We start from the raw sequence: 123,461 nt of genomic DNA on the forward strand, positions 1-123,461 counted from the left end.
TTGAAGGAAAAGAAAACAAGTCATTGAGTTCAGATGAAAAGCTGTTATAACAGATTAAGTTAGGCTAGGAAGAGAAAGGAATATATGAACCAAAGACACAATTTGAAGAAATAATTATTAAAGAATGAAATTGAGGACTGAGCAAGGATTCCTTTCAAATTTTGAGTGTAGGTGTTTGGGACATTGGGTGGTGCCACTGATAAAGGCAGAGAAGGTGGAGGCACAGAGTTGTTGGTTTTGAGATACCTAACTAGTCTGTAAAATTCTTTGAGAGCAGGTTAGTGTCATATTTACCATTTTAGACGTAGCGATGTGATAGGCATAGTGCCTGGCAAATAGGTGGTCAATAAGACATTTTAAAAAATATGTGATTGCATATGCTTATGAAACAAAAAGTTAGTAGGCATCTATAGGACTACAACTTCAGTGAGGAGTAAAGTGATGATACAGATTGAGGAGTTGTCTGAATAGAAGAGAGTTCTATAAAGTCATGAGAATAGATTAATTCATGAAAGAAAAAATTGTTTTGGAAAAAACCCCAGAGAACCTAGGATAGGAACCATTTACTTGAGGTCTTAAAGGACTTCCTTCAATTTAAAAATTATGAAAAAAGAAATAAATGATTATTTAGTGTTTGTGTCACAAATAGTCTTTTTGGATTAAATCCTGCCTGAGGAGCTTGTGGTGTGTTTGTGTTGATCAGTTTTGGCACTTTTTTTTTCTTTCAGTCAAAGCCAATGAGATATAGCTATTATACAATTATGTTAAGTAGATTAGTCTGTGTTACTCAGATACAATATCATTTGATAAAGACTAGAGTATCTTAGTCCACTTGATTCTAAATGAGAATAACCTAATGATTTTTTGAAAGTGAACACTGAAAAATGTTAGTAGATCATATTCATAGTGCATGCTTTCTCATTTAGGAATGGTGTACACAAAAATGGTGGCAGTGATTAATTCTGAGTGATATGGGGAGATAGAAGAGACCAGAAGAGTGGGCTAATCCAAGTAGTAATTAAAATTTAATTATATTTTAAAAGGAGGCTGAATGTATTATAATATTTAAAGGTAGAGAAAGAAAAGTTTATACTTTTTCCCATGTTCCTCTGAAAGAGGTAATACTTCCCAATAGGTCAAACTTCTGTTTATTTATTACTTATACTCAATCCTTTCTCTTTTGTGAAAAGAGTATAACTAAAAACATATAATTTTATTCATAAATAATGCACCAAAACAAGTAAACGTAAATTGCAATGCAACTAGATAGGATGAAAGCAAACCAACAAATATCAGTGTCATTGTCTATTGAACTCCTAGTCTTTCCTTAGGGTACCTGGGATGCCATATGTAACATACAACCTGAGATCCAAGGCTGAATGAAGATTCCAATGTTAATTAAAGTATTAAACAGTAATGATTTGATTTTTTATTAATATTGTTTAGATTAAAAAAATACATGTACAGTAAGTTCTAGTAGTTTTCTCCCATACCTCTGCTGATGACCTTGTGCCTCACTCCCTCATGGAGTGTAAGCCCTTCTCTTTGAAGACTATATCAAACTAGTCTAGATTCACTCTAAAGGTTAATAATATAAGCTAAATTGGCAAAAATCAAAGTTTGCTCTTGGGAGTGGTTCTTTAAAATTCTGGCAGCAGAAAATACCCTGGCTGGTATGGCTTAGTTGGTTGGTTGTTGTTGATTCCTGGTCAGGCACACACCCAGGTTGCTGGCTCCATCCCTGGTAAGGGGCATGCAGGAGGAGCCAAACAATGTTATATTCTTACATCGATGTGTCTCTCTTCTTCCTTCCTCTCTCTCTCTCTAAAAATCAATAAACTATTCTTTGAAAACAATCCTTAAAAAACAACAACAATTTCTGGCAGCAGGAAATATTTCCTAGATGTTATCTTAACATCTAAACTCAGTAAACAGGGTTATGTGAAGAAGCACTATCAGAACCAGTCACATCACCTCTGGGATCTATGCAACTCAGGGCAACCAATCTTGGTTTATCAAACTGAGAAAACGGAGCTCTCTAAATATTATCATGATATTAATAAAGTAATTCAAAAATTGAGAGTAGAGGTAAATATTTTTCACTTTCCTCATTCCCAGACTGAATGTCTCAGACCACATTCTTCCACAGAAAGTTTAAAAAAAAATAATAAAGAAACTAAGAATAAAATTCAACTTTGAAAATATACCCAATCATTCCTCCAAGTTTTACTTCCAACATTACCTTAATAGCCCAAATAGACTAAACTTAGCCTCAAAAATTTGTTTATCCATAAAGTTCAAAACTGCACTTTCCTTGAAAATTACAACATTTCACTGAAATCTACTAGTTTATGAGTAGGTGGCATAAGGTCATTTAATCACTTAATCTAAATTGTTAGTCAAAGGTCACACAGTAAACTTGTAGTGAAGTTATCCAGGAAACAAACCACATGAAAATGTGTTTAGTCCTTATATAGATATCATTTGGAAAATATTGGAACGCATTCAATTCACATTAGAAAAACTAACAATTCTGGCACCAAATAACAGTTTTATATCTATCTTATAAAATTCAACTACAAATGTTTTAGGAGAAATTCCTTAGTTCTATATTATTTATTAAAGAGAAAAAGGATCAAAGTGTTTCTTAACCTGATTGCCATATCTTTCTAAATTTCTTCTCTGTATGGACTGAAAATTGCTAACAAAACCACGAAATTCCATAGTGACACCTCCCTTTCTCCCCAACATAAAATTTGGGGGAAAAGTAAAATCAAACCTGTTTTGTCTTAGAAGTTAAAATCTGAATTAAAATAATACATTTTCTTCATAATTATTAATAGTTATCAAAACTTTTGGGTCTAAGGTACTATAATGCCTAAGAGAGAGTTAAGTAATCATGAGTTAAAAGAATGTTGGGGAACAATGTATAATTTAAAGCTATAAATACAGTTTAACCCTAGAAAACTAGATTTCTTTTTTCTAGAACCTGCTATGAATCCCTCATCTTTTTTGTACCTAATATATAAAACAAAACATTGGGTAAAAATTCCTTTCCACTTCTCTCCCATTCCTTATTACTAATAATTAATTTGGGGCAAGGAAGGAGTTGGTATATTATGAAAATGAATAAACTAGATATGTCTTTAAAATATTGCATGGAGTCCTATTCATACATCTCACAAAACGTTTCCAGAGATTAAAGACTGTTTTACTTGGCAAAATATGAAATGCAAGGTGAGTAACAAACTAACTCAAAGGTAGAATGAAATAAAACTGTGTGAATATTTGCTGACAGTAAATGTTGCTTGTTTGGCTTCTCTGAATCCTGCAATCCTCACTGTAGTCAAGTATGCTCCTGTAGCAAATTGTGCCTGCTATCATAATATACCTTTGCTATGATTATTTGATGTTTGTCTTCTTTGATCAGTTGCAAGGTATGTGTAGACAGAAATTAGTCTTGTTTGCTATAGTGTGCTTAGCAATATTGTGACTGTGAAAGATTGCTTTAGCCTGGCCAGCACGGCTCAGTGCTTGAGCATGGGACCTATCAACCAGGAGGTTGGGTTTCCATTCCAGGTCAGGGCACATGCCTGGGTTGTAGGCTCGATCCACAGTAGGGGGTGTGCAGGAAACAGCTGATCAATGATTCTCATCATTGATGTTTCTATCTCTTTCTCCCTCTCCCTTCCTCTCTGAAATAAATAAAAATATATTAAAAATAAATAAATAAAAATCAATGGAAAAAATATCCTTGGGTAAGAATTAACCAAAAAAAAAATTAAATTAAAATAAAAGAATTTCTGGTTTACATCTGCCCTCTGGCCTCACCCTCTCCCAATGATTCCATTAAACTGATTTTGTGGTTTTGAAAATTTCTAGAACATGAACAATTGACATATTTTTCACCTTTGATGTTTACTTGATTCTACTATTATACAACTGAAAATAGAAACTTCCAAAACCATGAGAAGACCATACAAAGAATGCTATGTTAGTTCCTAAAGTCTCACTCTACTGATTAAAACAGAAAAATTGTTTCAACTACCATTATAGATATTTATCAGCAAGGACATCATTTTAGTATTTTATATTTGAATGATAGTAGAATATGTCTACAACTTTGAAGGTAGTTACAATGAAGTAATTAAGCTATTCACATTGAAATAAAATAATTTCTTTTGTATGTGAAACATATATTTCGCTTAAAAATAAAAGGTTTCCAAAAGAAACAATTAGGATCTGAAAAAAAGGTTGTCTTGAAAACTGGTTCAAACAACTCTAGGATCTATGAATTGAAATTTTTAAAAAATGCATGTATATTATTGATTGCTTCCATTCCATAATTTAATGAGCACATGGAAATGATTCATGGAAATGAGTTAATTTTACAGTGAATGTCTCAGTTTTTGTTACTTTCATTTTCTGAACAAATAATTTCTGTTAATTCTTATAATATACTCGAAGCCCATCACTCGAAATCACATGGCCCTGTCCACCCACATGCGCCTTGCCGTCATGCAACCTCCTGGTGACCGGTCTTTGGCCTTATGGTGTTACGACCACTGGGTTTTTATTATATAGATTAGGGAAAGACCACCTAATTTGGTCTCCTTTTCTTTAGTCCAATGATACATCCATTTTAATTCACAGGATTCATTTCCTCCCTCAAGAGTTGCCGCTCTTCTGTGTTATCACTCTTTTAGCAGCGCTCATATGAGTGAAGATGTGATCCTTCATTAAATCCTCTTACGCTCTTTCTTCAATGGAAAAAATAGTACACTAATTGCCTAGGTGCAAAGCAAAACGTAAGGTCAACCCTCAAAACTTAGGCTATTAGTAAGTATGAGATTAAATTACTTTTTTGCTGATGACTATTTAATTAAGTTCATAAATTTATGTAAGTATTATCAAGTCTGCAATTACAGAGAAATGCACACAATCCCTTTATAAACTCTGGTTATCTTTTTCTATTCCTTTCTTTTATTTATTTATTTTTTTAATTTGTTAAACTAATTTATTTATTTATTATTATTAGTATTATTATTATTATTTTTTATTGTTTGAAGTATTACAAATAGTAGTACATATGTCTCTTTTTTTTCCCCCATTGACCTCCCCCCAGCCTCCCCTTCCCCCCAGTACATGCCTTTACCTGCCCCCCAGTGTCTTTTATCCATTGGTTATGCTTATATGCATGCGTACAAGTCCTTCAGTTGATCTCTTACAGCCCGCCCCCCCAAACCTCCTCTGCCTTCCCGCTGCAGCCTGACAGTCTGTTCAATGTTTCTTTGCTTCTGTATCTATTTTTTCCCCTTTTCTTTCCTTTAAAAAATCTTGCCTCTGCAGACTAGAAATAAACATATAATAACAAAAAATGTTTGAGTCCCAATTTCAATGTCCAACAGTTCTGAGTCCCCGTTTCAATGTCAAACAGTTCCTTATGTGTACATGTCAGCAGTGGTATCTGGATGGTGGGCACATGGTGGCAATGCAGGTCCGACCCTCTCTGGTTTGGTCCTAGGCAAGCTGCTGCGTGGCACAGCTTCTGACTGCTAGCGTGACAAGGCGTCGTCAGCGTCTTCCATCTCTGGACTGTTTCTCCTCTTGTCTTCGTGGTTGGAGCAGACCTGTCAATTCCTCTCTGTTGCAGGAATCCACATGGTCTTGGAGTTGTTTTCTGAAAATATACAAACATATTCTCGACCAAAAGTTAATAAAGGAATCTTTTCTATATAATTGATTTGGGATCCTTTTTATTTTTGCCCAAACGATTTTCCTTTGTCTTATTTAGACACCATGTGTGTTTTTCATGGGTGTCTTCCTGTTAGAATTACAAATAAAAATTAATTTTGTAAAGTAAAAATTTTCTAGATGTAATTTACTTATAGGATATTTTTCCTTACATGATATTACCCTACTATCCCCCCTTTTTTGATTAATGGAGGCTTTTGTAGATTTTATAATGCAGTCTTGATAACTTTAAATTTTAATTTTTTTGTACAAAAATATGGCTGCTTTAATTTCATTGCATGTTCAGGAATTTTACCATGAGATGAACTACCAATAGAAATTTTAGTTAACACTTTAGGAACAGCTTTTTGTCCAGTACAATTAAATTTTCTTGAATATTCACTTATTTGAATTAGCCTATTTAAATTAACCTGAAAACTTGATTATTATTTTACTGTCAAATTTAATACTCTACCATCAATCTTAGTTTACCCTGTAAATAATAGTGGGAAGGATTTTTTGCATTCTTGAGTAGGCCCTAAGCATTCCTGGTGCTAGGCTGGACTTAGATATAGGGCAGCTGCTGTCAGCCAAGTCTCTGTCTGTTACCTGGGTCCCAATCTGAGCTGGGCCAAGTCACTGTCTGTCACCTGTGTCTCGATCTGAGCTGGGCGTGGGAAGCAAAGCAGCCATGGGAGCAGGAGACCTCCCTCAGACGGGGTGAGGGTTCAGGTCCCTGCAAGGTTGGGGGGGTGGGCGTCTGTGCCCCACCTCTGATGATCCCCAAGTTCTCTCCTGATGGCCCCTCTGCGACTGCCTTTCTTTTATTTTGGATGGTGAAGAAATGCAATCTATTTGGGAGCATCTTAACTTTCCCCTTAATGTCCTGGTATAATGTCATCTTATTGCTGACTTTTCCTCATTGATGTTTTGCATCATCCACTCATTTTCTTTGACTGATAATCAATCATTCAACAATGCAGCAGTAGAAACCAGTATGGTGCCTGCCCACATGTAACTGAGGATGCTGAGAACCAATGAAATAAAATTCACATGTAGTAATTTCATTACTATAGTACAAATTACTAATGCCTGCTAACCCTCAGAATTAGCTGATCATTTTTCAGCCTTATAAAGAAAATTAATTTAAAAATCTTCATGTTACATTAATTAGAACATAATACAACAATGTCTTTATTTATCACAAGTAAAGCAAAGGACTAGAGACAATGTGTTGTTGAAAAGAGAACCATACAGAGAGAAGAGTTAGAAAAATTTCACTTTTGAAGTCTACTGAAAGCAATTAGCAATACAGTGAATCCTGGAAGGAGGGAGGGGATGAGAGTAGAGAGAGAATAAAATCCCTAATTTTTTGAGGGCTTTATTATGGACCAGGAACTATTTTAAGTCTTATTTAAACTACATATAAGTATTATCCTCATTTTACAGTGGGAGAAACTGAAATGTAAACAGTTAAGAACATTCTCAAGTTCACAGTTAATGATAACACCAGGAACTGAACCCAGGAGCAGGTGTATTCCACCATCCGACTCCACCACAGAGAATAAAAATAAGTTATTCCACATATTCACTGAAAGTAAAAGTAGGGGAGAAAGCTAAAAACAAACATAGAAATAGAACCTTTAAAACCAAATTGAAGATAATTTGAAAGAATGCATAGCAGGAAAGGTTCCTATGGGAGGCAGTTGAACCTCTATTTTGAGGTTTTAAAATATAAAATAGTTTCTACTGTGATCGTTCACTAGTTAAATGTTACTGTACCTCTGGATGCCCCCACTTCAGTCTTCTGATGTAATATGAAAATGCTAACTTTCTTAACTAGGAGAAGAAATTGTACATACGACATCTCATTCCAGAAGCCTCAAAACTGGTTCTTGTTCTTACTTTGGACATGCTTAGCATAATTTTCTTCACTTAAGCCCCAGAGTATATTTTCTACTGCATTATTATTTACTAATATAAAGAACTGAGAGTATTTTTTGTAAGTTTTAACAAATAAAATGAGAATATTTGTTTATGAATGAGAAACATTGTAATGTAACTACTAAAATCATTTTAAAAGCATATTTGCACAATGCTAATTTAAAGTTAGCACAAGTACTACTATATAAAAAATCAAAATAATAATGGGTCATAAACATAAACTAATAACTTTTTCATACCTTTTGTTAGATTTTTATAAGCTTTTATTCTTGAGAAAAATCAAACACCCAAAGAACAAAGTTACTTTTGCTAAAGTAAGTTATAATTTTCAATTTAATTAAGTGATCTGTTTTGTGAAATATTTATTCAGAAATTTATTTTTCATCTCAAAATATATTTTCACATCTTTTGTTATATTGTTGATGATTATACATACTGTCAGTCTGCTTCAGTTTTCCATTTGCAAATGTTTTAGGACATATATTTCATATAATGCTTAGCAGACTGTTATAATGAAGTTTTAATATTAGATTAATATTGTATTTGCAGTATTTTAAATAAAGATATTCTGTATGAACAACACAATGTGTGTTTATAGCTTTTTTTCTCTGGCTCAGAAACTTTAAAAGTAGCTCTTACAATTACCTATCCTGCCTGGCTGGCTTGGCTCAGTGGTTGAGCATCAACCTATGAACTAGAAGGTCACAGTTTGATTCCCGGTCAGGGCATATACCCAGGTTGGGGCTCCATTCCCAGGGCAGGCCATGCAGAAGGCAGCCAATAAATAATTCTCTCTCATCATTGATGTTTCTATCTCTCTCTCCCTCTCCCTTCCTCTCTGAAATAAATAAAAACATATTTTAAAAAAATTATCTATCCTACAACTTTACTGATCTTCATTGGACGTTCATGTATTGAGACTTAAAGTCTGTGGATGAATATAATTATCTAAAGTGAATATGTATAAATAATGGGGAGTTCACATACACTAAGACTATGATATTTATCATTGTTGTGAAAAAACTTTTTTTTGCCTTTTTTGGGGTACATTCTTGCAGTAAAATCGGTTCTATTTAGAGCTAAAATGGACAGTGAGAAAAAGCTTATACGGCCCTGCCATTCTACTTTATGAGGAAAATAAGTTCCAAGGAGCTAAGCCGCTCTCCCCTGGTCACACCAGCAAGGTGGCAGAAACAAGCATCCTGGCCTGTAGCCCAGGTCTTCCTGCACCACCGTCACTCATGGTCCCCTCAAAGGGAAGAGATATACAATTCTAATGAAGTACCACCAATGTACTCTAATATTTTGTTGTTGTTTTTTTTCAAAATAAATTGGGGCCACACCTCAGTGCCGATCATACCTCCCCAACTGGAAAAGTGTGGCCTTCATGAATCACCTGCAGTTGCACCTTGTGGCCTTCACTGCTTGGAGCTTCTCTGTGGAACCGGCTGTCACAACATTGATCATGTTCTTATCAGACTATGTCTTGGTTGCAGACCTCAGTCGCTGAACCTGTCAGACTTGTTTCTTTTCTTGTTACCAATGACTGTCATTATTTTCCAGCCTCCTAGCCCTGACCTGGCTGATATAGATCAGATGGTGTCTGGATAGAAGCTGCCCCAGTTCTGGGTCCATGATGTATGCGTAAGTACTCATGAAGCTTGCTTTTCTCAGTCAGGTTATCAACAGGGAGAGAGGTTTACACCTCCTGGGTCAGAAAGGACAGGTGGTAGCTGGTGGAGAGTGCTTTAAAACTAAGAGTTTTTCATGTGTTATTGTTTTTTGTTAAACATTTTATTTTGTTGTTTTTAAGTGTAAGTGTTTTTTTAAAAAAACCAAAGGGACCAATGTAGTCTTTTCTAAATAATAGAAATAGAAATTATATGCAGTAATAAATTAATTATGTTATATTTAAACATTTAGAAGAACCTAAGCTTCAAGGAGTAAAGTTTTTAATATAGTTCATGTAACTTAGTGTGATCAAATAGCTTTGTATAAATTTTTGTCTTATGTTGCCTATAGAAGTATACTCTGGAAAAACTAAAATGTAAGAGGGAAGTCTATTAGAATTTTTATTTCTCTAACTAAACAATAGGAAGTATGGTAGCATCATATGAATGAAATGATGAAAATTAAAATATTGGTATCTAAAAATTATTGAGTTAACAAAATCTAGACTCTATGTGACATTTGTCATAATTCAACTCCAAAATAATTGATTAATTAATGAATTTAAGGCAAAGAATTTGTATATATTTATATTTAGGCAATTTCAGGCTATTGCTTTACAGATTTGGTAATGAATAACTGATATTTGATCAGAGTGATTTCATTTGAACTCCTGCTTATTCTAACTTGACTTCTCACAGAGCTTCTTGATTTCTCTACTGACACCAGTTTCCCACATATTCTGCACTGACTAATGTGTCAAGTGTATTCATGATTTTGTGATAATTTTAAGTGTTCAGTTATTTGATTTTGTCTTTAATGAAATATAATACTTTAGGCTTGGAGGCTCTGACATTATCTGATAAGTGTTCTTGCTCTCTCAAATAACAGCATGAGTCATGTACATGGGTCCCCCCATGGACCCTCTCATGTTAGCATGATGTAGCATATTATTCGAAGTTCTTATTAAAGACAAGGAAGTGTATTTCTTATTTACCAAGATAAGAACAAAGAAAAAATGTGCAGTGGAAAAAGCTTATAATTATATTTAACAAATATTCATATACATATGAAAAGCTAATGATTTTAGTTTTAAAAAATTAATGGGCAGAGAACTTGAAGTTCTGTTCTCATTTTTTTCAGAATTGTGTGTATGGCTTTTCTATTAACCTGGTTTTCCTCTTCCCAATTTATGACGTCATCTCCACGCACTCATTTTTCCACTCTGAAAAATGACATGAAATTTCATTGCAGACATGAAATTTCTATATTGAGCCTCATCAGCTTTAATTCAGAGTTTATAGTTCTGAGGATTTTAAGTATTCTTTCTAATTGCATTCCAGGATGATATTGTCAAAAACTATGGATTGTGCCAGTGAGATAAGATGATTACTAATGGAATTCATTTTGCCCAAGATATAGAGTGTCAAGGAACAGATGAGCTAGATGTGCAAAGCTTCTTAGCAGAAGTTACCTCTTTTTCATTGTGGCGTAGTGGAAGGAGTAGTAGCATGAGATTTAGATGTGTCTAGATTCAGCTTTGCACTTATTTGTCTGGACAAGTCACCTCTCAAGACCACTTTTTTAGTTATAAACTGTGGGGAGAGTTTACCATAAAATAAATAGGGAAGAGGTTGTCACCATTAATGGAACTTGAAATCATTGTTGTGAATAATAACAAAGCTATTTTTGTTTTATTTGTTTATTACTTGTTTTATTTTGGTACTATTTAATTTGTGTGTTTTTTGTATTAAATAATGATGAGCTACTATCCAATATTAATTTTATTATATTTTAATATATCCCAAGTAGTAAATTAGTAAGTGTAAGTATTATATTATGAAACTGTTGTTTATGCGTGTGCCCCATACTGTGATGTAGAACATTTTTTTATTGTGGATCATGGTAAAAAATATGTTTAAAAACATTGCATTAGATAGCATTAAAGTTTTTTGGAATACTTAAGTTTTATGATTTCTAAAGAGTTAATAGCTAGTTAATGTGGAGATCATTAACTTTCTTAAGGTACTAGAGAATCATTTAAATTACCCCAGGGTTTATCTTTCTTCTTCTTCTTCTTCTTCTTTTTTTTTTTTTTTTTTTTTTTTTACTAGTCCCTATATCTGGTACTCTCCAACACAATGAGGTAAAGATTAGAGATATGGTTACCAGCAGTAGAGACCTCAGAGGCAAGAAGCAAATCAATAAGCCACATGATGGCACACTCTGATAAGTGTAAAAATAAAGTAGTATAAACAAGGTGCTAGAAGAGTAACCACTCAATCTTATAAAAGCTTCTCTGAATATACAATGATTGAGTTTAGTCCTATAAAGCAAGTAGGATTATTAGAAGGAGAAAGAAGGAGATATTCTGGGGTTTGAGAACATAGCCCTTGCAATGGTCAAGAGACTTGAGATATACTTACAAATAGCTATTGGGCATTATCAGATAAAAATGAAGTGAACAGTCAGACTACAAAAGGACTTTTGTACCAGATTAAAATCTCTGAACTTCATTAGGAGAGTTGAGTGAAAATTAAACAAGAGGAAGAAATGATGAAATTTGCAATTTAGAACTGTTAGGGTGGAGCAAAGCAGTTTGATGGTTCATTTGTCTTCTGGGTACAGTTGCAGAGCTAAAGAAAGGGAGTGGCAGGGAGACCACCTATGTACATGTTTTTTCTGCCTTCAAGAGTTGTCATACTCTTGAATTATACAATCACTATATGCCTCCAATTAATGTTCCTTCCCACCTTTGGTGAGACACTATAGTCTTCCTTCAAGATTCTAATCAAAGTTACTGTGAAATTTTTCTCCTACCCCCACATCCTGCATCTTAATTATTCCTGAAGCACAGCCTTCCTATCAAACTTGCATAAGACATTGTTTACATTTCTGTTGGCACTTCTCTGTATGGTTATTTGTTTGCAATTATATCTCTTCAGGTAAGCAGAGAGCTTTCTGCATTCCCAGTGCCAAACACATTGCCTGGTCCATCATAGACTGTCAACATTCATGGGTTGACGAACATAAAATATACCTAGAGCCAAAGAACAGATGCTGAGAAAGAGGAAAGGTTAATTAGGAATAAATGAAAATTTCAAACTTACCTTTTTTTTACATACCTATTCAAAAGGGTGTATGAGATATTTGAGTTACAGTAATTCAGAAGGTAAATAAAAAGCTGAGCAGTGGAGAGAATTCATTCCAAGACCACCTATGTACATATGTTGTGGTGCTGATGGGAATTTATTACAGAAGAGATAAAAGCATCAGATAAGTGTTTATAGACTAGATTTTAAAGTTTCATTAATTCAACAAATGCTTATTACCAGTAGCGCACTATACACACATAATATATGTATATACCTACATACATACATTATACATACACAGGATGTGTTATGTGTATATAGTACATGTGTAGACATACACATATCACATAAACAAATACACATACAGATACACATAAATAAAAGATATTCTCTACTTTTATGGTTGACAATGTAGAGGAGGAGACATAATAAACAACTAAACAAACAAATGGATGTGAATTATAAATAAGTATGATGTAAGGATTTGTACTTTTCCCAAAAGCATTTTTCTAATTCACTTTGTTTATTTTATAATTCCTGGATTTGATGATAATGCTGGTAGTGATAACTGATGTCTTTTATTTACAAGAAATTTTTAGTTTACATGATAACATGCTCCAGTCTACTTTTGTTTATCTACATGATAAATTTGTGAAATGTATTTTAAAAACATTAAGTACTGAAAAAGTTTTCTACTGTGCTTAATGAAGCTTTGTGAAGATCTAAATAGGACCTCTTAACACTATTCAACAAATGTAGGAAGACTGTATGGAAACCAGTATTTAACTAAGAAGCTAAGTCTGTGTTGCTTTAAGCAAGTATTTGTAGTAGTCTTTTTAAAAAGGATATTGTGTATTGGAGTACTGTGTACTGGTGAATGGATATGTAGGGACAAATAGCAAGGAAGTTTTCATACTCTTGAATCATATAATCACTATATGGCTTCCTTATTTATTATGAAGCATTTGAACCCTTAGCATTTCAGGAACATATATATTCAAACTACAGAAATTTATTACAGAAGAGATAAAAGCATCAGATAAGTGCTTATAGACTAGACAAATTCAAAGACAAATCAGAAATGTTTGCATTGGGTTCTGTACATTATATTTTCTTTCAATAATGTATATGAGTAAACTTTAACTCTTACTTGATTCTTTTTAGTTGTTGCCAGTATTTAAAATATATTGACTTGTTTTTAAATAATTTTGCAAAGTTGTTAAGGTTTTTATAATTGCTTGCTTATTTCTGCTCAAAATTTGAAAGCAGGCTGCTTTGAGGCATGGGCCAATTTATATAACATTATCATTGGGGGAAGAGAGCAACCCACATTTTAGATATTTTATATAAAATAAAAATGAATTAATTTAAAATATAACTATAGAAAATATACAGTAGCATAATATACTAGTGGAGACCATATGAAATTGACCCTTATTAGGTTAAAAATAACTGAATATTAGAAATTTCATATGCTTCAAACTTACCAAGTCTCCTTCAGATCTTGTTTTATTTATTTTAGAATATAATATATGGAATGACTAATGCAACTTTAAAATTACATAATTTAAAAAGCTATCAAGGTAACATTTGAAAAATTTTTTGTACTATCTAAAATATACTGGCTTAAATACTAGAATCTCAACTAATCTTCAACACACATCCCAACAGGTAAAATATAACAGCAAGTTGGCAAGAATTAACTCCTAAAAATAGAAGAAAAAAATCCAGTGCAAAACAGAGTATAGGGTGTGTCTACTGAAAGAAAAAATGGGGAAAAAAATCCAGTTAATTGATCTACAAGGTGTCAAACAACTGCCTTAAGTGTTTTATCTGCTCCCTTTGGCCCATTGAGAGATTCTTGTATAATCAAACAAGTAAACTTGAACAGGCACAAGACCTAAAATGAATGAGGCCTTTGGTGTGATATTGTAGTGTCAAATTTTAAGAGAAGTGATACAAAGTAAGAATCTACAGTTTCATCTTGATAAAGTTTTATAAAAATAGATTAAAAATCAGGTCAGTAATGTTACTCCCATCGTTCACACTGAAATCATGATTTTGGTCATGCGTGTAGACCTGAACAAGTTGTGGAGACCTGTTAAAGACTGGATTTGACAATTAGCATGAACATTGCCTCGAAACTACATCAATGGTATCATCTCAGCTCTCTGCTCTACTAAGTCTGTGAGGCATTTCCTGTCCCATTAATTCCCTACTACTTACCCTCCCCTCCCACTTACCATTCATCCTTTCATAATCATCTTTCTCCTTGATGGTTACTAGTATCTGATTATGGCTTCATTTCTAATCTCAAACTTTGGTTGCTTTAGGTGGTACTGGCCACTGATTTGCTATTGATAAGGTAGAGGAAAGATCGTTTCATTTTTTTCATTGCTTATACTAGTATATCATGTCACTTTTAAGAATATATTAACTCATAGATATTATGATTGGGTACTTCGGATATTGTCAGATAAAATGGTTGAGACAAGTACCTTCACCTTTTTACATTTTTTAAAAAATATGTTTTTATTTATTTCAGAGAGGAATGGAGAGGGAGAGAGAGATAGAAACATCAATGAGAGAGAATCATTGATCAGCTACCTCCTGGGGATTGAGTCCGCATGTGCCCTTAATAGAACCTGGGACCCTTCAGTCCACAGGTGGATGCTCTATCCACTGAGCCAAACCACCTAGGGCTACCTTTTCACATTTTTAGCAAAGCTTACTCAATTAATATGTCTTCCTTAGAAGTAAACACAGACTTAGATCCTTGCCTTTCATGAGTCATCTTTTTTGGGGGCAATTATATTTTGCTTAGGATTGCTTCTGTTTTCTTTACCCCTTGGCTCAACAAAAGCAGCAATAATTTAGTCAATATTTACTATGTTAAAATTGGGAAAACCATTCATTTCCCCTTCTTTCAATTCATTTAGCTGGTCAGCTGCCATCATTCTCTTGCTGACAACAGCTGTTAAAGAACATTAAACACTTCTTATAACAAAATTGTGACAATTTGAAGATATGGCTTGTTAACCAAGAACTTCTTCATTCACAAATTTATGAACTTTGAATCAATTTGTTAGTACTGTTGTGCATATCTGTTTGTATTGTAGGGATCTATTTGTCCTGATTCTCTCAGGACCCTGCATTACTTGAAAATTTGGATGGCTTAGGTAGAGTTGCAATTTATCATTAAGGAACCTAGTTAAAGCTGAGTTCATATTTAAGCATAAAAAATCCTTATGATTTTCTTTCTGGGAATGATTGAATAAATTTTAAATAAGATGCACTTTCATTCAACAGGTTATGTATTAGTTGTTCTAGGTGCCTGGGATTGGATTATCTGCTTCAATTATGTTATCTGTACATTAGAATAAATAAAATAAACATTATTTATAATGTAAGCTACCTATTAGAATTGTATTTTCTTTTATTCATATGCTAATGTTGCATTTATAACACTTAACTGCTTAACTACAAAGGAGAAATACATAAAACTGGATTCCAAATCCTACAATATACTTAATAAAATATGGCTATTATTATGTATATAGCTTTAAGCTTTATTTCTGTAATTCCTCTTTAGAGTTTTATCTGTAGCCAGATATAATACTATAAGTTGATGAATAGATTTTCATGGAAATATAGAAGTGAATTTCTGTTAATCTATTTGTGGAAATAAAAGGAGGATCTAAAAGAGTATGAAATTCAATAATAAAACCCTACGTAATTTTACAAATACAAAACTTAATACTTATATTGCTTAAACTATACACACAATTTGTAAGTTTTCTTTAAAATGCTCAGAAGTTAAAGTTCAATTATTCTATGTGATTCCATAGCTATATGATATGTCTTTTTAAACTTCTGGGAATTAGATGAATTTATTTTATGGCAGTCAGGAAACCACATACTGTATACTCAGACCTTCAAAAAAATTAAAAAATGGCAATTTAAAAAATTATAAATCTAATGAAATAGTCTTTGGCTTGTATAATATTTTTATTTACTAGTCAATGATAAGGCAACTCAGCCTTTGAGGGGAAAATTCCAAGAATGAGGAACTCTTAAACTTTGTATGCAGTACTCTAACCTACTCATTACTTCTTTCACACAGGGCCTGTCAGAAATGTGACAAAGATTCTGGGACATGTTAATTTTGCTTATTTAGTATGCAGATTATATCAGTTGTAAATGAGAATATTGTTGACCTCTTTCATCTAGGACATTTAATCTTAATCATAGCTCCTCCCTTTTAACTGGATTGCAAAATACCACTGAAATATAAAACTTTAATACCAATCAATCATACAGGAAGCTAAGAGCAAAATATTGGCTGCTTATTGAAAGCAACATTGTTTTAAAATACATATTTATGCATTTCATTATTTAGTTTGCCAGAAATTGCATAGTAATAGCACATTCCTTTTGGCATCTGTCATACACAGAGTGGGGCAAAAGTAGGTTTACAATTATTTGTATGGAAAATGATACAAATAAATAAATAATAATACAAGAATAAACTGTTTCGCATACTCACAACTGTAAACCTACCTTTGCCCCACCTTGTATATATATAATAGAGCTGTTATTTATGGCAAATTCAAATTTATTGTAATTAATAGCACTTTGTATCACTATTTGGTCTCTAAATCGCAAAGTATTAAAGATTTTTTTGTGGATGTCATACCACAAATGATCAACGAAAATACAAAATATTTGTCAGGAGAATATGTGCTTAACAGTTTATGAATTCTTTTTTTCAGGAACTAAGACTATTTCAAATCTGCTTTTGCCCCCTAAGATACTCTCTCAAACTCAGTCTAGAGTAGTAAAATGGGTTTCTCAAGAAACATTTATGCTGTGCTGGATGAAGATGGTTAAAATTATTTTAGTTGTCAGAAATGGACTTGAGTTAAAAAGGGAATTTAGTCAGAAGCCATTGGGCTATCTCATAACACTAAAAACAAAAACAAAAAATAACAGAAAGAAAGAATTGACATAGGAGGCATGGATCCAGTCTGCATTCAGTCAGGTAGGTGTGTTAAACAAAAAAAGGAATAATTTAGCATTTTTCTTTTTAATTTACCTTATGTCAATATTTGAAAAGAGAATTCCTGGCTCATTTTTTTGAGGAAAAAAGTAAATGTTCTGCCTGTTACTTAGTCTGAAGTCCTAATATCTAGTGGAAAAATCTCATTTTTTCCTTTACTGTTAGATGGCATATGCTACTATTTGTCTACAAAATAATAACCTCAGATCAGAGATTATTGATTTGATTCTGGGAATTTATGTTTTTTTCTTATTATTATTTTGTGAACATTGGTTTATGTCCTCCTTGTCTTGGGAAGTGCTGGCAAGTTGTGAATCTGGGGTAAATTGTGATTCACTTTTATAGTTGAAATTTTCCATGTCAATAAGATATTCTAACTGCTATGAAAGAACACTTTGGAAATATAAAAATAAGCAAAAGACAAACCTCTGCTCTTTGGGAGCTTACAATCTTGGAGAAGTAAACTTTATACATGTAAGTAAAAATTAAATTAGCATGCAATCAAGGGCTGAACAGGGTAATCCTATATAATAAAAGCCTACTATGCAAACTGCCCCCCCTCGGGCGGTCCTTCGACTGGGAGTTTAACCAAGAGACTGGGAGTTTGACCATTTGCTATGATGTGCACTGACCACCAGGGGGCGGTACAAAACATGGTGGATGTTGGTGACACGGTGCTGGCAGTGGGCAGCAGTGGAGGTGCTGCCAGCCCCAATGGGCCCCGACAAGAGTGGGATCATGGTGGGATGGTGGAGCAGGTGAGGGGGCGGTGCCAGGCCAACGTGGGGTGTCAGGCAGGGCTATGGGGCTGTGAGGCTGGGGGTGCGAGCTGGGGCCACCCTGAGGGACCGCACCCTCTGCAGGCCACCCTGAGGGACCGCACCCGTGCACAAATTCACGCACCAGGCCTCTAATAGACTATAAAGCACAGGTGGAAAGGACAGAGGAATGTTAATAATAGGACAGGTTGTTTATATAATCATCACAGGGAGTATTTGTATAATTTGTATCTCTTTTGTCTATATGATATCCCTGCTAATACTGAGCTTTTCTAAGTTTCACAATTACTAAATTTTAAAAATAGTCAGAGTAATGTGATGCAACTCTGTATATTTACATTCTTGTTTTTAAATGAACTTTATTTGCTATAATATTGGCCAGATTTATAAAGCTAATTTTGTATATTCATACAAAAAATGTTGTGGAATTATTTTGCATATGTCTTTGCAGTGACTTAGGCTGTTCCCTTTCACACTCACTATGTTTCATCCACTCTAGTATTTTTTCAGTATGTGAACTTGACAAGCTTCTACTCACCTTATACACAGACAGCATATTTGCCTTCTCTGCCTAGGCTGCTTGCTCCCTCTGAGCTTTGCCTAATTAGATAATCCTTCAGATTTTGGTTTAAATGTCCCCAGGGAAACTTTCCCTGATCCCTTACTCTTGGTAAGTTTTCCCTGTTATATGCACCTTGCATTCCTTTTAGCATTTCATGGTAATTATATATGTACTAGAGGCCCGGTGCACGAAATTTGTGCATGGGGGGGTGTGTCCCTCAGCCCAGCCTGCACCTTCTCTAATCTGGGACCCCTCGAGGGATGTCTGACTGCCCGTTTAGGCCAGACATCCCTCTCACAATACAGGGCTCCCAACTGCCTGCCTGCCTGCCTTCCTGATTGCCCCTAACCGCTTCTGCCTGCCAGCCTGATCACCCCCTAACCACTCTTCTGCCAGCCTGATTGATGCCTAACCACTCCCCTGCCAGCCTGATTGATGCCTAACTGCTCCCCTGCCAGCCTGATTGCCCCTAACTGCCCTCCCCTGCAGGCCTGGTCCCCCCCTAACTGCCCTCCCCTGCAGGCTTGATTGCCCCCAACTGCCCTCCCTTGTAGGCCTGGTCTCTCCCAACTGCCCTCCCCTGTTGGCCTGATCGCTCACAACTGCCTCCCTTGCAGACCTGGTCCCTCCCAACTGCCCTCCCCTGTTGGCCTGATTGCTCACAACTGCCCTCCCTTGCAGACCTGGTCCCTCCCAACTGCCCTCCCCTGCTGGCCATCTTGTGGTGACCATCTTGTGTCCACATGGGGGCAATCATCTTTGACCACATGGGGGCAGCCATCTTGTGTGTTGGAATGATGGTCAATTTGCATATTATTCTTTTATTGGATAGGATTAGATAGGATAGAGGCTTGGTACACTGGTGGGGGCCAGCTGGTTTGCCCTGAAGGGTGTCCCGGATCAGGGTGGGGGTTCCCTTGGGGCATGGGGTGGCCTGGGTGAGGGGCCTGTGGTGGTTTGCAGGCTGGCCATGCCCCCCAGCAACCCAAGTGGAGGCCCTGGTAGCTGGGATTTATTTATCTTCTATAATTGAAACTTTGTAGCCTTGAGCAGAGCCAAGGCAGGCCAGGGCAGATGGAAAGCTTGGCTTCCTCCATTGCCAGGGAAACCCAAGCCTCCTGTCTCTCTCTCTGGCCACAGCCGTCTTGATTGGGTTAATTTGCATACTTGCTCCTGATTGACTGGTGGGCGTGGCTTGTGGGTGTAGTGGAGGTATGGTCAATTTGCATATTACTCTTTTATTAGATAGGATACCTATAATATTGTTTAATGTCTGCATCTCTTCCTAGGCTGTATATTCTCTGAGCAGTTTGGTTAAACATTATACTCCCAAAGTCAACTTTTTCAATAACTATTTTTTGAATGACTATATGTGTCAGATTTTTTTAACCAAGCATAAAACTTGATTTCAAAAAAATTGTTAGAAATCTTTTGTAATTACTAATTATCATGCATATGTAATATATGCTACCAAATTGCATCAATTATATACAATAGTTTCTTTCTTCAGAGGGTTATGGTATTTTCTTTTTAAATGTTTTTGTATGCACATCCTACAAAAGCCATAGTCTGAACTACCAAAAATTGAATTATAATAGTTTGAATTAAATCTTCCTTGAAGTTTCAAAAGAAACTCATATTCTTACAAGGTTCTTGAGGCTGTGCAATTAACATTTACATATGTGTATTATTTTGATGTTTTTAATTGCAGTGAATTAAAACCTCAGCCTCCAACTTGCTTAAAGAAGAAACAAATATTCTTTAATATCACAGTAAACCCAAAGACAGGGCTTAATAGTGCTATTTGATATAGCAGCTCATATGTATTCTATGAGACCCAGGTTCTGTCTCTCTACTTTGCGGTTGTTAGTAAGTCAGCTTTTTTCTCAGTTGGCTCCTGTCAGAGTTGCAAGGTGGCTGCAACAGTCCCAGGAGTCACATTTACACACAATGTCCAGAGGGAAAGTAAAGGAGTCCTCTCTTAGTCCGACTTATTTTAGAAGAAAGGAAGTCTTTCCTAGCAGTCCCCTCAAATAACTTCCCCTCACATATCATCAGTGGCCAGAATTGAATGCATGTCCATTTTTGAACAACCATTGGCTAGAGAGATGGAACTGTCAGGGTTACCTGGGGAAGGGGGGGGGAGGGGTAATAGGGATGTGAGTTAGTGAATTTTTTGTCCACATAACAATGATAATAGTTCTTTTTATAATTCAGTGAATTGATGATTGAGAACTCTTAAGAGCCAAAACTAGCCAGAAATGTTTTCCCATTAAGGTGTCCAACTTCCTATTCAAGATAATATTTAAATATTAATCAGTTATTACTTTATTAGCTGCTATTGGGGGAAAGCACCAAAAGTCTAAATTTAAGATCAATTCCGAAGAACTGACATGTAACCATATTCAAATTCATAAGAGCTTTAACAGGAGAAACACGGGAAAAGCAGCTACATGCTCCCAGTGGTGAACTGCTTGGGGGAAATCCATATCCCTCCCAGGACAGGGTCTCTTTTTTATATGAGGTTAATAGTAAAAGCATATGGTAGGTAGTCACGGAGACCACCAGAAAGAACAATGCATTTCTGAGTTAACAGATAACACCCGGGCAGTTATCCACACTCTATACATTCATTAACTTCCTTCCTGAGGCCTGACTTTTATCTTTAGGGGCATTCTGGCTTTCTGGGTAGTCAGTTAAACTTGAGGCTACAGTCACAGAGAATTAAACAGAGAGCCCAACTTTCCCCAGATGCCTTTACTGCTGGAGCCATATTAAATTTCTAATGTGAGTTCACCTACAGGTGCACATATTTCTTTTTGGTGATATCTTTCTCTTTTTTATTATTGCAAAACCTGTGCAAAATTTCAAGTTTCCTTGATTCACTGCGATGTTAGTGATGAATATGAAAAGACATTTTACTGTTCAGTCTGTGAACATGACCTGAATACTATGTACAGTAATTCTTTTCCCTTGAGAGAGTAACTTCTTCCTGTTTGATACTCAAGGAAAATAAAGATTCCTAATTACAAACTTGTATTCTTCATTTGGGAAAGTGATAGGTTTCTACTCTCTAAAAGAGACATTTCAAAGTAAGGGGCATAGTACAAGATTTAAGTCAAATATATTTTCCTGATTTTTCTCTCTCTTTGTCATAATTGAGTCTGCGGAAATGGAGTGGTCTAAGCCTTGGTGAACTGTTCAGCTAGTGACAGTCTTACTATTGCTGAGGTTCAAAGGTTCCTCTGGCCTTCAAAATCACATTTAAAATGAATGTTGTATTTGTTTTCTGTTGCTACTTGTCTTCCTTGGCATGTGTACGTCTCTACGTGTGTGTTTGTTTTAAGGAACGTTGTTAACCTCAGTTAACCCATGTAATTAAGAAGGTATTACTAATCACCAGCATTCCCAGAAATGAAGGCTTTTTGGCAGGAAGTAGAGAGAACTATGCCCAAACTGAATATCTAATGTGTACCTGTCCTTCAAGTTGAATACAAATATGTTAAGACATGTGTAAGACATGAAAAGAATCCCCTTCAGGGCTACTTCTTGGAGAACACCTGATTAGCACATAAATATTTATGCTATACAGAGAGCTCATTTACCTTAAGCTTGGTTATTTACTTTTCTTTAGTACCAAGGATAGTCATGTATTTAAATTCTCATCTTGATGGCATCTTGATGGGTTCACTTCACCCATTTCAAATGAATTGTACAGGGTTTCCTTGTAACATTTTAATGACAATGAGAACAAGCACAGAAATATCCCCCATGAGGAAGTCATGTGAGAGTAAACAAAAAGATTTGAATAATGTTGGTCACAATTATTAGAAGATGTTTAAAGAGTCCTCACAAAATAACTTTCCTTTTTTACTTTAAACCCTTGGCCAACTCATCCTCCTTTTCTTTGTGTTGCTGAGTCAAAATAATGAATAACTTTATTAAACATAAATTCTTGACTTTCTGCTTCTAATTTTGAGAGGCATCACTGGTGACTGATTTTAAAACAAAGCCATAGCCTTACATCCTGAGTGAAAAAAGCAGACTTAAACCCATAGCTTTATATTCTGAGTGAAAAAAAGTATTTCTTAGAGAGATGGGTTGTCATCATTTCTATTCACCTGCTATGTAATTCCTATTAATATTATTCAATTCTTGGAAGATGTATAAGAAATGCTTTCTTAATATGTCCCTGACTGTATGGGGATTTTGCTAACTGGTGGAAGGATCTGGAAATGTTCACCTGATTCTAATTTATATGACAACAGGTATGTAGGTTTGTTCATCAGCGAATATACAGTGCCTATAATGGTGCTGGGCACAGAGTAGATGCTCAATAAAACTTGGTGAATGAATTAAATGTGACAGAAGGGTTAGATTCATTTTGTATGATCCTAAAGAAATGTAAGTAGTGTAATGGATATAAACTTTAGGAATGCATTCTTAAAAACTATCGACAGGTTATTCCAAGATGAGAGAAATTTCCTCAGGAATTTAGAAAGGGAAGGTTTTAAGAATAGGATGGCCAACATTACGGTAGTGACATAATAAATACAATTTTACCATTGGTGATTGAAGGGCATTAATTATGTTATGTTTAACTAGGGATTCTGAGATTCTGCATGGGTTTCTGGGAAAAATCAAGAAAGGAGTCTTCAAATTTCTATCTTCATGCTTACAAATACATTTGTATCTGCAACCAATTTCAAAGGAAAAAGTTTCCTTTGTCAAAGTCTATCTTCTCTAGATTTCAGTCTTTCTTACCCATCTGAGGATCTGGGAGAGAGAGGGAATAAATAGCTCATGCCTATATCCACCATCTGCCTGCTGGTTCCTTATGTACAGGTTGAAGTCTGCCAGGAGTTTCCTATGTAGATAAGACTTTATGGAGGTGATAGCTGAAAGATCAAAAAGTGCTATTTGGGGACATGGCAGGTAAAGGCTGGAGGATGGAATGTGAGGGAGAGCAGAGGAGGCTGTATGGCAGATCAGGCTGTTGAGGGCCACACCTAGAATGATCTTGGGGGCAAAAGAGAAGTATCTCAGGATTATGCTAAAATTCAGCGTTAATTCTTGCAAATGTGTCTCAGAGGAGTGATGATTACACACTGGCAGATTTCCACACACCCTCTCATCCCAGATCAGCTGGGCTTTAAATTGGTGCCATACATTAAAGTTCCATATAAGCACTAATTTGAGAAAAGGGTCTCACCCCCTCAAAATGTTTCTTTCCTTTGATATGACTAAACACCTTAGAATCCTCCTTACTTCTCTTTCTCACATTCTGCAACCAATTAATCAGCAAAGTCTGTTAGTTCTGCCTTTGAAATATATTCTGAATTCAATTATATATTCTAATGAGAACTGTTACCTCCTAGTCCAAGCTACTATCTTATTTCACCTGTACTATTATCGTAATGGTCCCCTAATCAGTTTCCCTGCCTCTACTACCCTTCATGTTACCCTCACCCCTCACCACAGTGTATTCTCCACAGAGTGAGCTTTTTAATAGGGCCATACCATTCCACTGATCAGAACTCTATAATGGTTTCCCTTTTCACAGAGAATAACATAAAAGCCCTGACCAGTGTGACTCAGTAGTTTGAGTGTCGGCCCATGCACCAAAGGGCAACAGGTTTGATTCCTTGTCAAAGGCATGTACCTGGGTTGCAGGTTTGATTCTCTCCATGGTTGGGACACATTTGGGAGTCAACCAATCGATGTGTCTCTCTCACATCGATGTTTCTCTCTCTCTCTCTCCCCTCCCCTCTATGCATTCCTCCCACTCACTAATAATCAATGGAAAAAATATGTTCCAGTGAGGATTAACAAAACAAACAAACAAACAATAACATAAAAAGGTTCTTGTTGTGACGTGTTAGGTTATGATCTGGTTCATGACTGTGACCTCATCTTCTTCCCATTTTTGCTTGCTCACTGCACACTGGCCACACTGCCCTTTTCACTCTTTTTGCAAGCACCAAATCTGCTCCCACTTCAGGACACTATATCTACTGTTCCCTTTGCTTATAAAACTTTGCCCTCAAATATTTGCATGACTTCAGTCTTCACAGTGTTCATTTCCCTGCTTAGATGTCACCTTTGCAGAGAGGCTTCCCCTGATTATCTTAACCTGACTACACCCCCACTCATTCTCTACCCCCTTACTCGATACTTTACATTTATGTATAGATTTATTGCTCAGTGTTTTCCCAATCAGAAGATGTAATGTCAGAAAATATATAATCAGTCCTGCTATATTTCTACCACCTAAAATAGTGCTTGAAACTAGTAGATGTTCAATGAACATATATTAAATGAATAAAAATAAAGGTGTCATGCTTGGCAGTTATGGTAACCACATGACTCGAGGCAGATGATTTTGAAGAGCCTGGTACATTGTGTGTGTGTGTGTGTGTGTGTGTGTGTGTTTTACTATTTTACATTTTATAATTTATTTATTAAAATTTTTCAAATATAGTTTATACTCAATATTATTTTGTATTAGTTTCAGGTGTACAGCATAGTGGTTAGAAAATACAAAGTGCTCCCCCTGATATTTCCAGTACCCAACTGGCACCACACATAGTTACAATATTATTGACCATATTCCCTTTGCTGTACTTTACAACCACATAGCTATTTTGTAACTATGAATCTGTGCTTTTGAATCCCTTCACCTTTTTCACCTAGTCCCCCAACCGCCTTCCCTCTGGCAACCATCAGTGTGTTCTTTGTATCTATGAATCTGTTTCTATTTTGTCCTTCAGATTCCACATATAAGTAAAATCATATGGTATTTGTCTTTCTCTGACTGACTTACTTTACTTAGCATAATACCCACTAGGTCCATCCATGCTGTTGCAAATGGTAAGATTTCGTTCTTTCTTATGACTCAATGATATTCTATTGTTTATATGTACCACTGCTCTTCTATCTACTCATCTATTGATGGGCACTTGGGTTGCTCCCATAACTTGTCTATTATAAATGACTAGAGGCCCGGTGCACGAAATTAGTGCATGGGGGTGGGGGGCTGTCCCTCAGCCTGGCCTACACCCTGTCACAATCCTGGACCGCTGGCTCCTAACCATTTGTCTGCCTGCCTCATCACCCCTAACTGCTCACCTGCCTGCCTGATTGCCCCTAACCACTCTGCCTGCCTGCCTGATCACCCCTAACCTCTCTGCCTGCCTTCCTGATTGCCCCTAACCACTCACCTGTCTGCCTGATTGCCCCTAACTGCTTGACTGCCTGCCTGATCACCTCTAACTGCTTGCCTGCCTGCCTGATCGCCCCTAACCATCTCTGCCTTGGCCCCCGCCACTGTGGCTTCATCCAGAAGGACGTCTGGAAAGATGCCCGGAAGGTAATCTGGCTGCCTGGTCTAATTAGCATATTTTGCTTTTATTATTATAGATTAGAGGCCCGTTGCATGAAAATTTGTGCAAGAGTAGGCCTTCCTTCCCTGGGCTGCTGGCACTGGCTTCCCTCCGGCACCCAGGACCTGGGCTGCTGGCACCAGCTTTCCTCTGGCACCTGGGACCAGGGCTTCCCTCCCTCCAGCCAGTCGCAGGCACCCGGGACCCAGAGTAGCTTTCCCCAGGCCAGCTGCAGACACCCCAGACCCCGGCGGCTTCCCTCAGGCCGGGCCCCGGCTTTGTCAGGAAGAACGTCAGAAATGACATCCAGAAGACTTCTGGTCTATCCAGTCTAATTAGCATATTACCCTTTTATTAGTATAGATGCTACAATGAACATAGGGGTATATATATTCTTTTGAATCAGTATTTTCAGCTTCTTTGGGTATCCACCCAGAAGTGGAATTGCTGAGTAGTAATGAAGTTCCATTTTTAATTTTGGAGGGGAACTCCATACTGTTTTCCCTAGTAGTTGTACCAATCTGAGGGCATAATACCCTCTAGGTCCATCTATTCCCACCAATAGTGCATGAGAGTTACCTTTTCTCCACATCCTGGATAACACTTGATCTTTGTTGATTTATTGAGGATAGCCATTCTGACAGATGTGAGGTGATATCTCATTGTGGTTTTAATTTACATTTCTCTAGTGATTAGTGATGTTGAGCATCTTATCATAATCATATGTATATTGGCCATCTGTATGTCCTCTTTGGAGAAGTGTCTATTCAAGTCTTTTGCCATTTTTAATTGGATTGTGTTTTTGTTGTTTTGGTGTTGAGTGGTATGAGTTCTTTATAAATTTTGGATATTAACTCTCTATCAGATGTGGCATTGGTAAATATGTTCACCCTTTCAGTGGGCTGTCTTTTCATTTTGTTGATGGTTTCCTTAGCTGTGCAAAAAAACCCTTTTAGTTTGAGGTAGTCCCGTTTGTTTCTTGTTGTTGTTTCCCTTGACCTAGGAGCTATATCAGAAAAAATATTGCTAAGAGAAATGTCTGAGATCTTACTATGTTTTCTTCTAGGATTTTTATGGTTTCAAATTTTACATTAAAGTCTTTAATTTATTTTTGAGTTTATTCTTGTGTATGGTGTGAGAAAGTGGTTGAATTTTATTTTATTTTGCATGTATCTGTCCAATTTTTCTAGCACACTTATTGAATAGACTGTCTTTACCCTATGTTCTTGACTCTTTTGTAAAATATCAATTGACCTTATAGGTGTACATTTATTTCTAGACTCTCTTTTCTGTTCCATTGATCTATATGCCTGTTCTTATGTCAGTAACATGCTGTTTTGATTACTATGGCCTTGTAGTATAGTTTGATGTCAGGTAGCATGATTCCTCCAACTTTGTTCTTCTTTCTCAAGATTGCTGTGACTACTTGGGGTCTTTTGTGGTTCCATATAAATTTCTGGATTATTTATTCAAGTTCTGTGAAATACATCATTGGCATTTTAATAGCAATTGCATTGAATCTAGATTGCTTTGGGCAGTATGGATATTTTAATGATGCCAATTCTTCCTATTCATGAACATGATATATGCTGCCACTTATTGTATCTTCTTCAATTTCTTTTTTTCAGTCTAATTTTCCAAGAATAGGTCTTTTACAACCTTGGTTAAATTTATTCCTAGTTTTGTTTATTTGTTTTTGATACAATTGTAAGAGTCTGGTGCATTTTTAAGAACATGGGGAAACTGTAAAAATATTACTCCTATTTGTAAGAATTAAATTAAATTACTAATTATTGTTGGTTGTGTAGCTGTTTTCAGAGGTGGAGCTTACCTTGCTGATATTACAGCGTGGGAGAAGGTTGCTTCTGGATGCTTACAAGATGGCAATCATGATTTTAAAGGTTAGCTATGAAGACAGATAGAACTTGTGCTGGATATAGAACTCATAGGTCTAAAAATATTTTTTAAAGGAATTTTTGGAAAACATGAAAATTTTATCACCTATATCTGAAATCTCCTATATGCCTTTTACTATTATATTGCACTATTTAAATAATATTAAATAGTAATAATACCTCTCCATTATATAAAGAGCTATTACACATTCCATTAAAGGAGCAGGATGTTTTGCAATTTCTGCCCACTCTCTACAACTTTGCTATTCTCCCTTGCCTGCCAAACCAGTCATGTCTAGCTGATAGGGAAGCTAATTTTGGTGACTAACTCATATTTTAAATTCCCCCAGTTTCTCACCACTTTGAAAGTTCTTTATTCTTTTGTGGTCACATATGGTCATTTTTAGACTATGCCCTGATATATATTTTGGACAAAAACAAGGATATTTCTTGCTAGAGTCCTTTGATTTGTGTTCCTAGTATTTGAAATTCTTATCAAGTCCTAAGCAAAATTCACCCTATCATGAAAATACCAGTGTCATTACTACTTAGATAGCTGTATCATTTTAAATGTTGCAACAACACACTCACTTCCTATTATTACCTATCATTTGCCAATGTTTCTGATTAAAGTGTTCAAGAATTGCCAAAGTCTTCCCACAGAAACAGATCTCTTCAAAAGAATTGCATTGCTATCAGCTGAACTAAATTAGACTATGTAAACTACTAACATGGTTTCCAAATTTTCTTAAACTCTTATTCTCATTTTCATCTAAAATATGTGAATTATTTTTTTTGTAAATTTTATAAATTTTTCTATTGAGTGATACTGAAAAATGCTATTAACCAATAAGTTTTATTTGACCTCCAAATAAACTCATGATTATATTCCTGTTATGATAATGAGAAATTGTTGTGCTTGTGAGCAACGAGTCATAGGTACAGGATGTACTTAGTATCACATGCTCGGGAACTCCCTTTATCCTTTGGGGGCTTGCTCAGCCGTCACATTGTCTGAAGTCTTTCCTGTAACCATTTCTGTCCCTTTTGCAAACAACTTTATTCCTCAGTCCTCCATGTTTTCTTTTATGACAGTACTTGGTAAATCTATTATTTTCCCTATGACAGTATATTGATTTTATTATTTTATGCCTTTTTATTCTACCATAAGCCCCTTGAATATAAGGTCTATGTCATTTTCTATTTGTTTGTTTTTTGTTTCTTTTTTAATTTTTATAACCCTAGTGTTTAGAATGTATTTGGCACATAATAAAAGGTCCTTAAATAGAATTGGACATGTAATAACCCTGCTGATTAGATCACACATCATGTGGCTCTGGGTATATTCCAAGTTCAGTGCTAGCTGAGCTTTGTCTAGAAGTGACACATTTACATGAATAACCAATTGTCATATTGTTAATATGTAATTTTGGAACCTTTTACTATGAACTCAGTAGTCATGTAGTAAGATTGTGACAGAGAAAAATTACTGGAAAAACTTCTAATCTTTTGGAGTTTAGAGAAAGTAGACGATACCCAAATTTACAGGGCTTAGATCAAGCTTTGCCTCTGCAACTGCAAATAAAATACTATAGTTTTAATAATATTTATTATTATATTGTTCTATTATATATACACTAGAGGCCTGGTGCATGAAATTCATGCATGGGGGGCATCCCCTCAGCCCAGCCTCCACCCTCTCCAATCCGGGATCCCTTCGGGGATGTCTGACTGCCGGTTTAGGCCCAATCCCAGGGATCGCGCCTAAACCGGCAGTCGGACATCCCTCTTACAATTCTGAACCACTGGCTCCTAATCGCTCACCTGCCTGCCTGCCTGGTCGCCCCTAACTGCCATCCCCTGCTGGCCTGATCACCCCTCACTGCCTCTGTGTGCCAGGCTGATCGCCCCTAACTACCCCCCACTGCACACCTGGTCACCCCCAACTGTCCCCCCTACCCCTGCTGGCTTAGTCGCCTCTCACTGCCTCCCCGCCAGACTAACTACCCCCTGCTGGCCTGGTCACCCCTTCCTGCCCCCTGCCAACCTGGTCACCACCAACTGCCCCCCCTGCTGGCCTGGTTGCCCCTCACACCCCCCACCCCTGCTGGCCTGGTCGCCCCACGCAGCCTGCTTGTTCAGTCATTTGGTTGTCCCTCACTAACCCCCCTGCTGGCCTGGTCATAGGCAGCCATCTTGTGAGGACGTAAAGGCCAATTTGCATATTATCTCTTTATTATATAGGATATACATATATATGCATATATAATACATGTCTGAACAGCTTTTTTATATGGATTCTCACATGAAGATTAACAACATAAAAGATATATCTAAATTGAGGCCTGAGGGACTGGGACATGTTTAAATGATATAATGTTTTACATATGCTTATGTACTATATAAATATATTTTAATTTTACTTGTTAAAAGAGTATGAATAGATTAACTTTGAAAATTCTGGAATAAGACTCATTTACACATGAAAAAGCTATTTTCATTATCATGACTTATTTGTAATTTATTATTCTTTAATCTGGTCAAAAATACTATGATTTTTTCCATGTATTTTTATATTTTATTGGATTCTTGAATAGGTTTGTCCCATGGTTCTTATATTAAGATTAATAATCTAAAACATATATATAGGTTGAGGTTTGAGGGACTGGGGAATGTCTTAATCATATAACAATCTCTCCATTGTGCCTAAGATAAAAGACACCCCTACCATTTAATGCACAAATATATGATGAAGGTAGCCTACTTCTGCACACTTCTACTTAAACTACACTAGTTAGAACCCCAATTAATTTGTAAGAAAAACCTCCATTCTAAGAAACAGTTTATAAAACAAAGTAGAAAAACAACTCTATTCCAATTGGCAATTGCTTAAATAAACTTAAAAGTTCAAGACTGAACTAGCTGTAGCTTCTCTCTAATAATAAGCAACTGTCATGTGTTCAATGATTAGCCATCTCTGATATATTAATATATTAATATACTAATCATAGCTCATTATAACTGGTGATATAGTTATTGGGAGGGGCCAGGCTTTCTCTCCTGTTTATTTAGGTATCATTACAGTGCTTATCATCAAAGATGCCGCCTCTAAAAGATTAAATAATTCTCAGGCTTAATTGATAATCTACATAAGTGGCACTTTGAAGGGGCAATATTACAGATTATGTTTGCTCTATTGAGCAGAATATTGGAGGCTGTGTAGAGAGAAAGTGAGATTTATTTTTATATAGTATATCTTTTTGGTCTTTGATAATGTAGTTAGTCTGCTATATTGAGCTGAGTTAAGTTGTAAGAATGAAATAGCAGCTTAGACCCAAGAAGAATGCAAGCAGGGGATACCTCTGTGGGAATATAGAAAGGATTTTTTTTTTCTGCTAAAGAAACTGAAATGCTTCCCCTATTAAGTCATAAAATATTCACTGGTTTACAGCTGTTTCTCCATACTTTTTTTAATGGCCAGTTCATCCAACAGGTCAAGTTATTTTTCAATGCAAATATTTCACACATTTTCCTGACCTGCCATCATTCTATGCATGGCAGATTTCTTCTTATCTTTCATGTCTCAGCAAAAATGTTACCTTCAGAGAGAGGACTTTCTCACTCACTCTTTCTAAGTAGTCTCCTCTCCCAACCCAATCCATACCTTCTTATTTTTTTTAAAATATATTTTTTACTGATTTTTTTTACAGAGAGGAAGGGAAAGGGATAGAGAGTTAGAAAATCGATGAGAGAGAAACATCGATCAGCTGCCTCTTGCACACCCCTGACTGGGGATGTGCCTGCAACCAAGGTACATGCCCTTGACCAGAATCGAATCTGGTACCCCTCAGTCTGCAGGCCGATGCTCTATCCACTGAGCCAAACCAGTTAGAGCTTACCTTCTTATTTTTTATCATGGACATCTTATTTATCTTCCTTCTAGCTCTTATCACCACTTGTAAGAGTCTCTAGGTTTACTGGTTTTATCTGTCTCCCCTTATATACTGTAAGCACTATGATAACAAAGACCATGTATTTGTGTTTTATTCACTATGTACTCAGTAACTACTAGTACCTAAAAGATGGTAGGTGTTTATGAAATAAATGTTTGTTGAGTATTTAATATAATACTATGTTTTAGAATTCTTCAGCTTTCGTATGCAAATTACTTTTCTAGATCAAGGGTCTAGAATGTATTTCTTTCATTTATCATTCATTCATTTATTCAAAGAACAGCAAAATTCATGTAAGGAATTAGCCTAGATACTAGAGGCCTGGTGCATGAAAATTCATGCACTTGGGGGGGAGTCCCTCAGCCCAGCCTGCCCCCTCTCACAGTCCGGGAGCCCTCAGGGGATGTCCTACTGACTGCTTAGGCCCGTTCTCCATGGGGAGTGGGCCTAAGCCACAGTCTGGCCTCCCTCTGTGGGAGGCAACTGGCTGATCAGGGGAAGGCACCGCCCCCATAACCCTCTCACTGCTGCTGCCTCTGGCCTCCCTCTGTGGGAGGCGACCAGGCCGATCAGGGAAAGGTGATGCCCCCATCACACCGCTGCTAATGCCACTGCCACTGTCACTGCTGGCCGCTGCGGCTTCCTGAGCCTTGGCCCTCGCGGCAGCAGCAGCTGCTATCCGCAGCTGCGAGGGCCAAGGCTCAGGCAGCCACTGCGGCTTTGTCCGGAAGGATGTCCAGAAGATGTCCGGTCTAATTAGCATATTACCCTTTTATTAGTATAGATTAGGATTATATAAAAAGTAGTATAATAATCTGCTATTTTCCTCAATGGTATATTTTATGAAAATTCCTATTCCTATAGTTTTTCATAAAATTTGAATTATCTCTACATGATTTAAAAAATCCTCACAACAACCTTCAGAAGTAAGGGATATTATCTCCTTAATTTAACACACAAGGGATTCTTAGAATCAGAGACATCAAAATAACAGGGTCAATATGTGACTAAACGAGGTTTGAACCCTTGGATTTATGATGCTGAATTTCATGCTTTTTCTAATACTCTTTTCATGTGTACTTCATTATTGTAACCGTTGTTTTATTTATATTCAAAATACCAAAAGGTTTTAGTTCCTGTATTTTAATGAGTTTTTTAGAATGACATGAACTTCTAACATTGACAGTTATTTTTTAGAATGACATGAACTTCTAACATTGACAGTGATCTCCTAGAAATGCCATTTTTATTTGATGTCCACATTGAAACATTAAAAGACTAGAGGCCCAATGCATGGATTCGTGCACGGGGGTGTGTGTGGGGGGGTGTCCCTCAGCCTGGCCTGTGCCCTCTCACAATCTGGGACCCCTCGGGGTATGTCTGAGGCCTGGTGCACTGATTCAGCCTGATCTCTGCAGGCCAGGCCGAGGGACCCCACCAGTACATGAATCTATGCACCAAGCCTCTAGTATGCATATAAAATCTTTGGTTAATCTCTCCCCACCTTCTCCCCTTTCCCCTTCCCTCTGAGATTCATCAGTCTGTTCCATGTTTCCATGCCTGTGTGTTGAGTGTCTGCCCCCTGGTGGTCAATGTACATCATAGCTACCAGTCAAACAGTCGCTTAGGCATGCATATATATATATATATATATATATATATATATATATATATATATGGCATTATCCAAGAGGTTGTTAAAAAAAAGGTGTGGATTTTATTTGAAATATTCTGCGTTTGTTGCCTTCAGACTAAGGATTGTGTTTACATGCAATATTATTGACTATATTCCCTATGTTGTACTTTACCTCCCTGTGACTATTTTGTAACTACCAATTTGTTGTGAAGAGTTCTATTTAAAGGCAAGACCCAAAACCAAACAGAATAGAGCAAAACAAAGCCATAGCTTCAGTGAAGGAAATAAACAGACTATTTTCTTATTATTTACTTGTATTATTTATTTGTACTATTTGGATCCTAACAAAGCTGTAAAAGGTTTCTATTCCTCATTTTACAGAAGAGAGGAATTTTCAGAATTTGAACCAGTTGCACATTTAAAAAATATATATTATTATAGTTAAGTTATGAAAGTTTATTGCACACTTAGGACTGCCTTGAATTTTTATTTATTTAGGGTAAACTACACTTCCTTTGCAGTTGGCTGGTATCTTCATACTCCTTCCAACTCTACTTTAAAACACTGAAATGAATACTTGGTAAAACTTATTTCAACTTCTACATGAAACAAAAGTCAACATTTCAGTATATCAAACTGAGGATAGCTGATCAGCAGATAAAACTCATTTTAAAATCAAATATGACCATGATAAAATCTCTTTAACTCTGATTCAGAGTTATCATGAGGTAATATATGATTATCACCCATATATTTGACAGAATTTTATTTTTGTCATTTTTTTGCTTCTTGAAGGCTCATAGTAAAGCAATCATATTAATAAAACTTAGGAAAAAAAAGAAATGATAATTTAAAATATTGCAGCAATCAAAATGTTTACATACTAAACATATTTTGGAAATGGTAGCATACACCACTTAGGTGAGAAGGAAGACATTGTACATGGGGACATAAGAAACTTTTTTATTTTTTCTGGGTGTGTGGTAGTAGCCTGAACAGTTACTTTTATTAGAGTCATGCAAACTGGTGTCAGAGACACAACTAGAGTAGAGTCAAGGACAAAGGACATAAAATGGATACTTTGCAATTGGCTCAGACTCAAGGGTAAGGACACTACATTGCTCATTATTAACAACATTGGTGCCACATTGGGAACTGTTTGTTCATTGAATCTTCCTCATCTTGCTTAGAGACACAATCATTCACCTGGACACTGAAACACAGGAGCCTTTAATCCTTTTCTTGTTACATAGCTAGTCAATCAGTCAACAAATCTCAAGAACTGGAACTAAATCTATCTCTTCACCACCCTACTGTCTCAGCCTAGTTCAGGCCCTCACCACCTCTCTCCTGGACTTTCTAAATGACCTCTAAACCTGTCTTCCTATCTGCCCTTTGGCTCTAATTCTCATCCTCATTCATATCTCTGTGATTATTCTAAATTCTCAGTCTGATTAAAACCTTTATTGACTCCCATCTCCTGCCGAATCAATTTCAAGCTCTTCACTCTGGGTTATGAGATTGCCCAGGATCTGGTCCAGCTCACCTCTTTACCAGATCCTCCTTCAAGTACAGCAGTGCTGGGAAAGACTTGCAATTGTGGACATACTTTAGGAGACCATAAATTATTTGAGGGCAAAAGACATATTTTATGTATTTTTGTTTCCAATGATAATTATTAGTTTTGAGTTTTTTTGTTTTATTTTGTATTTTCACATGCTACTTTTTCCTCTTCTTTTTCCTTTTTTATACCTAGAGAACTTTTATCACTTAAAGTTTCAATCATGTTGCCTTCTTGATAAAAATCTCCCAACACTTGCAGCCCTCCAAAAGGTTAATTGTTTTTCTTGTACAGAGTTTTTATTTTGGCACAGTTCACACTATACATTAAATACTTGTTTTCTCATTTATATCTTCTTCATTTATTTATTTTTAAATTTTTTATTACTTACTGATTTTGAGAGAGAGAGAGAGAGAGAGAGAGAGAGAGAGAGAGAGAGAGAGAGTTCAATTTGCTGTTCCACTTATTTATGTTTTCATTGGTTGCCTTGGCATATCGGGATGACACTATAACTAACTGAGCTACCTGACCAGAGCAGTATCTCTTTTTAAAGTGTGGGTGTCCTATGAACAAAGAATATATCTTAAATTTTTTTTATAGCTCTAGGGCTTTAGAACAGTTTCTGAAACATTATTATAATGATGTAGGTACTACTCTAAGGATTTTCTATTACCTACTTTAATGAATAGGGTTTAAATAAATATGTTAGATGAAATTAAAAATTATTGCTTTAAAAAATCTCACTGGGGGAGTTAGAAAATAAAGTAAATAATGCCAACTTTCAAGTTGGCTTAAAATATTTTGCGGTGGGCTGGTAATGCATGAGTTGGAACAGATAAAAGTCAAGTGGAAATAAAAAGTCTTCATGGGGACTGGAATCTTATCAAGGACAATTCCCAATTTGTGATTTCACAGGGAAGTACTAATAAAATGTGAAGAACCATGATCAGATCTTCAAAAATCATGTTGCTATTTTTAAAACAAGCCATTAAGAGATTTTAAAATGTATTAAATTAAAAAATGCATATTAAGATCTTTTATCTTTAATTAAACACAACTGATGAGCTTATTACATAACTTTGTTGCCAAAAACCCAAATTTCAAATTGCCAACACATCAGACAGAATGCAGTGGAAATACTGTATATTCCCAGGTGAGCTTTAAGTAAAACTTACATTGTGAATGGGATGTTGGGGGAGGGTATACAAATTAAAACCTTGTGTTCTTTTCAATATCTAAGTATCCTATTGTTATTTAGCAGTATAAACTATTTCTGTAGAGTAATAAAGTAAGTGAACATAGAGTAAAGCCATAATGATTATTTTTTGTCTTACTGTTTATTTCTTTCCATTGTCACAGACCAGCTCAATTTTCAAAAGCTGATGATTACCCTCCAGTTGAATTTCAAAGAAGACAGCAATTTTGGGACCCTATTCGGCTAGCTCTTTTCACATTGGTAATTGTAGCAATCATAGGAATTACAATTGGTATTGTTAGTCATTACGTTGTTGAGGGTAAGTATCCAGGTCACATTTCTATTGCCTAAGTGCTCCATGACTGAATATCTTAAAATTCTCTGTTGTATAAAAAAATGTAATTTGCATGATATTAACATTTTAATTACTAATGTTTTACTGATGTTAAATTATAGTTTGCTCCAGTATTGAGCTCTGTCTTACATATTTCCAACCAGTGAAGCTTGCAATATGGATAGACACATGTCAAAACAATACATTTTTAAAAAGAGAAAGAATGAAAGATTATCTTCAGAATAAAGACAAATTACATCATGAACTGAGTTTAATATACTTTTCTCAAAACCAATACATTGAGTTGCCCCAAGAAAAGCTGATGATATGAGGAAAGTTACCTAAAAAATATTTGTAAAGGGTTAAAGATCAAACATTATTTTTGAAGGAAAAGGAGATTGTTTCATGATTGGGGGAAGAAGAGAAAATTTAGGAATAATTTCACATTATGTACAAAAATGGATAGTTAATACCACAGGTAAGCCAAATGACAATCGACTAAGATTGATTTGATATGTATATTTATAATCATGTGACTGATACTTTGTCTAAAATTTTACAGAAGTATATGACTTAAAACAATAAAACCATACTTAAAAAACCTCCTAGGAAGAGATGAATATTATTCAACATGCCCAGCTTAATTTCCTACCCACTTTATTGGGAGATTGATAATATCCATTTCTTAGACTCTCATAAAATAAAAGGAGAAACCAAGTTACCCCATCAATTGTATCTTTGTTGTTAATATCTTCTTTGAGTTAAAATGTAGTGAATTAGTTTTTTTTTTAAATGCCCTCCATCCCTAATATGAAGGTCTTCAAAAAAGAAAAATTGAGGAGATAATAAAAATAATAGCACAAAAGCATTTTACAAAATATCATAGAGGTTGTGGGAGGCTGAACAATGCCCCTCTTGTAAGGCATCCATGTCTTAATCCTTACAACATGTGGATGTTACCTTATATAGCAAAAGGGACTTTGCTGATGTGATTAAACTGAGGATTCTGAGAGAGAGTGGTTATTCTGGATTTTCCGGATGAGCCATAAATGTAACCAAAATGTTTTATAAGAAAAAGTCAAGAAGGTCAAAGAAGGAAAAAGGCCATGTGGCAAAAAAAGCTGGGGGAGGAGACAATATGATGTGTGATCACAAGCCAAGGAATGAGGATAACCTCTAAAAGTGGACAAAAGGAAAAAAAAAAAGACTCTCCTCTCCTTAGAAGGTTCAGAAGGAACCAGCTCTGCCAGCATGTAGCCCTGTAAAACTCATTGTAGACTTTTGACTTCCAAAACTGTAAGAGAATAAATTTGTGTTCTTTTTAAGCCACTGAATTTGTACAAACTTGTTATAGCAGCAATAGGAAACCAATACAGAGGTTAATACTTAAGAATTTAAGAAATCCATGACATGGACCTTCCATGAAGTTCATTGTGAGTTGCCTGATTGTAGATAGAAATTTAGTAAAACAAGGAGAAGAAAGTCTATGACAAAGGAAAAGCAAGTGGAAGGGGATAAAATAGAAGTATCTAAAATGACACACACATTCAAAAAGTAATTTACATATTTTTGTAGCATAAGGAAATCAACACCAAGTCAGTGAAGAAAACCATATTGCAGTAACCAAGATAACACCAAGAAGAAGAAAAAAATAATTTTAAAATAGTAATTTTAAAGAGTGGAAATAAGAAAGAAGAGTAAAAATAATAAAATATGTGAAACAATTGAAACAGAAGTAAGGATTTTGTCAGACTTAATGATAAAATTAACATCACCAGGACTGAAGTGTATTTGATGGAGTTATTTTTATCCTAAGGATCTCAGCTTTTACTGTATATAATTCCAAACAATTATTTACTCTCTGATATATAATAATTTTAAAAATAAAGATTATAAAATATTACAGTGATTTTTAGAATGTGAATGGTCTGTCAATGTCCTCCAACCAGGGACCACCAGGGACCACCAGGAACACATCTGTAGTGGGTTTATGGCATGCTCAGGGAAGGAAAGCACATGCCAAGGAAACTATGGGATTGGTCAGTCAGACACTGTTAGAGATTATAAGATTTTAATTTGTAACTGATTGGGGGGGATTTCTCTAGATTGGATGCTGTCAGGATGCTAGACTAATGATGTGATTTCATAACTTAGTGCATCTTATCTAGAAGGCAAAAGCAATGAAGGCTTAAAGTTATAATTGTCAGTCACTCATAATAGCCAGGATGGAGAGATGTTCTGTCTTGTTTGTTTGTTTAGAGAGTGTCTTTGTTTGACCTCAAAGTATTTGTGGAACAGTCTTGTTTTTGTCATTGCCTATATGGCCAAGAGTGGCCTTGTGGAATGCTGATGTTCTAGGAAATTGTTTATGTTCAAGAGGATGATACCAAGGCTTAGGTGGTAGTGGGCCAGCACCTGAAGGTCAGGGGCCACGTTTTCTCTCTCGGGTTTTATACTTACAAGTCCATAAATTCTTGGGTCTTACTTTACAATATAGTTTCTGTATTACTAATTAAATACTAAGTGCCAGACAATTAATATCTCTAACTTTTTTGTTGCTCATCATAATGGCTGGGGACTGGAGACAAGAAACTGATGATACTTAAGCAGTGATTTTTTGTTGTTGTTCATTTTTACCTTTCAGATGACAAGTCATTTTATTACCTTGTCTCTTTTCAAGTCACAAACATAAAATACAGAGAAAATTATGGAATAAAAACCTCAAAAGAGTTTACACAAAGGAGTCATCAGATTGAGAGAGTGGTAAGCCAAATAGAAAACTTTAAAGTTTATAAATATGTTTTTCTGTCTCACTTTGAATGTGGTTATTGTAGTTACTTTGCCTCTCCATGCTTCAATATCTTTTTCTGTGAAATGAGAATAATATAGTATCTAGGTTATATGACTAAGAAGATTAAATAACTTAATGTATATAAAATTCTATCTAATAAAAGAGTAATATACAAATTGACCATCACTCCAACACACAAGATGGCTGCCCCCATGTGGTCAAAGATGGCTGCCCCCATGTGGACACAAGATGGCCGCCACAAGAGGGCCAGCAGGGGAAGGCAGTTGGGATGGACCAGGTCTGCAAGGGAGGGCAGTTGTGGGCAATCAGGCCAGCAGGGGAGGGCAGTTAGGGGTGACTAGGCTGGCAGAGGAAGGAAGTTGGTGGCGACCAGGCCTGCAGGGAAGGGCAGTTGGGGGGGGGACCCAGGCCTGCAGGAGAGGGAAGTTGGGGGCAACTGGGCCTGCAGGGGAGGGCAGTTAGGGGTGACCAGGCTGGCAGAGGAGGGAAGTTGGGGGCGACCAGGCCTGCAAGGAAGGGCAGTTGTGGGGGGACCCAGGCCTGGAGGGAAGAGCAGTTGGGGGGGACCAGACCAGCAGGGGAGAGCAGTTAGGGGCGATAAGGCTGGCAGGGGAGGGCAGTTAGGGTTGACTGGGTCAGAAGGGGAGGGCAGTTGGGGGGGACCCAGGCCTGGAGGGAAGAGCAGTTGGGGGGGACCAGACCTGCAGGGGAGGGCAGTTAGGGGTGATCAGGCCTGCAGGGGAGGGCAGTTGGGGGGGACCAGACCAGCAGGGGAGAGCAGTTAGGGGCGATAAGGCTGGCAGAGGAGGGCAGTTAGGGTTGACTGGGTCAGAAGGGGAGGGCAGTTGGGGGGGACCCGGCCTGCAGGGGAGGGCAGTTGGGGGTGACCAGGCCAGCAGGGGAGGGCAATTAGGGGCAATCAAGCTGGCAGGGAGCAGTTAGGCATCAATCAGGCTGGCAGGGGAGTGGTTAGGGGGTGATCAGGCTGGCAGGCAGAAGTGGTTAGGGGCAATCAGGAAGGCAGGCAGGCGAGCAGTTGGGAGCCAGCAGTCCTGGATTGTGAGAGGGATGTCCGACTGCCCATTTAAACGGGCAGTCAGGCATCCCTCGAGGGGTCCCAGATTGGAGAGGGTACAGGCTGGGCTGAGGGGCACGCCCCACCCCTTGCACAAATTTTGTGCACCTGGCCTCTAGTATTTAAAATAATATTCCATATTATTACAAGTATATAGTTAGAGTAGGCAACAAATTAAGACCTGAGGAGATTGTTGGTTGAGACAGATGTTTTGCCTATTTTTAACTTGATTTTATTTCTTGATTCATTTTCCTTTATCATTTTTTAACATGAGTTATTAGGATGTTTATATTGGCCTTATCATTTTGTTTATTTTGCTTTTAAATGTATCATATACAAGGATGTGTGTCTTTAATTTTTGATCTCAAAATTAATGTCCCTCAAATATTTTGCTTGCTTTTGAAAACATGCATTTATCAAGGCATTTATATTTTTAAAAAATATATAAGATAAGCTAAATTTTTACCTATCATAGTAGGAAGTCAAATAGAATAGTGTTCCACTTTTGTTCTCATGAAAATCATGTCTGTGGAGACCACAGATTTGTTAGAAAATCAGTATTTTAGCCCTTTTAGCTTATGAGACCTATTAGAGAAAAAGTAATATGTCTATAGAAAAGCAATCTGTCTATGATTGGCTATAGATACTATCTCTTTAAAAATATATATTTTTATTGATTTTAGAGAGGAAAGGAGAGGGAGAGAGAGATAGAAATATCAATGATGAGAGAGAATCATCGATTGGCTGGGAATGGAACCATGACCTCCTGGTTCATAGGTGGTCCTTCAACCATGGAGCCATGCCAGACAGGTGACACTATCTATTTTTAAATATATTTTAAATATATATATATATATATATATATATATATATATATATATATATATTGATTTCAGAGAGGAAGGGAGAGGGAGAGAGATTGAAACATCAATGATGACAGAGAATCATTGATTCGCTGCCTTCTGCACACTCCGCACTGGGGATTGAGCCCACAACCCAGGCATGTGCCCTGACCCCTGGAATGGTCCCATTCCAATGAACCATGACCTCCAGGTTCATAGGTCGATGCTCAACCACTGAGCCAAGTCAGCTGGGCTAGACACTATCTCTTAATTAAAAGATGAGTATTTAGCCCTCTAACACTTCCACTGCTCTCATGTTTTTCTGAATTATTAGCAATGGTGGAAAGTGTTAGCATTTTATTCAGTTATCTTTAGATAGTTTGATTTTAAATGTTAAAAATCAATAAGTAGTATTTTCCTTTCCATAGCTATTTACTGTTTGTCATGTAACATAATAGTATTTTTTACAATTGTGTCGCCACAATTCTCACTTTATTGGTCAGTGGGTTTATTCAGAATTATGTTTATACTATGTTAAACACAAATATAAAATCATTACAACATAATGATTTGACACTTGTGTTTACTGTGAAATGATTACCACCATAAGCCTGCTTAGCATCACGCATAGTTATAATTTTTTTCTTTTAAATCATGATGAGAACTTTTAAGATCTAATCTCCTGGCAACTTTCATATTATAGAGAAGGTCCTTCAATAATGTTGGTTTATTATAAGGTTGATGAGATGCCACAGGAACTTAACTCTTATTTATATCAATTAGCCTATGGTAAAATTGGTTTCCCTTAAAATCACAAAACCTATCCAAAATGTTAAGTATAAACTTACTATACAATGTAGTATTATTACCTATAGTCCCCATGCTATAAATTACATCCCCATAACTTATTTATTTTATAAATGGAAGTTTGTACCATTTGACTACTTTCACCCATTTTGCACCTCCTTTCCACCCCCGACCCCTTCCACTCCAGCCCCCAAAGTGATTTCTACATTCTCCTTGAGAACGTCAGGTAGTTAGTGCATTCCTGGTATTATTAAGGTCAGTTCTCTAAAAACTTGTTTGTTTACATAAAGTAAAATAAAAATAGAAGTTCTGATATTTTCCATACCCTCTATGAAACGTTGGCTTCATTTTGGAAATTAATGCTCAGAATAATCAAAAAAGCTAATCTGTAAATAATATGACAATTATTATTGTTGGATAGAAGGATGACTTCCATTTACTGTGCAGAATTTTCAATATGGAAAGACTACTGATGTTGGCTCTATACCTTTCTAACCTTCTGTCTTAAAAATAGCTTCCCATGAGGTTTACCTAGGTTTAGGGTTCAATCCCATGTCAGGGCACATATGGGAGGCAATAGATCAATGTTTTGCTCTCATGTTGATGTTTCTCTCTCTCTCTCTCTCTCTCTCTCTCTCTCTTTCTCTTTCTCTTTTTAAACATATCCTCAGGTGGGGATTTAAAAAAATAGCTTCCCATTAGAACCCTCTTTTTTGTGCTCTGTATGTTCTAAAACTGCAACAACTAAGCTTGACTCTTTAAAAAGTTTTTTTCTCTTTCTATCTCCCCCCCCTCTTTTTAAAGAAGGAATAAAATATAGAAATATCTCTGGAGATACATAATATTATATCTAAAGACAGTTTTCCATTTAAGTTCATTACATTTTTTCCTGGTTACAAGCTAAAACTCTCATCTGAAAATTGAAGATGTGTGGTTGCTGACCTTCTAAACAGTGGGTGCATTGAAACAGATGTATAGCAGAGCATTCCCTAGCGCCAACTGATTTATCCCTGTATAGGTGGGATCCCAAAAGCACAGTCTGTGATGAAGATTCTTGGTTATATGATTTATTAACCAAAAGCTTTCAGAAAAATCTTGTAAGAATGTGAGGGGAACAGAAAAGGACAAAGTCAGAAGCCAGACAAAGAAGCAGTTTCAGAAGTGCAGCCTCAGCCTGATTTCTGAGGAGATCTTGAGCCTAAATTACAGCACAGTGTGGTTCTGCCCAGAGATAAGAGGGCTGGGCTGTTTGTGTTATGACAACAAGGGCTGCCCAGGGAAGGGAAGCATAAGCTACCAGCCATCACTGAGAAATGTGCTCAGGTCAGATAAGGGTAGGCTTCAGGAAAAATACAGGTGTGAGCTGTTATCAGTCAAGACTTAGAGAAGCTGGGGCACGTCTGTCCAAAAGTTTGGGTAGGAGACAAATATCTGCTACAGTTCCTCTTTTGTAACAATTCATCATCATTTAAATAAACTTATTCTTAAGGAATGTATTAAGAGGAAAACATTTTTGTTTATACTTGATCATAGACAGTAAAGGTTCCATTGATGTACTAGTATGCCTCCACATCATCTGAGGCATGATTCTTCCTTTGCTTCTCTTTCTTCTGCTGCTCCATAAATGACCTCATTGTTTCCCCTGATAGATGGAACACTTTTGGTAGAAAATAACAGAAACCCAATTACGGAGTCTAAGAAAAAAAGAATAAAAGAGAGAAGTAGGCAGGGAAGGAGGGAAGAGAGTGAAGGAGAGAGGAAAGGAAAAAGGGAGGGTGGGAGGAAGGGAAGAAAGGAAGGAAGGAAGGAAGGAAGGAAGGAAGGAAGGAAGGAAGGAAGGAAGGAAGGAAGGAAAGGTCAATTGGGAAAATCTAGAGATTCATTCGGCTTTGGACATGGCTGGATTCAGAGGCTCAAACAATGTCCTCAGGTTTTTAAATTTTTTTAAAACAAAGTATTGTGCATCATAGCAGCATTATTTAAAATAGCTAAGATTTGGAAACAGCCCATGTACCCATCAGTAGATGAATAGATAAAAACACTGTGAGACATTTACACTATGTAATACTATGCAGCTGTAAAAAAAAGAGGGATCTCTTACCCTTTGGGACAGCATGGATGGACCTGGAAAATATTATGCTAAGTGAAATAAGCCAAACTGAGAAAGACAAATCACATGATATCACTTATTTGTGGAATCTAATGAAAAAAAAATGAATTGACCAACAAAATAAGACCCAAAGCAGGGAGGCATGAAACAGACTGACATACCTCAATGTGGGAATGAATGATATAGAATGAGTTCTCTATAGGAAAGAGAGGTCCTCTTAGCAGGAAAAAAGGGGGAAGTATGATAGATATACAATAGCTCTAATTCCAAAATTTTAAAGACTGATCCAGATTTCTTTGAATCCCAGATTTGTAAGGTCCATTGTCTACGTGACATTTCTGCTTGGATCTCTCACAGGCACCTCAGAGTTATCATATCTAAATCCAATTCTTAAAAGTTGCTTCTCCATCCCATCCTCTTATTCCTATTTTTCCCACTAAACAAATGACACCACTGTTTGTTTAGTTACTAGAACACCTACATTTTTCTTATCCTCGTGTCTAATCCATTCACAAGTCATGTTTCTACTATTAATTCACAATCTCCATCCTAGATCTAACTAATATGTTTCTTCATATAGCTGGATCACAGTTATCACTGCTTCCTCTTTAGGCTCCCTGTGATATCTGGTCTACATAGTAACAAGAATAATCTTTTAAAAACATATTATGTTATTATTTTGTTTAAGAATCCCACATCGTAAGTAGCTTCTGACTGTGCTTAGTGTATAATTCAAGATCCTCTGTTCCTATGAAGCTGTTTCCGTTTTGTTTGTTCATCTATTTTCTTCTTTAGATTCCACATATAAGTAAAATCATATAGTATTTGTCATTCTCTCTCTGACTTATTTCACTTAGCATAATACCCTCTAGGTCCATCCATATTGTCACAGATGGTACGATTTCATTCTTTTGTATGGCCAGGTGGATATTAGACTTATGGGGGAAGAAGTTACTTCATAAATTATATAAATGTCTAGCCACTATCCTGTGCATCTGAAACTAATATGCAATAATATTGAACGTCAACTATAATTAATAAAAATTTTTTAAAAGGTTCCCTGAAAAAAAAAAAAAGAAAGAATCCAAGCTCCTCAGGAAAGCCTCCAAGGACCTGAATGTTTTGGCTCTAACTTCTATACTCTCCTCCTGCTCAATCATCTCTATCCATATTGACCTTCATTGAGATTCTCTGCAAATTCTGTTTCTTCTAACTGGAAGGTTGTCCCATAGCACTGCTCTTTTTGTAACTTACTCCTTTTGATTCTTCAGATGTCACCTAAATATTACCTCCATGGCCCTATCTGGTTTGGCTCAGTGGATAGAGCATCGGCCTGCAGAGTGAAGGGTCCCAGGTTCGATTCAGGTCAAGGGCACATGCCGGGTTGTGGGCTTTATCCCTAGTGGGGGGCATGTGAGAGGCACCCAATTAGTGATTCTTTCTCATTATTGATCTTTTGACCTCTCTCTCTCCCTCTCCCTTCCTCTCTGAAATCAATAAAAATATATTAAAAAATATTACCTCCATGGAGAAATCTGCCCTATTATACACCCCCCAGCCATTATTCTGTATGACTTTACTATACTAGTTGCCTTTTTATTTATTACTTTTAACTGTGTAGTCTGAGTCTAGGGACCACAAATCTTTGCTCACTACTCTTTATCTATTGTTGTCATAGTGCTTTAAATATAGGAGACTCCTAATCAATTGTGTTGAATAACAAATAAATAAATGAGAAAAAGGGAAGGAGCTCTAGTATAGTGAAAGAGTCATGAAATCGGGATGCAAAGCCAGGATTTTTTTCTTCACACTGTTGTTTAAGATTAACCATCGTTGGAGAATTCATCAATTAATGAAAATGTTATTATTCACTTACTTTGTGCAAAGCTATGAAGAATACCAAGGTCTGTATATTACAGTTCCTTCCTAATTGGAGTTTATAATACGGTTTATGTATGGAAGTTTGTGTATGGAAATAATACAAACTAAAAATTTAGATAATATGAGAGTTAAAAAGATGATATGATGGTGTGGGAGCTGCCACAGTGCAGAGTATAATTGTCAGATATTTGACCCAAATGATCGGTATTTTAGGCGTTCAGAGGAAGGAAAAATCCCTTTGAGCTAGCAGGAAGCTTTCATGAAGAAAGGGAAACAGAATGAATGTCCTTGGTGTATTCGCCCTCTGGTGGTACATGTTTCCATGACAGTAATAGGAAATATTCAAAATCTGCCTTACTTATTTTCATAGGTGGATCTGGAAAGGGATTCCCTAGTTGGCATCCAGTAACTAGTGATCTTCCATGAGGACTTAATCTGCATGCAGTTCCCAGCCAGAGGGGAAGCTGCAAGCTCATTCTTGCCAGAGACAGTAACTGGGTGCACTATTAGTCAGAGTCACACTATTGTTTCAAACATGTTATACTGCTTTTTAATGCTAGAGTTCAAACCAAGGACTACAATTAGTATCTGATTTTAAGGAGAACTTTTCTATTCTACCATGAGCTCACACACTCTTGTTTTAAATAGAATGATTTCAAATAAAATCATTTGTTCTTTATGATTTGGACCATAAAAAGGGAAGGATACAATTAATTTTTGTAATTTGGACTAAATGTAATATTAGTGAGTTCTTATAAGAAAAATGTAAACACGAATTAAACATCTCCAGAAATTGCTTTCAATAATAGGTATCTGGAGAGGAGCAGTTCCCTCTTGTTAATCTCAGAAGCAGAAAGGAGAAACCTCCCAAGAGGTTATCTTTTATGAGATTTAGAGTCAGGAAATCAAAGATCTATTGAGGCCTCCTTTAAGGGTTTCCTGCCTGGGCCCTCTCTAACCCCAGCTACCTGAGCACCTGTTGTCAAGTATGTAAGTAACACAGGGTTGTGTATGTCCCATAACGGATTTGAGAATACAAAAGCTAGAGCCAGATTCCCTGGGTTCATGTGCCAGAAGCACTACTTTTTGTTGTTGCTGTTCCTCATGCTTTATAAGTTGACAACAACTTTAGGAGGTAACTGCTATATATATAATCCCCTTCTTACAAGTGAGGAGACCTAGCACAGAGACACTAAACGATGTTTCTAAAATTACCTTCTAGTAGAGACAGCTTCAGAAATGGGTACTGTGCTTCACTACTATGCTGTCACAACCTCAGACGTACTTGTTTTCTATTACTCCACATACATGTGCCTTTTTGTTTGTATGTTTTTTCATTATTTTTTTAATTTTTCAATTACAGTTGACATTTAATATTATATTAGTTTAAAGTGTACAGCATAATGCAGAATCACTGCTTTCTATGCTATCTTGAACAAGTAATCTTAAGTGTTCTGAGCCTCCATTTCTTCATCTATAAAATGGGACTGTTGATAAATAAAATACTTTACTCATAAGGTGGTGTGAGGTTTGAACAAAGGAAGCAGTCCCATGCCTAGTATGTAGTATGAAGGTTAATACATGTAAGCTGTTCTTAATGGTCATACCAATATTGAAATGTATCAGAATCTATACATTTTTAAAATAGAGGTTGACACTTTAAGGGACTATGATATTGATAATATCACATTTTAGTTTGAAGAGATTCTTTTTTTAAAAAAAAAAAATTCTCACCTGAGGATACTTTTTTCATGAATTTTTAGAGAGAGTGGAAGGCAGGGGGAGAGACAGGGAGAGAGAAACATCAATATGAGAGAGGCACATTGATTAGTTCCCTCCCACACACACTCCGACCAGGACCACCCAGGGATTGAGCCTGCAACTGAGGTATATGCCCTTGACTGGAATCGAAACTGCTACCCTTCAGTCTATGGGCTGATGCTCTAACCACTGAGAGAACTGGCTGGGGTAGTTTGAAGAGATTCTTTGTAAATTTTTATACTCTGATATGACAGAATCTTGATCATTTCCCAAAGTGCCATTACGTACACAGTTCAAAATTTCAGAGGAACTTTATATAAAATGCTAGAGATGTTAAAATCAGATTTTCTCCCTGTTCCTTGAGAAGTGGAAATAAAATGAGCTGAGAGCAGCTTAGTGAAATCATAAGTGATATAATTCAGAACTGATTCAAAATCCTGAAATGACCACCCATGTGAAGGTCACCACTGGGGTTTCTTGGTTCCCACCTTACTTTAGATTCCCATAGATTTCTACTTACACTTGGTACCATGATTTGCTGATGAAAAAAAAAAAAAAAAACATGTGTTATTATCTTCTTCCCTTTAGTGTTGATTCTCCATTCATTTACTCATGTGCTCACTCATGGATTTATTCATCAAACATGCATTGAGTGTTTATTTTGTGCTAAGTGATGTGCCAAAGCTAGAGATACAAAAATGAATCAGACACACTCCCAGTTGTCACACAGCTCACAGTCTCAAGTAGGAAAGACACACCTGCAAACCGGCATGATAATTGCTATAATAGAATCAAGATGCTGAGGTGGCCCAAGCAAAGGAATGTTCACTTTGGTTCAGGAGGGCAAGTCAAAGAAAACTTAGTTGTCACTGGAGTTTCTAAAGAATTACAGAATTGTCATTGAAGACTTTTTCCTGAGGAAAAAATGTATATTGTAGGAAGACAGAAATTAATGTGTGGAGTCATAGAGGTATGAACCCATTTAGTGGGTTTAGGAAAGAATAGGCCATTCAGTAGATAAGAGAACAGGTTTCGGAGGTAGGGACGGGGCAGGGGCCAACGAAAGGACAGTATCACGGAGCTCACACTAAGGGAGACATTGGGCTTGAAGCAGGAGTGTAACAGACTCAGATATGCACTTTACAGATATCCCGTTTGCTTGCACTGTAGGCGAGAGAGGATAGAGTAGAACCACATAAATGTGCCAGAGAGGGAACTGCTGCAAAGGCCCAAGTTTCAAGGGGCCTGATTTTAGACCATAGCAGTAGGATTGAAGGAAAGGATGTAGAATCAATATTTAGGAGGTAAAATCTACTGAGCATTGTTACTCGTTTAGAGGATTCAGTGAGAGGGGAAAACCTTATGGGGAAGAAGGTAATATTCCCTCTTCCCAGAGCATATAGTAATTAAGGGACAAGATTTACCATGGATGTGGGCCTATGTAAACATATGTGGACCTGTAATTTCTGACCCTCAGTTCAGTGTTGTTGTTTTGTCTCAGGCATTGCCTTAATAGTCTTTGGGGAATCAGAACCCTTTAGGAAATCAGTTCACTGAACATCCCAAAAATTTCAATGGTTCGGACCAGAAAAGCTGAGTAATAAAATGCTGACAGTGTGGAGTGTGGTGAAACTTACTTCTAAACCTAGTACCAGTTGTGTAAGCCTCCCTGCCACAGAGAGATGACTAACAAGTGCGGGTGTCAGAGTCACACAGTAGGTGTTATTGCATATTACATCAAATGCTGTAGCAATGAGATAATCATTTAAGAAATCAACCAAATAATATCAATAATGAACTAGATGCCATATTTGAGAATAACTTATGGTAGGTTTTCTTAGAAGTGAAGATGCTGCCTTAAAGAATAGCACAGATTTTAATTTATCTGACAATAATTAAAATGAACATTATCAATGGTTTACAATATGCCAGGTAAGGTATAAAATGTGTGATATACCTTACTTCACTTAATCCTCAAAACAACTCTTTGAGGTAGATAGTGTTATTATCCCATTCTACAGATGCTTAGCAAAATTGAACAGTTTTGTTGAGGTTATTTAATTCTATAAGGATTTGAAACTGGTTTAGTCTTATCACTGTGAATAGCCTGTTCACATATCTGAGAATAAACTGAAATCACTGTCATTGTCTCCAGTCTCTAGATAAGAAAAGGAATAACAGTTTTCTTAAGACTAATACATTATAATTTTTTTCTACTCAGATGTCTAGGATATTTCGACGTTCTTCTGGAGCAGGTCGGTTTATCAAATCTCATGTTATCAAAATAAGGTAGGTAAACTTGGTTTACAACTTCAACCCAGTAATTAAGAAGCATTGAACAAACACGATTGCTCGACTCCCCTGAGCAATTCTGTGCAGGGATACAAAGATGTCATAAATCCTGAGCAGCCCAGCTTATACTGCCCAGCCACTTCCCAGTCACAGTAGAAAGATGTAGAGTGCCTTATGACAAGAGACAATGTCACTTATTGGATTAAAAATAAAGACACTCTCCAAGAGAAAAAAATACAGGAAGAGGAGGGATGGTGTTGCCAACATACCCTGCTCCTTAAGTGAGGGCTCAGTGGAACTTAGTCCAGTTCCTTTTGACTATCCTCATTTTAAGCCTACCCAACAATCAGCCTATGGCTTTCTCTGCAATAAGGTTTTTCTTTAATGTCACTGCATTTTCATTATTATTTTTTTAAAATTTTAATGCTTTCATTTCTATACTCTGATGAAAGGTAATATCCAGTAATTGAACATACACTTGTTGTCAGAGACTAAAATAAATGACTAGAATGCATCCTGCATGTACTTCTTACATTATGTCTGAAGGCTTGGCATTTATTAGAATAATATAGCTTTTCTATACATTCTGATTAAAATTATTATTTTTTCTATGGATATCAATTGATATATAAATATATGTATTTGTAATACTTATGTGTCTGTTTTACTTCTGGATGGTAAAGTAACCACATATGGTTAAAGAGCTCATGCCTTTTCTTTCCTTCTCCCCCTCTGTATATTTGTTCCTTCCTTCCTTTCCTTTCTCCTCTCTCTTCTTTCCTTTATTCTTTATATATTTCCAATTAAATTCATTCTCAAAGGCAACAGAGGATTTCTATACCTAACAAGTTAATATATTTGAAAATTCTATGAAAAGATTTCCTTTTATAACTGCTTCCTCTAATCATCTACTTATCAAACTTGTTATTAACTGACCAACAACCGCCCCCCACCCCCTACCAATGGTTTAACACAATAAAGGTTTATTTCATTTCGGTGGTTCAGTTCAAAGAGTCAGAAGCAGCAGCAGGGGATGTGGGTGTTGGAGGGCATGGTGGAATTGCACCCTGAATCTTCTGGTTGGCAAATAAAGGAAGAGTGAAGGCATGGAAGAGTCTATGAGAGGTTTTCAGGGGCTGGGCCGGGAAGTGGGGCACATCATTTCTGCCCACATTTCATTGTCTAGAATTTACTAGAGAGTTCCAATAAACTGGAAGGGAGGCTAGGAAATGAAATCTAGATCTCTGTTCAAGAGACAAAGCAGCTGGGTTTGGTGAGCACAGAGCATTCTCTGCTACACCACTACTGAAAAATAACGATGGTTACAATTTTGGCTCAAAACACCATAAAAAGCAAATTCTTTAAGTATATTTTAAGCATGATTTCATAAACATCTCCTTCTTCCACAACCCCTCCAGACTATGAGTTAAGTACGGGGAGAGAACAATTTTTTTCCAGCTATGTATCTTACCCAGTATTTCTAGAAATAATGTAAAAATCTGATATACACATATCCATTGTGTTCTTTAAATTTATCGTGAATCTTAATACCTAAAAGTTATTAATGACTAGAGAGCTTGCTTTATGATTATCTCTATTTATATGCTTTTCTGTTCTTTAGTCCAGATGAAAATGGTGTGAACATTCTTATGGTGCTCATGTTTCGATACCCAGCTACTAGTAGTACTGAGCAAATCAGGAAAAGAATTGAGAAGATTTTATATCAAAGTCTGAAGACAAAAGAGATGCCTTTGACTATAAACAAACCATCACTTATACTCACATGTAAGTCATTTTACCATCTTTATGATTCCCTTCCCTTGCAATCCTCTCATAAGAATTTAGGTTAATGTATTCTCTCATTTAAAGAATTCACCACTGATATATATATATCAGTGTGGAATAAAACAAAATAAAAATTTACTATGAAGTGAAATTTAGGTTTTTTTAAAAATATATTTTATTGATTTTTTACAGAGAGGAAGGGAGAAGAAGGGGGATAGAGAGCTAGAAACATTGATGAGAGAGAAACATCGATCAGCTGCCTCCTGTACACCCCCTACTGGGGATGTGCCCGCAACCAAGGTACATGCCCTTGACTGGAATCAAACCTGGGACCTTTCAGTCCACAGGCCAACGCTTTATCCACTGAGCCAAACCGGTTAGGGCGAAATTTAGTATTATAAATACTTGTTTTACACTTTATTTTGGCCTCTGCTATAGTTTCTAATTTTTCCCCATGTATTATCATGTTAGATCTTTTCAAAAGCATAAAAGAGTGGGTATTATTTTTATCATTTTAAGGCAACTGAGACTCAAAGAAGATGTAAGACATGGGACTAACTCCCAGAGGTCTTCACAGGTCAGTTCTGGGGGTTAGCTTCTGTAGTATCAAAGGACATCTTTATGAAGGTTAAGCCCTATAGGAAGAGTCTTTGACATGCTGTGAAGAGGTTCTTTTTAACGTTTTTATTGATTTTTAGAGAGAAAGGAAAGGAAAAGTATAGAGAGATAGAAGCATCCACGAGAGAGAAACAACATCCATCTGCTGCCACCCACATGCCCCCTACTGGGGATCAAGCCGGCATGTGTCCTAATGAGAAACGAACCATTGCGGCTCGACACTCAACCACTGAGCAACATTGGCTGGGCTGAAGAGGTCCTTTACCTTAGTTACAATTTCAAACAACGTTTAAAATTTATATCTTCATTAATGCCTTACAGAACAAAATTAGGAAAGTTGTCGTTTTTGTTTTCCCCCAAAAGTAGATGAAAATTAAGTTAAATAAGGTTATGAAACTTAAATTAAAACTATCTCAAAGTTAGTTGGAATCCTAGTTGAGAGGCATTTCTATTTTTTATGCCAATACATCCTATATAATAAAAACCTAATATGCAAATCTACTGAATGGCGGAACGACCAGTTGCTATGACGTCCACTGACCACCAGGGGGGCAGATTCTCAACTCAGGAGCTGTCCCCTGGTGGTCAGTGAGCTCCCACAGAGGGAGCGCCACTCAGCCGGAAGCCAGGCTCATGGCTGATGAGCTCAGCGGCGGTGGCAGGAGCCTCTCCTGCCTACGCTGCAGTTGGGCGGTAAGGAGCAAAGGGTCATGGACTGTGAGAGCCCCGGACTGCAGGAGGGATGTCTGACTGACAGCTTAGGCCCGATCAACCCCCCCCCCCCCCCATGCATAATTTTTATGCACTGGGTCTCTAGTAATTAGATAAAATAATGTGTTTCAAATAAGATTGTAAGTGTCAACACCAGGGACTTTGTCTTTTTATTTTCTTACTAGAGGCCTAGTGCACAAAATTCGTGCACACGTAGGGTCCCTAGGCCTGGCCAGTGATCAAGGCCGATCGGGGCCTTCCGGCTGCCGGCCGGGGCCTTCTTTCTGCACCACCCCCTGGTGGTCAGTGCACATCATAGTGAGTGATCGAACTCCTGGTCTCCCGGTCGAACTCCTGAGGGGCACTTTGCATATTAGCCTTTTAAATATAGTAGAGGTCTGGAGCATGGCATTCACACACTGGGGGGCGGGGGGAGGGGGCGTTCCCTCAGCCCGGCTGTGCCCTCTCGTAGTCCAGGACCCCTTGGGGGACATCTGCCTGCTGGCTTAGGCTCACTCCCCACTATCGCTGCTACACTCGCCAACCATGAGCCCGGCTTCTGGCTGAGCGGCTCTCCCTCTGTGGGAGCACACTGACCACCAGAGGGCAGCTCCTGCATTGAGCATCTGCCCCCTGGTGGTCAGTGTGCATCATAGCAACCGATCATTCCACCATTCAATTTGCATATTAGCCTTTTATTATATAGGATAGATCCTTCCCCCAAACTCTAGCATATATCTCACATACCATAGTTGTCCCAGCTCTGTTCATTGCATCTCCTTAAGTATTTCCAAGTTCAGTTACTTCTGATTTAATACCAAAAAATAAGGCTTACCCTTTGAACCTGAAAGTATTTCCCCTTCCTGTAGCCATAAATTTAAGAAACAGATAGTCTAAAATTAATTTTTATGTTGCTAGAAATTGGGAAACTCCTTTAAATACATTTTGAGATGGAATCCCCACACACATTCATGACAACTTTTTCAAAAAGTAATTAGAGCCCTAGCCAGTTTGGCTCAGTGGATAAAGTGTCAGCCTGCAGACTAAGGGTCCCAGGTTTGATTCCAGTCAAGGGCACATGCCCGGGTTGTGGGCTCAATCCCCAGTAGGGGGCATGCAGGAGGCAGCCAATCAATGATTCTCTCTCATCATTGATTTTCTATCTCTCTCTCCCTCTCCATACCTCTCTGAAATAAATAAAAAATATATTTTAAAAAAGACGTAATTAGAAATAATGAAAAGTATGGCATTCACTTTTATTATCAATCAATTTTATCCAAAATAAAACATGGTATTTTCTAGGACACTATAAATGGCAATCTGAAACTAAATCTAAATTTCTGATAATATAATCACCTTTAATGCATGATCATGTAGGCTAAAGCAAAATATCTATCATAGAAGAGATGTTAAACTGTAGAGTTTCTCATTTTACAATTAAAAAATTTTTTTCAGACTTCTTGGTCATGTACACTGAATTTTCATTACACAGGTTGTATTAATATCAAAATAACTATTCTATGACTCAATAACCAAAATTCTATTGCATGCATTTTTTCTGCCATATTCATGTCTCTTGTTAAATAGAGAGAAGTGAAATTTCCAGGAAACCTCTAGTAGGATTTGGGACTCAGATCCTTCTTTTGCGAAAGTCAACATTCCTGAGCAACTTATCAGATACTTCTCTATTTTTTTAATCAAATAGCCAAAACAAAACAAACACCTAACCACCAAAAACTTAATGACTGAACTTAAATGAACACTAAGATACTTTTGAAGGAAAAAAGATATCCCAGAGGGAGGCATAAAGTGAGGGAGACATGGTGGGGTCCATGAACTGGCTGTATATGAGAGAGCTTCATGCCTCTAGTGCCTGCCACTGAGCTACAACTTTCCACCATATTCACCATGAGGGAGAATCCTAAGTAAGAGAAAGCCATCTACCTACATTAAGTGAATTCCTACCCTTTGTAGACCAGGGCCTGGAAATTGGACTGTGAGGGGTCTGCGATGCCTCTGGCTACCTTGATCTGCCTTTTCAACACAACCGCCAGGCCTACTGAGACACATAGGCTAGTGCACCTGATATAGTGTACACCAATTGTGATAGGAATTGGAGATTGTTTCCTAGAGTTATACTGGAGCTCCTAAAGAAAGCAATCGGGGACATTGAACTTTACCATTCTTTCCTAATTTCCTAACTTTACTTTCTAATTTCTCAGCAAAAATCAAAACCAAAACGCTCTTTTTAAAAAAATTAAAATTATACATTTTGGATTAAATCAGAATAGAGGGATATTTATAACTTGGTTATAAAAAATCTCATGCCCTCTTGAAATAGACATGTTTTGGATAATAAGCATTTCTTATAGTGCCCATTTGAACAAAATTACATGACAGGAGCATATTCTCCTACCGACTAATTCATGTTTTGTGTATTTCAGCTATTGACAGCAAAAAGATGAGGAATCTTCTCAATAGCCGTAAGTTCTTTACCCCACAATTAACTGTCTCTTTCATAGTAAAGATAATGAATAAAAGCCATAAAAAGTTAGTAAAATTTGGTAAGTTTTTTTTTCCCATTGAGGTATAATTAACATGACAACATATTAGTTTCAGGTGGACAATGTAATGATTTGATATCCACATATATTGCAAAATAATCATTATAATAATAGCAAGCATTTTGTTCATTTTATGTTTTTATAAACTGAACACTTAGCTTTTTATTATTGTTTATTATTCTTAAGATGTTTAAGTTTATAAATTTACATCAAATACAATTTTAAATTTTGTGACTTACAGAATATAATTTTAAAAATTACATGGTATTTTTTATATTATAACATATGTAACTATAATTCTAACATTCTATTTTAATATTTTATTTAAATGATTATTTTCTAATACACTATCACAGTTCAGAGAGTGCTTTAAAGTTGTAATTAGTTAGGCTTCTTCCTTTAAAAGTTCTCTGTTTTCTTGCATTTTTGTTGAAATATCTGGTATGGACATTTTTTTTGCCTCCCCACAAAATACATCCATTAAAAATGTTGTAAGGACACTAAAAATGATGAACATTTCCTATATATAACTTGAAACATTTAACATATTTCCAAATATTATCAATATTCATATATTTGTTCTCATTCATATTTTCTGGCTTTTGGTAAATATTTTTCTTCCATTGTGTTTTGTCTTTTTCTCTCAACACATGTTGATGTTTCCATCTTCTAGCTAGGCTTTATGTTTTTTAAATCCATATATTAACCTTTATTTCTTAGATATCAAACTCAAGGATAAAGCAAGAACTATGCATAATGAAAAAATTATAGGCTAAATTTCTCTCATCAACTTCAATTGACTTTCCAGTCTTTGATGAGTAACTTTCAATTTTGCTTATCACTTAATCTTTAAATATTTGATCAATATCATTTTTAAACATTATGTTCCATTTTATATGTATTGTTAAAATTATTTACCATTTCATAAAGTTTCCTATTATATTTTACTATTTCCCATTCTTGAGTCTTGACTTAGAGTTACCTTTTTGCCTGCTAAACTGTATTTTCAAGTCATTTTAAGCAAGAAAATTATACAAGTGGTATATTTTCTGAGTACTTGCATATGTAAGAATTTCCATTTCCTTTACCTCTATGTTTTATAAGAAAATTGGGTCATAAACTTTTCCAAATAATTCAATACAGAATATTCTGTTTCTTCTAGTGTTTTTGCTATAGAATAGAAATCTAAGATGGGTGTGATTTTTGTTATGAATGTTATCTTTTTTTGTTTCTGGATGAATGTAGGAAATTCTTATCCTATAACTTGTTTGCCAAGAGATCTAGATGTGGTTGTATTTTTCACTGAATTTTGAGTAGGACACAAAGAGTGTTTTCAATGTGCACACTATTTTTTTCTTGTTCTGGAAAAACAAGATAATAAATTATCTTATCATGATAATTTATTATTGACTAGAGGCCCAGTGCACGAGATTTGTGTACTGGGGGGGTTGGGGGTGGGCGGGATCCCTCAGCCGGGCCAGGGCTCTCGCAGTCCGGGAACCCTCGCTCTTTACCACCTGCCTGCAGTGGAGTTGGGAGAGGCTCCCGCCACCACTGCTGTGCTTGCAAGCCATGAGCCCAGCTTCCAGGCTCATAGCGACCAGTTGTTCTGCTGTTCAGTTGATTTGCATATTATGCCTTTATTATATAGGACTAGTAGCACTGCACATGAATCCGTGCACTAGTAGCTCTCTGCTGGGCTTGGCCGCTCAGCGTCCACTGCCCAGAGGCCCATCCGTTTTATCTGTGTTATACAGTCTTGGTTCTGGCATTTGCATGCTTGGTGTAGCAGGAAAAGGGAAGAAAATACCCCATTCATTTGTGAAGTGCCCAGTGTCTTTCGGATTTCCCCAAGTGGAGTTCTGCATGTCTCCTTGGCCTCCAGCATTGCTAGCTTGCACACCTCTTTCCCTCCAATTAAAATGAGTAAGTCACAGGGATGACATGCTCCTGTCAGCACTCACTCAGGTAAATTGAGTGAGTGCTGACAGGAGCCCATCCGAGGCTGGGCGTGGAACACTTGCCTCATTGCCATGGCAACGAAGCAAGCATTCTGCCAGGCCGCTCACGCTGCCCACTCTCAGTGGCTGCCCCCACCCCCCGGGACTGGGGAACTCCGGCGGGGCTGAGAGGACTGGGTGCCTCCATCTTGTGGCTATGGGCGCCACCATCTTTGTGATGGAGTGACAGTTAATTTGCATATTACCCTTTTATTAGATAGGATTCTGTTTGATTTTCCCCCTTGGAACATAAATAATTTGTTATTTGAATGCCCATTTTCTGCCCTCCATATCAATTATTATTTACAGTTCCAGCTCAGGTTACTTTCCACTGAATTCTGAAAGATTTTACCAATTCTAGACTTCTGAAAATCACTTGTCTCAGTTGTCTAGTGACATTTTTTCTCTTTACTTCTTCTATGTGGATTTTACATTTGTTATGGCATTTTTGTGATTTCTTAAAGAATTTATTTAATTACAGACAGCACTTTTGGTATATGTGGTCTTATCGCAGCATATTTTTCCTTTATGGTTGTTTGCTTTTGTTATATGAAGGTCATATTTTCTTGCATATAACAAGCACATGTGTCCTAAAGATTTTTGTAGAAAATAACTTTCAGAGATGTATTTGTATTCTGACATTATATATTATGTGATGTGGGAGGCCTGGATCATTCTGTACATTTAGATGCAGACTTAAGTTCACATTTTACAAGCAGAATATGTGAAAATGACATCATTCACCCCTCTGTAGCACCAGCTCTATCATTCACTGATGTCAATGATCTTTTTCTGTTTAAATTGCTTTTAATGAGGTGTCTTAGTCTGTTTTTGATGGTATAACAAAATACCACAGATTGGATGGCTTATGAACAGCAGAAATGTGTTGCTCACAGATCTGGAGGAAGTCCAAGATCAGGGTGCCAGCATAGCTGGGTAGAGACCCTCTTCTGAGTCATAGACTTCTTATTGTATCATCAACCACATGGCAGAAGGGGCTAGGGGCCTCTCTGGAGCCTATTTTACAAGTCACTAATTTCATTTATGAGGGCTATACCATCATAACTTAAGCCATCTCCCAAAGTCCCCACTTACTAATATCATCACCTTTAAGGATTAGGATTTCAACATGTAAATTTGGGAGATAAACCTTCAGATCATTGTATAACTACATTTTCATAGACCCCCCTCTCTCTCTTTAAAATCTCTAGATAGTATATGGCACTGGAAATTACGGCTTCTGAATACACACGTAAAGAAAAGTTGATGGTCACAATGGGATGGTTCAATCTATAGTTTCCACTTGGCTGGGGACAGGTGCAGTGCCGCTTTATTCCCTGGGCTGGGGAAATCAAATAGCAGTGAGCCAGGGGCTTTGTCACCCTTCTTGTGGTTCTCCACACAGTTCTAGCTCTCTGGGTAGGAAGTGGGTACTCCAAGAAGTTACTTCTCAAACCAATCCACTGGATACTGCAGTTATTGAAAACATCTACCAAAATTTATCATGTTTTCTTAACTTTCTTTAATTTTTATGATCTTGTTCCTTTTGCTTTTGAAAATTACCATAGACTTAAAATTTTCATCTTCAATATGAAGCTAATAACACCATAAAAAGTTGTGGAAAATATATGTACAGGGCTTGGCTCATAACTAGTAGATATTTAATTATTACCTCCATGCTTATTTTAATGGGAAGTTGGGAGAGGAAGTATTGGATACTACTGATATGGCACCATATTAACCCAGAAACCCTATTTATTCAATTTTAAGCATATCTTAAGCTGAGGTTATTTAACCATGAGGGAATTATGATGAATTTTTAAATCCAACTTTAGGTAACTACTTTTTACCTGTTTCTGAATAAAATTATTTTTTGGAGAAAAAACTTGCATTCTTTTTTTTTTTTTTAAATATATTGATTTCAGAGAGGAAGGGAAAGGAATAGAGAGATAAAAACATCAATGATGAGAGAGAATCATTACTTGGCTATCTCTTGCATGCCCAACACTGGGTATCAAGCCCGCAACCCAGGCATGTGCCCTGACTGGTAATCAAACATGGACCTCCTGGTTCATAGGTCGATGCTCAACCACTGAGCCACTCCAGCTGGGCGCATTCTTTTTTTAAACTATGTTTTTATTGATTTTAGAGATAGGAAAGGAAAGGGATAAAGAAGGAAATATCAATGATAAGAGAGGATCATCTATCGGCTGTCTCCTGCACACCCCCTTTTGGGGGTCATGCCCACAACCTGGGTACATACCCTGACCAGGAATCAAACTGACCTCCTGGTTCATGGGTCAATGCTCAACCACTGAGCTACAACAGCAGGCAAAACTTGTATTCTTAATACAAATAGAAATAATAGAAAAGTACATTAAAATTACACTAATATACTTTTAAGTCTTAAGGTTGGTTTGAAGTCTAATCAACTGAGGGTTTGTTATCAAAGAATCAAAAAAAATTGTTAAAGAAAAATAACAAGAACCAAAGATCAGAGCATAAATTAACAAAGTAAAGTCTAAAAAAAATAAAATAAAAATAAATAAAATAAAAAGATCAGTGAAACCAAGAGCTGGTTCTTTGCAATGATTGACAAGGTTGACAAACCTTTAGCCAGATTCATCAAGAGAAAAAGAGAAAGAACCCAAATAAATAAAATAAAAAATGAAAGAGGAAAAGTAACAACTAACATAAAAGAAATACAAAGTATTATAAGAAAATATTGTGAAGAACTATATGGCAACAAATTTGACAATTTGGATAAAATGGATAAATTCTTAGAAACATACAATCTTCCAAAACTGAATCAGGAAGAATCAGAAATTCTGAACAGACTGATTGCAACTAGTGAAATCAAAACAGTAATTAAAAAAAACAAACTACTAACAAACAAAAGCCCTGAACCAGATAGGTTCACAGGTGAATTTTTCCAAACATTCAAAGAAGAACTAATACCTGTCCTCAAACTATTTCAAAAAATTTCAGAGGAGGGAAGACTTCCAAGCTCATTTTACAAAGCCAGCATATTTGAAATTATTCAAATTTCAAAACCAGATAAAGACACCACAAAAAAAGAAAACTTTAGGCCAATATCCTTGATGAACATGGATGCTAAAATCCTCAACAAAATATTATCAAACTAATATCCAGCAATACATGTAAAAGATCATACATCATGATCAAGTGGGAATAAAAGGTTGGTACAATATCTTTAAATCAAAAACATGATACACCACATAAACAAAATGAAGGATAAAAAAACTCATGATCATTTTAATGGATGCAGAAAACATTTATGATAAAAACTCTCAGCAAAGAGGTAATAGAGGGACTATACCTCCACATAATATAGGCCAAATATGACAAACCCATAGCCAAAATCATATTCAATAGGCAAAAACTTACAAGTATTTTCCTTAAGATTGGGAACAAGACAGGGATGCCTGCTTTCACCATCTTATTCAACATAGCACTGGAAGTCCAAGCCACAGCATCAAATTCAAAAGTTTTGCACAGCAAAGGAAACCGAATCATCAACAAAATGAAAAGACAATGCACTCAATGGGAGAACACATTTGCCAAAGATACATCTGATAAGGGATTACTATCCAAAACTTATAAAGAACTTATAAAACTCAATAGGCACACACACACACACACAGTCCAAAAAAAAAAAAAATGGACATAGGACCTGAATAGACACTTTTCCAATGAGGACATACAGATAGCCAATAGACATATTAAAAGATGCTTAATGTCACTAGTCATTAGAGAAATGCAAATTAAAATCACATTGAGATATCACCTCACAACTGTCAGAATGGCTATCATAAATAAATCAACAAGCAAGTGTTGGTGAGGGTGCAGAGAAAAGGGAATTCTCGTGCACTTTGGTGGGAATGCAGATTGGTGCAGCCACTGTGAAAACAGTATGGAGTTACATAAAAAAAAAATTAAAAATGGAGCTGCCTTATGACCCACCAATTCCACTTCTGGGATTATATCTGAAGAAACCTGAAACACTGATTCAAAGGAATATATGCACCCCTATGTTCTCTGCAGTGCTATTTGCAATATGTAAGATTTGGAAGCAACCCAAGTGTCCATCTGTAGATGATGAATTAAAATGCTATGGTACATTTACACCATGGAATACTATGCAGCTATAAAAAAACACAAGGAAATCTTTCTTTTTTTAAAATAAATCTTTATTCAGATTATTACAATTGTTTCTCCTTTTTCCCCCCATAGCTCCCCAACCACCTGGTTCCCACCCCACCTTCTGCCCTTACCTCCACCCCCACTGTCCTCATCAATAGGTGTATGATTTTTGTCCAGTCTCTTCCTGAACCCCCCCATTCCTCTTTCCCCCTGAGAATTATCAATTCACTCCCTTTCTATGCCCCTGATTCTATTATATTCACCAAATTATTCTTTTCCTCAGGTTTTTAATTCACTTGATTTTTAGGTTCACTTGTTGGTAGATATGTATTTGTTGTTCATAATTTTTATCTTTACTTTTTTCTTCTTCCTCTTCTTGAAGAATACCTTTCAGCATTTCATATAATACTGGTTTGGTGGTGATGAACTCCTTTAGCTTTTTCTTATCTGTGAAGCTCTTTATCTGCCCTTCAATTCTGAATGATAGCTTTGCTGGGTAGAGTAATCTTGGTTGTAGGTTCTTGTTATTCATCACTTTGAATATTTCTTGCTACTCCCGTCTGGCCTGCATAGTTTCTGTTGAGAAATCAGCTGACAATCGTATGGGTGCTCCCTTGTAGGTAACTAACTGTTTTTCTCTTGCTGCTTTTAATATTCTCTCTTTGTCTTTTGCTCTTGGCATTTTAATTATGATGTGTCTTGGTGTGGTCCTCTTTGGATTCCTTTTGTTTGGGGTTCTGTGCGCTTCCTGGACTTGTAAGTCTATTTCTTTCACCAGGTAGGGGTAGTTTTCAGTCATTATTTCTTCAAATAGGTTTTCAGTATCTTGCTCTCTCTCTTCTTCTGGCACCCCCATAATTCTGATGTTGGTACGCTTGAAGTTGTCCCAGAGGCTTCTTACACTATCTTCAACTTTTTGGATTTTTTTTTCTTTTTGCTTTTTCGGTTGAGTGTTTTTTGCTTCTTTGTATTTCAATTCTTTGACTTGATTCTTGTGTTCCTCTAGTCTGCTATTGGGTCTCTGTATAATATTTTTTATTTCAGTCAGTGTATGTTTAATTTCTAGTTGGTCCTTTTTCATATCTTTGAGGGTCTCATTATATTTATCGGCCTTTTCTAGGATATTCTTGAAAAGCCTTATAACTGTGGTTTTGAATTTTATATCCAGTCGTTTGTTTTCCTCCATTTCTTTCGTTTGTGATCTGATTCTTTGACACCGCATGTTCACTGCTTCCCTGAGTTGGTACGGTATATTTGTGGGCTAGGTTTCCTATATGGCCCAATGGGTTGGCCTCCCCAGTTAACCTGAGGTGGACACTCTTGGTGCACCCCTTTGTGGACTGTGTGTACAGCCTTGTTGTAGTTAAGTCTTGATTGTTGTTGGTATCACTGGGAGGAATTGACCTCCAGGCCAGTTGGCTGTAAAGATCCACTGTGTCTATGCTGGGAGAAGTTCGGTGCTGGAGACAGCCTTATAGGATTAGACTTGCCAAATTGCAATAGCCTCTGTGCTCAGCTTGGATGGGGTGGAGTCTCAGGGCGGAGCAGACAGTCTTGGCTTCCAGTCAGCCTTGCCCTTGCGCATGTGTGCCTGCGCGCACCTCCAGACCTCTGCCTTCCCTGGCTCCTGAGTCTCCGCCTGAGAGTCCAGATTCCCACCCCGTAAGAGCGTGGGTCCCCAGGGGCTCGCCTGGAACTGGGGTTCAGTGCAGTCAGAACTGGGGTTCAGTGCAGTCAGGAGCTTCTGACTCCCTTCTGCTAGGGAAAGCCTGTAGCAACTTCCTCAGCCTTTGTGCACACTGGCGCACGCGCTTCAAGACCCCTGCCCGCCAGGGCTCCCCCGGGTCTCCCCCGGCTCTCCGAGTCTCCGGGTGCCTTTCTCTCTACCTGACAGTCCAGACTCCCCCTGTATGAGCCTGGGTCCACGGGGTTTCTCCCGGGACTGGGGTTCAGTGCAGTCAGAACTGGGGTTCAGTGCGGTCGGGGGCTTCCTTCCCCCTTCCGCCAGAGAAAGTCAGCCAGGTTCTCAGCCGCCCTTCCTCTCTGCACACACAAAGACCCTTTGCTGTACCTCCAATTCTCTGTGAGCTTTTCTCTTTCCTTCTAGTTGTAGAATTTTCACTCAGCCAGCTTTCCTGTGGTTCTGGATGGTGTCCGTTCTGTCTTTTAGTTGTAGTTTTGAAATTGTTGTGCGAGGCAGCAGTTTAGGTGCTTACCTATGCCGCCATCTTGGTTTCTCCTAAGGAAATCTTAATCTTTCTGACAGCTTGGGTGGAGAGCATGATGCTAAGTAAAATCAGCCAGTCAGAGAAAACAAAAACCATATGAGTTTCTCATATTTAGAATCTAATGAACAAAAAACTAACAAACCAAAGAGAAATAGACTTATAAATAGAGAAAAGACTGACAGCTGTTGGGGGGGGGGGGCAGATGTTGTGGGGTTGGGTGAAAAAGATGAAGGGATTAAGCAAAAAAATAAAAAATAAATACACAAACTCATAGGCACAGACAACAGCATGGTGATTACCAGAGGGGAAAGGGAGTGGAGGGAGATAGAAGAGGATAAAGGGGAATAAATGGTGATGAAAGAAGGAACTTGACTTGATGTGGTAAACACATACTACAATATATAGATGGTGTATTATAGAATTGTATACCTGAAAGCTATATAATTTTATCAACCAATGTCTCCCCAATAAATTCAATTAAAGAGAAAAGAAAAAGGACAAGAACCATATGATTTCACTCATATGTGGAGTATAATAAAACAGAAAGCCACAAATTAACAACCTAAACAAACAAATTCATAGACACAGACAATAGAAAGGCAGTTATCAGGAAAAGGGGGTGGGGAGGATGAACAGGATAAAGAGGGTCATATTTATGGTGACAGAGGAGACTAGACTTTGGGTGGTGAGCACACAATGCAATATTCAGATGTATAGAATTGTACACCTGAAACTTATATAATGTTATTAACCAGTGTTACCCCAATACACTTAACTTACAAAGTAGCCTTTCAATTTTTAGAAAACTAAATAAAGGCATTATTTCTTAAATTCTGGGTTTTGCAAAGACAACATAGAGATTCATGTCAAGGGAAAATCATGACATATTATTGGCCTCTCTTAGGAGTAAAAATACAAACTTTAATGTGGATCCTCCTTGATTTTATATCTAACTAGTGGCCCAGTGCACAAAATTCGTGCACATTAAAAGGGGATTAATTAGAGGAAATAATTTAATATTGCTATTTGCCCTTTCTTTATAATAGAAGTGTCAGAGATGAAAGAAAATTAGTAAAATGCATATGAAAACCTTCCTCCTGTCAGAGTCTAGGGTGCACCATGGGACCCAGAGTCAAGTCCCCGCCCACCCATGTGCACCTCAAAATCACATGAGACCCAGACCCGACCGGCCCCCCTGCCATCGGGCTAGATCCACACCTGGCCAGTCCCACCCTTGTCAAGCGCCACCCAGCAGGGAGTGTAGCCTCAGGTCCCCCAGCCCAGACCGGGGAAGGGGCATGCCTTGAGGTCCCCCATCAAACCCCTCCAGGTGGGGGACATGGACTGAGATCCCCTGTCAAGCCCCGCCAGGTGGAGGGGCACAGCCTCAGGTCCCCCGGCCTGGCACCGGGAGGGGGCGCAGCCTCAGGTCCCCCATCAAGCCCCGCTGGGCGGGGGGTGTGGCCTGAGTTCCCCCGACCCAGCACTGGGGGTGCTCCTTGAGCTCCCCTGTCAAGCCCCGCCAGGCAGGGGGCCACAGCCTCAGGCCCAGTGCCGGGGCGGGGAGTGTGGCCTGAGGTCCCCCGGCCTGGTGCCAGGGTGGGAAGTGCGGCCTGAAGTCCCCTGTCAAGCCTCACCTGGTGGGGGAGGGCGCGACCTGAGGTCCTCCAGCCTGGCACTGGGGTGGGTGGAGCAGCCTGAGGTCCCCTAGCCCAGCACTAGGACAGGAAGCGCACCTTGAGGTCCCCCGTCAAGTCCTGCCTGGCGGGGGGCATGGCCTCAGGTCCACTGGCCTGGCGCTGGGGTCAGGGGGTGAGTCCTGAGGTTCCCCCAGCCCAGACCAGGGTGGAGAGCATGCCTTGAGGTCCCCCGTCAAGCCCCGCTGGGTGGGGGGCATGGCCTGAGGTCCCCCATCAAGTTTTGCCAGGCTGGGGGGAGCAGCCCCAGGTCCCCCATCAAGCTCTGCTGGGCGGGGGGGCGTGGCCTGAGTTCCCCCAACCCAGCTCTGGGGTGCACCTTGAGGTCCCCAGTCAAGCCCCGCTGGGTGGGGGACACGGCCTGAGGTCCCCTGTCAAGCCCAGCCAGGCACGGGGGCACAGCCTCAGGTCCCTTGGCCCAGTGCTGGGGCAGGGGGTGTGGTCTGAGGTCACCTGGTCTGGTGCTGGGGTGGGGGTGTGGCCTGAAGTCCCCTGTCAAGCCCCACCTGGTGGGGGCACGGCCTGAGTTCCCCAACCCAGCACTGGGGGTGCACCTTGAGGTCCACTGTCAAGCCCCGCTGGGTGGGGGGCACAGCCTGAGATCCCCTGTCAAGCCCAGCCAGGCAGGGGGGCGCAGCCTCAGGTCCCCTGGCCTGGTGCTGGGGGTGGAGGAAGCAGCCTGAGGTCCCCCATCAAGCCCAGCTGGTAGGGGGTCATGGCCTGAAGTCCCCTGCCAGGCCCCACCTGGTGAGGGGCACGGCCTGAGGTCCCTGTCAAGCCCCCTGGGGGCGGGGGAGGGCATAGCCTCAGGTCCCTGCTGATTGCTCATGAAGGCTCCTTATGGGAACTTGGCTTCAGCTGTGGGTGCAGCCATCTTTGTGACGGAGTGATGGTCAATTAGCATATTCCCTCTTTATTAGATAGGACTTTAGTAGATACGATGATCACTACCAATTTGATGAATTCCAGCAATTTATGTTCTTTCTCCAAGGCTGAGTTTCTCATCAGAAAAGTGTTTTTGTTGTAAATGTATCTAAAAACTTAGGAGAGGATCTATACATTCTTTTTTTACTATTTTATTTAATTTATTGGGATGACACTGGTTAATAAAAATACTTATATTGTATTTTTGATGCTTAATAAATTATCTACCTATTTATTTATCTATACAATGTATGCTTTATATAGAGAGACAGAAGTTGATCCTGGATTGGATGCCTTGAAATATTAGCAAATATTTCTTTTGAACCTCAGTAAGATCAGTAGAACCCCTACCAATAACCTCAGAGACTGAGTGCTAGAAATGGGTTAAAGAGTGCCAGGAGCAATGGCTTGTCTAAGCATCAGCACCCAACGCAAGTCGGGATATATTTTTTCCCCCTCCTTTTCATGAAAACAAGCTAATGTGTATTTCTGTGACAGGCTGTGGAATAAGGATGACATCTTCAAACATGCCGTTACCAGCATACACTTCTACAGAAAGGATTGTCCAAGGAAGGGAAACAGCTATGGAAGGGGAATGGCCGTGGCAGGCCAGCCTCCAGCTCAAAGGGGCAGGCCATCAGTGTGGAGCCAGCCTCATCAGTAACACCTGGCTGCTCACAGCTGCTCACTGCTTCCGCAAGTAAGTTCCCAGGACTGTTGTGGGTCTCCTTTACTGAGTTACCAGTTGTCATCTATGGATTCAGTGATTGGGAAGAGTCTAATCTCACCAGTTTATCTTCTGCTCCATTATGGATGGACCCTCCTCGGTCCCCTAAAATGCATGATGCTTGCTCTATGCCCTGATTATGTTCATCTCCTCTCCCTGCTCTAAATATCTATGATGTTTGGTTTATATCACTCTTGTGGTTCTCACCATGTATTTTCCTGTATTATCATGACATTAGTATTATCGTTCCTACTATATCATAAATTATTTTACTGTAAAGACTGATTATTATACATGTAACAAGATTAAGCTTTTTCATATAAGCAAGGAGACAATTCAGCCACTTCTGTGTGTTTTCCCCCAATTAATCCTTCTATCCCACTCTCACTTTATAAATAAGACAAAGTGAAAGGTGTCACTCTTGAAGCTTCCCTTCCAACTGCATCACCTAAGAACTCCTGTGAGTGGGGTGGACCAGAGAGGTATATGGATGACGGGAGAGTCCTGCCACCTTGCCTCTCTGACTTCACAGTATGGAAGACTGGTCTTAAAGGGCCCATTAGGAGCAGTCTGCTAGACCTTTCACGGCTGTAGCTCTTAAAGCTCAGCTTTGTCAGTTCATGTAACAGATATCCACAGGCCCACTATTGCCCCAGGTGATCAGGGACACACCTTCTTTCCTCCCTGAATTTTCACCAACAGGGAACAGAAAGTTTTTCCTTTTAAACTCTCAAAAGATAAAAGCTCTGAATGAAGCCCTGGCCAGTGGCACTGTTCACACATCCTTTCAAGAAAACTATCTTTGGTGAGTCTAGGAGGCTTTTGACCATCCTTCAAAGGGTAACACCCAAACGGTTCCAAGGTACCTACACCTCTTTTAAAAATGGGGTAGATGTGTAATAGAAATGACCTAATGAACTTAAGGTAACTGTCTGTCACTCTCTCATGAGAGAAAAGAAAAGGGACTCATTTATATTTACAAAATAACTAGCATCATGTCTTAGGTGAACTTGAGTGTCACTAATTTTTTAAGGCTTTCTGATATTTGACATAGTGCTCCAATGTTTATAATTGTTTTGGGGAATATCATTTATTTTTGTTTATAATTGATCTCTATAATTTATGTACATTGAAAATAAATCCAGATGTCAATTTATTGATTTTTAATGAAGAATATAAGCTATAGTGATTGAGATCCATGTTTCGGCAGGCCCAGTGTAGTTGCTATGTGCTAAAAGACCCAACTGGGAATTGGCCATTAAGTTTGGTAAAATAGAAATAACTGGTGAGCACTGGATTCAGTGAGTTTAGATGCCACTTTCAAGGAATTTTTAAATAAATGGAAACAGAAATTTGACAAATGACAATAGGTATAGAGACTCATAGGAAGGATTTCCTAACACATGAACGATGGCATATTTTATTCTGGTAATCTAAAAGAGTTGGGAAATGTAATGATCCTGGAAAGGGTTCATTTTGGGGATTGATACCAATTTCATGTAATTGCACAATGACATATACTGTTGTGAAGGAAAAACACAGGGTTCCTTATCTGAAGTGTTTTTAAATTTTATGTTTTTCTCCCCACAGAAACAGTGTATTATTTAAAAATCATATTTAAGATAAATGTCAGTACGTTTATGCCTATAAAAAAGGAGCTCCATCTTTGGGAAATAGTGTGGGTGGGGAAAAAGGTTTTGATAGGATGGCATGAGACCTGGACTCTCTCTCTCTCTGGCACTAAGCAGCAGGCTATGGCCCTCCCCTGGGTAAGCCATTTAACTTGAGTCTCAGTGTCCTTGTCCACAGTGTGTTGAACAGGGCCTATTATAGGAGTCTTCTTTTTTGGTTGACAGTGCATGAAGAGATGGGTACTTTTTTTTCTTTTAATCTAACCAATTAGTTTACAAGCTCCTTGAGACTGAAATCACATATGTCTTGTATCTCCCAGAATTCTACTTTTCAAATAATTCTTCATCCCTAAGATTTCAGCTTTGAATAAACACTTCCTTTAAAATATAAATAAGTAAAACAGCTGAGAGAGGAGCCCTCTGCGTCTCCCAGTCCCCACCCTTGGGCTCTGCCTGCTTATCCCTGGGCAGTGCCTCATACTTTGAAAACCACTAATCTTTCAGGTTTTCATTACACTGAAACATTTATGATTCACCAACACAGTAATCCCACATGAACAAGGAAATCCCCTTTTTGAATTCTCCTCTGTGTAATTTCCTTCTACATAATTTTCCTCTACAAAGAGAATTTCCAGTTTGTATATATTTCTAGTCATTCTTGATGGGGATGATTAGAAAAAGAGGGAACTGGGTTTGGGGGAAGAATGGGAGGTTAAAGAGATGGCAGTATTACATAGAAGTTGCTTGTGATGTAACTGCGGGAGAGAAAAGCATCTATGTGAAGAGAACCTCAAAAGCAGTAAGGGGGACTGACCAGATCAGATCAAAGGGTGGTGAGAGCTCTCACACATGACGTTGAGTCAGGGCTGCTTAGTCCTTAAATATCCAGACAGGGTCTAGGCGTAGGTGGAAAAACAATCCTGGATACATACAGGAGTTTGTACACACAAGAGACAAATTAGACTTTGTTTCAAGGAAAACAGCAAGACCCAGTAAACAAGAGCAGAATGTGAGTCATAAGAATGAATGGGGTATCTGTGACAGAGGGAAGATGCCTCTGAGCATGTATAATATCCAAAACAAATCAAAATTAATATCCATACATTTCATTGAAATTATAGAAGACTGAGGATCTAATGAATTTCTAATAAACAAAAAAAGGTAAAGATCAGAAATTAATTGTATGGTACCCATTACTATTAATGAAGCATGAATATTCCATTTAGTTGCCGTGCTCTTTTAATTTTAGAGGATGTAAAACATTTTAAGGGCTTTCATACTCTCACACCATCAGCTTGTTTAGCCTCTTTTTTCAATAAGGCTTTCAATTACAAATTCTCTTACCTTAGGGATTTTGAGGAGCATAATCCCAATAATTGAGGAGAAATACAAAATATATATAAATATATATATATATAAATAATATATAGAAATAAAAATATATATAATGTTAAGTGTCATAAATTTCATCCTTTAATGTTTTACAGAAATAAAGACCCACATCAATGGATTGCTACTTTTGGTACAACTATTAAGCCACCCGCAGTGGAACGAAATGTGGGGAAAATCATCCTTCATGAAAATTACCGTAGAGAAACAAATGAAAATGACATTGCCTTGGTTCAGCTTACCACCCGAGTTGAGTTTTCAAATGTAGTCCAGAGAGTTTGCCTCCCAGATTCATCTATAAAGTTGCCACCTAAAACAAGTGTATTTGTCACAGGGTTTGGATCCATTGTAGATGATGGTGAGTAATTCAAAATAATTTACCAGTACAAGTATGTCTTAAGCTCTAACAAGATGGCTTAGGGAATCCTCTTTAGATTTCTACTAAAAATAATGTTGATGCTTCCAATGTACATGATCCCAAGGAGATCAGGGTGGCTGTGGGTTAAAAAGTAAAAGGTATCAGGTCCCTATCCTTGAGTTCACAATTAATTGAAGCAGTGGTAAGAAAAGCTAATATGGAAGGAAAGAACAGAGTATTTTATGTGCTATAAAATGAGACAAACTTTTACGGGAGTACAAAGGAGTAAATGATTCCAAATTGTATATTTCCCATATGTAAACACTGCTGGTTAGCATATACTTCACACCACAATCTTACGATAATTCGTCTTTTTTTTTTTTTTTTTTTTTTGGTCTAAACTTTTCCTTGTGTTAATGAGGATTTATGGTATTAATAAATATAAAAGTGTTTTGTGAATTTTCATTTTGGTTAGTTAATAGAATCTGCATTTTTTTCCTGTGTCCCACTTCTTAGGAGGTTTAAAAAATATCAATTCTAAAATTTTTGACTTTAAAGAGAGAGAGTAATTATGCCAGGCTAAAAAAGGAGACATATGTACTACTATTTGTAATACTTCAAACAATTAAAAAAATGATAATAAAATAAATAAAATTAAAAAAAAAAGAAAAGAAAGTGTGTTGCAATTGGTAAAGGGTTCTACAGATGTCAGCTATTTTAGTATGGTGAGCCTGGAGTTGTTTTGTGTGATAACAGTAATATCCCTTTACAACTTAGCAAGTTCTCTCATGTTCCTTGATTCATTCAAATGGATATAGTCTGAGTTCCAAGATCACTTCTAATTCTCTGAGGAATAGCGAGTTTTTACTTCCAAATAAAGCTTAAAAAGAAAAAAAAAATTATGCCAGGCTAGTGTGGCTAGGTGATTTAGTGTTGACTTATGAACCAGGAGGCCGCGGTTCAATTCCTGGTCAGGTTCAGGGCATGTGCACGGGGTTGCAGGTTCAATAACTGGTGGGAGGGCATGTGGGAAGCAGCCAATCAAAGATTCTCTCTCATCATTGATGTTTCTATCTCTCTCTCCCTCTCCCTTCCTCTCTGAAAGCAATAAAAATATATTTTAAAAAATAGATTAATTAAATATTTTAAAGTGGGAAATAAGAAATGTTTAAGGTTATATCAAGGATATCCTGAAGAAAGTAGGAGACAAACATGAATATATCTTAACCGGGCTTTTGTTTATTTTTTTGACAGAAGTTGATTAAGCGTAAGATTTCCCAAATGCTCTATGCACCTCCAACTTGACTTCGTGAAAGGTTATTCCCTTCTTGCTCACTCAGGGCTACTCACCCACAGCTTCACTCAGGAGCCCTGAGCTATTTCCTTTCTCTTCATGTGCTCAGTTGTGCAGTATTCTCGCCTCCTACCTCCTGGCCCTGCTGTGCTGGCATCTAATTGCTAGCATGTACTGGACATCTGTTCTGTTTCCCACCCTTCAGGATGCCCCTAAATAACACACTACAGCAGAGAGTAGGGCAAAGAGCTCTGTGCAGTTCATATCCTGGTCTCCACTTGAAAGCTTTTGGAAAATCAGTCAACTTCCATGAGTCTTAAATTCTTTATATTGAAAAATGTTCCGGTTGGACAAGAACAGTGTAATGGAGCCTCTCCTCATGAAAAAAACCCATATATATATATCCTATATAATAAAAGACTAGAGGTGTCACGATGGAAACAACCAGAGACCAGATCACCACGGCCCCTCACAGGCTAGCCCCGCTCCCAAGCAAGCGGTTAGAACAGCTGTGGGCAAACTACGGCCCGTGGGCCGGATCCGGCCCGTTCAGCTGTTCTATCCGGCCCGTAGAGCCGAAAGAGCGGAGGGTTCTCTTGCTCTCCCCTCCGCTCCTTTACTTTGAATTTATATTAGTTCACACAAACACTCCATCCATGCTTTTGTTCCGGCCCTCCGGTCCAGTTTAAGAACCCATTGTGGCCCTCGAGTCAAAAAGTTTTCCCACCCCTGAGTTAGAACAATCAAGCAGGCAGACAGAGTAGTTAGGGGAGATCAGGTAGGCAGACAGCCCCTCACTGGTCTGGCGCTGCCCCCAAGCAAGTGGTTAGGGGCAGTCAGGCAGGCGGGCGGACAGAGTGGTTAGGGGTGATCAGGTAGGCAGACCAGCAGTTAGGAGTGATCAGGTAGGCAGGCAAGTAGTTAGGGGCGATCAGGTAGGCAGGTCAGTGGTTAGGGGCAATCATATAGGTAGACGGCCCCCTCAAGGCTTTCCCCCTCCCCCAGCAAAGAAAGAGGGAGGCCCAGACCAGCCAAGTCATCACATCTCAGCCTGTCACCTGCAGAAGGAGGCCACTGGTGGCAAGTGCTGCACAGATGGCAAGCAGTGGCAGCAGTGGGGGTGGGGCCAGCTGCCTGCAGCTGGGGGAAGGAAAGCCCCAATAGGCCCTGATCTCAGGCCAGGCCTAGGGACCCTACCCGAGGGGTCCTGGATTGTGAGAGGGTGCAGGCTGGGCTGAGGGACCCCCACCCCCGAGTGCACGAATTTTCGTGCACCAGGCCTCTAGTATATATATATTATTGCATGTGGTTGTAAGGGTGCCAATAGCTTATGCACTATTAGGATATAATATTGGGTTGTATATGTTTATGGTCCTTTAATGTAGACATTTATAAAACAAAATAAAATTAGGCAACAATTAATATTAATAAAATAATATTATGCTTTTGCTCCTAGGGTTTTATCTTCCATGCTTTTGTCTTCCATGTCTTAGATACAACTGTATTTAAGAATGTGTTTTTTGTTTGTTTGTTTATTTGTATAATAGGACCCACACAAAATAAACTTCGGCAAGCCAGGGTGGAAACCATAAGCAGTGATATATGTAACAGAAAGGATGTGTATGATGGTCTGATCACTTCAGGAATGTTATGTGCTGGATTCATGGAAGGGAAAGTAGATGCATGTAAGGTAAGTCCAAAGTCAGGTCAAAACATTAAAAGGAAAGTTTCTATTAGCTATTTCTAAATTTGGCATATATTTCACTTGAGATTAAAAAAAGGCAGTTATTTCACTAAGGAGTCAGTTTATTTAATAATCATAATAACAAACATTATGATATTGAATATTTACTGTGTGCCAACCAAAATACTTAGCACTTTTTATACATTATTTTACTTAATATGAGGTTGAACCAGTACTATAATTATATTATAAACTAGAGTCCCAGTGCACGAAATGGGGGGTCCCCTCAGCCCGGCCTGCACCCTCATGTAATCCAGGACCCCTTGGGGGATGTCCGACTGCTGGTTTAGGCACAATCCCGCAGGGATCCCTATGGGATCAGGCATAAGCCGGCAGTCGGACATCCCTCTCACAATTCGGAACCATTGGCTCCTAACTGCTTGCCTGCCTGCCTACCTGATCGCCCCTAACCACTCTGCATGCCAGCCTGATCAACCCTAACCATTCTGCCTGCCTGATCACCCCTAACCACTCGCCTGCCTGATCACACCTATCCACTCGCCTGCCTGCCTGATCACCCCTAACTGCTCACCTGCCTGCCTGATCACCCCTAACCACTCTGCCTGCCTGAATAATTGCCTCTAACCACATGCCTGCCTGCCTGATCACCCCTACCCACTCTGCCTGACTGCCTCATTGCCTCTAACTGCTTGCCTGCTTGACTGATCACCCCTAACTTCCTCTCCCTCGGGCCCCACTGCCGAGGCTTCATCCGGAAGGAAGTCGTTCAGCATATTAAGCTTTTATTATTATAGGCTAGGGCCCAGTACATGAATTCATGCACCTTGAAAGGAACTGTGGCCGAGAGGCTGTTGTGGGCACAGGGGCAAGTCTTGACCCATCCTCTGTGCCACCACTTGGCCCCTCCCGCTTCAGCCCCCGGTCCTCTGTCTGCCTACTGCCCCACTCCCACCGGGCTCCCACATGCTGATGGCGCTGGCCCTGCTCTCACCCGATGACAGTGTGGAGTGATTGGGGCCAGTGCCAGCAGTGGGTGTGAGTGGCAGCTGCTGCCCTGATTTTCCTCAGGAGCAGGGGGAGGTGGAGAAGCCCTCAGGGGTGACTGGGGCTGGCAGGAGTTGCGAGCGCTGGAAGGGAGCAAAGAATTTTCACTAATCACCAGAGGCTCGCCCAGATGACAGCAACTGGTGCCCCACCTTGGTCTGGCATCCCCGCTCTCCTACTCTACTATTCTGCTGTGGCTGATGCCTGTCATGTTCCATGCGCACCTCCTGGTGGTCATCACACATCATACTGACTGGTTGTTCAGTTGTTCGGTTGTTCAGTTGTTCGGTTGTTCTTTCGGACTATTTGCATATTAGGGTTTTATATATACAGATAGATCCCTTTATTCTGAACTGATGATTTTGTTTCCCAATTTTCAAAGAAAATAATAATCTTAAGAGGGGACATTTTTCATCTTCCTGGCACCAGATGCACACCTGCCTTCATCTGGACCCATTTTATCCACCTTCAGTGTAGGCCACAACAGAGGAGCTGCCTCTTCTCTAAGGCTGATTACTTGTCTCCTCAGACTTCCCTTCTTATTGGCATTTTGGAAAAGTTTTCACTACCTATTATGTCCTCTCAATCTTATAATAGTCCATATTTCTTTTGTAACGAGATCCTTCCCCATTCAGTTCTCTCAAGTTAGGAAACAAACAAATAACTCTTTCTTGGCCCATTATATAGCCTGTCTTCTCTTTACTATCAAATATTTTGGAAACTGTCTATATGCGTTGTTTAATTTCTCAAACAATTTCTATATAGTTTCTGTTCTATCAGTTCATGAAAAATAGCTCTTCTTGAGGTTTTCATTGATGCACCATTGACCTCCAACAAATGATTTTTGGTCTTTTTTTTTTTTTCTTAAACCTCTCAACAGCATTTAACAATGCTACCCAATCCCTCTTTTCTGACATATTGTCTTCCTTTGGCTTGTAATGATTTTCATCCTACATCTCTGTCTGTCCCTTCTCTGTATCCTTTTCAGGATCATTCTCTTAATCCCAGACATTAAATTTTGGTCTATTTTATACCTGTTCCTCTTTTTACCCTATGCTTTCTCTGTAGAAGATCTATTTATTTTTCCACCATAGCTTCATTATCATCTTTTTACTTTTAGGTCCCCAACCTCCCCTGTGATATCCAGACTTATATATTTCCTCAACCTCCACTTTTATCTCCAGACTTACAAAAGGGTGGGCAAAAAATGTAGGTTTATAGTTGTGAGTACATGAAAGAGTTTATTCTTGTATTATTATTATATTATTTATTTATATTGTTTGTCTTATTATTATTCTTATTGTTATTATTCATATCCTTACTTATGATTTATCTTTTAGGTAATAATGGCTGTTAATTTAACCAATGACCAATGAAAGTGGATACTTAAATAATACCTACTTTTGCCCAACCCTGTAGATTCTACTCCACATGGATATTTTAAAGGCATCTCATTTAAAATGTTGCACCTGATTCTGCTCTTATTCCCCTCTCCATCTGATCTTTTCCTATGCTTTGTACCTCTGTGAATGGCATCCCCTTTCATTCTGTTGAACAAGCCATTCCAACTTCCTTTATCTCTTATCCATGCACAAATACTAACCTCTTATTAAATATTTTATGCACATGCTTACTAAACCATGCATAAAATATCTAATCAAACTAGCAAAATAATCCAAGGATGCTGAACCAGAAATAATGTATCCACTCCATATGAATGTTAGTCTTTCTAGAAAACAATGCACTTGAAAGTTTAGCATTTTCTTTGTACCAATTTTCTTTTTTTTCCCCTGTGGAAGAGAGATAATTGCAATGACCTTCCTACTCATTTAGAGTTAACAATTTTAAATATGTTTTTGTTTTTTCTCCAGGGTGATTCTGGTGGACCTCTGGTTTATGATAATCATGACATCTGGTACCTTATTGGTATAGTAAGTTGGGGACAATCATGTGCTCTTCCCAAAAAACCTGGGGTCTACACAAGAGTGACTCAGTATCGAAACTGGATTGCCTCAAAGACTGGTATCTAGTGTGAATTGTCTGTGAATTATATCCATAGCACACAAAGGTGAAACTCCTGCATATTGTATATTATTTATATTCATGTGGTTTGGATCAGTGCTTTTGCTGGAGGTCTCAGACCAATCCTTTGTGACTGAACTCTCTACTCTAAGGGAAGAAGACACAGCAAATGACAGGTAGCACTGATTCTTTGCTCACAAGGGAAACTGTGTTACTTATTAACAAGATGAATACTTATAAATGGTTTTCCTCAATGGGAGATGAGGACCATCATTTTCCACCGGATATGAAGAGCTGCCAGGGCTGCCAAAATCTTACTTCATATAACACCTGGAGCACTTGGGATTCTTCTAGCAAAGCAAGTCAAACAACAGTCTTCCCTGAGGATTCAGGGCTTCAATATTCTGGCACTGACGATTGGACTCTTAATGGCCAGAATGGAGAAGTGGGATTTGCAATATAACTTGAACTCTAACCTGGGTTTATAAATTATAATAATTATCATTAACCACAAGAGTTTTCATTTAAAAAATGTTAAAAGGTATCTGAACTTGATGTTAACATTATTTTAAACACAAAAACATTAGCTTCAGGATGCATATTGTATTTTTTAAAAAAAATATATTTTATTGATTTTTTAAAGAGAGGAAAGGAGAGGGATAGAGAGTTAGAAACATCGATGAGAGAGAAACATCGATCAGCTGCCTACTGCATACCCCCCACCGGGGATGTGCCCGCAACCAAGGTACATGCCCTTGACCAGAATCGAACCTGGAACCCTTCAGTCCGCAGGCCGATGCTCTATCCACTGAGCCAAACCGGTCAGGGCAATTGTATTGTTAATAAGCAATTCTGATTTGTTTTTTAACAGCATCATCAGTCAGTATTAGGTCAGAAAGGAGAATAAAATAGACTCTTGGGAACATTTTCCCATCAATTCAGGAAGATAAAAAGAACTGACGCAACCTAGGCTAGCGGAGTTGGTTTCAAATTATTCGTAACAGGACAAACACTTCAGATTTTTTATGGAATGAACTATCCACTTATTTATTTAGAAATATCTACATCAATGTATTATAACTGGTGCTCTTGTAAGTCTTCAGCCATATGACAAGTCATATGTCTATCAGAATGTCAAGTTGAGAGAGCTGATTCGTGCGAATCACTTAGTACAGTGCCTGGTATATATATCATGCACTATAAAAATGTTTGCTATAATGGAAAGGAATGCTTCTGTGAGTTTTAAGATAAATTAACCTAAGTTGTCAAATGAGTGAATGACTTTGAGGCTTAAATCAGCCCAAAATCTAACGGGGGAGAGCACAGGCTTTGGAATTAGGCTGCCTGAGCTTGAATATTGGCTGTGCCTCATATGAGCTGTTGTCATTATACAGGTTTCTTAACATCACTGTGCATTAGCGCTCTTATCTTTATGGTGGGAGTAAAAATGGTGCCTACTCATATGATTGTTATGAGAATTAAATGCACTAATATGAGTAAAGAAAGCTCTTGGAACAGTATCTGCACACAGTAGGCCAATGATATGGACTGCTATGAATTAGCGTGCTTTGGACTCAATAAAACAATATACTTTTTAAAAACCTGTCCCTTGCTTCTTTAAAATCATGTAATCAATTTCAGAATACTTTACATTGTAAAAAATTAGGTGACGCTAGATTTTCAAAAACACTCTTTATGTCTAATATATTTTGAATGCTGTCTACAAGCAGACATCGTTCAAAATATAGGCTGCAGAGCAACCTGACTTCAGGGCTGTGACTACAGTGACGCAGCTGTGTTCATTTTCAGGCCTCGATGCAAGGACTCAAGTGCTAAATGTGCTGTTCTGATTTATCAGGGGAAAATTTAGCCTCTCTGTTTCTTTAATGACTGAAAGTTTTGTTAATTTGTGTGTATGTGCTTATATGTAATATATGTAAACAAGATGTATCTCACTGAAAAAATCTCCTAGTTATTTACACCTTGATATTAAGATAGATCATGAACAGAAAAGGATCATCCATAGATGCTTTCCTTTTAAAAAGAAACTGACACCCAATTTCTGAGTTGATGACTACTAATAACTAAATATCAATAGAAAAAGCAAAGTGAAAACTTAAATCTTTACACTTCTTTCTATATGCAGAGAAACACCCAAAGCTTCCTAGAGAATATTTAGCATATTCAAGATGTGCTTGATGGACGATAGACTTTTTTTATATTAATGCTAAACACAGCCCTTGGTAGAAACAGGAAAACAAATCTGTCTACAAAAAAAAATATTTTCTACTATGTAAGTTCTATTACAATGGATATGTGCTTTTGTGTAACTATATTTATATTTCAGAAGACTGTGATAACTTTTTGCATATGTGTCTGTGAAACTATATATACTGATTTAAATAATTCTATATTTAATTCAATTCAATTCAATTCAATTCAATTCAATTCAATTCAATGACATTTTGACACAAATGAGAGGAATAAATCCAAAAGTCCATAAACAAATTTAAGAAATTGAAAAGTGGATTTTAAAACAGAATTTATGTGTACTATTTCTAGTTTGATTAAGCCTGACCTATTGTATGGTGTTATAGTAATTATGCAATAATAGCTTTTCCTCAGGTTTTCCATCTACCATATGGGGCATACATTAAGCTAGCTACCTCTTGGCATTATTGTGAATCTTTCCTGTTGAATAATAAAGTTGAAAAGTCAAAGAATGTTTAAAACTTGCTCAAAAAAGTACAAAATATATTACTGTAGACATATCAGTACAGATGCTGCTCTAAGATTGTAAAGAAGTTTTGTTTGTTTTTTACAGTGTCAGCATTTTTATGTATCAATACTCTTGCTTTGTGAGTTTTGCAAATATATTGTGGTTAAAAACACAAAAACCTGGGCTTTGCCTCTTATGCTGTGAATGCTCTAATAATATTCACATATTTTAATAGAAAAAAGAACTTTTAATTTGTCTGACTCCTTGTTTTAAAAGACAGGTCAAATTCATTAGGCAGACAGTAAACACTACAGCACATAATCTCTGTGGGATCTTGATGGAATGTTGGGTGCCATGAGAAAGAACTAAAGGTTTGTTTTTAATGCTAGGTAGAACAAGATTGAAGCAAAATTTTTACAAACATTTAATCATATTCTCTCAGTGAAATCTTCATGATTCAACAATAAGAACAAAAATATATTAACAGGAATCTACCCTTTTGAGAATAAAGTTGTGGCTTTGTTAATATATTTATTTGACAGAGAGGAAATGTGTGGGAGGCATTCCTTCATGCAATCATGGAAATGGAAAATAAACTTGTTACAAATTATTGAAACTAAAGCTAGAATTATAGCTGTTAAAACCTGGAAGGACCTAAGAGACTATCTACAGCAATAGTCACACCACTTTTTTTGACTGAAGTTTAATCAAAGCCAAGAGAATTTTTCCAAGTTATACCGTGTAGGTTATTGCCAGTGTAGAAACTTAACCCAGGAGACCCTTGTGTCCAGTCTAGCTATCTCTCTATCACTCTAATCCAAGTTATTCAGGTTCATTAGCCAGGAACACTGCAGTTCTAGAAATCACTGGAATTAAATGTTTGTTACTAAACCAAGGTTTCTTCTTGCAAAAATATGAGGTAAAATGGTGTTCAGCAAAGCATATCAATGGACAAAACCAGTTTTACAATTTAGACAACACCACAGCACTATAGTCACCTATCCCGAAAGAAATGGAGGATGATTTGAATGTAGGAAATCTGCACAGCCAGTTAAATTCACAGGTCAGAACACTCCATGCTTTTGTAAATGCTTACAAAGAAACTTCTTTCTTTTTTTTTTCCAGGTGTCACCTTTTTTTTTATTGTTTAAAGTATTACATATATTAGTACATATATCTCCTTTTTTCCCCCCATTGACCTTCCCCCAGCCTACCATAACCCCTGTCGCATGCCCTCATCCCACCCCCGCAGTGTCTTGTGTCCATTGGTGTGCTTATGTGCATGCATACAAGTCCTTTGGTTGATCTATTTCCCCCCCTCCCTCCCCAACACTCCCCAGCCTTCCCGTTGTAATTTGACAGTCTGTTGGGTGCTTTACTGCCTCTGTATCTTATTATTCATCAGGTTATAATGTTCTTTATTTTCCATAAATGAGTGAGATCATGTGGTATTTTTCTTTCATTGCCTGGCTTATTTCACTTAACATAACGCTCTCCAGGTCCACCCATGCTGCTGCAAATGGTAAGAGTTCCTTCTTTTTTATAGCAGCGTAGTATTCCATTGTATAGATGTACCACAGTTTTCTAATCCACTCATCTGCTGATGGGCATTTAGGCTGTTTCCAAATCTTAGCTATGGTGAATTGTGCTGCTATGAACATAGGGGTGCATATATCCTTTCTGACTGGTGTTTCTGATATCTTGGGATATATTCCTAGAAGTGGGATTACTGGGTCAAATGGGAGTTCCATTTTTAGTTTTTTGAGGAAACTCCATACTATTCTCCACAGTGGCTGCACCAGTCTGCATTCCCACCAGCAGTGCACGAGGGTTCCTTTTTCTCCGCATCCTTGCCAGCACTTGTCATTTGTTGATTTGTTGATGATTGCCATTCTGACAGGTGTGAGATGGTACCGCATTGTCGTTTTGATTTGCATCTTTTGGATAATTAGTGACTTTAAGCATATTTTCATGTGTCTCTTAGCCTTCCTTCTGTCTTCTTTCGAAAAGATTCTATTTAGGTCCGTTGCCCATTTTTTTATTGGATCATTTATCTTCCTTTTATTAAGTTGTATAAGTTCCTTGTAGATGTTGGAGATTAAACCTTTATCAGTGATAACATTTGCAAATATGTTCTCCCATTCAGTGGGCTTTCTTGTAGTTTTGTTGATGGTTTCTTTTGCTGTGCAAAAGCTTTTTATTTTGATGTAGTCCCATTTGTTTGTTTTCTCTTTAGTTTCCATTGCCCTAGGAGCAGTATCGGTGATGAAATTGCTTTGGCATATGTCTGAGATTTTGCTGCCTGTGGATTCCTCTAGTATTTTTATGGTTTCCTGTCTTATATTTAAGTCCTGTAACCATTTTGAGTTTATTTTTGTGTATGGTGTAAGTTGGTGGTCTAGTTTCATTTTTTTGCATGTATCTGTCCAATTTTCCCAACACCATTTATTGAAGAGACTGTCTTGACTCCATTGTATGTTCATGCCTCCTTTGTCAAATATTAATTGAGCATAGTGGTTTGGGTCAATATCTGGATTCTCTATTCTATTCCATTGGTCTATATGTTTGTTCTTGTGCCAGTACCAAGCTGTTTTGAGAACAGTGGCTTTGTAATACAGCTTGAAATCTGGTATTGAGATCCAACCTACTTTGTTCTTCTTTCTCAGGATTGCTGTGGCTATACGGGGTCTTTTTTTATTCCAGATGAATTTTTGGAGAGTTCTTCCTAGGTCTGTGAAATATGCCATTGGTATTTTAATGGGGAGTGCATTGAATCTATAGATTGCTTTGGGTAGTATGGACATTTTAATGATGTTGATTCTACCAATCCATGAACATGGTATGTTCTTCCATCTGTTTATGTCTTCCTCTATCTCTTTTTTTCAGTGTCCTGTAGTTTTCCGCATATAGGTCTTTTACCTCTTTAGTTAACTTTATTCCTAGGTATCTTAATTTTTTTGGTGTGATGGTAAATGGGATTGCTTTTTTAGTCTCTCTTTCTGTAAGTTCATTATTGGTGTATAGAAATGCCATAGATTTCTTGGCGTTAATTTTGTATCCTGCTACATTGCTGAATTCATTAATTAAGTCTAATAGTTTTTTGATGCAGTCTTTCGGGTTTTTATGCACAATATCATGTCATCTGCAAATAAGGACAGTTTTACTTCTTCTTTTCCAATTTGGATGCCTTTTATTATTTCTTCTTGTCTAATGGCAATGGCTAATACTTCCAGTACTATGTCGAACAGGAGTGGTGAGAGTGGGCATCCCTGTCTTGTTCCTGTTCTTAGGGGAAATGGTTTTAGTTTTTGCCCATTGAGTATGATGTTAGCTGTGGGTTTATCACATATGGCTTTTATTATGATGAGGTATGATCCTTCTATTCCTACCTTGTTGAGAGCTTTTATCAAGAAAGGGTGTTGGATTTTGTCAAATGCTTTTTCTGCATCAATTGATATGACTATGTAATTTTTATCTCTCAATTTGTTTATGTGATGTATCGCATTTATTGATTTGCGGATATTGTACCATCCTTGCATTCCTGGGATAAATCCTACTTGGGCATGCTGTATGATCTTTCTGATGTATTGCTGCATCCGATTTGCTAGATTTTGTTGAGGATTTTGGCATCTATGTTCATGGGGGATATTGGCCTGTAATTCTCTTTCATTGTGTTGTCTTTATCTGGTTTTGGTATTAGGGTGATGCTGGCTCCATAGAAGGAGCTTGGAACTGTTCCTTCCTCTTGAATTTTTTGGAATAGTCTAGAGAGGATAGGTTTTAGTTCTTCCTTGAATGTTTGGTAAAACTCCTCTGTGAAGCCGTCTGGCCCCAGGCTTTTGTTTGCTGGAAGCTTTTTGATGACTGCTTCAATTTCTTTCATAGTTATTGGCCTATTGAGATGTTTAGATTCTTCCTGATTGAGTTTTGGAAGGTTATATTTTTCTAGGAATATGTCCATTTCCTCCAGGTTGTCCAGTTTGTTGGAATAGAGTTGTTCATAGTATTTTTTAATAAACCTTTGTATTTTGGTGGGGTCTGTTGTTATTTCACCTCTCTCACTTCTGATTTTGTTTATTTGGGTCCTCTCTCTTTGCTTCTTGGTGAGCCTGGTTAGAGGTTCATCAATCTTGTTTATCCTTTCAAAGAACCAGCTCTTGGTTTTGTTGATCTTTTGTATTGTTTCTTTGGTCTCTATGTCATTTATCTCCACTCTGATCTTTATTATTTCTTTCCTTCTGTGTACACTGGGCTTTTCTTGTTGCTCCTTTTCTAACTCTTTGAGTTGTACGGTTAGGTAATTTATTACCATTGTTTCTTGTTTTTTTGCAGTAGGCTTGTAGAGCTATGAACTTCCCTCTCAGGACTGCTTTTGCTGTGTCCCATAGATTTTGGATTGTTGTGTTTTCATTGTCATTTGTTGCCATAATGTTTTTTATTTCTTCTTTGATCTCTCTGGTAACCCAGTCATTGTTTAATAGCATGCTGTTTAGTCTCCATGTGTTTGATTTTTTTGGATTGTTTTTATTGTAGTTGATTTCCAGTTTTATGCCACTGTGATCTGAGAAGATGCTTGATATGATTTCTATCTTCTTGAATTTGAAGAGACTTTGCCTATGACCCAACATATGGTCTATCTTTGAAATTTACCTATGTGTACTTGAGAAGAATGTATATTCTGTGGCTTTGGGGTGAAATGTTCTGAAGATGTCAATTAATTCCATCTGGTCTAGTGAGTCATTTAGGATTGATGTTTCTTTGCTGATTTTTTGTTTAGAGGATTTATCCAATGGTGATAGTGGGGTACTAAAGTCTCCTACTATGATTGTATTGCTGTCAATCTCTCCCTTCATATCCTCCAGGAGATTTTTTATGTATTTGGGTGCTCTTGTATTGGGTGTGTATATGTTTATCAGAGTTATTTCTTCTTGTTGGCTTGCTCCCTTTAGTATTATGAAGTGGCCTTCCTTATCTCTTGTTATGGCCTTCACTTTGAGATCTAATTTTTCAGATATAAGTATTGCTACCCCAGATTTCTTTTTTCATTTCCATTCGCCTGAAAAACCTTTTTCCATCCCTTCACCCTCAGTCTGTGTGCGTCTTTTTTTCTGAGGTGGGTTTCTTGTAGACAGCAGATATATGGGTTGTGTTTTCTTATCCAATCCGTTACCCTATGTCTTTTGATTTGGGCATTTAATCCATTTACATTTAAAGTTATTATTGATAGGTACTTATTTGTTGCCATTTTAATTCTTTACCCCTGTGTTCCTTCTTCACTTCCTATTTCTTTTTCTTTTTTCAGCAGACCCTTTAGCATTTCTTGCATTGCTGGCTTGGTGGTAATAAAATCCCTTAGTCCTTTTTTGTCTGTGAAGCTCCTGATTTCACCTTCAATTTTGATTGATAGCCTTGATGGGTACAGTATTCTTGGATTCAGACCCTTCCTTTGCATAACTTTGTATATTTCTTTCCATTCCCTTCTGGCCTGATGAGTTTCTGTTGAGAAATCAGTTGCTAGTCTGATGGGGGTTCCTTTGTATGTAACTTTCTGTCTCTCTCTCTGGCTCCTTTTAAGATTCTTACTTTGTCATTGGTGTTTGCCAATTTAATTATAACGTGCCTTGGCGTCGGTCTTTTGGGGTACATTTTGCTTGGGAGTCTGTGAGCTTCTTGGATTTGTGTTGGTTTTTTTCTTCCCTATATCAGGGAAGTTTTCTGTGATTATTTCTTCAAACAGGTTTTCTATTCCTTGCTCAGCTTCCTTTCCTTCTGGAACCCTATTATGTGGATGTTGTTTTGTTTCATGTTGTCCCAAAGTTCCCTTAGGCTCTCCTGCTTTTTATTTTTTTTTTTTCTAGAAGCTGCTCTACTTGGGTATTTTTTCCTGTCTTGTCTTCTAGCTCACTGATGCGGTCCTCTGCCTCTTCTAGTCTACTCTTGATGCTTTCTATTAAGTTCTTTACAGCAGCAATGTCATTTTTTATTTCTTCTTGGTTCTTCATTTCCTCTTGGTTCTTACTCATATTGTCGAATTTGTCTTCCATTCTTTTCAGCCACCTTATGACCATTTCTCTGAATTCTTTCTCTGACAGGTTGCTTGCCTTCATTTCGTTTACTTCCTTTTCCGGTGATGCCTGTTTTTCTTCCATATGCAGGCTATTTCTTTGTCTCCCCATGGTCTCTCTTCTCCGGATGTCTGGTTATGTAGTTCTCTCTCTCCTTATCCCAGACGAAATCTGACCTTTCCGTGGTGGAGTGTAGAGCTCCTCTGAATCCGCGTGTTTGTGTCAATTAGGGACCGGTGCTCTGGGGTTCACAGCTGTTTGGTGGGTGCCGTAGTTGTAGATTTTCAGGCTTCTGATAACATCCACTTTCCCCTTCAAGATGGCTCGGTCTCCACTTCCAAGCCAGTTGCTCCGGGAGGGAACCCAGCAGCAGTGGGGGCTGCCCGGTCAGCGGAGCCCTGTCCAGCAGTCCCCCACCGTCTCCTGGAGTATAGCTGTCCCTCAGCTCACCAACAAACACTCCCCCTGCGACCCTCAGCTATTCTTTCAATCTGCTGAGACAAGGTTTGGGACACGTCTGTCTATTCTGCTGCCATTTTTTTTTCTCTACAAAGAAACTTCTTTTACAGGTTTCAATATTTTCCTTGCCTGAAAGTTTTAACTATGACTAATAAGAAATGAGAGAAACACAATCACATCACACAATTTAAAAGATAAATATTCCTTCATTCTAAATTGTTCTCACTCTGCCAAATGGAAAATTAATCTATCATCCTCATGATGTTGTGAGGCTTTTCTGCTAATTAATAAAGAACAAAAGCCAGAGAAGGTTTCAAACCCATTTCAAAGTGCAAAGTGTATTACTGTAAACTCAGCTAATGTTGCACACGCACTAGGATTGTCATTAAGTTTTCATAGTGATCGTTATTTTCATTGATCTGTAGTGTTGCTCTGTGCATTTTGCAAATACTACTGTTTTTTTGATATTATATTTAGCTTTTTCTCAAAGAAATAATATTTACTGTAGCTTGTGTGGTCAATATTAATTTATTTAAAAAGAAAAATACCAGGCAAATCAAATTAGTTTTGTTCATTTGATAGCTTTAAGAATAAATATAATTCAAATTCATTCCATTTAAAGTATATTTTACTATAGCATCTGGGAGAATTCTGTAATCAATCTACTAGGAAAGTTTTTATAGCTATTCTGTAGCTGACAGTGGAAAATATTAAAAAGCAGTCCAAAGTCAGCATTTAACATATATTTTAAAGACTCTGCTTATTAATATTTTAATTTATATTCTGAATTATTAAAGGTTTTAAACTTAAGTCACAGAGCTATGCTACCCAGATATCATGGATTTCCTGTGAATTTTTATAGATTTTGTTCCCCAGTCAGATTTTGTGTCCCAACTTTTACTTAAAAAATGTAGTCTTGTAGATAAAAAGATTATCCTGTTAGGTCTTCCTTCTCTCTACTTCTAAACTCTAAAAGATGTTTTGATGACCGCCTTTTAAATATTTTCAGGAAGAGAAAATTAAATGCCTAGGATTGCCTTCCAAATGGTTTTAATAACTGCTCTTTGTCTGTACTCAAAACAAGTTCCTTTGCTTATTCTCAAGCTTGTATCTTCCTGTTTAGATCTAGGTGGAAATTATAGAATTTGGGGTGAGCAACTCTGGCCCAACAGGGGGATAATGTTTTAAATCCACTTGTGTTTGTTCTACAAGTGACAATCTTTAGGAAATGAGGATTAGGATGTTGAATGAACAATTAGAGGTGCACCATGAGCAAAAGTGGAAAGGAGAAATAAATAGAATCTAAAAGTAAAAAAGAAGTCATTGGAAAGACAAATATTAAGCCACAGCTACTTGACAAAAGTTTCATAAATATAGCTGGACCACAGAATAAAAATAATTGTTTTAAGTAAAGGAAATGTATGATTGATTTATCTCCATTAAAAACAAACAAACAAACAAACAACAACAGGAACATCATAATTAATACTTTTTCAGAAGGAGAAGGCACATAATTATAGCAACACAATTATTTTATCTTCCAATCCTTGCATATACTCATGCATATATTTTATATAGTTGATATAATTACATATATAAAATTATATATTTCTTTATCTGAGATTACATTAGATTTTTTCAATAACTATGTGTTTTATATAACCATAATTTTTAATCACTACCTTTGACTTGATACATCAAATAGTTATGCTACATAGACTGTGACCAGAACACTAGGCTAACCTGATATCAACTAAATTTTATACCAGAGTCATAAACCATAAAGTATGGCACATCCCTTCCATGCTCCCTGAATCCTCTAGAACCTCACAAAATGAAAAACACCTTTATCACCTATACTTTCCTGAACTTTACTTCTTTCCCACAGTGACTATGGCTTCTTCTCCTTCTCCTCATACTGCTTTGTGTCTTCCCTATTGGTTTAACATCTCTCTACTACCTCTTTCTCAGCTAGTTCCACTGAATCCTCCTTGCTTCTTTTAATTCAAATGTTCCTATGCCCTCAATCTCTTCGCAGAATGCTCCCTCACCATCTTCCTAAAGTCTGGATATCCAGATCTAAAACACACTTTCATTGTAGCACTCTCAAGTGATTGCTCTTTCTCCCTGGTTCTAATATTGAGTCAGAATTCTTATAACTCTTAAATAAAAGATCCCAAATATGTGTGTAGTCTCCAAACAATTACTATTGCACACTAGTATAAAATATATACTATTTTAGTACGAAGGCTCATGCCTGTAGCTATACCACACATTGCCCCTCCTAATTACTGTCAATTTCTTGATCACTCCCCACATTTATTGAGGTACTAGTCACTTGCTCAAAATAGACCTCTCTACCTAACTTTATCTTCATTGTGGTCAATTTCAACATCTAAGTGGATGAATCACACCTAGCTTCAATTCTTTGAACTCATAAATGCAAATGACTTAAACTATTCCACTCCCAACATCTCCAGTCTGGACTGTTGAAAGAACCTCAAAATGATCTTTCTTCTATAATCTTGATGCCCTCTAGTCCATTCTCCGGAACTTGTTTCAAATAACTCTAATTTATCCACCTCTTACAAAAGAGATACTTAATCTAGAGTCCACCAGGAAAAAATTCATCTTTATTTTCACTAACTTTTGAAAGAAATCTACTATTTTATTACATTATAAAATAGGCAGAAAAAAATCCAGTAACATAAGCTGTATTACTGATTTTGTGGTCAAGAGAAATCATAGATATTTTTATTTTATTTAAAAGTTACATATGTATCAAAATATATTTACATTTACCACAACTTTGAAATTATGTTATTATGTTCATTGCTATATGTTATCTAAGGTTAATAGAGAATCATACTTATTACTAAACCACAAATTTAAAAAAATATTTTATACCTATATTGCCATATGTTGATTTCTGTATATTTCTACATATTCTGTTTTATGAATTAAAAACATTATCATAGAAGGGGCCTGTAGTCTTCACCAGATAGCTACAGGTGGCTATGATCATGACACACACATGCACACACATACACAAATCAAGAGTCTTTGACCTTTAGGGTAAAGACACAAATCTATTTTCTTGATGTACAAAAAATTCATGATTATCCTCTTCCTGTTTCCATTTTAATCTCCTTCCTTGGGTTCTTCCCTTTTGCCATCGTTCATTTTAGTTTTTAAAGAAGTATTTCTAGCACTCTAAACACCCTGTGAAGTCTCATGCACAAAAGGATCCCGTTGTCCTAACCAGTTTGGCTCAGTGCATAGAGCGTCGGCCTGTGGACTGAAAGGTCCCAGGTTCGATTCTGGTCGGGGACATGTACCTTGGCTGCGGGCACATCCCCAGTAGGAGGCATGCAGGAGGCAGCTGATCGATGTTTCTCTTTCATCTATGTTTCTAACTCTCTATCCCTCTCCCTTCCTCTCTGTAAAAAAATCAATAAAATATATTTTAAAAAAACACACACAAAAAAAACCCAAAAGGATCCCGTTGCGTAGAAGCTCTTCTCTCCTTATCACTTCAGCAAGTTAGCTTTAAAAAAAAAAAAAGGTATATTTTTTTATTGATTTCAGAGAGGAGGGTGGAGAGAGAGAGAGAGAAACATCAGTGATGAGGGAGAATCATTGATTGGCTGCCTCCTGCAGGCCCCACACTGGGTTTCGAGACCACATCTCGGGCATGTGCCCTGACTGAGAATCGAATTGTGACCTCCTGGTTTATAGGTTGATGCTCAACCACTGAGCCACTCTGACTAGGCACAAATTTGCTTTTTGAAACTGTTGTACCAACTGACCCTATCTCCAGAGTATGTAAATGTTGAATTTTACTAAAATCTACTAACATTATTAAACATACTAGAGGCCCAGTGCACAAAATTTGTGCACTGGAGGGGGGTGTCCCTCAGCCCAGCCTGCACCCTCTCCAATCTGGGACCCCTCGGGGGATGTCCGACTGCTGGTTTAGGCCCGTGGGATCAGACCTAAACCGGCAGTCGGAAATCCCTCTTATAATCCGGGACTGCTAGCTCCTAACCGCTCACCTGCCTGCCTGCCTGATTGCCCCTAACCACTCCCCTGCCAGCCTGATCGATGCCGAACTGCTCCCCTGCTGGCCCGATTGCTCCCAACTGCCCTCCCCTGCCAGCCTGATTGCCCCCAACTGCCCTCCCCTGCCGGCCCGGTAACCCCCAACTGCCCTCCCCTGCTGGCCATCTTGTAGCGGCCATCTTTGACCACATGGGGGTGGCCATTTTGTGTGAGGGCATGAGGGTCAATTTGCATATTACCTCTTTATTATATAGGATAGTTTTAAAATAGAAAACAATACTTTATTTTAGTATTGTAGTAGTCAGAACTCTAAAATTCTAAATGTCTGCCTTTATCACACTGTGAATACATTGAAATAGCATACTCACTATTATGTTACATTACATGGCAAAAGAAACTTTGTAGATGTGATTAAGATTATTCATTAGTTGACTTTGAGTTAATAAAAAAGATTCTGCAGGTGGGTCTAATCTAATTATTTAGATGTAGAGTCCTTTATGTAGAAGTAGAGCATTTTCTCTTTCTGGCAGCAGAAAAGTCAGAGATTCTAAGAGTGAGAGGAGGTACTATTATTGGCTTGCAAATGAAGGGAACCATGTGTCAAGGAATGCAGGTAGCCTTTGGAAGCCAAGGTCAGCCGAGGCTGACAGCAACAAAGAAACAGGACCGCAGTCTTTCTGCAATAGCCTGAATGAGTTGGGAAGGGATTCCTCACCACAGCCTCCAGATAGGAACCCAGGTGAGTCCGCACCTTGCTCTCAGCTTCTGAGACACTGAACAGAGAACAAAGTTGAGCTCACCCAGATTTCTGACCGACAAAGTAAAAACAGATAATAAACGGCTGTTGTTTTAAGTTTGTCATAATCTGTTATACATGAATAGAAAACTGACAAAGGTATATCATTTTTATTTATTAGCCAATTTGAACATTTTTCATATATCCATTTATTAATTGTAATTACGTATATGTTCCTGTTTGGGCAAAAAAGTTTTTTTTTTTTTTTTCAAAACAAAAGAGGGACTGAATCTGAATATGAATGTTGATGGTCAAATCGACTGAAAGAAAGTCAAGTATTGAATGCAAAGTGTTTGCAGAGGTTTTGGTATGTGCATTTAGTAAAAGACATCACAGTTTGTGGCCATCAGAGTTTCACTATCTAACATGAGAAATGGGTCTACAAACCTAAAAGCAAGCAAAACTAAAACTAGATTCCTGCTTGAAGGGAGAGCATGGATTGTTTAGATAGTGTGAAAGATGGGAAATTAAAGGGCAATATCCTGGAGGAATTATCTTTAGAATCTATGTACCCTGTGCAGACAGAGTCTGACTAAATGACTTGAATCTTACACTGAGCTGGACTTGGAATTGAGAACGGTGCTATAAAGAAGGAAAATGATATTTTAGGCACGTGGGCAAAGACACAATGGGAAGAAAAGGATTGGATTGACAGAAAACTCAAGCTCAGAGAAGGTAGACATGACTATGACTACAAAGGAGAACACATGGAGAGGAGACAATCAGCAGTAAAGCCCTTTACAATAGCAGCTGGCACAAATATATTTTAATTTTTCCTCCTTCAAGCCAAATTCCCCTTCAGAGTAGATGCAATTGAATTACTGAGTTAGACATGATGATTACATGTATCATTGCATGAAGAAAGGCAAGTTGAGGGTGTCAAATGCTCTAGAAAAGTCCTAATGTTGCCTCTGAAAGAGATGAATGGCAGGGCCTGAAGACCAGGCTTGTCCTGACTCAAAGAGTGCCACCTCTGGAGAGCCAAGCACAAAACCACGCAAAGTATTCAAGGGTGTTGCTTAGGTTTTGAATACGTACTCTTCTTCCACTTAATTAGCCAGAACCAGGAAATTTTTCCTGCAATAAAGACAAGTGATTCTTCACTTCAAACCATAGTATTGGTTAAAGTTTACCCATCCCAACTTGTCAAACTTGTTTATTTTAAATCCTTAAGCATTCTCTCTTTAGTCAGCGTACAGGTCTGAAAGAATGCCAGGATGCTATTCATTTGACGAGAAATCACAAAGCAGCGCGGAAGTGGAGGAGTTTGCATTCTCAACAGTGTATGATGTATCAGTAAGTTTAACTTTATTTCATGTTTAGAAAGATTCATTTCAGATCGTGGTTTCCAATTCAGGCAATTATTCTGAATTGGAAATTTAAAGGTGTTTTTGGTTTTTTTTCCTCCCTACTGTTGGAGAAAATAATAATATAGTAATGCTAATACTGTTTATTTCAGGAAACCATGCTAACAATTTAATATTTAGGATTTAAAAGGTTTAATGGGTTGGATTTTAATTGAAAAGTTTAATGTAAAAATAAGATCATCACAGAGAGGGAGGAAAAACGGAGAGCCTAAGGTACAATACTATAAATTTGTAGCAGTGGAAGGATAGGGCATGGAAAGAAGTATCTTCTCACTCTCAGTTCAGAGTTTAGGATATATAATAGTATTTTTTAATCTTCCCAAATTATGCATTTCATTGATACATTGAAAATAGAGGAAACACACAAGTTGTGTAAGAAGTATTATATTTTAACCCCTATTTTAAAATTAATAAATACAAGTAAAACTCCAAAAAATAAATACAAAATATAATGTCCTTTGAGATATTCTTTGTCTCTTAAAATAAAATTTTAGTAAACGATAGAAGAACAATTGGTACATCAGAATGCAAAACTGAGAAGTAAATCAGTATCATAAAAATTTTGTATTTTAGTAGACTTGGAAGTCTATAGAAAAGAAAGTGACATAAAGGTAGAGAAATAGAAAAATAGCCTGAAATAAAAATCTGGGGAAAGCAAAAGACCTACATCTGGGAATAGTCCAAGAAGCCATTTAGGTCTCTTCATTCCTATTACTTTCTATTTTCAAGATTTTCAAAATTGTCCCCTCCAGGTCTGAAATCCTTAAAAAGCCTACAGTTCCATTTCATATCAAGATAAATCAGTATGACTACTTTATAATTTTTTGCTCTGGTTTTCCTTAGCTTTGTAGCTTAGAGGGATAGTAAGGGATGAGAGTGGAGGGATGGGAGGGAAGGTGCTGTTGAAAAACAATCCCTATTTTTCCTATTGATAATCGATGTCTGAGGTAATTAAGTCAGAGGGTTTTCTCCATTTGAAACACACAAATGAAATTTTATTACTTTTTGTCATCTGGAGGTAATATGAAGAAAATATACTTTACTCTTTGTTGTACATGCCAGTATCTAGTAGAATGCTTGACAAAAGCATATTAATTGAACCATTTAATTGTTCTTCAAATGTATTTGGTACCAACTAATTTCCAGCTAACAACTCATGCATTTGATTTAACTGGATTTCATGTCACCTTTAAAGCCTTTTTTACACTGAAGTAGTTTGTTTATTTTTCTAGTAAGCCACTCTGCATTTAGATATCATGATATAAACAGGTATAAATACATTTATAACACTTAGTCCTTGTTTTCTTTCCAAAAAATGGGTAACTATGTAATAGATTGCTTGGATTATTTCATTCCTACAATGAGATTCTGAATAATTTTAAATTTCTCTTTACCTCAGACAAAAATATTAGCCTTTTTATCGAGATATAATTGATGCATAACATTCCATTAGTTTCAGGTGTACAGCATAATGCTTCAGTATTTGTATATATTGTGAAATGATCACCACAGAAAGTCTAGTTAACATCTGTCACCAAACATAGTAACAAATTCTTTTTCTTGTGATAGGAACTACTCTCTTAGCAATTTTCAAATGTACAATACATTTAGTTACTATAGACACCATGCTGTATATTACATCTCCATGACATTTATTTTATAACTAGGGGCCCAGTGCACAAATTTGTGCACCTGGAAAGGAACTGTGGGCTGCGAGGCTGTGGTGGGCACAGGGGCAGGTCTCGGCCCATCCTCTGCATCCCTGCCTGGCTTCTCCTGCCATGGCCCCCAAGCCCCTCTCTGTCAGCAGCCCTGCCGCCTCCACTCCATGCGCTGAGAGTGCCAGCCCTGCTCGCACCCACTGACAGCACAGAGCGATTGGGGTCAGCGCTGCCAGCGGGTGTGAACAGTGGCTGTTGCCCTGATCGCACCTCAGGAGCATGGGGAGGTGGAGAAGCCCTCAGGGGTGATCAGGGCCAGCAGCCACCGCTCACACCCGCTGATAGCACTGAGCGATCAGGGCCGGCACCAGGCACCAGCGGCGGGTGCAAGCAGGCCAGCGCCAGCAGCAGGTGTGAGCGCCTGGCGGGATCGCGGTGCATGAGAACAAAGAATTTTCAGTAACCACCAGAGGCTCGCCCTGATGACAGCGACCGTTGCCCGCCTTGGTCTGGTGCCCCCACTCACCTGCTCCACCATCCTGCTGCGGCCAACACCCACCATGTTCTGTGCTCTGCCGCCTGCTGCTGATGCCTGCATGTTCCGCACGTGCCACCTGGTGGTCAGTGCACATCATAGTGACCGGTTGTTCAGTTGTTCAGTTGTTCCACCGTTTGGTCTATTTGCATATTAGGGCTTTATATACATAGATTGAAAGTTTGTACCTTTTGACTACCTTCATCCATTTTGCCCAACAACCCATCCCAGCTCTGGCACCACATAGAGTCTTTTTATTGTAGTAACACCTATTAGTGAATTTTAAGTTATTTCCCACGTTGATTGTTAAAACAAGTTTGAGATTTATAACAATAGGTATAAAAGGACTCTGTCAAGTGAAAAAATAAAGAAAAAATAAAATAAATATTCAATTAAAATAAAATAAGTCATTAGGGTATAATGATTTTAATTTGTAAACCAAACTTGTCATTTAAATGAGAGGCCATACTCATTTTCTGTAATAGAGCCTTAGGCTCTTGGAGTTCAGCACTGACAATGTAGGACTAGGCACAAAAAAATAGATAGATGGCCTTTAAAAAGAGTATCTTTGAAATAGCATAATTCCAAGTTTAAAAATGCAACATAAGCTTTATCAGAACATATACACATATATTATACATATATACAAATATACACATATACATATACACATTCATATTCTATCATATATTTTTTAAAAATAAGATTAGCAAGATACAGACATATCTGTTTTATATATAGCTAAGTATTTTTATAGGAAAATGTTATGATAGATTATCTTTAATAAAACTGTTCTTTTTTATTTTTCAACCTTGGTAATTTTGTAAACAACACATTAATAATGAACATCCTTCTGGCTAATTTTTGCACACATTCAAAATTCTAAAATTCTTACTTTAGGATAAATTATCTTCTACACTTTCACAATTTCTGAAATGCCATCTCATGATTAACAAAATACTCTGTATCCTAAACTTCTTTTTCTTGAATATTCCCTATATACCTAGAAAATTAAAATACAGCTATTTTTTTCTCAGAACATAGCATTTTTACAGCCCTAATATGGAGAATTTAGTCTTTGCCCTCTCACTCCCTAATGCCACTTCAGACCATTACTCTCCACACCTTTGTAAATTGCTTTGTTCCTTTGAGGCTTGAACAGTTCTGCTCTCTACCCTCTTTTCTTCCTCATCACTGTCCTATGGACCCATGATTATGCCATGATTTATTAAAGACTGGCACTGCTTCCCTATCTCCTGTAATTTGAGTCCTAGGTTTACCCTAGGTAGTATCAGTGCCCAGGTAGTTGATCTTCAACACCCTACTCATCTATTTCCTTGATCTTCTCACTCTATAATTCTCTCCAAATATTACTTTCATGTCCACACCTTAGACTTGGTCATAACTCGAAATTACTCTCTCTGAATCATAACTTTAGTCAACTAACATTATTCTAACCTTCCTTCTTACAGACTCAGTTGTTTTCAATGCATCATTAAAAAAATCATTAGCTCCACTCTATGAATTCTTCATATCCATCAGTTGTCATCTCCATCAAACACACACACACATACACACTCATCTGTTTCTTTTATGATCCTTAATTTCAAAATTTTTTTCTTAAACTCCACTAAATTTTTTTAGCCCTTATTTCTTTCATTATTCATACCTGAATAAATTCTAAAGAGAATACAACTGTCTGAACAATGACTCCCCTCTGCCCAGACCACTGAAGAATGCTACAGAAAAGCTCTCAAATGTGCTGGAAGTGCATCATCATGTGGAATTTAAGTAGTACACTTAATGTTTTTAGTTTTTTTACTAGTATTGACCTAGTACAATACTTAAATGTCCCTGTAGGAAATTAAGTAATGTGTAATAATTATCTTATTTTATACACTTATAAAAGAGTAGTTTGCAGCCTAAAATTACAATTGGCCAATCCATCTATAATAAATCTTGTTTCACAAAATTGACAGCTCAGGCTATATTATATTTCACAGTTTATCAGTAATCTAAAAGTAAATTTCTTCTATATTTTCTTGGTATTGACATATTACTGAGTTAAAATATAATCATCATCCTTAGATTTGGTGAATGAACTAGAAAGAGAATTTCAGGCTCATACATAGGGGACATAGTGAGTGAATACTGAGAATATTTCTTATGCCAACCAACTATCTAAATAACAATGAGATGAGCTCCAAGTTACTTCATTTCAACAACATCAAAAGAGGTACTAATTACTACCAACAAAAAGACTTGTAACTGGGCACATGGTAGAGGGATAAAGGAAGCAAGATCGCTGGTAAGGGGAAGAAAAAGAACAATGATCAGTAACAAATATAATTCAATTTAAATTGAATGAAGGTTAAGCGCAGGTGTAATCAATGCACTTTGGCAGCATTACCTAAAAGGCCAGTACTTGTGCTGCTGGTGATGTATGAGATGACTTTAGGTAGGATTTACAAGAAAATAAAGCAACTATATCAAACTCAGTATTTGGTGAATGTTCTTGCTTAGGGATTGGCTACATTAAAAATGATTCTATTTTACAAATTTAAGGGAATTGATTTAGAGGTATTAGTGCTTGTTGCAAAATTATGATGATTGCAACTGAAATTTGGAAAACACTATAACAACTCATTGAAAGAACAATTAATTTTAAGCAGGATAGAAAATGAACATTTTAAATAGAGCATTTGAATGAGACATTATAGTATAACTAGAGGCCTGGTGCACAAAATTCGTGCACGGGAGGTGTGTCCCTCAGCCCAGCCTGCACCCTCTCCAATCTGGGATCCCTTGAGGGATGTCCGACTGCCCATTTAGGCCCCAGTAGGATCGGGCCTAAATGGGCAATCGAACATCCCTCTCACAATCCAGGACTTCTGGCTCCCAACTGCTCACCTGCCTGCCTTCCTGATTGCCCCTAACCACTCCCCTGCCAGCCTGATTGATGCCTAACTGCTCCCCTGCCAGCCTGTTTGCCCCTAACTGCCCTCCCCTATAGGCCTGGTCACCCCTAACTGCCCTCCCCTGCAGGCTTGATTGCCCACAACTGCCCTCCTTTGAAGGCCTTGTCCCTCCCAACTGCCCTCCCCTGCTGGTCATCTTGTGGTGGCCATCTTGTGTCCACAAGGGGGCAGCCATCTTTGACCACATGGGGGCAGCCATCTTGTGTGTTGGAGTGATGGTCAATTTGCGTATTACTCTTTTATTAGATAGGATGAACCCCTATTATACATTTTTAGAAGTAGGAAAGTAGGAGAGGGCAATTAGACTTGGATTATTAGACTAACAAAGTAGAATGCCTTCTTAATGTAAGAGGTGTTTTGTTTGTTTTTGACCAGGTTGACATTCTCAAGAAAAACGCAAAATTACAAGTCATTATTTAGAAAACAAATGCTTATTTATGGGTTTCTTAGAGAGGGTAATATATATGCTTCAGTAGGTATAAAATATATCACAAACAAGGCAGGATGAAATTTTATGAATAATTTTATTTTTAAATTTTATTGTTATTTGTTTTTTTACAATTACAACAATTAAATATTGTTTTGATAGTAACTATATGTATTTGCCAATCCTTTCAAGTTTATACAAATGGAATCTTCTAGAATTAGTTTTTAAAATCTTTATTGTTGAAAATATTACATAGGTCCCCCTTTTATAATTCTTGCAAATCAAACTCAAATAGTGACTCTCTGGCAAAATACCCAAGCTCTCTCTAAAAACATTCAATTTTATGAAAAATTAATAAATTAAAATTCAAATTAGTTCAATAATTTTATTACAAAATAAAGAGCAGTTTAGAACAAACACTGTGAAAGAAGCACTGGGTTCGAGGTTAGAACAAACTAACTTTGAATCAATATTTCTCCAGTTAATACATATGTGTCATTAGCCTATTTTTACCTCTGTACTGAGATAAATACCATGAAAACTATAAAAGATTCCAAATGTTGTAATCATTGCTAGTGGGCCCAATGGAGAAGAGAGTTTAGTATATTAAAGTAGGATTTGGTCATGACCCTTGTGCCAGAGGCATTTGTATAACAAATGACCAGTTGTTTTTCTACGGGTTCATTATATTTCTTTGACTTGAGTTCCTAGTCAGATTCTTAAAAACAGACACAATAGAATGGTTTATTGTGTCCCATTTATATGTGAATTAACTCTCCTCACTAAAGGGGTTTAAGTCTCTCTAAGAGGAATAATCATTTTCTGGCCACCACCTCTTTTTGGGGTGCCCAGTCCAGACAGCTGGTGATCTCACCATTATAAGACTCATACATACACCAGGTGACCCAGGCATGCCTCTCCCATATGGTCTGCTGGGAAGCTCCACTGTAAGGCTTTGGTTTCCAAAGTTACTCTACAAAGTACTAGAAGCTCTTAATTGCTGCCATGTACAGCTCTTATGAGTCTTTGGGTTCTTCCAGACCTCTGGATCTTGGTTGAGAGTAAAATTATTTCTTAGTGCAATTCTTCTCAGCAAAATGTATCTCCCTGTTTCCAAGCTTCTAATTTTGGATTAGATCCTGTGTTCTACAGAGGAAATGTCCACAAAGAGAAAAGAGGGAACTTAGATGGGCTCGAGTAATTAGTACTTTTAAGTTCTTAGGGTAATCATTTTAGTCTCAGTTGAAAAATGGACATAATATTTACCATATGAACCTTACAGAAATGTTGAGTGTTATAGGGTATGCTAAAGCTCTTTAAGAACTATAAAGTGCTATCTAAATAAAAACTATTATCATCATTATTACTATTGTTAGGATGACCTATGTTTCACCCTTATACCCTTACACTCCACCCTTTGCTCTCCAAACCTGTTTGGAATAAGGTGGGGCAAGCTTGAGTAAAGTACCACTCCCTATTTTTTAGGGGCCCTAAGACTCCCTAAAAGCACTCTCATGAGGCTCTGATTATACTGTGCAAATTTATCAAACACAGACATAAAGAACTCCCAACAATTAAGATAGCTCATCAGATATGTATAAATACCACATACATTTAACTGAGCTCATAGGGCTACTCTCTGGCAGGTATTTTGCCACTGAAATGTGAGGGTGAGTAATAGAAAACTGGGAACAAGAAAACTACCTGGACAGAGATCCCTTGGTTCTCATGTAGACAGGAATCTCCAAAATGAGTGTGACCTCTACGTAGTGATGGACCTGCCTTGGTCAGAGCAGTTATTAACTGCACAGACTTTTCAAACCATATAATTTTATTTAGTAGGGTCAGCCAGTCACAGCCACTCTTTAATCAAGCCTGATTACAATCGCTGACATTGAGTGAGCACTTACTATCTCTTTTAGTTCTCATAGTATCTCTGTGGGAATCATCTGCATTCTACAGAGTAATAAAATCAGCTCTAATAAATGAGGCGAGGTCACATGATAGTGAGTCTAGAGGCACTACATCTAAAAAGAACCCAGTCGCCTTTCATCACACATGCAACCTTTCTTCAGAGAGCTGGTGAGGCTTCTGTGATCAAAGCAAACTCTTAAGAAAAAAGTAACATGAGTGAAATATTGCTTATTTTCTGTTCAAGACTATGTGAGTTTGCAGGATTGGCTAGAAGAAGTGGACTATCATAAAAATGCACAACTAGTCTATTACTACATTTTCTTTATATACTTTCCTAAGAGCCTTACCCATAATAGTGTACAATACATACATTAGATGCAACCCAATAATAAAAAATAGGCAACTCTCGGGTTCTTTCTTGTTCATGAGACAGCAACATAGAGAACTTTCTTAATATTTGATAGATCACACACAGACCAGATTATACAGATGAGTGATATACTGAAAAACCCATCTGGGCAATTAAGAGAAAGTGGCAATTTTCCTTTTAATTATTGAAATAATTATCTAAATTCTTTACTTCCTCTTTTCAAAGTGAGTCTAAAAAATTGTAGGAGGATAAGACAAGAACCCAGTGTTTTCACTCCCTATCCCATAACCCCTTAAATTTTATTGTCTTTGCAGAAAACAATTGTCAGTTCAATGAATTAACAAGAATGTATTGCCCACTTTGGGCCAAGCAGTCTTTTAAGTGTTACTGTTGTAACAAGAAGAAAGGCAGAGAACATGGGCACAGAAACAAGCCATAAAAAAGGCAGATGGGGTGGCAGATGAGTTAGTGGGAGCTTGTGGATGCTCTCTCCTGATTATTTCTATTTTCTCAGTAAAATGGAATCAAGGTCATTAGCTGAGGGTGAGGTTGAAAGAGGAGTTATTGGAGATTTGAGAAGAAAAGATATGAAATAATTGTTTATTTCCCACACTAGGAGAAAGAGAGAGTAATAATTAGTATGATGACCAGAAAGCACTGAGGGCCAACATACGATTAATGGTCCTGCATTTAAAATGAGATTTATCAGCATAGTTGATCATTTTTTTCCCAGCCACAGTTGTATAATCACAAAGTATCTAGAAAGTTGTATTTGGAGTTTTACTACATAATTATGACTGAGAGAGGATTATAGGAATGAGGGTATATGGCAGGGGATGAGTATAATGAGGGACCATGGGATTTATCCTGGGTAAGTGAGCACTACCAGCATGAGGATGATGGGAGACAGTGAAACAATTATAAATGTGAGTGGGATTGAAGTCAGGGTACAAAGGCAGTGAGTTGGAAAGATAAGTGGTGGTAGTTGAAGAGTTGGATGATTAAAATTTATATTATGGAGAAATTGAAGCTGTTGAGAATAACTAGAGAACATGAGTATGAGAGTGGGCAGCGGAAGTAGAGAGAAGAACAAGGTCATTGGTACAAATAATGAAGACAGAAAATAGAATGTAACTAATACAACAAAATAGACAGCAACAAAGCAGTATAAGAAACTTCAAGGTAGCTGCTAAGGGGAGTGAGGGAGGCGGGGACAGCTGTGAGAGGAACTGGCCCTTAAGGGAGGGAGAAAGCATTAGAGCATCACAGTGAAAGATTTCCGGAAAAGGAAATGCCGGCAGCTGGGGAAAGGAAGTTATAAATACAGAGGAATGGGGGCATTTTAGACAGAGGCTATTGTAAGCAGAACAGTGGTGGGTGAATGTAAGGAAGAGAAGAGCACATGTGCAGGCAAGTACTATACATTAAGCCAAAGGTAGGCTAAACATAGCCAATGAAAGGCCCTTCTTTTAAAAATGAAAAATATATCATGCCCTCCCATATGTAAAATTGTCCATTGGGTTCCTATACTCTTAGAATTAATAACACCTTGCCATGGCCTTCAGGGGCCCCATGATTTGGTCCTTGCCTGTCTCTCTGGTTTAACCTTCTCTAGTGTTTGTTGGATCCACGGGGATCCAGCGACACTGGCCTCATTTCTTTCAGGAACACAAGATACTCCTTTTCCAGCTCTAGGAACTTGCTGCCACCTGGTTGTCCATTCCCAGTTCTTCTAAAAGTTATTTCCTCATAATTCGTCTCTAAGATCAAATGGCCTCTCTTCAAGGATGACTTCTTGCTACCCAGTTAAGGACCCCACCATAGGCCTCCAGTCACTTTTTATTCATTAACTAGTAGCCCTGCGCACAAATCCATGTGTGAGTAGCTCGCTGCTGCTTGCCTCAGCTGGCCACCCCGCCCACCACTGCTGATAGCTCTCCGCTGCGTGTAGCTCACTGCCCTGCCCTTCTGTAGCTCTCCACTGCTTGTAGATCGGCTGTGACATTACGGTGTCCCAGCAAATTTGCATATTTCTCTATTATTAGATTAGATGTATTTTATTTCCATGAGTGAAATTTCCATGGTTTGTTTATTTTCAGTTTCCTTCTACTAAACTACTTACCACAGCTTTTTCAGCAACAGAATCAGTTTTTAGCACATAATGGGATCTCGGTAAATATTGCTTGAATAAGTGAATACTAAGCTAAAGAGTTTATAGTTTCTGTAATGAGAAATATCTGAAGGCTTTTGAGCTAGAGATTCACATTATCAGAACTATATATTTGGTTTGACGTGGGGTGGTGAACACACAATACAACATACAGGTGATGCATTATAGAATTGTACACCTAAAACCTATGTAATTTTATTAACCAACCTATGTTGTGCACTGGGGTGGGGGGAATCCCTCAGCCCAGCCCGGGCCCTCTTGCAGTCCGAGACCCCTAGAGGGATGTCCACCTGCTGGCTTAGGGCTGCTCCCCAACCTAAGCTGGGAGGTGGACATCTCCCAAGGGTCCTTAGCGCTGCTGCAGAGGCTGGAGAGGCTCCCGCCATCACCGCTGTGCTCGCCAGCAGTGAGCCCGGCTTCTGGCTGAGCGGTGCTCCCCCTGTGGGAGCACACTGACCACCAGGGGGCAGCTTCTGCGTTGAACATCTGCCCCCTGGTGGTCAGTGTGCATCATAACAACTGGTTGTTGGAGGGAATAATGGCGGCGGAATAGACAGACGTGTTCCGAGCCTTGTCCCGGAGCAGAAAGAAAGAACAGCTGAGGGTCGCACAAGGAGTGTTTGTTGGCTGGTTGGGAGACAGCTGAATTCCAGAAGGAGGTGGGGGACTGCTGAACGGGGTTCCCCTGACCTGGCAGCACCAACTGCAGCTGGGTCCCCTCCCGGAGCTGCGGGCTTGGACGCGGAGTCTGCGCCATCTTGATCCGGAAAGTGGAGCTTATCTGAAGCCTGAGAATCCACAACGGCGGCACCCCAGGAACAGCTGCGAGCCCCAGAACAACGCTCCCCAACTGGCGCAAGCACACGGGTTCAGAGAAGCTCTACACTCCACCACGGAAAGGTCAGATTTCGCCTGGGATAAGGTGAGGTCTCTGGTCCCGGCGGGAGAGAGGAACGCGCGTTTTGCGGGAGCTGGAGGACCAGGGAAGTCTGTGCCTAGAAAAATCCGTGGCTGTAGGGGCTGGCGTGATCTGTGATTGTGGAAAGGGGTCCTCAGAGCTGCTAAGAGAAGGGCACTCTAAAAAGCAACCCATTTTGATCTGAAGTGCAGGGACACCCTAAGAATTTCAGGCAGTCCAGACTTACGCGCAGCCCCTGCGTTCCCTGGGTGCCTGGGCTTACGCGGAGTCCCGGAGTACGCACAACTGGGCTTTTTCCTCTTGAAATTCTTGCTTCTGATTACTAAGCCCAATACATAGGATCACCCAGTTGGGGACACCCTGGGAGACTGCAGGGGAAGGTTGTTTTTCTGGAACCTGGGGATCGGAGCGGGGAGTGACCATCAGAGAGTCAGCTCTGAGGCAGACCACTCCCACAGGCCGGTGACGAGTGCCACAGAGAAAGAAGGCTCTAACACTGCCTAGAGAGGCCATAGATAGACCCGGAAGTTAATCCAGAAACACTGCCACCCAGGGGCTGAATCACAAATCGACTCTTGTGTAATCAAAAATAAAGGAATACGAGAAATTAAGACACACCGCCTGCTTAAAATCAGGACTGGCTTACAACACCGAAGAGCAGTGGATCGCAGGGAACTGCAATACTGTCTGGACTGAGAAACAGGAGTGCCAAACAGAAAAACAGAGGAAGTGAATGACCTTCACTACTTCACATTTTATTTTTACCTTTTATTTTTTTAATTTTTTTTTATTTTCATTTTTTGCATCTTTTAATCAAGAAACTTTTTTTTCTTTTTTCATCACTTGATTTTACCTTTTTAATGATTACATTTTTATTTTCAATCCGTATTATTACTACTGCTATTTTATCTTTTTTTTTTTTTTAAAGTGTCATTTTATTTTCTCTTCATTTTATTTTGGGATTAGGGTTCTACATTCTATTTTTATCTTTCCTTTAGCATCGTTTTACTCTATCTCAACTCTACCTTTAGGCCATCACTCTCTTCCTAACCTCCCCCTTTTCAGTGTCCTGTTTATATTACCCTTTTACTGCTTTAGATTTTCCCTATTCTTTCTGTTTACCCCTTGTTAAAATTTCACCCTACTTTCATATCTAATCTCCAATCCTCTGCTCCAAGTCCACATACACCTCTCCCTTCGCTGTCTGAGCTATCCATAAACTTGTCCTTCTCTCTGTCCTTTTGTTGTTGTTTGCTTGAATGTAGATTATATCCAATTTTTATGCTTTTTTGTGAGATTGTTTTGCTTATTCTTCTTTTGTTTATTTTTTTGTTTGTTTTGTGCTTCAGCTTTCCCTTGCCTCACTCCATATTAGTTGGTGTGGTAGTTTGTACTAATCCCCAGGCACTTGTTGCTGGCATTTTCTGGGATTAGTGATTGTTCTATTGGAGTTTTATCCCCAATATATATAGTCTGTTCCCCTTTCTCTCTTAGTCACTTTCTTGTCTCTCTTACTTTTTTTTTTTCTCTTTACTTTCCCTTTTCCCAATTTCATTTTCACACTCCTTTTTTCTTTTTTTCTTTCTTTCTTTCTTTCTTTCTTTCTTTCTTTCTTTCTTTCATTCTTTCTTTCCTTTTTCCTCTTCTTCTTTCTCTCCTATCACCTAATTTGCCTTTCTCTGGTGGTCACCTTTATTGGAGGTTATTAATATCGTGAATACATTCCTGTTCAGTGCCTTGTGAGTTGTACCTGGTAGTGCTGTATTTTGTGCCTTTAAATAAAACCAGGAGAGAGAGAACTACATAACCAGACACCCAGAGAAGAGAGACCATGGGGAGACAAAGAAGCAACCCGCATATGAAAGAAAAGCAGGCATCACCAGAAAAGGAAGTAAACGAAATGGAGGCAAGCAACCTTCCAGAAAAAGAATTCAGAGAAATGGTCATAAGGTGGCTGAAAAGAATGGAAGACAAATTCGACAATATGAGCAAGAACCAAGAGGAAATGAAGAAGAACCAAGAAGAAATGAAAAATGACATCGCTGCCGTAAAGAACTCAATAGAAAGCATCAAGAGTAGACTAGAAGAAGCAGAGGACCGCATCAGTGAGCTAGAAGACAAGATGGAAAAAAATACCCAAGAAAAGCAACTTCTAGAAAAAAAAATTAAAAGGCAGGAGGAGAGTCTAAGGGAACTTTGGGACAACACGAAACAAAACAACATCCGCATAATAGGGGTTCCAGAAGGAAAGGAAGCTGAGCAAGGAATAGAAAACCTCTTTGAAGAAATAATGACAGAAAATTTCCCAGATATAGGGAAGAAAAAACCCACACAAATCCAAGAAGCTCACAGAGTCCCAAGCAAAATGAACCCCAAAAGACCGACACCAAGGCACATTATAATTAAATTGGCAAACACCAATGACAAAGTAAGAATCTTAAAAGCAGCAAGAGAGAGACAGAAAGTTACATACAAAGGAACCCCCATCAGACTAGCAACTGATTTCTCAACAGAAACTCATCAGGCCAGAAGGGAATGGAATGAAATATACAAAGTCATGCAAAGGAAGGGTCTGAATCCAAGAATACTGTACCCAGCAAGGCTGTCAATCAAAATTGAAGGTGAAATCAGGAGCTTCACAGACAAAAAAGGACTAAGGGAATTTATTACCACCAAACCAGCAATGCAAGAAATGCTAAAGGGTCTGCTGTAAAAAAAAAAAAAAGAAAGAAAGAAAGAAACAGAAAGCGAAGAAGTAACACAGGGGTAAAGAATGGGAATGGCGACAAATAAGTACCTATCAATAATAACTTTAAATGTAAATGGATTAAATGCCCCAATCAAAAGACATAGGGTAACGGATTGGATAAGAAAACACGACCCATATATCTGCTGTCTACAAGAAACCCACCTCAGAAAAAAAGACGCACACAGACTGAGGGTGAAGGGATGGAAAAAGGTTTTCCAGGCAAATGGAACTGAAAAAAAAGCTGGGGTAGCAATACTTATTTCTGACAAATTAGATCTCAAACTGAAGGACATAACAAGAGATAAGGAAGGCCATTTCATAATACTAAAGGGAGCAATCCAACAAGAAGAAATAACTCTGGTAAACATATATGCACCCAATACAGGAGCACCCAAATACATAAAAAAACTCCTGGAGGATATCAAGGGAGAGATTGACAGCAATACAATCATAGTAGGGGACTTTAATACCCCACTATCACCACTGGACAAATCCTCTAAACAAAACATCAGCAAAGAAACATCAATCCTAAATGACTCACTAGACCAGATGGAATTAATTGACATCTTCAGAACATTTCACCCCAAAGCCACAGAATATACATTCTTCTCAAGTGCACATGGGTCATTTTCAAAGATAGACCATATGTTGGGACATAGGCAAAGTCTCTTCAAATTCAAGAAGATAGAAATCATATCAAGCATCTTCTCAGACCACAGTGGCATAAAACTGGAAATCAACTACAATAAAAACAACCCAAAGAAATCAAACACATGGAGACTAAACAGCATGCTATTAAACCATGACTGGGTTACCAGAGAGATCAAAGAAGAAATAAAAAACATCATGACAACAAATGACAATGAAAACACTACAATCCAAAATCTATGGGACACAGCGAAAGCAATCTTGAGAGGGAAGTTCATAGCTCTACAAGCCTACTGCAAAAAACAAGAAACAGGGCTAATAAATTACCTAACCCAACAACTCAAAGGGTTAGAAAAAGAGCAACAAGAAAAGCCCAGTGTAAGCAGAAGGAAGGAAATAATAAAGATCAGAGCACAGATAAACGACATAGAGACCAAAGAAACAATACAAAAGATCAACAAAACCAAGAGCTGGTTCTTTGAAAGGATAAACAAGATTGATGAACCTCTAGCCAGGCTCACCAAGAAGCAAAGAGAGAGGACCCAAATAAACAAGATCAGAAATGAAAGAGGTGAAATAACAACAGATCCCGCCGAAATACAAAGGATTGTTAAAAAATACTACGAACAACTCTATTCCAACAAACTGGACAACCTGGAGGAAATGGACATATTCCTAGAAAAATATAACCTTCCAAAACTCAGTCAGGAAGAATCTAAACATCTCAACATGCCAGTAACTATGGAAGAAATTGAAGCAGTCATCAAAGAGCTTCCAGCAAACAAAAGCCCAGGGCCAGACGGCTTCACAGGAGAGTTCTACCAAACATTCAAGGAAGAACTAAAACCTATCCTCTTCAGACTATTCCAGAAAATTCAAGAGGAAGGAACACTTCCAAGCTCCTTCTATGAAGCCAGCATCACCCTAATACCAAAACCAGATAAAGACAACACAATGAAGGAAAATTACAGGCCAATATCCCTCATGAATGTAGATGCCAAAATCCTCAATAAAATTCTAGCAAATAGGATCCAGCAGTACATCAGAAAGATCATACACCATGACCAAGTAGGATTTATCCCAGGAATGCAAGGATGGTTCAATATCCGCAAATCAATAAATGTGATACATCACATAAACAAATTGAGAGATAAAAATCACATAGTCATATCAATTGATGCAGAAAAAGCATTTGACAAAATCCAACACCCTTTCTTGATAAAAACTCTCAACAAGGTGGGAATAGAAGGATCATACCTCAACATAATAAAAGCTATATATGATAAACCCACAGCTAACATCATACTCAATGGGCAAAAACTAAAACCATTTCCCCTAAGAACAGGAACAAGACAGGGATGCCCACTCTCACCACTCCTGTTTGACATAGTACTGGAAGTATTAGCCACTGCAATTAGACAAGAAGAAGAAATAAAAGGCATCCAAATTGGAAAAGAAGAAGTAAAGCTGTCCTTATTTGCAGATGACATGATATTGTACATAAAAAACCCGAAAGACTCCATCAAAAAACTAACAGACTTAATAAATGAATTCGGCAATGTAGCAGGATACAAAATTAACACCAAGAAATCTATGGCATTTCTATACACCAACAATGAACTTACAGAAAGAGAGACTAAAAAAGCAATCCCATTTTCCATCGCACCAAAAAAATTAAGATACTTAGGAATAAACCTAACCAAGGAGGTAAAAGACCTATATGCGGAAAACTACAGGACACTGAAAAAAGAGATAGAGGAAGATGTAAACAGATGGAAGAACATACCATGTTCATGGATTGGTAGAATCAACATCATTAAAATGTCCATACTACCCAAAGCAATCTATAGATTCAATGCACTCCCTATTAAAATACCAACAGCGTATTTCACAGACCTAGAAAGAACTCTCCAAAAATTCATCTGGAATAAAAAAAGACCCCGAATAGCCACAGCAATCCTGAGAAAGAAGAATAAAGTAGGAGGGATCTCAATACCAGATTTCAAGCTGTATTACAAAGCCACTGTCCTCAAAACAGCCTGGTACTGGCACAAGAACAGACATATAGATCAATGGAACAGAATAGAGAATCCAGATATCGACCCAAACCAATATGCGCATTTAATATTTGACAAAGGGGGCATGAGCATACAATGGAGTCAAGACAGTCTCTTTAATAAATGGTGTTGGGAAAATTGGACAGATACATGCAAAAAAATGAAACTAGATCACCAACTTACACCATACACAAAAATAAACTCAAAATGGGTACAGGACTTAAATATAAGACGGGAAACCATAAAAATACTAGAGGAATCCACAGGCAGCAAAATCTCAGACATATGCCAAAAGAACTTTTTCAGTGATACTGCCCCTAGGGCAATGGAAGCCAAACAGAAAATAAACAAATGGGACTACATCAAAATAAAAAGCTTTTGCACAGCAAAAGAAACCATCAACAAAACAACAAGAAACCCCACTGTATGGGAGAACATATTTGCAAATGGTATCACTGATAAAGGTTTAATTTCCAACATCTACAGGCAGCTTATACAACTTAATAAAAGGAAGATAAAGGATCCAATAAAAAAATGGGCAACGGACCTAAATAGAATCTTTTCGAAAGAAGACAGAAGGAAGGCCAAGAGACACATGAAAACATGCTCAAAGTCACTAATTATCCGAGAGATGCAAATCAAAACAACAATGCGATACCATCTCACACCTGTCAGAATGGCTATCATCAACAAATCAACAAACGACAAGTGTTGGCGAGGATGCGGAGAAAAAGGAACCCTCGTGCACTGCTGGTGGGAATGCAGACTGGTGCAGCCACTGTGGAGAACAGTATGGAGTTTCCTTAAAAAACTGAAAATGGAACTCCCATTTGACCCAGTAATCCCACTCTTAGGAATATATCCTAAGAAACCAGAAACACCAATCAGAAAGGATATATGCACACCTATGTTCATAGCAGCACAATTTACAATAGCTAAGACTTGGAAACAGCCTAGGTGCCCATCAGCAGATGACTGGATCAGAAAACTATGGTACATCTACACAATGGAATACTATGCTGCCGTAAAAAAGAAGGAATTACTACCATTTGTAGGCACCTGGATGGAATTAGAGAACATTATGCTAAGTGAAATAAGCCAGTCAATGAAAGAAAAATACCACATGATCCCACTCATTTGGGGATAATGAAAAACATTATAAACTGATGAACAAAAAGATAGTTACAGAGGCAGTAAAGCATCAAACAGACTGTCAAATTACAGGGGTAAGGTTAGGGAGAGGTGGGGGAAATAAGAGATCAACCAAAGGACTTATATGCATGTATATAAGAGTAACCAACGGAGGCAAAACATTGGGGGGTGAGGGCATGTATGGGAGTGGGGTGGGGGTGGGGGGCAATGGTAAGATATGTACACATATAATACCTTAATAAAAATTTGAAAAGAAAAAAAAAAAATAACAACTGGTTGTTATGCCATTTGATCTATTTGCATATTAGCCTTTTATTATATAGGATGTCCACCCCAATAAATTAAATAAAAATGTTTTTATTAACAAAATGTATATTTAGAAGATAACTCTGGCAACAATATTGTAGAATGTATTTGAGGGGAAATTACCTGGAGATAAAGTATCTATTAAGGGCAATAGTGATTGTACAGATAAAACACATTGAATGCCTGAGGTAGGTAGCATGGTGTTAGGAAAATGCACCAGGGGGTAAATAGGGAAGACAATTCAGGGAGTTGTGGAGAGGGAGCAATCATATGATTTGAAGGTTCAAAGAGAGTAACTGGAAAATTATAAATAATTTTATTCTTATTTTTGTTTTTTAAAATGTGATTAAAAATAAAAAATATAGGGAGACAGAAATAAGATATGAACAGACTAAGGTAGAAAGAGAGTGTTGTAATAAGAATGAGGCAGAAGAACCAAGTAGAAGAAAGAAAAAAGAGAAACCCACGCCAAAACCGGTTTGGCTCAGTGGATAGAGCGTCAGCCTGTGGACTGAAAGGTCCCAGGTTCGATTCCGGTCAAGGGCATGTACCTTGGTTGCGGGCACATCCCCAGTAGGGGGTGTGCAGGAGGCAGCTGATCGATGTTTCTCTCTCATCGATGTTTCTAACTCTCTATCCCTTTCCCTTCCTCTCTGTAAAAAATCAATAAAATAAAAAAAATAAAAAAGAGAAACCCACTATGGGATAGTAAAGGAAGAAAAAAAAAGATTAGTGAAGATGTTGAAAAATTATAACATTTTTACATTGTTGATGTGAATATAAAATGGTGTAGACACTTTAGAAAAGTTTAACAATTTCTCTAAATGCTAAACATACATTTATCATTTGATCCAGAAATCCAACTCTTAGATATACATGCCAAAGAAATGAAAACACATGTCCATACAAAACTTAAACATGAATATTCAAAGCAGCATTTATAATAGCCAAAATGTAGTAACAATCCAAATGTAGTAAATGTCCATCAGCTGGTGAATATATAAATAAAATATAGTATATCCATAAAATAGAATATTATTTGGCAATAGAAGGCATATAGTCTTAACTCCTGTGATATCACATTGATGAATTTTGAAAATAGTATATTAAGTGAAAGAAGACAGGTAAAAAAAGGCCACACATTAAATGACTCTATTCATAAGAAATGTCTCTAATAAACAAATCCATAGCAACATAAAGTAGATTAGCAGTTGGTTAGGTTTGTGGGCAATAGACAGTGACTATTAATGGGTATGGGTTTTCTATTTGGGAGATAAAATGTTTGAAAATTGGTTTTGGTGATGGTTCTACAACTTTGAACCTACTGAGCCATTGAATTGTACATATTTCACTCATTTTACCAAATGAGTATGTTAATTACATATGGTATGTTACCAAATGAGTATGTTAATTACATATGGTATGTTAATTACATATCAATATAGACATTAAAGAAAGAAAGGAAAAGAAAGGCAGGAAAAAAGGCAGAAAGGAGACATCAAAAGGCTCTGGAAGCTCAAAAGTGAGTTTTAATTAAAAGTAAAAGCTCCTGACAGTTATTGTTCACTGAAGCTGTCCAAGTCACCTAACTATCATTGTCTTTCTCTTTGGCATTCATGTGACATCTCCAGCAGAATCAAATAGTTCTTTCTGGCTCAAGAAAGGCCTTATTTAATTTTCTTTTCACATTTCAAATTTTATTTTTTAGAGTAAAACTATTTCCCAACTGTCACATACAAGTGACAGTAGGACTTGCTCATTAGAAAAGATTTGTAGCTAATACATTTTTGCATCTATTAACAGTCAAAACAAGCCCCACTTTCTTCCAAAGGTCAAAATTTGTTGTTAAATCACAGTAGGAAGCAAGATGATTAAGGATAAGTGATGATTAATTAAAAACATTAGTAAGAAAGCAGAAAACTGTACCAATAAAACTGACGCAATATTGGCCAAAGTGGGTGGAAGTGCTGCTTCGGACACTCATCTTATCTTCAGTAGCCCAGGTCAATTCTTTTTTGTCCTCATGTGTTTTAGTTACCTCAAAACTCTAAAATTTCCTTCAAGGAACAGCTTCTCATGGAACCTCACCATGTAAATTTGTATTAATGAACAGAGATTTGAAGAGTAACACTCCTGACCTTGATCATTTCCTTTTGAACTCTTTCACAACTAAAACACCGGTTATTTTAATTATGACATCAATCAACTTTTCACTCATGAAACATGTCTTTCTTATTTGCATAATGTGGGGTTAAAGAAACAAGACACACAGCTTATCAGAACATGAAACATAAAAGGAAACACAAATGTTAATTTAATCTTATGCACAACTTTTAGTATTCTTACTCACATCATAGATTTCATAAAAGTCTTATCATATCTGGTGATACAATTAAAGTAACCATTGTCATCATTGTTAAGACACTGCTATTATGAATAATAACACCCCCACCTCCTGATATTTTCATAACAAATTTTTCCAGAGTTCTCTTTTTTTTCTAGGCAGTAGATTAAAACCCCAGCTACATGATTCACCCATCTTGTCTTGTCTTAAATTTTCTCATACCCATTATTGTTGTCCAGTAACTCTTTCCCAAGAATGCTCCAAAATGTGCTCACCACATGATGGCTACCTCTGAACCTTGTGATTGATTACTCTTAAAGGCTCTAGTGGTTCTTTCCCTAAGCTTTAAATCTCTTATCTGCTGGAATGCCCCTTGGAGATCATCAGGGCTTTGCTAGGCTCCCAAATTGCTTCCCAGTCTGTGCATAGTTTGTACACAGTGTGGTCACTCAGATTCCAAGATCCTAGGCAAAAGTTCCCTCCTCTTTTTTTCAAGAGCAGCACATCTACCATCCAGCACCCACTTTCCACCAGCTCACCCTAACCCATTATGCACTCCTTGGTTATCATTTCTCTGCTGCTTTTAATAATAAAAATAATAAAATAAACAAAACTCCTAAGTCCTCACCACATTTTAGTTACTGTTCTAAGTGCTCTTACATATATTAACTCAATTGTCTCTGCAGAAGGTGAAATACCCATAAGGTGGGTAATTTTAGCTCCATTTTATAGATAAGGAAGCTAAGGCATAAAGAAGTTGAATGACTGCCAATGTCCCACAGTAGGGGAGCTGGGATAGGAACTCATTTCATCTGGATGCAGAACTCACACTCTTAACCACTATGCTGAACAACCTCTTTCATGTGGCCACTGCTGTGGCAAGAAGAAATCCTTTTATTCCTCATCCTTGACTCATTGAGTGACAACATTTGATAATATAAATAATTTTAAAAGCACCAGGAAAAAAACAGATGTTAGGAGAGCTATCTAAGAGAAAAAGCCCTGAAGATGTACCTTTATAAAGGTACATTGAAAAGAGCCAGAGAAGTTGATTCCATTCTGTGAGGTCAAGAAGTACCTCCCCAGGAGACAGTCTGGGTAATGAGCCACTCAGAATTTACATAAAGGTAGGGGAGAGATTAAATAGAAGACACTTTTCAAAATGCTTCTCTTTGTGAAAAATTTTCTAGACTGACCTGCTGAGTGGGTAGCTTTCATCACTGCTCGTCTTTGCTTCGGCAGGAATACTTCAAAAGATGAGGTCACATATTTTTCTTTTGGTTGAATGTCAAAAGTTTCTCTCAGGCTGTATTTTCTTGAACTACAATAAACCTGTTTAGTCATCTTGCTGGGATAGTCTGACCAAATTAAAAGTTTTGAATTGGAATGGTTAGAGGGAGAAAGAGGCCAAGAAAGAAAGAAAAGAGAATTGTCCTTTAGCAATTTGTAAGTGTAAAACTTGTATTCTATTCCAAGTAACTGCTTAATCTTTCCCCTCCTGCTATGTTTGAAAAACTCATCTCTAGCAAAACTCTGTTAAAAATAGTTTTTGTGTTGTAAATAATTTAGGGTTACCTACCACCTGAAGACACATTCTCTTATTTAGTGAACAAACATTTACCTAATATGTGTGAAGTGCAAGCTGCACCAATACAGAATAACCGCTAAAATCACACATTGAAATTAGTCAATGTGTAAGTTAAAATTATATTAGTACTAAAAATTGGGGAGAAAATCAAATCTTACTTTAGTTTTTTTAAAACATCCAAGAATAAATATTATAAGTCATGGCTGCCTGGTTAAGGAAATAAATGTACATTTTTACTTATTATTCATATGTGGACCCCCAAAAAGAAAGATGCATTTAATGTAAACCTCAAAATAGAATTTATCTGCTGAGATGGATTCCCCTTAGTCAACCAGGGGTCCAAATTTTATAAATAATAAGAGCCCAGCAGCCATTAGCTGGCAGGGGCTCCTCATGTACTGCAAAAACAGGGAAGGACCTCAGACTGAACTCTCAGCTTCCTACACTATGCCCCACATGAGTCAACAAATGAGTCAACCAATGCAGGGGAAGCCCTGGTTTTGTCTTTCTACAAATTGAGACCTACACCATCCAATCAGAACTGCACAATTTGGTACCTCATTTATATAAAATAGACCTAATTGGGGACCTGGGTGGGAACTTTCACTATAAATGGCCAGCAACTTCCACTCTGTCTCAGGGGAACACAATTTAAGTTGCTACCTGAATCTGTGTCTCCCAGGCTGCAGCTCCATTTGCTCAAATAAATGCTTTTTATTTTTTATTACAGCCTAAAATTAATTTTGGTTTACACATACCCAAGTCTGTAATTCAGTCACAATGTTTCTGGTGTTGGAAAATAGAATAGTTCAGTGGGAAACTATATGCTTCTGAAAATGAGAACTTTGTTGCAAAACAAGCTCCCCCTTCAGGGATGGTTTTTCCTATCTGACCCAGAGAGAAGACAGCGAAAAAATGGGCCCAGCAATTTCAAGCTTTAAAAAATTATCACTATTTGCAGCCATTATCTCCTCCAAAGAGAAATAATTGGTTTTTCTTCAAGATTCTCTTAGAAATTCTCTGTGACTCTGGTAGCAATGTGTGTGCATTGTGCTTCTTCTCCTCTGTAAGACTCTACCTTGAGAGGAGGCTGTACTTAAGATGCTTTTTACATTCCCCTACTTTGTACAGGGTGATGCTCAGTAAATTTCTACTAAGTTAACTAATGGAAGCAAGCATGCATTAAGCTTACCTCTATTCTCGTTCATAAACTCTACTTTCTCAAGTATGTCCTTGAGAAGTCCTTCTCCTTGCCTCATGTTTCCTTGTCTTTTTTATGTTGTTCCCTCTGCCTGTGGTACATGTCATCCTTGCCAACTTCTACTCCTCAGCCTTCATGGCCAAGTTCAAAGGACAACTTCTTTAAGACAAAAGTAACTCACTTATCTCTCATAGCAAAACCAATCCACTTACCTTTATTGGGCATAATTTCATTATGACATTTGTCATTTGTATTATAGTCATTACTTAATGTGTCTCTAAATAACACATTCTTGTAGATGGGAGACTATGTCTTATTCAATTTTTAATTTCAAGCAAAATGTGTTTGGCAAAGAGAAGATATCAGCAAATGTCAACTGAATGAGTTTATGAATGACCATGATTCTCTATTAATAAAGGTGATAAGCGCTAACTGGTTTGACTCAGTGGACAGAGTGTCAGCCTGCAGACTGAAGGGTCCTGGGTTTGATTCTGGTCAAAGGCATGTACCTTGGTTGCGGGCTCAATCCCCAGTAGGGGGTGTGCAGGAGGCAGCTGATCGATGTTTCTCTCTCATTGATGTTTCTAACTCTCTATCCCTCTCCCTTCCTCTCTGTAAAAATCAATAAAATATATTAAAAAACAAAAATAAAGGTGATAAATATGTTCATTAGATTTTGTCTATGCCCCAGTGGGATCCTAGCTTTTCTAACGATTCTTCAGATATCTGCAGACTGCTGCAGGTACTCTCGTCTTGCCATCAACCAAACAGTAGCAGGCCAAAATAACTTTAGATCCTTCCAGAAATATAGCAGAACTCAGAATTAATGCTACCTGAGGTACTTATCAGAGTTTAGGTTATAGGTTCTGGAGTAGGAAAATTGCTTCTAGCTTCTTTGACCAGATGCAAGGATTCAGGAGCATCCCTACTCCTTCAAGATCATTGATGACAAAAGGCACACCTCAGTTATATCTTCAGTTATTTAGCTAGGGCCTATATTTTCTATTTTAAGACCACCAGCTATCAATCCCAGAGAAGGCAGTTCCTTCTTCTTCTCTTTTTTTTTTTTTTTTTTTTTTTTTTTCAAATTTTTATTAAGGTATTATATGTGTACATATCTTACCATTGCCCCCCACCCCCACCCCACTCCCATACATGCCCTCACCCCCCAATGTTTTGCATCCGTTGGTTACTCTTATATACATGCATATAAGTCCTTCAGTTGATCTCTTATTTCCCCCACCTCTCCCTAACCTTACCACTGTAATTTGACAGTCTGTTTGATGCTTTACTGCCTCTGTAACTATCTTTTTGTTCATCAGTTTATAATGTTTTTCATTATCCCCAAATGAGTGGGATCATGTGGTATTTTTCTTTCATTGACTGGCTTATTTCACTTAGCATAATGTTCTCTAATTCCATCCAAGTGCCTACAAATGGTAGTAATTCCTTCTTTTTTACGGCAGCATAGTATTCCATTGTGTAGATGTACCATAGTTTTCTGATCCAGTCATCTGCTGATGGGCACCTAGGCTGTTTCCAAATCTTAGCTATTGTAAATTGTGCTGCTATGAACATAGGGGTGCATATATCCTTTCTGATTGGTGTTTCTGGTTTCTTAGGATATATTCCTAGGAGTGGGATTACTGGGTCAAATGGGAGTTCCATTTTCAGTTTTTTGAGGAAACTCCATACTGTTCTCCACAGTGGCTGCACCAGTCTGCATTCCCACCAGCAGTGCACGAGGGTTCCTTTTTCTCCGCATCCTCGCCAACACTTGTCGTTTGTTGATTTGTTGATGATAGCCATTCTGACAGGTGTGAGATGGTATCGCATTGTTGTTTTGATTTGCATCTCTCGGATAATTAGTGACTTTGAGCATGTTTTCATGTGTCTCTTGGCCTTCCTTCTGTCTTCTTTCGAAAAGCTTCTATTTAGGTCCGTTGCCCATTTTTTTATTGGATCATTTATCTTCCTTTTATTAAGTTGTATAAGCTGCCTGTAGATGTTGGAAATTAAACCTTTATCAGTGATACCATTTGCAAATATGTTCTCCCATACAGTGGGGTTTCTTGTTGTTTTGTTGATGGTTTCTTTTGCTGTGCAAAAGCTTTTTATTTTGATGTAGTCCCATTTGTTTATTTTCTGTTTGGCTTCCATTGCCCTAGGGGCAGTATCACTGAAAAAGTTCTTTTGGCAAATGTCTGAGATTTTGCTGCCTGTGGATTCCTCTAGTATTTTTATGGTTTCCCGTCTTATATTTAAGTCCTGTACCCATTTTGAGTTTATTTTTGTGTATGGTGTAAGTTGGTGATCTAGTTTCATTTTTTTGCATGTATCTGTCCAATTTTCCCAACACCATTTATTAAAGAGACTGTCTTGACTCCATTGTATGCTCATGCCTCCTTTGTCAAATATTAAGTGCGCATATTGGTTTGGGTCGATATCTGGATTCTCTATTCTGTTCCATTGATCTATATGTCTGTTCTTGTGCCAGTACCAGGCTGTTTTGATGACAGTGGCTTTGTAATACAGCTTGAAATCTGGTATTGAGATCCCTCCTACTTTATTCTTCTTTCTCAGGATTGCTGTGGCTATTCGGGGTCTTTTTTTATTCCAGATGAATTTTTGGAGAGTTCTTTCTAGGTCTGTGAAATACGCCGTTGGTATTTTAATGGGGAGTGCATTGAATCTATAGATTGCTTTGGGTAGTATGGACATTTTAATGATGTTGATTCTACCAATCCATGAACATGGTATGTTCTTCCATCTGTTTACATCTTCCTCTATCTCTTTTTTCAGTGTCCTGTAGTTTTCCGCATATAGGTCTTTTACCTCCTTGGTTAGGTTTATTCCTAAGTATCTTAATTTTTTTGGTGCGATGGAAAATGGGATTGCTTTTTTAGTCTCTCTTTCTGTAAGTTCATTGTTGGTGTATAGAAATGCCATAGATTTCTTGGTGTTAATTTTGTATCCTGCTACATTGCCGAATTCATTTATTAAGTCTGTTAGTTTTTTGATGGAGTCTTTCGGGTTTTTTATGTACAATATCATGTCATCTGCAAATAAGGACAGCTTTACTTCTTCTTTTCCAATTTGGATGCCTTTTATTTCTTCTTCTTGTCTAATTGCAGTGGCTAATACTTCCAGTACTATGTCAAACAGGAGTGGTGAGAGTGGGCATCCCTGTCTTGTTCCTGTTCTTAGGGGAAATGGTTTTAGTTTTTGCCCATTGAGTATGATGTTAGCTGTGGGTTTATCATATATAGCTTTTATGATGTTGAGGTATGATCCTTCTATTCCCACCTTGTTGAGAGTTTTTATCAAGAAAGGGTGTTGGATTTTGTCAAATGCTTTTTCTGCATCAATTGATATGATTATGTGATTTTTATCTCTCAATTTGTTTATGTGATGTATCACATTTATTGATTTGCGGATATTGAACCATCCTTGCATTCCTGGGATAAACCCTACTTGGTCATGGTGTATGATCTTTCTGATGTACTGCTGGATCCTATTAGCTAGAATTTTGTTGAGGATTTTGGCATCTACATTCATGAGGGATATTGGCCTGTAATTCTCTTTCATTGTGTTGTCTTTATCTGGTTTTGGTATTAGGGTGATGCTGGCTTCATAGAAGGAGCTTGGAAGTGTTCCTTCCTCTTGAATTTTTTGGAATAGTCTGAGGAGGATAGGTTTTAGTTCTTCCTTGAATGTTTGGTAGAACTCTCCTGTGAAGCCATCTGGCCCCGGGCTTTTGTTTGCCGGAAGCTCTTTGATGACTGCTTCAATTTCTTCCATAGTTACTGGCATGTTGAGCTGTTTAGATTCTTCCTGACTGAGTTTTGGAAGGTTATATTTTTCTAGGAATATGTCCATTTCCTCCAGGTTGTCCAGTTTGTTGGAATAGAGTTGTTCGTAGTATTTTTTAACAATCCTTTGTATTTCGGCGGGATCTGTTGTTATTTCACCTCTTTCATTTCTGATCTTGTTTATTTGGGTCCTCTCCCTTTGCTTCTTGGTGAGCCTGGCTAGAGGTTCATCAATCTTGTTTATCCTTTCAAAGAACCAGCTCTTGGTTTTGTTGATCTTTTGTATTGTTTCTTTGGTCTCTATGTCGTTTATCTGTGCTCTGATCTTTATTATTTCCTTCCTTCTGCTTACACTGGGCTTTTCTTGTTGCTCTTTTTCTAACTCTTTGAGTTGTTGGGTTAGGTAATTTATTAGCCCTGTTTCTTGTTTTTTGCAGTAGGCTTGTAGAGCTATGAACTTCCCTCTCAAGACTGCTTTCGCTGTGTCCCATAGATTTTGGATTGTAGTGTTTTCATTGTCATTTGTTGTCATGATGTTTTTTATTTCTTCTTTGATCTCTCTGGTAACCCAGTCATGGTTTAATAGCATGCTGTTTAGTCTCCATGTGTTTGATTTCTTTGGGTTGTTTTTATTGTAGTTGATTTCCAGTTTTATGCCACTGTGGTCTGAGAAGATGCTTGATATGATTTCTATCTTCTTGAATTTGAAGAGACTTTGCCTATGTCCCAACATATGGTCTATCTTTGAAAATGACCCATGTGCGCTTGAGAAGAATGTATATTCTGTGGCTTTGGGGTGAAATGTTCTGAAGATGTCAATTAATTCCATCTGGTCTAGTGAGTCATTTAGGATTGATGTTTCTTTGCTGATGTTTTGTTTAGAGGATTTGTCCAATGGTGATAGTGGGGTATTAAAGTCTCCTACTATGATTGTATTGCTGTCAATGTCTCCCTTGATATCCTCCAGGAGTTTTTTTATGTATTTGGGTGCTCCTGTATTGGGTGCATATATGTTTACCAGAGTTATTTCTTCTTGTTGGATTGCTCCCTTTAGTATTATGAAATGGCCTTCCTTATCTCTTGTTATGTCCTTCAGTTTGAGATCTAATTTGTCAGAAATAAGTATTGCTACCCCAGCTTTTTTTTCAGTTCCATTTGCCTGGAAAACCTTTTTCCATCCCTTCACCCTCAGTCTGTGTGCGTCTTTTTTTCTGAGGTGGGTTTCTTGTAGACAGCAGATATATGGGTCGTGTTTTCTTATCCAATCCGTTACCCTATGTCTTTTGATTGGGGCATTTAATCCATTTACATTTAAAGTTATTATTGATAGGTACTTATTTGTCGCCATTCCTATTCTTTACCCCTGTGTTACTTCTTCGCTTCCTGTTTCTTTCTTTCTTTCTTTCTTTTTTTTTTTTTTTTTTTTTACAGTAGACCCTTTAGCATTTCTTGCATTGCTGGTTTGGTGGTAATAAATTCCCTTAGTCCTTTTTTGTCTGTGAAGCTCCTGATTTCACCTTCAATTTTGATTGACAGCCTTGCTGGGTACAGTATTCTTGGATTCAGCCCCTTCCTTTGCATGACTTTGTATATTTCATTCCATTCCCTTCTGGCCTGATGAGTTTCTGTTGAGAAATCAGTTGCTAGTCTGATGGGGGTTCCTTTGTATGTAACTTTCTGTCTCTCTCTTGCTGCTTTTAAGATTCTTACTTTGTCGTTGGTGTTTGCCAATTTAATTATAATGTGCCTTGGCGTCGGTCTTTTGGGGTTCATTTTGCTTGGGACTCTGTGAGCTTCTTGGATTTGTGTGGGTTTTTTCTTCCCTATATCTGGGAAATTTTCTGTCATTATTTCTTCAAAGAGGTTTTCTATTCCTTGCTCAGCTTCCTTTCCTTCTGGAACCCCTATTATGCGGATGTTGTTTTGTTTCGTGTTGTCCCAAAGTTCCCTTAGACTCTCCTCCTGCCTTTTAATTTTTTTTTCTAGAAGTTGCTTTTCTTGGGTATTTTTTTCCATCTTGTCTTCTAGCTCACTGATGCGGTCCTCTGCTTCTTCTAGTCTACTCTTGATGCTTTCTATTGAGTTCTTTACAGCAGCGATGTCATTTTTCATTTCTTCTTGGTTCTTCTTCATTTCCTCTTGGTTCTTGCTCATATTGTCGAATTTGTCTTCCATTCTTTTCAGCCACCTTATGACCATTTCTCTGAATTCTTTTTCTGGAAGGTTGCTTGCCTCCATTTCGTTTACTTCCTTTTCTGGTGATGCCTGCTTTTCTTTCATATGCGGGCTGCTTCTTTGTCTCCCCATGGTCTCTCTTCTCTGGGTGTCTGGTTATGTAGTTCTCTCTCTCCTGGGTTGATTTAAAGGCACAAAATACAGCACTACCAGGTACAACTCACAAGGCACTGAACAGGAATGTATTCACGATATTAATAACCTCCAATAAAGGTGACCACCAGAGAAAGGCAAATTAGGTGATAGGAGAGAAAGAAGAAGAGGAAAAAAGAAAGAAAGAAAGAAAAAAAGAAAAAAGGAGTGTGAAAATGAAATTGGGAAAAGGGAAAGTAAAGAGAAAAAAAAAGTAAGAGACAAGAAATTGACTAAGAGAGAAAGGGGAACAGACTATATATATATTGGGGATAAAACTCCAATAGAACAATCACTAATCCCAGCAAATGCCAGCAACAAGTGCCTGGGGATTAGTACAAACTACAACACCAACTAATATGGAGTGAGGCAAGGTTAAGCTGAAGCACAAGACAAACAAAAGAATAAACAAAAGAAGAATAAGCAAAACAATCTCACAAAAAAAGCATAAAAATTGGATATATTCTACATTCAAGCAAACAACAACAAAAGGACAGAGATAAGGACAAGTTTATGGATAACTCAGACAGCGAAGGGAGAGGAGTATGTGGACTTGGAGCAGGGGATTGGAGATTAGATATGTAAGTAGGGTGAAATTTTAACAAGGGGTAAACAGAAAGAATAGGGAAAATCTAAAGCAGTAAAAGGGTAAGACAAACAGGACACTGAAAAGGGGGAGGTTAGGAAGAGAGTGATGGCCTAAAGGTAGAGTTGAGATAGAGTAAAACGATGCTAAAGGAAAGATAAAAAATAGAATGTAGAACCCTAATCCCAAAATAAAATGAAGAGAAAATAAAATGACACTTTAAAAAAAAAAAAAAAAAAAGATAAAATAGCAGTAGTAATAATACGGATTGAAAATAAAAATGTAATCATTAAAAAGGCAAAATCAAGTGATGAAAAAAGAAAAAAAAGTTTCTTGATTAAAAGATGCAAAAAATGAAATTTAAAAAAAAATAAAAAAATAAAAAAAATAAAAGGTAAAAATAAAATGTGGAGTAGTGAAGGTCATTCACTTCCTCTGTTTTTCTGTTTGGCACGCCTGTTTCTCAGTCCAGACAGTATTGCAGTTCCCTGCGATCCACTGCTCTTCGGTGTTGTAAGCCAGTCCTGATTTTAAGCAGGCGGTGTGTCTTAATTTCTCGTATTCCTTTATTTTTGATTACACAAGAGTCAATTTGTGATTCAGCCCCTGGGTGGCAGTGTTTCTGGATTGACTTCCGGGTCTATCTATGGCCTCTCTAGGGAGTGTTAGAGCCTTCTTTCCCTGTGGCACTCGGGCCTGTGGGAGTGTTCTGCCTCAGAGCTGACTCTCTGATGGTCACTCCCCGCTCCGATCCCCAGGTTCCAGAAAAACAACCTTCCCCTGCAGTCTCCCAGGGTGTCCCCAACTGGGTGATCCTATGTATTGGGCTTAGTAATCAGAAGCAAGAATTTCAAGAGGAAAAAGCCCAAGTGTGCGAACTCCGGGACTGCGAGTGAGCCCAGGCACCCAGGGAGCGCAGGGGCTGCGCGTAAGTCTGGACTGCCTGAAATTCTTAGGGTGTCCCTGCACTTC

General features: G+C 37.9%; 1 protein-coding gene across 1 annotated transcript; it reads left to right on the forward strand.

Moving 5' to 3' along the window:
- Positions 1-34,429: 34,429 nt before the first annotated feature.
- LOC308242020 (transmembrane protease serine 11F-like) lies at positions 34,430-77,245 on the forward strand (the record flags this gene model as incomplete). Its single annotated transcript, XM_080655815.1, has 10 exons — positions 34,430-34,434; positions 36,627-36,781; positions 39,441-39,559; positions 50,306-50,373; positions 51,998-52,161; positions 55,935-55,973; positions 67,566-67,767; positions 70,913-71,172; positions 74,014-74,156; positions 77,087-77,245. The coding sequence occupies 10 exons, from the start codon at positions 34,430-34,432 to the stop codon at positions 77,243-77,245; spliced, it is 1,314 nt and encodes a 437-aa protein (XP_080511941.1).
- Between the last annotated feature and the right edge of the window lie 46,216 nt (positions 77,246-123,461).

The sequence above is a fragment of the Plecotus auritus genome (assembly GCF_963455305.1).
Source record: "Plecotus auritus genome assembly, chromosome: 1".
In the NCBI taxonomy this organism is placed as follows: domain Eukaryota; kingdom Metazoa; phylum Chordata; class Mammalia; order Chiroptera; family Vespertilionidae; genus Plecotus; species Plecotus auritus.